Source organism: Rattus norvegicus, chromosome X (assembly GCF_036323735.1).
Source record: "Rattus norvegicus strain BN/NHsdMcwi chromosome X, GRCr8, whole genome shotgun sequence".
Classification (NCBI taxonomy): Eukaryota; Metazoa; Chordata; class Mammalia; order Rodentia; family Muridae; genus Rattus; species Rattus norvegicus.
The window spans coordinates 49,590,001-49,734,179 of NC_086039.1; the positions used below are offsets into that span (position 1 = coordinate 49,590,001).

The following is a 144,179-nucleotide window of genomic DNA, read 5'->3' on the forward strand; positions in this document are numbered from 1 at the left end:
ATTTTCTAGTTCTATCCATTTGCCTGCAATATTTGTGAAGTTATTGTTTTTAAGAGCTGAATAGTATTACATTGTTTAAATGTACCACATGTTCTGTATCCATTCTTCCATTTTAGGGTATCTGTGTTGTTTCTAGACTCTGGCTATTACAAATAAGGCTAATGTGAACATTGCGGAGCATGTGTCCTTGTTATATATTGGGGCAACTTTTGGGTATGTGCCTAAGAGTGGGATAGGTAGGTCTTCAGACAGGTCTACTTCTAATTTTCTGGGTAACTTCCAGAATAAATTCTAGAGTGGTTGTACCAGCTTGCAATCCTACCAGTAATGGGGGAGCTTTCTTCTTTCTCCAAATCCTTGCCAACATGTGCTGTCACCTGAGTTTTTGACTTTGGCATTATGAATGGTGTTAGGTGGAATTTCAGGATCATGTTGATTTGCATTTTACTGATGACTAAAGACTTTGAATATTTCTTTTCATGTTTCTAGGCCATTCAAGATTCCTCTGTTGTGAATTGTCTTTGATTTTTGTGTCTACTCTTGGGACACATTTTCTTCTGTCAGGTAGTTTGCCCAGTTTCAATTTGTTTGTTTTTGTTTTATCTTATTATATTTCATTCTGTCATGTTTGTTAAAAAGATAATTGAGGGCTGAAGAAATGACTTGTGTTTACGAATACCGACTGGCCTTCTAGAGGTCCTGAGTTCAATTCCAGCAACCACATGGTGGCTCACGACCATCTGTAATGGGATCTGGTGGCCTCTTCTGGTATGTCTGAAGACAGCTACAGTGTACTCAGATACATAAGTAAACTTAAAAAAAATCTTAAAACAGATAAATGATAACTCTGCACTTAATCTTTTTATGTAAACTCACTGTAGTTGAATTAGTAAAGTAAGTAGAAAATGAAACAGTTGACATTATTTTATTTTTTTTTCATTTATGTTCCTTAGAATGATTAGCATACAATTTTCTGTTCTAATATTTATTTTGTTTGGGTAATAGTCAATCTAGAAAAAATTTGTTAACTTCTGTGACATTTCTACTTCCATTCTTATGAGTTCATTTTAATTTAATTAAAGTTCATCAGCCCCCGAAATATTTTAGATAACATAATCCATAATGCATCAAATAAATCAATTGTACTTATCATTTCTCAATAAACAGTAACTAGAATTCTTTTCCAATAAGCAAATATAATTCATGAAGTTCAGTGGGAATATCAGTGTAAACAGCAAGGAAAAATAATATAACTACAAAATACCAAGGACTAATACAATATAATCAGTAACTAACAGTTAATTTCATAATTTATATGTAGTCTTTTTATGGTCTTTAGCTTATGGATTTATTTATGTTTTTAAAATGATCAGTCTGGTGATAATTTTTATTCCTTTTTCTTATGAGTGGTAAACATCAATATGTGGTTCCAGTTTTTACTGTAGCTCCTGGGAAAAGAGATCCCCAATTGAGTGATTACCTTCATCAGTTTGCACATGAACATTTTTTGATTAATGTTTGATCCGGGAGGGTCCAAACAACTATGGTATCGGATACCAAGGTAGGCAGTCCATGCTTCTATAAAAATGTTAAACTGACCAAGCTTTGAAGATCAAGTCAGTAAGCAGCATTCTTCTTTGGCTTTTGTTTCACTTCCTCTATCTAGTTTCCTGCCTTAAGTCTGCCATTACTTCTTTCAGTGATGGGGTATTGAGAGTTGAATGGAAGTTAAATCATTTCCTCCACAAGTTATTTTTTGCCATAGGGTTTTATCACAGCAATACAAAACCCAATTAGAAAAAAACTCTATAAATGCTATCTGTGATCACACTACTATTGTCTCGTTTCCAATGCAATAGTATTGTTGAGACACATAGACAAAATATCAGGTTTCTTTTCTTTTATAAGGATATGGAAAGTACTGTTAAAAGGTAGCAATGAATAGCCTAGTAAGGGCACCAGTGGAAGGGGAAGCCCTTGGTCCTGCCAAGACTGAACCCCCAGTGAACAGGATTGTTGGGGGGAGGGCGGTAATGGGGGGAGGAAGGGGAGGGGAACACCCATATCGAAGGCGAGGGGGAGGAGTTAGGGGGATGTTGGCCCAGAAATCAGGAGAGGTATTAACAATTGAAATGTAAATAAGAAATACCCAATTTAATAAAGACGGAGAAAAAAAAGTTAAAGTGCATTATTGAATGGTGGGTCATATTTGCAAATTATATCAGAATTCAAGAATGTCATGCAAAAGAATTGCAATAAATTTCACACCAGTTTATACAAATTAAGTTCCAGGAAGTACAGTGATATCCTGGTTGAAAAAGAAAAAAAAAACAAATCATATTATAACAGATTTATAACTGTATAAATATGGTATTTTATAAGCTTTCAAAAAGTATGCTTGAAATTTTATACATTTATACATTTTATAAGTTGATATACATGAAGTATGTATGCATTATAGCAAAAGAGTAATCTTTAGTACATATTGATTTTACAAGCCTTTCATACTTTAAACTTCCTATGCTTATTTTTTCACAGAAATTGTATTAATGAGATTTCAAAGCTAGGCTAGAAATGAAAGAAATGATAACTGAAAACCTTAAGGAAAAATTGACTTCTAGAATTTAAACGGAATATGTCAAAATATTAATAAGAATAAGTTTATAAAACAAATTGAATACTTTTGAAAGAAAGCATACTTTAAAAGTTAATAACTATAATGTTGATAGAAAACAAGGAAATAAATGCAATAACTAAGTAATCAAAAAGATATGCCTTATTTCCATTTTTTCTAGTGTCTCACAATAAAAACAATTTTCTTACTTATGAGTAAATTTATTTTATGACAAAATTTGGAAGGGGTGAAGTCAATCTACTAACTGAAAACAATTTGACACAGAATCAAATGCATTTTTTCCTTTCTCCTAGACAGGAATATTAATAATTGCATTCAGTACTTTAAGTGAAGATATGTATGCTGAGAAATTAGATCATGAATTATCTCATTTCCAAGGGCTGCTACTGAAACATATAGATATAACTTTTTGCCAGGTACTAGAATATTCATTGTAAGTAAAATTAATATAAAAGGGATACTTCAGGTTAAAGATATGAGTTCTCAAAACGTATGTGAATGGTTAGTACACAAATACAGTGACTAGATTTTACTTATGCAGATCTATAATTTCTTACATGAGGGACTGCAATGATTACTCCTTGATTAGGATCACTTGCTGCTTTTGCAGAAGAGCCCGGTTGGGTTACACAGTTCTCAACTACACATAACTTCAATGCTATGTGATCTGGTAACTTCTTCAGTTCACTGCCAGAATCTTTATGCAAATATACATATAGAAGGAATAAATAAGTACATAAACATATAAATATGCTTAAAAACAATAATTCCTTCTTTACAGTGGATTGATCAAGTCATAACCCCATGTTTTGTCTAGTTTTGATTGTACTACATATTTTAAAGATCATGGATTCTTAACATATGTTCTTCCTCATCCTACAGTACACTATATATTTTGATTATAACTGACACATAATGCTCTTTTTGTTTTTTGATTTGCCATCTGCATGAGACTAGTCAAAGGTGATCTTAAACTTCTGATATTCTTGCCTTTATAGGTATGTACCACCATGCCAGGCATACAATACTATTGTTTTCTTTTTGGGATTAAAAACTATGAGACCTTACAATGTTCAGACATTTAAGGGCAACATTTAATTGGAGCTGGCTTATTGGTTCATAGGGTCAGTCCATTATCATCAAGGCAGGAATATGGCAGACTTCAGACAGACATGGCACAGGAGCAGATGAGAATTCTACCTCTTGTTCCATAGACAAACAGTAGAAGACTAACTCCCACATGGTTAGGGGGAGGGTATTATTGCCTACCCCACAGTGGCACACTTGTTCCTAAAAGGCCAGACCTCTTAATAGTGCTATTCCATGGACTAAGCATATTCAAACCACCACATCCATCCTCCTTCATTAACCCCCCCCCCAAAAAAAAGAGCAGGCCTTTTAGGGACATCAACCAAATATGGCATAACAGGATACAATAAAACTAGGCATAATCCTAACATCAAATTTGGAAGAGGAAACCAAGCAGGAGGGAAAGAGTTCTTAAAACAGGCAAAAAGAGTCAGAGACAGTCCCTGCTTTCTTCCACTGTTAGGAACCCAACAAGCACACCTACCTACATTACCATAACATGTACACAGAGGACCTAGTTCTGACTCATACAGGCTACCTGATCTATGTGACCACACTTTAATGTCAGTCAGCTGATTCTGTGATCTCTGTTCTTTTGGTGTGCTTGATCCTTCTGGCCCTTTCAATCCTTCCTCTGCTTCTCTGCAGGAATTCACAACTTCTGCCTAATATTTGGCTTCATCTACTCCCAACAGCGGTTGAATAAAGTCTCTCTGCTCTATCTGATGAGGATTAAACTAGGCTGTAGTCCAAAGACATACTGCAGGCAGGATGAGCTGTAGCCCAAACGTTTTTGGGCTGGATTGTCCTAAATATCCCACTTGGGGCTTACCTAGTTACAAATAATAGTCAGTTCATGCTTTGTGTCCCCCACTACTAGAAGTCTTTGCTAGTTTCCATAGTTCTAGTTTTCTACCTAGCTCTCAAAACACAGTAGTCTCTTCCAGCATTCTCCCCATACATCCTACTGCTTCCTGATACTGTTTCCATACCCTCCCTCCTGCAGCTTGACTCCAAATTTATACCATTTTCCCTCCCAGGAAGGTCATTGCATTCAGCTTTAAGCATCCCTTTAAGCCTCTCTAGATCTCTGTATTGGAGTATGATTATCCTTTAAGTTACTGCTAATATCCACAGTTAGTTAAGTTAGTATATATCAAGGTTGTAATTTGTGTGTCTGGGTTACTCCACTCAGGAGGATTTAAGTATCATCCATTTGGCAGCAAAAATGTTACATTATTTTATTAGTTGAGTAATTCTCCAATGTATAAATGGACAACATTTTCTTTATCAATTTTTTTATTTGAGAGAAACTAAGGTTGTCTGCAGTTTCTGGCCACTAGGAATAAAGTTGGTATGAACATAGTACTCCAAGGTATGGATAGAAGTCTACCTGAACATGTTGGATGATCGTTTTGATGCATTCTTTGATTCGGTTTGCAAGAAATTTATTGAACATTTTTGTGTTGATATTCATAAGGGAAATTGGTCTGAAGTTCTTCTTTGTTGGGTCTTTGTGTGGTTTATGTATAAGCATAATTTTGGTTTCCTAGAAGGAAATTGGTACTGCTACACCTGTTTCTATTTTGTGGAATAGTTTGGAAAGTATTGGTATAAGGTCTTCTATGAAGGTCTGATAGAATTTTGCATTAAACCCTTCTGGTCCTCAGCTCCTTTTGGAGGGAGACTTTTAATAACTTCTTCTATTTATTTTGGAGTTATGGGATTGTTTAGATAATTTGTCTGATACTGATTTAACTTTAGTACCTGGTAATTTTCAAGGAAATTGTTCATTTCCTCCAGATTTTCCAATTTTGTTGAATGTAGGCATTAGTAGTAGGATTGGATGTTTTTTTGAATTTGCTCAGATTCTGTTGTTATGTCTCCCATTTGATTTCTGATTTTGTTAATTTTAATAAACTCTGTGCCATCTGGTCAGTCTAGCTAAGGGTTTATCTATCTTGTTGATTTTCTCAAAGAACCAGTTCCTGGTTTTGTTGATTCTTTGTACAGCCCTTTTTGTTTCTATTTGTTTGATTTCAGCCCTGCATTTTCCTTCCTTTTACTCTTCTTGGATAGATTTGCTTCTTTTAGTTCAAGATTTTTTATTTGTTCTGTCAAGCTGTTAATGTATACTTTCCCAGTTTCTTTTTGGAGGCACTCAGAGCTATGAGGTTCCCTTTTAGCACTGCTTTCGTTGTGTCCCATAAGTTTGTGTGTGTGATGTCTTCATTTTCATTAAATTCTAATAAGCCTTTAATTTCTTTATTTCTTCCTTGACCAAGGTGTCATTCAGTAGAATATTGTCCCACTTCCATGTATATGTGGGCTTCCTGTTGTTTTTGTTGTTATTGAAGACCAACCTTAGTCCACCGTGATCTGATAGGATGCATGAGATTATTTCCATCTCCATTTATTTGTTTAGACCTGGTTTGTGACCAATTTTATATTCAATTTTGGAGAAAGTACCAAGATGTTCTGAGAAGAAGGTATATTCTTTTGTTTTAGGATGAAATGTTCTATAAATATCTGTTATATCCATTTGTTTGATAATTTCTATTAGTTTCTCTATGTCTCTGTTTAATTTCTATCTGTTCATTGATGACAGTGGTGTCTTGAACTCTCCTACTATTATGTTGTGAGGTGCAATGTGTGCTTTGAGTTTAAGTAAGGTTTCTTTTATGAACGTGCATTCCCTTGCTTGTAGAGTATAGATATTCATGATTAAGAATTGACTTTAGTGGATTTTTTCTTTGACAAACATGAAATATCTTTCCTTACCTTTTTTGATAACTTTTTGTTGAAAGTCAATTTTATTCAATATTAGGATGGCTATTCCAGGTTTTTTCTTCAAAACATTTGCTTGGAAAGTTGTTTTCCAGCTTTTAGTGTGAGGTAGTGTCTTTCTTAGTCTCTGAAGTGTGTTCTTGTATGTGGCAAAATGGTGGGTCCTCTTTTCATTTCCAGTATATTAGTCTATGTTTTTTACTGGGGAATTGAGTCCATTGATGTTAAGAGATATTAAGGAATAGTGATTCTTGTTTCCCATTATTTTTGCTGCTAGAGTTGGTATTATGTTTGTGTGTCTCTCTTCTTTTGGTTTCATTGCAAGGAGATTACTTTCTTGCTTTTTTAAGGGTATAGTTTCCCTCCTTGTGTTGGATTTTTCATCTATTATCCTTTCTAGGGCTAAATTCGTAGAAAAATATTGTGTACATTTGGATTTGTCATGGAATATCTTGGTTTCTCCATCTACGTTAATTGAGAGTTTTGCTAGATTTAGTAACCTGGGTGGGTATTTCTGTTCCATTAGGCTCTATATGACATCTGCCCATGATTTTCTGGATTTCACAGTCTCTGCTGAGAATTCTGCTGTAATTTTGATACGTCTGACATTATATGTTACTTGACCTTCTTCTCTTACTTCTTTTAATATTCTCTCTTTGTTTTGTGCATTTGCTGTTTTGACTATTATGTGTCAGGTGAAATTTCATTTCTGGTAAAATCTATTTGGAGTTCTGTAGGCTTCTTGTATATTTATGGGCATATCATTTTTAGGTTAGGGAAGTTTTCTTCTATAATTTTGTTGAAGGTATTTACTGACCCTTTAAGTTGGGAGTCTTCACTCTCTTATATACCTATTATCCTTAGGTTTGATCTTCTCATTGTGTCCTGGATTTCCTGGATGTTTTGGGTTAAGAGCTTTTTGCTTTTTATATTATCTTTAAAGGTGGTGTCAACATTTTTCATGGTATCTTCTTCCCCTGAGATTCTCTCTTCTATCTCTAGTATTCTGTTTGTGATGCTTGCATCTATGACTCCTGATTTCGTTCCTAGGTTTTCTCTCTCCAGGGTTGCCTCCCTTTGTGCTTTCTTTATTGTTTTTATGTCCATTTTTTAAATCTTGGATGGTTTTATTCAATTCCTTCAACTGTTTGTTTCTTGTTTTCCTGTAATGTTTTAAGGAATTTTTGTGCTTCCTCTTTAAGGGCTTCTATTTGTTTACTTGTATTGTCCTGTATTTCTTTAAGGGAGTTATTTATATCCTTCCTAAAGTTTTCCTTTATCATCATAAAATTTGGTTTTAAATCCAAACCTTGCTTTTCCAGTGTGTTAGAATATCTAGTATTTGCTCATTGGGGGAACTGGGCTCTGATGATGCCAAGTAGTCTTGGTTTCTGCTGCTTAGGTGCCTGAGCTTGCCTCGCATCATCAGGTTGTCTCTGTTGTTAGCTATTTTTGTCGCTGTTGTGGCTTGACCCTCCTGTATACCTGTGTGTCAGCATTCCTGTAGACCAGTTTTCTTTCAGCCAGATCTGGGAACATAGAGCTGCTCCTGGGTTTGTATGATTTGAAGTCTCCAGGCAGCATGCTTTGTGCAGAAGAGTTGGTCTTACTGCTCCTCTCATGTGTGTAGGTGCTCTTGGGATTGGCTTTCATCTCTTGGTGTAGGTAGAAACCCAAAGGGTCCTGCCTCTGACTGCTCCTAGGTCCCTGTCTCCATTGGAAACAGATGGCACTAGGCAGTTTCCTCTTGGTTCAGGATTATAGGCAGGAAGTATTTTTCTCCTCTGCTTTCTCAGGATTGGCTGAACTTCTGATAGTCCAGCTCTCTCCCCCAAGGAATTTGGGTACAGGTAGCTATTTGGACTGGTTCTTCTTAGGTCAACGAGCAGACAGAAACCAGCAGGTGTCTGCAGCTGACCTCTCCCATATTCCTGTATCCAGAGGCCATTATGCATGTTCCTCTTGGACCAGGAATGTGAGGAGAAGTGGTCATTTCCCCTGAGCTCTCAGGATTGTCCACACTTCTGGGAGTTCAGCTCTCTCCCCCACAGGATTTGGGTTCAGGGTGCTATGGGACAGGTTCAGTTCATTTCCAGTCACAGGCAGAAACAAGAAGTGTCCTGTCCCAGATGACTTCTGCCTTTGCGTGTCCTGAGGGCACCAGGCAAGTCGCTTGGAGCAGAAGAGTTGGTCTTACCTCTGCCCTCAGGTGTATAGGCAACCCTGGTGACTGGCTTTCAGCTCTCAGAGCAGGCAGAAACCCAAAGGATCTTGACTCGGACTGTTCCCAGGCCGCTTTGCCAAAAAGGGCACAGATGGAACTGGGAAGTTTCCTCTTAGGTCATGAATGTTGGAAGAAATTAGTTGTCCCTTCTGAGTTCTCAGCTTTGTCCATACTTTGGAGGGTCCAGCTCTCTCCCCCATGGGAATTCGAGTTATTTCCTTGTTAAACTCTTCTGTCATCATCCTGAGATGTGATTTTAAATCCAAATCTTGCTTTTTCGGTGTGTTGGGATGTCCAGTATTTTCTTTGGTGGGAGAACTGGGATCTGATGATGTCAAGTAGTTTTGGTTTTTGTTGCTTATGTTCCTGTACTTGCCTCTCACTATCTGGTTGTCTCGTGTTAGCTGTTCTTGCTGTTTCTGACAGTATCTTGTCCCTCCTGTAAGCCTAGGTGTCAGCACACCTTGAGATAGGCTTTCTTTTTTTTTCTGATCAAGGCAACAATTTTATTTTTTCCCAAGGATGAATTTATACCATAACAGGGGTAACAGAGGGAGGGGGGAAGTGTGACACATTTCCACAGGTCAAGGACACAGTATTTGTGTGGTCAGCTTATGTCAACTGGATGTCATAAAGGTCACAGGTTTGTCATATTTATTAGTCAGCAGGATGTTGGTTTTTCAGAGGGTTACAGGTCATCAATATGGGCATCTTGACATCAGATGTATTTCTCAGCAAGGTCAAAACTTTATCATGTCATTATTCATCTTGACCACCAGATTTGTATTAGTCTTCTGCAGCTGATTGGGGATTTTCCATGAACCCAGTCATAAATAACTCTAACCATAATATTAACATCAATAATTGACGGTTTAAAGGGCATCGCTCCCAACAAATGCAGGAGGGTTTTCTTCATGTTTAAGGTTAAATAACATTCCATTTTGTCTATTATTTTTTTATCACTTGACAGGCAGTGAAGTTACCTTATTTTCATATGTTGGCACTTGAAGACAGTAATTCATGGAAGTAAAAATAAAATTTCAAGATCCTGACTTAAATTCACAGCCATTTTTGCATATTTGAGGTGATCTCTTATTGTTTCCCCCTAATTATTAGTGGCTCAGAGGAACATAATTATCTGTTGCTGAATTGTTCCATTCAGGGCCTGCCCCACATGTGGCCCATACATATACAGCCACCCAATTAGACAAGATGGATGAAGCAAAAAAGTGCAGACCGACAGGAACCGGATGTAGATCGCTCCTGAGAGACACAGCCAGAGTACAGCAAATACAGAGGCGAATGCCAGCAGCAAACCACTGAACTGAAAATAGGTCCCCCGTTGAAGGAATCAGAGAAAGAACTGGAAGAGCTTGAAGGGGCTCGAGACCCCATATGTACAACAATGTCAAGCAACCAGAGCTTCCAGGGACTAAGCCACTACCTAAAGACTATACATGGACTGACCCTGGACTCTGACCCCATAGGTAGCAATGAATCCTAGTAAGAGCACCAGGGGAAGGGGAAGCCCTGGGTCCTGCTAAGACTGAACCCCCAGTGAACTAGACTATGGGGGGGAGGGCGGCAATGGGGGGAGGGTTGGGAGGGGAACACCCATAAGGAAGGGGAGGGGGGAGGGGGATGTTTGCCCGGAAACCGGGAAAGGGAATAACACTCGAGATAGGCTTTCTTTAAGCAGGATCTGTGTACAGAGAGCTTTTTACAGAGTGAGCTCTGAGCTCAGGTGGAAATCAGAAGGATCCTATCCCAGATTGTTCCTCAGTTCCTGTGTCCAGAGGTCTCCAAATTGATCCATCTGCTCTCAGTTTTGTCAGCACTCCTGAAGACTGACTTTCAGCTCAAGGTACAGGCAGAGACTGGAAGGTCCTCTCCCAGACTGCTATTTGCTTCCTGTGTCCAGCGGTCTCCAGAGGTCTCCAAATAGGTTCCTCTTTGGCCAGGAATATAAACAGAAGTGATGATCTTCCCTGAGCTCTCAGGATTGTCCAGACTTCTAAGAATCCAGCTTTCCCCCCCACGGGATTTGGGTACAGAGAGCAGTGGGCCTGGGCGAGCTCAGGGCACAAGCTGATTCTATGAATTTCTTAGTTGTCTGTTGTATCTCCTTTTTCATTTCTGATTTTGTTTATTTGGATACTGTGTCTTTGTCTTTTGGTTAGCTTGGCTAAGGGTTTTTCTTTTTCTTTTCTGCTGTTGTTTGTTCTTTTGAGTATTTTTCTTTTAATTGATTATTTTATGTATTTATATTACAAATGCCTTCCCCTATCCAGGTCTGTGACCCCTACCAAATACCCCCTCCCATTTGTCTCTAAGAGTGTACTCTCCCACCCACTTATCCCTTTGCTCTCTAACATCCCCCTTTTCTGGGGCAATAAGCCTTCACAGGACCAACTGCCTGCCCTCCAATTGATACCTGATGAGGTAGTCCTATGCTACATATGTAGTGGTAGCTATTGAACCACCCATGAGTAGTCTTTTGTTAGTGGTTTATTCCCTGGAGCCAATAGGAGATCTGGTTAGTTGATAGTGTTGTTCTTCCTATGGGTTTGCAATTCCCTTCACTTCCTACAGTTCTTGCCTGTTTCTTCCATTGGGGTTCTGGAGCTCAGTCTAATGGTTGACCATTAGTATCTTCATCTGTCTTAATCAAGTGCTGGCCGAACCTCTCAGAGGACAGTCCTACTGGTTTCCTGTCTGCAACCAGTTCCTGGCATCAGCAATAGTGTCTGGCTTTGGTGTCTACAGATGGGATGGATCCCAAAATGTGGAGGTCTGTGGATGTCCTTTCCATCTGTCTCTGCTCCATTTTTTGTCAACTAAGTGATTTTCTATTTTGTTCTTTTTGTTAAAGAACCAGCTCTTGATTTCATTGATTTTGTATTGTTTTATGTGTTTCTACCTGATTGACTATAGTCCTGTTTTTAATTATCTCCAAACTTCTACTACTCTTCCTTGTGCTTCTTCTATTACTGTTTTTTTCTTTATTTCCTCTTTTTTTGTTTTTTAGATTTTCCAGGTGTACATTTAAATTGCTAGTATGAGAAAAGTCTCTAACTTGTTTATGGTGGCACTTAGTGCTATGCACTTCCCTCTTAGAACAGTTTTCATTTTGTACAATAATTTTGAGTATGTCATGACTTCCTTTCATTGAATTCTAGAAAGTATTTACTTTCTTTACTTCTTCCAAGTCCTAGAGCCCACAGCATAGAGTTGTTTAATTTCCATCAGTGTGTAGCCTTTCTGGTTTTTCTGTTGTTGAAGTCCAACTTTAATCCATAGTGTTCTGATAAGATACAAGACATTATTTCAATTTTCATGCATCTGTTGAGACTTTGTGACTTATTATATGGTCCATTTTGGAGAAGCATCTATGAGGTTCTAAAACGAAGGTATATTATTTTGTATTTGGGTGAAATATTCTATACATGCTTATTATGTTCATTTGACTCACAGTGTCAGTTTCATAATTACTCTGTTAGTGTTTTTCTGGATAATCTGTCAATTGGTGAGAGTGGGATGTGGACGTCTCCCACTATTTATGTGTTGGGTTTGATGTGCAATTTAAGTTTTAGCAATATTTCCTTTTCAGAACTGTGTGCCCTTGTGTTTGAGGTGTAGATGCCCAGAATTGAGATATATTTCCTTTGATGAGATTGTAATATCCTTCACTTTCTCTTTTGATAAATTTTGGCTGAAAGTCTACTTTATTAGACATCAGAATGGCTACACAAGCTTGCTTCTTGGGTCCATTTGCTTGGAAAATTTTTTCTCTTAGGTAGTGTCTAGTTTTATTGCTGTATATTTTTTATAAGCAGTATATTGATGTATCGTGTTTTCAAATTTTATTAACCTGTTTCTTTTTATTGGAAAATTGACTTAATTGATTTTGAGAGATATTAATAACCAGTAGCTGTTACTTCCTGTTGTTTTGATGTTTGTGGTGTATGTGTGTGTGTGTGTGTGTGTGTGTGTGTGTATTTGTGTGTATTTGTGTGTGTGGTGTGGTGTGTGTGCTTCCCTTGGTTTTGTTGTTATGGAATTTCTTATTTGTTGTGATTTCTTTGATTTCTTTACCCTATTTTGGTTGATATCTTCCTTGTATTATTTTCTGTAGGGCAGGACTTGTTGGATAGTTTTTTAAAATTGAAATTATCTTGAAATATCTTACATTATCCATCTGTGTTGATTGGTATCTGGGTATAATAGTCTAGGTTGATCTGTCAAATAGCTTTAGTTTTTGCAAGATATCTATTCAGGCCCTTATAGCCTTTATAGTTTCTGTTATGTCAGGTATAATTTTGATAGGTATACATTTGTATGTTAACTGTTGTATTCCCCTTGCCAGTTTTAATATCTTTCTTTGCATGTTACTGTTTTATTATATGATGGAGATTTTCTCTTCTGTTCTAGTCTAATTGGTGTTCTTTTCTAAGTTTCTTATATGTGTATAGGCATCTCTTTCTGCCGGCTGGAAAACTTCCTGGAATTAGTTTTTTGAAAATATTTTCTGGTCCTGGGAGTTTGGAATCTTCACCTTCTTCTATTCCCTTTATTCTTAGGCAAGATCTATTCATGTCCCTATGAATAGGAGAGTACAATTGTAAAAACTGGTGAAAATTCAGCCTAGTTGCAGCAGAAAAACACAGAATTTTTGAGAAGCCAGAACCATGCAATTGCCACCACTGAGAACAGCAACTATGAATTGGAGTTGGTCTGTGCCTTTGTTACAAGTTGTATATGTCTTCACATCACAAGCTCTTTGGATGAGTGTGGGAGATGGATATTTTGTGTCCAGGAACTTTTAGATTTAACCATTTTTCATAGACTAATGTAGCAATTTTTTTATTGTATCTTCTATGCCTGAGATTCTGTCTTCCATTTCTTGTATTGTCTTTGTGATGCTTCCGTTCATTGTTCCTGTTTTTTTCTTACCTAGACTTTCCATCTCTAGCATTTTTAGTTCATGTTTTCTTTGTTACTTCTACTTCCGTTTTAAGGTCTTAAATGGATTTATTTCTTTCTTTCCCTAGTTTATTTGTATTTCCCTCTAATTCTTTAAGCGATTTGTTTTCACTTTAAAGGCCTCTTTACTTGTGTGATTGTATTTTTCTTTATCTCTTTAAGGGATTTAATAATTTACTCTTTAAAGGCCTTTATCATCCTTAAAATATTGGATTTAAGGTCAATTTCTTGTGATTTGGTTTGTTAGGATACCCAATTCTTGCTCTAATAGGATAGCACTTCTCTGAATGTTTTTGTTGCCATAGTTTCTGTTGTTTTCTCAAATGCCTTTGGCCATCTGGGTGGCTTTGATTCCTGGATGTTTTTGTTGTAGATATTGAGAGGGTATCTAAATTAATAGTTTTGGTGTGGCAGCCTTCTTATGGGTATTCTCATACTGTATGGCTTGAGTTCAGCAGGCCTGATGAAGTTGAGAGAAGAGTGGAGAATATGGGTCCAGGTGTGATTGCAGATGGTTCAGGGAAGCTAAGAGTGACCCAGAAATCTCAGAGGGCTGGGAAATGTGTGAAGGATGGCAATCCAATGTGTATGCTCCTTGATCCACCGCTCTGATGAACATGGGCAGAAAGGGGGTAGAATAATCCTAACCACTTCTTTTTGAGAGGATTGGCAAGGACTTTGGAACTTTGAGGATGCTGTGAGCTCAGTGGTCAATTCTGTATACAGAAATCTAGAAGATACAGGTTTTCAATGCATGGTGTGTGAAGGTTTGGGAGGAATGAAAGACTCTATTTGGTCTATTTGTGTGATCTTGTGTGTTCAAATTACTTGATGTCTGGTCAACTGGAGCTGAAAAGTCCATTTTTAATTAAAAAGTGATAAGCACCACCAAAGTGATCCTGTGACTTTAATGTCATAATTGATGTTGATCATTTGGAGCTGAGAAAGTAGCAGAGATCCTGAAAAGACCAACCGTTTAACCACTGAGGTTAAATTTTCTAGGAAGTGTTTCTTCAGGGTCAGCACAAAAAAGCCGTATTCTAAAGGTAGCCAAGGTATTATCTTCAATTAGTAGTCAATCTTGTCACATATGCAGATCTATAAGGAGCTTCTGGTTTTGAAGACATAAAGAGAACTTGAAGAACAACTGAGGGTTGAAATTGTGAGAAGCCATGAAAGGTCCTTGGTGATGATACAGCCTCAGTGTCAGTCGAATTCTCCAGATTTATGAAATCATAAAGAGAATTTGTCACTTGGTAAATAAATAAAGCCAAGGAGGTACAATTTGTGAAATTAAATCCCAGTTATAGGAATAAAACCTAGATTTATGGAGAAGCCAGAACCATGCAATTGCCACCAAGGAGAGCAGCAGCAATCACGATTAGCTTGCTTGAGCCTATATGACAAGTTCTATATGTTTTGACAGGCCCTTTGGAGGAGTGAAGAATATCTCGCATGAATCCTAGAAGTCCTATATTGAAATATACATTGCTGGAGTTTGATTTTGCTTTGATATGGTTGTAATTATGCCCTCATTCTTCATTCCTGTAATAAGAAAATATTTAACTTATTTTAAATTTATAAAAGCACACACTTGAAAGACTTTGAACTTTTAAAGTGATTTTTGGATTTCTGTAGAGACAATGGTGGGGAGAGAGAGAGAGAGAGAGAGAGAGAGAGAGGGAGGGAGAGAGAGACTTTTCAGAGTATTATAAATTCCAATAAATTGAATTATACACAGGCAATCCTGAAAGGCAGTTTCTTAATTGACGGTTATTGTGGGTAGGCTCAGCTCATTGAGTTTTGTATAAGACAAAATAACTGTATAAAGAGGAAGCCAGTAAGCAGCACTCCTCCATGTTCTCTCAATCAGCTTCTGCACCAAGGTTCCTACCATGTTTGAGTATAAACCCTTTGGGGCCAATGTTGTTTTTGTTCATGGAATTTTTCAAACCATTAGAAACCCAACGTAAGCTGCAGAGAGCCCGTGGGCAGCACCCCACGAGCGAACTTGAGCCTCGGGACCACAGGTAAGACCAACTTTTCTGCTGCAAGAAAGCTGCCTGGTGAGCTTGGGACACACGGAAGCAGAATTCCTCTAGGACCGGGCACGATCTGTGTTTACCGGAAGTCCCACACCCGCGGATCCCGGCCCGCAGCAGCTCTCTGCTCCCAGACCCTGTGAGAGAGAGACCCAACCGCCTGGTCAGGTGGGCACTCCTGAGGCTGCAGAGTGGAAGAGACCACCAACACTGCTCACACCTGCCCACATCCCTGGCACAAGAGGAAACTGTATAAGGCCTCTGGGCTCCCGTGGGGGAGGGCCCAGTAGCGGCAGGACCCCTGCCTGAGACACCGCCAGAACCTGAAGGAACCAGACCAGATAAACAGTTCTCTGCACCCAAATCCCATGGGAGGGAGAGCTAAACCTTCAGAGAGGCAGACAAGCCTGGGAAACCAGAAGAGACTGCTCTCTGAACACACATCTCGGACGCCAGGGGAAAAAGCCAAAGACCATCTGGAACCCTGGTGCACTGAAGCTCCCGGAAACGGCAGCACAGGTCTTCCTGGTTGCTGCCGCTGCAGAGAGCCCGTGGGCAGCACCCCACGAGCAAACTTGAGCCTCGGGACCACAGGTAAGACCAAATTTTCTGCTGCAAGAAAGCTGCCTGGTGAACTCAAGACACAGGCCCACAGGAATAGCTGAAGACCTGTAGAGAGGAAAAACTACACGCCCGAAAGCAGAACACTCTGTCCCCATAACTGACTGAAAGAGAGGAAAACAGGTCTACAACACTCCTGACACACAGGCTTATAGGACAGTCTAGCCACTGTCAGAAATAGCAGAACAAAGTAACACTAGAGATAATCTGATGGCGAGAGGCAAGCGCAGGAAACCAAGCAACAGAAACCAAGACTACAGGGCAACATTGGAGCCCAATTCTCCCATTAAAACAAACATGGAATATCCAAACACACCAGAAAAGCAAGATCTAGTTTCAAAATCATTTTTGATCATGATGCTGGAGGACTTCAAGAAAGACGTGAAGAACTCCCTTAGAGTACAAGTAGAAGCCTACAGAGAGGAATCGCAAAAATGCCTGAAAGAATTCCAGGACAACATGAATAAACAAGTAGAAGCCCATAGAGAGGAGACACAAAAATCCCTGAAAGAATTCCAGGAAATCATAAATAAACAAGTAGAAGCCCATAGAGAGGAGACACAAAAATCCCTGAAAGAATTCCAGGAAAACACAATCAAACATTTGAATGAATTAAAAATGGAAATAGAAGCCATCAAGAAAGAACACATGGAAACAACCCTGGATATAGAAAACCAAAAGAAGAGACAAGGAGCTGTAGATACAAGCTTCACCAACAAAATACAAGAGATGGAAGAGAGAATCTCAGGAGCAAAGATTCCATAGAAATCATTGACTCAACTGTCAAAGATAATGTAAAGCGGAAAAAGCTACTGGTCCAAAACATACAGGAAATCCAGGACTCAATGAGAAGATCAAACCTAAGGATAATAGGTATAGAAGAGAGTGAAGACTCCCAGCTCAAAGGACCAGTAAATATCTTCATCAAAATCATAGAAGAAAACTTCCCTAACCTAAAAAAAGAGATACCCATAGGCATACAAGAAGCCTACAGAACTCCAAATAGATTGGACCAGAAAAGAAACACCTCCCGTCACATAATTGTCAAAACACCAAACGCACAAAATAAAGAAAGAATATTAAAAGCAGTAAGGGAAAAAGGTCAAGTAACATATAAAGGCAGACCTATTAGAATCATACCAGACTTCTCGCCAGCAACTATGAAGGCCAGAAGATCCTGGACTGATGTCATACAGACCCTAAGAGAACACAAATGCCAGCCCAGGTTACTGTATCCAGCAAAATACTCAATTAACATTGATGGAGAAACCAAGATATTTCATGACAAAACCAAATTTACACAATATCTTTCTACAAATCCAGCACTACAAAGGATAATAAATGGTAAAGCCCAACATAAGGAGGCAAGCTATACCCTAGAAGAAGCAAGAAACTAATCGTCTTGGCAACAAAACAAAGAGAATGAAAGCACACAAACATAACCTCACATCCAAATATGAATGTAACGGGAAGGAATAATCACTATTCCTTAATATCTCTCAAGATCAATGGCCTCAACTACCCAATAAAAAGATATAGATTAACAAACTGGATACGCAACGAGGACCCTGCATTCTGCTGCCTACAGGAAACACACCTCAGAGACAAAGACAGACACTACCTCAGAGTGAAAGGCTGGAAAACAACTTTCCAAGCAAATGGTCAGAAGAAGCAAGCTGGAATAGCCATTCTAATATCAAATAAAATCAATTTCCAACTAAAAGTCATCAAAAAAGATAAGGAGGGACACTTCATATTCATCAAAGGAAAAATCCACCAAGATGAACTCTCAATCCTAAATATCTATGCCCGAAATAAAAGGGCACTTACATATGTAAAAGAAACCTTACTAAAGCTCAAAACACACATTGCACCTCACTCAATAATAGTAGGAGATTTCAACACCCCACTCTCATCAATGGACAGATCATGGAAACAGAAATTAAACAGTGATGTATACAGACTAAGAGAAGTCATGAGCCAAATGGACTTAACGGATATTTATAGAACATTCTATCCTATAGCAAAAGGATATAACTTCTTCTCAGCTCCTCATGGTACTTTCTCCAAAATTGACCAAATAATTGGTCAAAAAACGGGCCTCAACAGGTACAGAAAGATAGAAATAATCCCATGCGTGCTATCGGACCACCACGGCCTAAAACTGGTCTTCAATAACAATAAGGGAAAAATGCCCACATATACTTGGAAATTGAACAATGCTCTACGCAATGATAACCTGGTCAAGGAAGAAATAAAGAAAGAAATTAAAAACTTTTTAGAATTTAATGAAAATGAAGGTACAACATACCCAAACTTATGGGACACAATGAAAGCTGTGCTAAGGGCAAAACTCATAGCGCTGAGTGCCTGCAGAAAGAAACAGGAAAGAGCATATGTCAGCATCTTGGCAGCACACCTAAAAGCTCTAGAACAAAAAGAAGCAAATACACCCAGGAGGAGTAGAGGCAGGAAATAATCAAACTCAGAGCTGAAATCAACCAAGTAGAAACAAAAAGGACCATAGAAAGAATCAACAGAACCAAAAGTTTGTTCTTTGAGAAAATCAACTAGATAGATAAACCCTTAGCCAGACTAACGAGAGGACCCAGAAAGTGTGTCCAAATTAACAAAATCAGAAATGAAAAGGGAGACATAACTACAGATTCAGAGGAAATTCAAAAAATCATCAGATCTTACTATAAAAACCTATATTCAACAAAACTTGAAAATCTTCTGGAAATGGACAATTTCCTAGACAGATACCAGGTTTCGAAGTTAAATCAGGAACAGATAAACCAGTTAAACAACCCCATAACTCCTAAGGAAATAGAAGCAGTCATTAAAGGTCTCCAACCAAAAAGAGCCCAGGTCCAGATGGGTTAGTGCAGAATTCTATCAAACCTTCATAGAAGACCTCATACCAATATTATCCAAACTATTCCACAAAATTGAAACAGATGGAGCCCTACCGAATACCATCTACGATGCCACAATTACTCTTATACCTAAACCACACAAAGACACAACAAAGAAAGAGAACTTCTGACCAATTTCCCTTATGAATATCGACGCAAAAATACTCAATAAAATTCTGGCAAACCGAATTCAAGAGCACATCGAAACAATCATCCACCATGATCAAGTAGGCTTCATCCCAGGCATGCAGGGATGGTTTAAGATATGGAAAACCATCAACGTGATCCATTATATAAACAAACTGAAAGAACAGAACCACATGATCATTTCATTAGATGCTGAGAAAGCATTTGACAAAATTCAACACCCCTTCATGATAAAAGTCCTGGAAAGAATAGGAATTCAAGGCCCATACCTAAACATATTAAAAGCCATATACAGCAAACCAGTTGCTAACATTAAACTAAATGGAGAGAAACTTGAAGCAATCCCACTAAAATCAGGGACTAGACAAGGCTGCCCACTCTCTCCCTACTTATTCAATATAGTTCTTGAAGTTCTAGCCAGAGCAATCAGACAACAAAAGGAGATCAAGGGGATACAGATCGGAAAAGAAGAGGTCAAAATATCACTATTTGCAGATGATTTGATAGTATATTTAAGTGATCCCAAAAGTTCTACCAGAGAACTACTAAAGCTGATAAACAACTTCAGCAAAGTGGCTGGGTATAAAATTAACTCAAATAAATCAGTTGCCTTCCTCTATACAAAAGAGAAACAAGCCGAGAAAGAAATTAGGGAAACGACACCCTTCATAATAGAGCCAAATAATATAAAGTACCTCGGTGTGACTTTAACCAAGCAAGTAAAAGATCTGTACAATAAGAACTTCAAGACACTGAGGAAAGAAATTGAAGAAGACCTCAGAAAATGGAAAGATCTCCCATGCTTATGGATTGGCAGGATTAATATAGGAAAAATGGCTATTTTACCAAAAGCAATCTACAGATTCAATACAATCCCCATCAAAATACCAATCCAATTCTTCAAAGAGTTATACAGAACAATTTGCAATAACAAAAAACCCAGGATAGCTAAAGCTATCCTCAACAATAAAAGGAATTCAGGGGGAATCACTATCCCTGAACTCAAGCAGTGTTACAGAGCAATAGTGATAAAAACTGCATGGTATTGGTACAGAGACAGACAGATAGACCAATGGAATAGAATTGAAGACCCAGAAATGATCCCACACACCTATGGTCACTTGATTTTTGACAAAGGAGCCAAAACCATCCAATGGAAAAAAAATAGCATTTTCAGCAAATGGTGCTGGTTCAACTGGAGGGCAACATGTAGAAGAATGCAGATCGATCCATCCTTATCACCCTGTACAAAGCTTAAGTCCAAGTGGATCAAGAACCTCCACATCAAACCAGACACACTCAAACTAATAGAAGAAAAACTAGGGAAGCATCTGGAACACATGGGCAGTGGAAAAAATTTCCTGAACAAAACACCAATGGCTTAGGCTCTAAGATCAAGAATCGACAAATGGGATCTCATAAAACTGCAAAGCTTCTGTAAGGCAAAGGACACTGTGGTTAGGACAAAACGGCAACCAACACATTGGGAAAAGATCTTTACCAATCCTACAACAGATAGAGGCCTTATATCCAAAATATACAAAGAACTCAAGAAGTTAGACCGCAGGGAAACAAATAACCCTATTAAAAAATGGGGTTCAGAGCTAAACAAAGAATTCACAGCTGAGGAATGCCGAATGGCTGAGAAACACCTAAAGAAATGTTCAACATCTTTAGTCATAAGGGAAATGCAAATCAAAACAACCCTGAGATTTCACCTCACACCAGTGAGAATGGCTAAGATCAAAAACTCAGGTGACAGCAGATGCTGGCGAGGATGTGGAGAAAGAGGAACACTCCTCCATTGTTGGTGGGATTGCAGACTGGTAAAACCATTCTGGAAATCAGTCTGGAGGTTCCTCAGAAAATTGGACATTGAACTGCCTGAGGATCCAGCTATACCTCTCTTGGGCATATACCCAAAAGATGCCTCAACATATAAAAGAGACACGTGCTCCACTATGTTCATCGCAGCCTTATTTATAATTGCCAGAAACTGGAAAGAACCCAGATGCCCTTCAACAGAGGAATGGATACAGAAAATGTGGTACATCTACACAATGGAATATTACTCAGCTATCAAAAACAACGACTTTATGAAATTCGCAGGCAAATGTTTGGAACTGGAAAATATCATCCCGAGTGAGCTAACCCAATCACAGAAATACATACATGGTATGCACTCATTGATAAGTGGCTATTAGCCCAAATGCTTGAATTACCCTAGATTCCTAGAACAAATGAAACTCAAGACGGATGATCAAAATGTGAATGCTTCACTCCTTCTTTAAATGAGGAAAAAGAATACCCTTGGCAGGGAAGGGAGAGGCAAAGATTAAAACAGAGACTGAAGGAACACCCATTCGGAGCTTGCCCCACATGTGGCCCATACATATACAGCCATCCAATTAGACAAGATGGATGAAGCAAAGAAGTGCAGACCGACAGGAGCCGGATGTAGATCGCTCCTGAGAGACACAGCCAGAATACAGCAAATACAGAGGCGAATGCCAGCAGCAAACCGCTGAACTGAGAATAGGTCCCCCGTTGAAGGAATCAGAGAAAGAACTGGAAGAGCTTGAAGGGGCTCGAGACCCCAAAAGTACAACAATGTCAAGCAATCAGAGCTTCCAGGGACTAAGCCACTACCTAAAGACTATACATGGACTGACCCTGGACTCTGACCCCATAGGTAGCAATGAATATCCTAGTAAGAGCAACAGGGGTAGGGGAAACCCTGGGTCCTCCTAAGACTGAACCCCCAGTGAACTAGACTATGGGGGGAGGGCGGCAATGGGGGGAGTGTTGGGAGGGGAACACCCATAAGGAAGGGGAGGGGGGAGGGGGATGTTTGCCCGGAAACCCGGAAAGGGAATAACACTTGAAATGTATATAAGAAATACTCAAGTTAATAAAAAAAAAAAAAAGAAACCCAACGTAAGACAGCAAATGAAAATAATGCATTGAATATTATAACAATTTATTTATCTGTGTTCCAGAACTCAAAATAGAAATTCCATGTCATCAGGATTAATTATTTGTTTTCGACAAATAGGACAGGTAGAGTTGTCAGACAACCAGCGGTCAATGCATTTATCGTGATATTCATGAAAGCAAGGTAGTACACGAATCTTGCTATTTTGTGTATATGGTGTGATACAAATACTGCAGTGGTTTAATTTATCATTTTCACAAAACGTTTTTACTGGTAAAGTATTAATCTGTTCTTTGGTAAGTCCTTTAGGGTGGTTATTATGAATATCATTGAAGTTTGAAAAATCAGGCAAAAGTGGCCATGAATCACTATCATTAGATATTTCTGGGCTTATAACATGCATTTGCTGTCTGGCCTCTAAAGGTGGGTAATGAAATAAAAAGAATTCATCACATTCTTTGTTAATTTGTGAGGTATGTGGTGAATTTATATCATTGCCAATAGTATTATTGGCAATAATATTAGGAACAGGTAAAAACTGTTGACTGTAATTTAACAAAGAAAGCAGTGAGTTATTTATATTAGAATTACTGGTAGAATTTGAATTAGTGATGGAAACAGAACTAGAAATATTACTGTGACCAGATTGAACTTTTCTATTACTTTGACTCGCCAATGAGTCACAAGACTCTAAGTCAATCTCAGTAAAATTATCATTTACTTCAAAAACTCCTGTCATAATGTTGCCTGCTGTTCCACAAGGAGTTGTAACTATTGTAAAGTCTAAATTAGTTTTTAAAATTTCATCAGATTTTTTTTCAGAATTTTGTATACCTGTCTGGTTATAACAAGAAGAGAGGTTTGTGTCTTTTTGATCAATTTCCACAGTGGTAAAGTTAGTTGGTGTTACAGATGTAGTTTGACTTCTATGAGCAGTGCTCTCTGTCAATATGTGTTCTCTTGTTGGAAAAGATGCAAAAAAATATAGTTTTCGCAACTCAGATATGTTTAAGTCATCTCTCAATGGCAGAAATGTGTGACTATTAGAAGAGAAGTAAGCCTCATCCTTCCTAAGATCTTTAAAAGTTTCAGGTGATAAACAATGATGAGTTTCCACTAGTTCCATATCCTTAGTTTCTGGAAGTAGCCTACTTTCAATTGTTTCTTTAAGTATCAGCATATCTGGACTTTTACTTCTGGTGCTTCTATCTTTACTAAATGTATCTTCCACTAAAACTTCAGTTATATTTCCTTCTTTTGTAAATGGACTTACACATGTTGACTCAGGTTGTTGATAGTCCACTTGTTTCTGGACTTTCCTATTATTGTCATGACAGCTAAGCCCTGAAAGGTCATTTTGAGGATTTGAGTTCCCTTTATTAAAGGTAAACCTCACTTCTCCAGTGATATCATTATTGCTTGGGTTACTCTGACTTTTTGCTGTCCAAAACCCACATTCCCTTATCCCCATTTTCATTCCCTTCTCAGATTGCTGAAGGGAGTTAAGCTGGCCTCTTTCAGAATCACCACTATTCAGAACATGTGCAGTGTTTGCTCCACCTGTAAATACAAAATGAAAGTTAATCAGAAAGAAATTGTCAAAGTTAGAATGAATACATATTTGACAGTGCTTCAAAAGGGAATAAAGAAAACACCTAATAATTTAGATATTTTAATGTGAATTTGATTCAGATTTCACACAGAATCTAGATAAATCAGTACAAATGCAAATCATAAAAATCTAAATTTGCAAGGAAAGAGCGTTTCAAAATGGCCTTTGAAATAATTTAGCTTATTCTATATTAATTTATGAAAATTTAAAGTGGATCAGAAGACATTTTATTCATTTTCAGAATTTTATATATCACCATGGTGATGAATATAAGCAAGAAGCTAATAAAATAAAACAAAATAACACTTAAACGTTTTTAAAGTTTTACTTATGTTGTACACATGTGTACTCATCTATGTGAGTATTTATTAAATATGTTCAGATGCATATTAAAACCAGGAGGGATTATATATCCTGGATCTAGAGTACTAAATAGTTGTGAGATACCCAAACTGGGGAAAGAAATGGAAGAGAGGTTCTCTCAAACAACACAAGGTGCTCTTAACTGCTGAGTTATCTCTATAACCTTCAAAACAAATTCTGCACTAGATACAACACTAGAATCAAAGTTCAATTTTTGATTTTTAAATAATAGTGTGTAAATTTATTTCTAGATTCATGAATTACATTGGAAATATAAAAAGAAAATAAAACATAATAGTGGGTATTAATTATATAACAATATTTTCTCTTGCTTCTGAGAGAGAAACACTAATTATTGGTTTCAAGTATGATTTTTATGTGAAGCACCAACAATATTGGGGGCCACATAGTTGTGTTGGATTTGACTGTGTGGTAAAATGACTAGAAGCATTCTTAACCTTGTCACACTGGATAGAATAAACATATCCACAGATATTACCAGTCATCATAACCAAAATTGTTTTACAGATATCAATGGATGACCCTGAGGAAAAGAATACAATTTTGTAAATTTTTTTGTTACTGGTTTTGTCTCATGAATTCTCTAAAGAAGAAATGCAAATAACCTACAAATAAATTGAATATCTCTTATTGTCAGGAAGTAAGGGTGTATCAAAGTTATATTGAGATGCTCTCTCACTTATTTATAATAGTTTAATACCACTATTATTATTGATAATTATAATACTATATGGTTTGCAATCTACTGTCAGGAAAAACTAAAATAATAGAGGATTTTTCCCATATCATCACTTTTGTTTATAGTGTTTTGAGAATATTCCTTGTTGGGAAAGCCCAAAAAACTCCTACAATTTGTAATTGAAATTTTCTTATGTGCCAACAAAATGTTTGTCTTGCTAAAATATCACAGCCTCATTCACTGTAATATGATCAAAAGAGTCAGGTAATATACTGAAATTTCTAGGGTATTGAATTTGGAGATTTGAAAAGTTACTGACATCTATTCGAATTGTTGGATCATGGAAGTCCTTGGCTACTCCTTCTTGTTCTCTGAGATCTATCATATACTGTCAGCATTTCAAGTTCAATTTCTTTTGATAAACAATTTTTTATAATTATTGACTCAGATTGTGGATATTCCATTTGCCTTTGGTTACTTTCTACATGTTTTCCTGCAAGAAATTTTATAAATAATAATGTTTTGTGCAGTCAAGATTTTACCATACATGTTAATTAACACTTACCACTCTACTGACATTGGATATGTTTGAATTATTTTAATCGGTTGCTGTCCAAGGTTAGTGTTTTCCTAGTTCACTCTACTGCCATATTTTAATAATATCCAAAACAGGTTATTCAGACTCTTAAAAATATCACTAGGTCTTCCTGGTTGCTGCTGCCACGGAGAGCTCTTGGGCAGCACCCCGCGAGCAAACTTGAGCCGCGGGACCACAGGTAAGACCAACTTTTCTGCTGCAAGAGACCTGCCTGGTGATCTCCGGACACATAGAGGCAGAATTCCTCTAGGACTGGGCACCTCCTGTGTTTACCGGGAGTCCCACACCCGCGGACCCCGGACCGCAGCAGCTCTCTGCTCCCAGACACCGTGGGAGAGAGACCCGAACGCCTGGTCAGGTGGGCACTCCTGAGGCTGCAGAGCGGAAGAGACAACCAACACTGCCCACCCCTGCCCACATCCCTGGCCCAAGAGGAAACTGTATAAGGCCTCTGGGCTCCCGTGGGGGAGGGCGCAGGAGCGGCAGGACAGCTGACTCTGAGACACCTCCGGAACCTGAAGGAAACAGACCAGATAAACAGTTCTCTGCACCCAAATCCCGTGGGAGGGAGAGCTAAACCCTCAGAGAGGCAGACACACCTGGGAAACCAGAAGAGACTGCACTCTGCATACACATCTCGGACGCCAGAGGAAAACACCAAAGGCCACCTGGAACCTTGGTGCACTGAAGCTCCCCGAAGGGGCGGCAGGTATCTTCCTGGTTGCTGCCGCTGCAGAGAGCCCGTGGGCAGCACCCCACGAGCAAACTTGAGCCTCGGGACCACAGGTAAGACCAACTTTTCTGCTGCAAGAAAGCTGCCTGGTGAACTGAAGACACAGGCCCACAGGAACAGCTGAAGACCTGTAGAGAGGAAAAACTACATGCCTGAAAGCAGAACACTCTGTCCCCATAACTGACTGAAAGAGAGGAAAACAGGTCTACAGCACTCCTGACACACAGGCTTATAGGACAGTCTAGCCACTGTCACAAATAGCAGAACAAAGTAACACTAGAGATAATCTGATGGCGAGAGGCAAGCACAGGAACCCAAGCAACAGAAACCAAGACTACATGGCATCATCAGAACCCAATTCTCCCACCAAAACAAACATGGAATATCCAAACACACCAGAAAAGCAAGATCTAGTTTCAAAATCATTCTTGATCATGATGCTGGAGGACTTCAAGAAAGACGTGAAGAACTCCCTTAGGGAAACACAGGAAAACATTAATAAACAAGTAGAAGCCTACAGAGAGGAATCGCAAAAATCCCTGAAAAAATCCCAAAAATCCCTGAAAGAATCCCAGGAAAACACAATCAAACAGTTGAAGGAATTAAAAATGGAAATAGAAGCAATCAAGAAAGAACACATGGAAAAAACCCTGGATATAGAAAACCAAAAGAAGAGACAGGGAGCTGTAGATACAAGCTTCACCAACAGAATACAAGAGATGGAAGAGAGAATCTCAGGAGCAGAAGATTCCATAGAAATCATTGACTCAACTGTCAAAGATAATGTAAAGCGGAAAAAGCTACTGGTCCAAAACATACAGGAAATCCAGGACTCAATGAGAAGATCAAACCTAAGGATAATAGGTATAGAAGAGAGTGAAGACTCCCAGATCAAAGGACCAGTAAATATCTTCAACAAAATCATAAAAGAAAACTTTCCTAACCTAAAAAAAGAGATACCCATAGACATACAAGAAGCCTACAGAACTCCAAATAGATTGGACCAGAAAAGAAACACCTCCCGTCACATAATTGTCAAAACACCAAACGCACAAAATAAAGAAAGAATATTAAAAGCAGTAAGGGAAAAAGGTCAAGTAACATGTAAGGCAGACCTATCAGAATCACACCAGACTTCTCGCCAGAAACTATGAAGGCCAGAAGATCCTGGACTGATGTCATACAGACCCTAAGAGAACACAAATGCCAGCCCAGGTTACTGTATCCAGCAAAACTCTCAATTAACATAGATGGAGAAACCAAGATATTCCATGACAAAACCAAATTTACACAATATCTTTCTACAAATCCAGCACTACAAAGGATAATAAATGGTAAAGCCCAACATAAGGAGGCATGCTATACCCTAGAAGAAGCAAGAAACTAATCGTATTGGCAACAAAACGAAGAGAAGAAAAGCACACAAACATAACCTCACATCCAAATATGAATATAACGGGAAGCAATAATCACTATTCCTTAATATCTCTCAACACCAATGGCCTCAACTCCCCAATAAAAAGACATAGATTAACAAACTGGATAGGCAACGAGGACCCTGCATTCTGCTGCCTACAGGAAACACACCTCAGAGACAAAGACAGACACTACCTCGGAGTGAAAGGCTGGAAAACAACTTTCCAAGCAAATGGTCAGAAGAAGCAAGCTGGAGTAGCCATTCTATTATCAAATAAAATCAATTTTCAACTAAAAGTCATCAAAAAAGATAAGGAAGGACACTTCATATTCATCAAAGGAAAAATCCACCAAGATGAACTCTCAATCCTAAATATCTATGCCCCAAATACAAGGGCACCTACATACGTAAAAGAAACCTTACTAAAGCTCAAAACACACATTGCACATCACACAATAATAGTGGGAGATTTCAACACCCCACTCTCATCAATGGACAGATCATGGAAACAGAAATTAAACAGTGATGTCGATAGACTAAGAGAAGTCATGAGCCAAATGGACTTAACGGATATTTATAGAACATTCTATCCTAAAGCAAAAGGATATACCTTCTTCTCAGCTCCTCATGGTACTTTCTCCAAAATTGACCATATAATTGGTCAAAAAACGGGCCTCAACAGGTACAGAAAGATAGAAATAATCCCATGCGTGCTATCAGACCACCACGGCCTAAAACTGGTCTTCAATAACAATAAGGGAAAAATGCCCACATATACGTGGAAATTAAACAATGCTCTACTCAATGATAACCTGGTCAAGGCAGAAATAAAGAAAGAATATAAAAACTTTTTAGAATTTAATGAAAATGAAGGTACAACATACCCAAACTTATGGGACACAATGAAAGCTGTGCTAAGAGGAAAACTCATAGCGCTGAGTGCCTGCAGAAAGAAACAGGAAAGAGCATATGTCAGCAGCTTGACAGCACACCTAGAAGCTCTAGAACAAAAAGAAGCAAATACACCCAGGAGGAGTAGAAGCCAGGAAATAATCAAACTCAGAGCTGAAATCAACCAAGTAGAAACAAAAAGGACCATAGAAAGAATCAACAGAACCAAAAGTTTGTTCTTTGAGAAAATCAACAAGATAGATAAACCCTTAGCCAGACTAACGAGAGGACAGAGAGAGTGCGTCCAAATTAACAAAATCAGAAATGAAAAGGGAGACATAACTACAGATTCAGAGGAAATTCAAAAAATCATCAGATCTTACTATAAAAACCGATATTCAACAAAACTTGAAAAATCTTCAGTAAATGGACAATTTCCTAGACAGATACCAGGTACCGAAGTTAAATCAGGAACAGATAAACCAGTTAAACAACCCCATAACTCCTAAGGAAATAGAAGCAGTCATTAAAGGTCTCCCAACCAAAAAGAGCCCAGGTCCAAATGGGTTTAGTGCAGAATTCTATCAAAACTTCATAGAAGACCTCATACCAATATTATCCAAACTATTCCACAAAATTGAAACAGATGGATCACTACCGAATACCTTCTACGATGCCACAATTACTCTTATACCTAAACCACACAAAGACACAACAAAGAAAGAGAACTTCAGACCAATTTCCCTTATGAATATCGACGCAAAAATACTCAATAAAATTCTGGCAAACCGAATTCAAGAGCACATCGAAACAATCATCCACCATGATCAAGTAGGCTTCACCCCAGGCATGCAGGGATGGTTTAAGATATGGAAAACCATCAACGTGATCCATTATATAAACAAACTGAAAGAACAGAACCACATGATCATTTCATTACATGCTGAGAAAGCATTTGACAAAATTCAACACCCCTTCATGATAAAAGTCCTGGAAAGAATAGGAATTCAAGGCCCATACCTAAACATATTAAAAGCCATATACAGCAAACCAGTTGCTAACATTAAACTAAATGGAGAGAAACTTGAAGCAATCCCACTAAAATCAGGGACTAGACAAGGCTGCCCACTCTCTCCCTACTTATTCAATATAGTTCTTGAAGTTCTAGACAGAGCAATCAGACAACAAAAGGAGATCAAGGGGATACAGATCGGAAAAGAAGAGGTCAAAATATCACTATTTGCAGACGATATGATAGTATATTTAAGTGATCCCAAAAGTTCCACCAGAGAACTACTAAAGCTGATAAACAACTTCAGCAAAGTGGCTGGGTATAAAATTAACTCAAATAAATCAGTTGCCTTCCTCTATACAAAAGAGAAACAAGCCGAGAAAGAAATTAGGGAAACGACACCCTTCATAATAGAGCCAAATAATATAAAGTACCTCGGTGTGACTTTAACCAAGCAAGTAAAAGATCTGTACAATAAGAACTTCAAGACACTGAGGAAAGAAATTGAAGAAGACCTCAGAAGATGGAAAGATCCCCCATGCTCATGGATTGGCAGGATTAATATAGTAAAAATGGCCATTTTACCAAAAGCAATCTACAGATTCAATGCAATCCCCATTAAAATACCAATCCAATTCTTCAAAGAGTTAGACAGAACAATTTGCAAATTCATCTGGAATAACAAAAAACCCAGGATAGCTAAAGCTATCCTCAACAATAAAAGGACTTCAGGGGGAATCACTATCCCTGAACTCAAGCAGTATTACAGAGCAATAGTGATAAAAACTGCATGGTATTGGTACAGAGACAGACAGATAGACCAATGGAATAGAATTGAAGACCCAGAAATGAACCCACACACATATGGTCACTTGATTTTTGACAAAGGAGCCAAAACCATCCAATGGAAAAAAGATAGCATTTTCAGCAAATGGTGCTGATTCAACTGGAGGGCAACATATAGAAGAATGCAGATCGATCCATGCTTATCACCCTGTACAAAGCTTAAGTCCAAGTGGATCAAGGACCTCCACATCAAACCAGACACACTCAATCTAATAGAAGAAAAACTAGGGAAGCATCTGGAACACATGGGCACTGGAAAAAATTTCCTGAACAAAACACCAATGGCTTATGCTCTAAGATCAAGAATCGACAAATGGGATCTCATAAAACTGCAAAGCTTCTGTAAGGCAAAGGACACTGTGGTTAGGACAAAATGGCAACCAACAGATTGGGAAAAGATTTTTACCAATCCTACAACAGATAGAGGCCTTATATCCAAAATATACAAAGAACTCAAGAAGTTAGACCTCAGGGAAACAAATAACCCTATTAGAAAATGGGGTTCAGAGCTAAACAAAGAATTCACAGCTGAGGAATGCCGAATGGCTGAGAAACACCTAAAGAAATGTTCAACATCTTTAATCATAAGGGAAATGCAAATCGAAACAACCCTGAGATTTCACCTCACACCAGTGAGAATGGCTAAGATCAAAAACTCAGGTGACAGCAGATGCTGGCAAGGATGTGGAGAAAGAGGAACACTCCTCCATTGTTGGTGGGATTGCAGACTGGTAAAACCATTCTGGAAATCAGTCTGGAGGTTCCTCAGAAAATTGGACATTGAACTGCCTGAGGATCCAGCTATACCTCTCTTGGGCATATACCCAAAAGATGCCTCAACATATAAAAGAGACACGTGCTCCACTATGTTCATCGCAGCCTTATTTATAATAGCCAGAAACTGGAAAGAACCCAGATGCCCTTCAACAGAGAAATGGATACAGAAAATGTGGTACATCTACACAATGGAATATTAAGCAGCTATCAAAAACAACGAGTTTATGGAATTCGTAGGCAAATGGTTGGAACTGGAAAATATCATCCTGAGTGAGCTAACCCAATCACAGAAAGACATACATGGTATGCACTCATTGATAAGTGGCTATTAGCCCAAATGCTTGAATTACCCTAGATTCCTAGAACAAATGAAACTCATGACGGATGATCAAAATGTGAATGCTTCACTCCTTCTTTAAATGAGGAAAAAGAATACCCTTGGCAGGGAAGGGAGAGGCAAAGATTAAAACAGAAACTGAAGGAACACCCATTCAGAGCCTGCCCCACATGTGGCCCATACATATACAGCCACCCAATTAGACAAGATGGATGAAGCAAAGAAGTGCAGACCGACAGGAGCCGGATGTAGATCGCTCCTGAGAGACACAGCCAGAATACAGCAAATACAGAGGCAAATGCCAGCAGCAAACCACTAACTGAGAATAGGTCCCCTGTTGAAGGAATCAGAGAACGAACTGGAAGAGCTTGAAGGGGCTCGAGACCCCATATGTACAACAATGTCAAGCAACCAGAGCTTCCAGGGACTAAGCCACTACCTAAAGACTATACATGGACTGACCCTGGACTCTGACCCCATAGGTAGCAATGAATATCCTAGTAAGAGCACCAGTGGAAGGGGAAGCCCTAGGTCCTGCTAAGACTGAACTCCTAGTGAACTAGACTATGGGGGGAGGGCGGCAATGGGGGGAGGGTTGGGAGGGGAACACCCATAAGGAAGGGGAGGGGGGAGGGGGATGTTTGCCCGGAAACCGGGAAAGGGAATAACACTCGAAATGTATATAAGAAATACTCAAGTTAATAAAAAAAAAAGAAAGAAAAAAATATCACTAGGTACATCCTAAAACATTTGCCTATACCAGTTACCATCAAATGGCACAAGATTGGAAAGGAATTAAAAGTGGAGTGAAATCATAACAATGTTTTGAAAGTTTGTTACAAAATAGTAATAGTAAGGGGCAAAGATGATGGCAGATCAGATCACAACACGTCAAGTTTTGATATAGTTTCCTGGGTCTAACAGGGACAATAGGAGAGCAGCTATCCAATAAGACAAGTCATGACAGTAAATCATGATTTTCAGCAACAACAAAAAGAAAAGTGACATGTTCATCTTGAATTACTCATTGTCAGTAGGGGTTACTTCTGTGAACTGAATCAAAGTCGTGTTTGGAGAAGGAGCTGAAGATAAAGAATAAGTATTCAAAAATTTACACAGTATACTAGGTGACAGAAAATGTTCAGGGCAGAGGTAGAGAAGAGAGAAGAACCTTTTGTGGTAGCTGTATGAGCAGATAGGGATATGAAGAACAAAGGACAAAAATAACAGAATATAAAACAGATGTGAAGTGCAAGTTTTGGGGTTTACATAGCTGGAAATTACATAATATGGTAAGTTGAATTACAAAATTAGTACTCTATCTTACCTTGGCGTCTTTGCTTTTTGTATTTTATGAGAGTAACTGCCAAAGGCCAATTTCTTATATCTTGGGGGTCAAGATAGTCATATGTTTAAGTAGTGTTTAGTGTAGGTAAGATAAAGTACTAGTTTTGTAATTCAACTTATAGTATTATGTAATTTTCATTATCCCATGGATTTATTTCTAGGCTACTTTTTAACATGATTTTTATATTTGTGATCTTCACAAAATATGACTACTGTAGAGATGGAAAAATATAATAAGGTCTATATAGATTTAAAATCATTTGCATATATCTTTTTTGTGAAATATCTTTTTATCATACATTTGTCATGGTGAAATTACACTTAAAGTTCTTTTAACTAACTTATATAATTCATTGCAGAAATCACTATCCTTTTCTGGTTTCATTTTAAAGGGAAAAAAGAGCTGGAAAATGTTTTAGAACAATTGGAAGCATATCAGGATGTACGTGTTAAATGTGAAGAAGAATTTTGGATGTAACATGATTTTCCAAATTCCAAATCAGTGTCAATAAAGATATAAACAAAATGTAATTTTTTGATTTATGCAATATCTATTAACCTAGAAAAATCAGTGTATCTTAATATCATGCAAAATGACGTTGCTTATATGTAACATAGATTTAGGTTATTTTCTCTGATAATATGCTAGTTAATGGGTTTTGTTGTGGATTTTCTTTTTGGTTTTGTTTTATTTTGTTTGTTTTGTTTTGTTTTCCTGTCAACTTGTCTGAAGCCAGAGTCATCTTGGAAGAGAGAAACTAAATTGATAACATGATTTCATAACACTTACCTATAGGTAAGTCTGCTATGAATCTGCCTAATTAGTGAGTAGAGAGAACACATCCCAATGTGGTTGGTTCTTCTCCTTGTTAAGGAGGCCCTGGATGATATAGGAAATCAGGCTGAGAATGTCACCAAAGTAAAACAGTCAGTACTATTTTCCACTGTCTCTTCATTTCTCCATCCCTCCAGGTTTTTGCCTTGAGCTCTGACCTTGAATTCCCTTCATTAAAGCCTATAAATTAGAGTATCCTATACTATAAGGTGACACAAACTCTTCTCTTTTGATCATGGTGTTTTATTGAAGCCAAAACCTAATTATGGCATACCACAATTATACTTTCATATCACAGTCATACTTTTTTTTCCACTATTAGTCAGAAGTTAAGCCTTAAGAAACACAAGCAAAGGGGTTGGGGATTTAGCTCAGTGGTAGAGCGCTTGCCTAGGAAGCGCAAGGCCCTGGATTCAGTCCCCAGCTCCGGAAAAAAAAAAGAACCAAAAAAGAAAAAAAGAAAGAAAGAAACACAAGCAATACACTACTTCTGTGATATATCTCATTAATATTTGAGAAAAGACTCCCAGGGATAAGAGTAGATTTAAAAAAGACATATTTGTGATATTTTCAATCTGCTTCTTAATGTTTTGATTATTTTGATTTGTCATAAATTTTCTATCATACTAAATCAATATGTTCTTCGTAATATAGAAATGTATATGCTGCAGAATCTAAAATATTGTTGAATAAACTGTTGGGTTAATATAATACCATTTTAATAAGAAAAAATGTTTTAATCACCTTTACCATGAGAGTAATAATCCATATTTTACAATGAGAAAGCAATATAAATCTATGGTTAGAACATGTTTGGTTTTATTTTTCAAAATCAGCAATACTGAATGTATACCAAGATGATTCCACTGAGAAAGTGTTCTTTGCATTGCAAGATATCAAAAATATTCTTAATTACGACATAGTGCATAAGTAATAGAATGGTGCCTAAACTAACTTCAAGTAGTTCACAATTATTTCTCAAGTTTAAAAATGCCTTCATAGAGAAACATAATTTTCTATAGGTAAGGGATACTTGGTTATCATAATGCAGCCTTTCTTGCATTGTTCAAAATGTTGTAATATGACTCTTCAAAAGAGAACTATAAATATCTAAACATATGTAAAATTGATGACGTTCATTAAACAAAAAGTATGGAAAATTAGCAAAATAAATAGATATGTTTTCAAATTCCATTGAAAGTAGTTGTCAAAAAATTGATAAAAATTCCATATCATAAATTCACTGTTTCCTGGAATACATTCTACTGAAGAGTAATTCTTTGATAAAATTTTGAAAAATAACAAAAACAAAACATTTTACTCAGTGAATTTAGTGGTAACTCCTGTCAGATCCTAAAAAAATCCCACAAATTACCCAAACTCCAGAAGGCAGTCCAGGTATCATGAAATAAACTCGATCTAGACTATAGGAGGATTTTCACAGTTAGATAAAAGCCAGCATATCTTAGGAACTTGTGAAGCTGGCTCCCTGGCTACCAAAAGGAGCAATTTCCTTTACCTCTAGCAAAAGGGACATATTACACTCTAATTAACATATGCTAATGTTGATTTTCATCATATTGAGGTCCATGCTGGCCTCTAGAATCCATTAGTGTCATGCACTAGTAGGTTTCAAAGACCCAACACCATTTTTCTGGCCTCTTCTCCCCCAAATATTGATCCCACTTATAATCTGTCTATTCTCACTTTTCTGCTCACCTTCTTATGCTACTCTCACTATGCTTTCTCTATTGTCTATCTCCCGCTATTCTCCCCTCTCCCATAGATAACTCTGGCCATGTCCAGAATGCTATCCATGTTCTACTTTGGTTTTCTCTCTCTGTTTGGCACTCTTTTAAATGCCTCTTGCTGTTCTCTCTCTCTCTCTCTCTCTCTCTCTCTCTCTCTCTCTCTCTCTCTCTCTCTCTCTCTCTCATACTGAAATAAAAACTTTCCACAGAAACAATAATGTTATCAGTTAATACAACTTACTTTCCAGCCTTGGGCTTTCTCTTAAATTTTGTGGGCTTCTGCATCTTTTTCTTTTCTGACTTGTGGTAGATGGACTTGCCATCAATGTGTGAGCAGCATTTCCTTTTGATCGACATGACTTTTTAAACACAGACTTGGACTGTACATTTTCCACTTGATTTTGCTTGGTCTCCATATTTTCTATCACAAGACATCCTGCAAAATGTAAATGGTTATGTTTTAGATCTGGGTTCTAAAAATTACCGACACTCTCTATATTCTTGATATTGTGACTTTGAATGACTTCAAATTGTTTTGTAGTAATTGGCTGGAAAATAGCAACATCTCAAGCATATCATGGAAAGGGTCTTCTTTACCTGTTATAACAAAAAGGGAAGGAAGTATGAAGGAATACTAAATATCAAATTCATTACAAAATATTTCTTAAAAAGCTGTAATATATGTATATCATGCACCAGATTGTCTCCAAGCTGTTATCTTGGTGTTATATTGGTCTCCTAACAGTGGAAATGAGTGTGTCTCTGACTCTTTTGCCTGTTCTTGAGACCCTATTCCTTCTATTGGGTTGCCTTGTCCAGTATGGATATGAATTCTTTCACCTTTTCTTACAGTATCTTGTTTTATCCTATGTGGCTCTTGTCTTTTGCAGGCCAACTCCTTCCTAAAGAAAAACAGAGGGGCAATAGATCTGGGAGATAAGGGAAATGCTAATAGAACTAGGGCAATTAAAAGAGGGTAAAGTATGGTAGAGGTATATTGTATGAGAGAAGAATCTATTTTTAATTAAAAAATACCACATAAAGAAGAGTCTAAACAGCTAGATATTTCATGAAGATGTAATATTTTCACAATCAAATTTGGGAATCTGAACTTGATTGAAGTAACAAGAAAGATAGTACACATTCATATTGGCAAGCTGGATATTTTCCTAGATAAATTTAGGAATGTCTTAGAGAAAATCGGAAAATATTTTTTAAAACTGTCCCCCTTATGTATACAACTCATAGGAATTATCAAAAATTAGTTTCTTTTAATTCATGATAAAGATACTAATATGACCAAACAAATATATTATAGTTAAGATTCAATACAAATGTTTTAGTTCACATTTTAATTTTATCTGATTTTCATTAGTTATTTATACTTTTATTTGTTTGGTTTGGTTTTTACTGACTACTTTATTTATTTACATTTCAAATGTTATGCTTCTTCCTGGTTTTCCCTCCCCAAACCCCATCATTTCCTCACCCACTGTTTCTATGAGATTGCTATCTACTCTCTAACCCCCACCACACTAGCATTCCCCTATGCTGGGGCAACAAGCCTTCACATGACCTCCCATATAACTGATGCCAGATAAAGCCATCCTTTGCTACATATTCAGCTTGAGCCATGGGTCCCTCCATGTCTACTATTTGGTTGGGGGTTTAGTCTTTGGGAGCTCCGAGGGGTCTGGTGTGAAGTAACCAAGTCACAAAAGAACACACATGGTATGTACTCACTGATAAGTGAATATTAGCCAAAAAGCTCAGAACGCCCATGATATAAGCCACAGACCATATGAAGCCCAAGAAGAAGGAATGGATGCTCCAGTCCTACTTAGAAGCGGGATCAAAATAATCACAGGAAATACAGGGAGGGAGGGAGGGTCTTGGGATGGAAAGAGGTGAAAGAGGGGAAAAGGAGGCACAGTATTGAGTGTGGGAAGAGATAGAAGAGATGTACAGAGGGTCAGGAATTTTAAGAAAAATGTGTACCAATGGGGGATAGGGAACTGGGTGTAGCCACCAGAAGGCACCAGATGCCGGGAAAGCAAGAAGCTCCCAGAACTCAATGGTGATGACATTAGCTGAAATCCCAAAAAAAGGGAGAGACAACCTGTAGAGACCATATCCAGAAGTTTGGCAAGGCCCCAAGTTGAGTGATGGTAACACCCATCCATCTCAAATATTTTTACTCAGAATTTTTCCTGTCTAAAGGAAATACGGGGACAAAGAGTAGAGCAGAGACTGAATAAAAGGCCATCCAGAGACTGCCCCACATGGGGATCTATCACTTATGCAGTCACTAAACCCAGACTCTACTGCTGATGCCAAGAAGTGCTTGCTGGCAGGAGTTGGATATAGCTATCTTATCCGAGGATCTGCCAGAATGTGACCAATAGAGATTTCAATGCTTGCAGTTAAATATTGGACTGAGCACAGGGACCCCAATGTATGAGTTAGGGGAAGGACTAAAGTAACTGAAGAGATTTATAATCCCATAGGAAGAACAAAAATATCAACCAACCAGTTATTTATACTTTTATAGTAGTTATATAAACTTGTATTTCTAGGGTATATTTGATAATATATGTTATTTTGATAATGCATGATAACATTTTAAATATGTCTATTATAGACACTGGAAAATTTTTTAAAAATTAACTCATATTTTTACTAGGAATATGAATTGGCCTGAAACTGTAGATCAAACATATCAAATGTGTATGTAGATCAATTGTGCTATATGAAAATTCCTGTTAATATTAGAGGAGACTAGTGAACAACAGTGCCCAATTAAGGAACCACTGGAATGACCATTCAATAGGGGGAGAAGGTACTTATGAAAAAGAGAACAGTCAGAATAATCTGGAAAAATCAACTGACATACACCAGGGCCATCTCTCCAGAGACAAGAAAATATCAAAAGTAATGTAAGAGTCCAGACAGTTTTAAGAAGTTATGTTGAAGAGGGAGGTTTAGTTAGCTGAAATATCTTGGAAGTAACATAGTAATAGAATAGTGTGGGAGTTGAGAATGGTCAGAATGCTGCTGTGGAGGCTATGATACCCATAATACCTATAAAGAATCAGACAGAAGAGGAGATTAGCAGTTAGTTTTAGGCTTTGACCTGTAACCACATGTATATGTCAAAGTGAGTTGCCCTTTCTGACTAATCAAAACATTTTACTCCTGTCTAAGGAATATCACCAAAAAGCTTGGAACACCGATGATACAGTCTACATATGTAGGTTTGCATCTCTCCACCAGCAATTCCTTTATACTCCAGCTTGAACTCATTTTGGAGTTTTTAGAACAGTTTGAGGAATTGTAGTTTTCCTTGGGTATGAAAACTAGTAGACTTTTCATTGAATGAATGTATGAACAGAGCCAAGGACTAAAGTATTTTAAATACCATTTGTTTGATTGAAAGACTTCTTATTTCTCCATGGAAGAGAAAAAATCTTGAGGTTAGAGTAAAGTTTTAAACATAATAACTAATGGCATCCTGAGGCAGATGGCTTTAATCTGTGGCCATCTTGCATATCAAATGATATTTTGTAGTCTTGCCATTGGAATAAAGTATTTCTACCCTCAATTGTGTCAACACTAGGGACAGACATCATTGCTGTCAACTGAGGCTAATGTTGGTTTATGTTACAGAGCATTTGGATTTTGGTTGGATAATGCTGAATTTATGACTTCTCAAAAAATTGAAGGGCAAATAATATATTAAAATAATGAGTAGTGTTAAGCTTATCTAAAGTATACCAAAATGCTCTCAAAATCTATTCACAGTGGTTAACACAAAAATACAATATTTCCTATATGCATATTAGGTAGTTGTATCTGGAGAATTTTCTGGAGAAAAGACATTCTTGGTTATAATTTTTTTTAAATTCCTGATGTGCAGCTTAATAAAATTTTAGCTTCTTTTTGTGTAATTCTATCTATATTATTCACATTTGCGGTAACATAGAAGTCCCAGCTGAGGGGAGAGAGAACTTGTAAAGACCATATACACTCATCTCATTTTTAAGCCAGAATAGCTCCTGTCTAAAAGAAATACAGGGACAAAGTGTGGAACAGATACTGAATAAAAGGGCATCCAGAGACTTCCCCACCTGGAGATCCATCCCACATGCAGGCATCAAACCCAGACACTATTGTTGATGCTAACAAGTGCTTGCTGGCAGGAGACTGATACAGGTATTTTCTGAGAGGCTCTGCCAGAGCCTGATAAATACAGAGACAGGTGCTCATAGCCAACTATTGGACTGAGCACAGGTACTCCAGTGGAGGAGTTAGAAAAAGGACTGAATGAGCAGAAGGTGTTTGAAAACCTATAGGAAGAACAATATCAACCAAGCAGACTCTGCAGAACTCCTAAGAACTAAACCACAAGCCAAAGAGTACATGTGGAGTGACCCATGTTTCCAGGCATTAATGTAGCAGAGGATGGCATTGTTTGGCATTAATATGAGGAGAGGCCCTTGGTCTTGTGAAGCCTTGATTTCCAAGTGTAGCAGTATGCCAGGGTGATGAGGTGGCAGTGTGTAGATAGGAGGGACAAGACCCTCATAAAAGTAGGGGCAGGAGGTATGAGGTTGGGGGGTTCCAGAAGGGAAACAAGGAAAGTGGATAGCATTTGAAATATAAATACATAAAATATCAAGTAAAAAAGAAGTCTCATGTCATTCATTACCAAAATTTACAAAATATTTCTATTAGTGAAACTTGAAGTCACTTGTTTTCAGTCCATGTTCCATCAGTCAACAGTTTTGGGGGCTCACTTCTTTCTCCTATCTGTCCCATAGTAGGTGCAATTGAAATTATTGCTTTGGTTATATGTCCTTGTGATATATATGTCTTTAAAAATTTAGACTCAGATTGTGGATTTTCTACTTGCCTTTGGTTGGATTCCAAATTATGTCTTGTAAAATTCCATATAAACAACGAATGCTCAATTTGTGAGCATTGACCTTCTTTAGTAGAATTCTTAGTATCATTATTCTTGACTTTGCAATGTACATAACTCTATTGGAGAGCATTGTCAGTTATTTAGCAATATTTCAAATCATTCTTTGGTATGTGAATGTCAAATTAACACTCTTATCCAAAACAGACCCAACTCACCATTATTTCATAGCTAAAAATTTGTCCCCCATTTCAGAATCACTTGATTAGAGCTTTGCAACATATCAGCTTGATATTGATGATGATGAATTCTTCCATTTGAAAAATAATAATGATAACAATGAATATTATGCAAATGGTAAAAATTGTGCGATTAAATACAATACACTTCAATAAATACTAAGTATTCACCTCATCCCAATTAAAATTAAAATAAACTCAGTTTATCACAATCAATGGAGAATGTTTTACTGAAATAATATGTATTGTAGAACGAAGTTCCAAAATGTTGAACTCAGAAGTTGTTAGATGCTTTGTTAATACGGTGGTGGTGTTAACCAGCTTGGTACTCAGCTCTACAAATTCCATGCCAGTTGGATATGCCCATCATTCAATTTTGATATGATTGGGACACAGGCAAAAGAGTAGGGTCTTCCTGAGGCACAGCCAGCACAGGTGTGTACCCTGAACTTCATTGCCTGGGCCACAGCTCTACATACTTTTCCAAGAAGCCACACTGCCATCAGCATCACTTAGCCAATACCAAGGAAAACCAGATGCCTAAAGGAGGGTGAAAGAACACATTCAACAATACCCATGGCAATGTGGCACTACCAGATTCCAGGTATCCTGCTACAATAAACACTGGATATATTAATGAAACTGAAATGCATGAAGCAGATCTTAAATCTTATAAAGATGATAGAGGTCATTAAAGAAAACATGAACCAAGAAAACACATCCAATCAAGTAGAGGCATCAAAAGAGGAAACAAGTAAATATAAAGAAATAAATCAAAATAAAACTGGTAAAGGATATAAATAACTCTGTCCAAGACCTGAAAAAGAAAATTAAAGCAAGAAAGGACCAGAAACTGAGGCAATCTGGGAGACGGAAAACCTAAAAAAGAAAACAAGAACTACGGACATAAGCACTAAAAACAAAACACTGGAGATAGAAAATAGAATCTCAGGTATAGAAGATATGATATAGAAACCAAGATATTGCATGGCAAAACCAAAATGAAACAACAACTTTCCAGTAAATAATGCCTACAGAGATATTAGAAGAAATATTTAACAAAAGGTGGTTAGTTACAGTCAAGAAAACATAAAACAAAATAATGTAATACCATTAAAGCCAAAGAGAAGCACACCCACACATTTACACAAAGACAATCACCACCATCATCAAAATAACAGGAAATAGCAATCATTGGTGATGAATACCTCTCAAAAAATCATTGAACCCAATTCCCAAGTAAAAAGACACAAGGTAACAGAATGGATGTGTAAACAGAACTCATCATTCTACTGTATAAAAGAAACAGATCTCAGGAACAAAGATAAATGGTATCTAACTATAAAGGACTAGAAAAAGGTTTTCTACGGAAATGGATCCAAGAAACAAGCTGGAGCAGCCATTTTAATGTCTAATAAAATAGACATTCAACATACAACAATAAAAGAGACAGAGAAAGACCCTTCACACTAATCAAAAACAAACAAACAAAAAAAACAAACAAAAAAATCTTTAAGGAAATATCTCAATTCTTTACCTCTGTACCCCAAGTGCAAGCACATTTGTAAAAGAAACATAAATACACAAATCAAACTGCACATATTGGTAGTAGGAAACTTCAACACCCTACTCTCACTAATTGACAGGTCATTGAGACAAAAACTAAACAGAGAAATAATGGAACTAACAGAGGTTATGATTCAAATGGCCTTAATAGATATCTATAGAATATTTTACACATACATAAAAGAATATAACTGATTTTTAGCAATTCATGGAACCTTCTCCTAAACTGACCACAAAATCAGTTAGAAAGCAAACCTCCACAGATACAAGAAGACTGAAATAATCTCCTTGATCTTACAAAATCACTATAGATTAAACCTGGAGTTCAACAGCAGAAGAAATAACAGAAAGTCTACATATTCATGGAAACTGAAAACTTCTTTGCTAAGTGATCACTAGATCAGGGAAGAAATAAAGACTTCCTAGAATTCAATGAAAATGAGGTATAACATATCAAAACTTAAGAGGCACAATTCAAGCAGTGCTTAACACTCAGTGCCCTCATAAAGTGAAAAATTCTTATATTAATGAATTAAGAGTACATCTGAAGTTTCCAGAAAATAGGGAATAGAAACAAACACACCAGAGAGATGTAGACAGTAGGAAATAATGAAATTCAGGGCTAAAATCAGACAATTAGAAACAAAGAGAACAGTACAAAAATTTAACAAAACCAAGAGCTGGTTCTATAAGAAAACCACCAACATAGACAGGTATACCTGACTCACTATTATAAGGGCCTTTGTTCCCTACTCATTATCTTACTCTCTTACACACTTAGACTCTTACACTCTTACTCTCTTGCCCTTTCTGTCTCTACTCTCCCTATTCCCCTTCCCACTCCTTTCTGGCCAGCCTCTACTCTCTCTCTCTCTCGCTCTTGCTCTCGCTCTCGCTCTCGCTCTCACTCTCGCTCTCGCTCTCTCTCTCCTCTCTCTCTCTCTGTATGTCTCTCTCTCTGCCTTTCTCTAACTCTACTTCTTCCTCAACTCCCCTTTTCATGTTCTCATGCCCTAGACAAACTCTATTCCATACTATATCCATTGTATGTCTCGTACCTCAGGAAGAAGTGATTTCTCAGCTTGTACCCACAGAGGTAACCCTGTTTAACTCACCATACCTAGCCGCTACAAATACATTCTACTTCTTTATTTCCTTTTTTATAAAATACATCAATACTATAAAAATGCAAAGAGATAATATCAAAATTAACAAAAATCAGAAATGTAAAGGGCAACATAGCAATGTATATTGTGGAAATGCTAAGAATAATTAAGTTTTACTTCCAAAGCCAATACTGGACAAAATTGGACAATCACAAGGAAATTGATGATTTTCTACACAGAAATCAATTACTAAATCTAAATGAAGATAAGGTACACTATCAGAATAGTACTATAACCGCTAAGGAAGCAGAAGCAGTCATTAAAATCTCCCATCCAATAAATAAATAAATAAATAAATAAATAAATAAATAAATAAATAAATAAATAAAACAAAAATATCAAAAATTTTAAGCCATAGGGTTATCTTTGAAGGTCTGATAGTATTCTGCACTAAACCCATCTGGACACTTTTTGGTTGGGAGAATTTTTCTGACTGCTACTATGTCTTTAGGCGTTATGGGACTGTTTAGATGGTTTATCTGATCCTTATTTAACTTTGGTAACTTGTATTTATCTAGAAAATTGTCCATTTCGTCCATTTCCCAGTTTTGTTCAGTATAGGCTTTTGTAGTGTTATCTGAGGATTTTTTTTAATTTAATGAGTTTCTGTAGTTATGTATCCCTTTTCATTTTTTTTTTATTTTGTTATTTTGGATACTGTCACTGTGCCCTCAGGTGACTCTGGTTAAGGGGTTGTCTATCTCATTGATTTTATCAAAGAACCAGCTCCTGATTTTGTTGATTATTTGCATAAATCATTTTGTTTCTCCTTCCTTGATTTCAGGCTTGATTTTGATTATTTCTTGCAGTCTACTTTTCTTGGGTGTATTTATATCTTCTGTTCTAGAGCATTCAGGTGTGCTGTTAAGCTGTGAAGAATGAAAATCACCCAATTCTTTTTGTTTGTTTGTTTGTTTTTGTTCTGTTTTTTTGTTTTTTTTATACTTTTTTTTTATCTTTATGAACTTGAGTATTTGTTATTGACATTCGATTGTTATTACCCTTCCTGGTTTCCAGGCCGACATCCAACTAACTACTCCCCCTCCCCTTCTATATGGGTTTCTCCTCCCCATCCTCCCACCATTACCACCGTCCCCCCAACAATCACATTCACTAGGTGTTCAGTCGTGGAAGGACCAAGGGCTTCCCCTTCCACTGGTGTTCTTACTAGGTTATTCATTGCTAAGTATGAGGTTGGAACAGAGGGTCAGTCCATGTATAATCTTTGGGTAGTGGCTTAATCCCTGGAGGCTCTGGTTGGTTAGTATAGATGTTCATATGGGGTCTCAAGCCCCTACAAGCTCTTCCAGTCCTTTCTCTGATTCCTTCAATGGGGGTCCCATTCTCAGTTCAGTGGTTTGCTGCTGGCATTCACATATGTATTTGCTGTATTCTGGGTGTGTCTCTCAGGAGAGATCTACACCCGGTTCCTGTCGGCCTGCACTTCTTTGCTTCATGCATCTTATCTAGTTTGGTGGCTGTATATGTATGGGCCACATGTGGGGCAGGCTCTGAATGGGTGTTCCTTCTGCCTCTCTTCTAAACTTTGCTTCCCTATTCCCTGCCAAGGGTATTCTTGTTCCCCCTCTTAAAGAAGGAGTGTAGCATTCGCATTTTGGTAATCCTTCTTGAGTTTCATGTGTTCTGTGCATCTAGGGTAAATCAAGCATTTGGGTTAATAGCCACTTATCAATGAGTGCATATCATGTGTGTTTTTCTATGATTGGGTTACATCACACAGGATGATATTTAACAGTTTCATCCATTTGCCTATGAATTTCATAAAGTCATTGTTTTTGATAGCTGAGTAATATTCCATTGTTTAGATGTACCACATTTTCTGTATCCATTCCTCTGTTGAAGGGCAAGTGGATTCTTTCCAGCTTCTGGCTATTATAAATAAGGCTGCTATGAATGTAGTGGAGCACGTGTCTTTGTTATATGTAGGGGCAATTTTTGGGTATGTGGCCAAGAGAGGTATAGCTGGGTCCTCAGGTAGTTCAATGTCCAATTTCCTGAGGAACCTCCAGACTGATTTCCAGAATGGTTGTACCAGTCTGCAATCCCACCAACAATGGAGGAGTATTCCTTTTTCTCCACATCCTCGCCAGTATTTGCTGTCACCTGAGTTTTTGATCTTAGCCATTCTCACTGGTATGAGGTGAAATCTCAGGGTTGTTTTGATTTGCATTTCCTTTATGACTAAAGATGTTGAACATTTCTATAGGTGTTTCTCAGCCATTCGGCATTCCTCAGCTCTGAATTCTTTGTTTAGCTCTGAACCCCATTTTTTAATAGGGTTATTTGTCGCCCTGCGGTCTAACTTATTGAGTTCTTTGTATATTTTGGATGTAAACCCTCTATCAGGTGGAGGGTTGGTAAAGATTTTTCCCAATCGGTTGGTTGTCATTTTGTTCTAACAATAGTGTCCTTTGGCTTACAGAAGCTTTGCAGTTTTATGAGATCCAATTTGTTGATTCTTGATCTTAGAGCATAAACCATTGGTGGTTTTGTTCAGGAAATTTTCTCCAATTCCCATGAGTTCAAAATGCTTCCCCACTTTTTCTTCTATTAGTTTGAGTGTATCCGGTTTGATGTGGAGGTCCTTGATCCACTTGGACTAAATCAACCAATTTTTATTTCCTTGTACAAAGCCGAACAACTAATACGAAGAAACTAACACAAGAGAAAGTGGGAGACACTCCTGGGAAGCCAGAAGAGCTACACTCAGCCCACACTTCTGACTCCAGAGGAAAACACCTAATGCCATCTGGGACCCTGGTGCACAGGGGCCCCGGGAAAAGCAGGCACAGGCACTCCTGGTTGGCGCCCTCAAAGAGAACTCAACAGAAGACCCCCATGAGCAATGTGAGCTGCAGGACCACAGGTAATACCAACTTTTCTGCTCCAAGCGACCTGCCTGGTGGACTCAGGACACACAGAGGCAAAATTCCTCTGGGACCGAACACTTCTGTTTTCTAGCTTGATCCCCAACCTCACTGATCCTGGCCCACAGTTCACAGCTCCCAAATCCCTTGGGAGAAAGATGTCACCGCCCAGACAGGTGGGCACTCCTGAGACTGCAGAGTGGGAGAGACCACCAATACTGCTCACCACTGCCCACATCCCTGTCTGAAGAGGAAACTGTATAGGGTCTCTGGGAACTGGAAGATAGGGGCACTCTAGCAGCAGGTACCATGTGGCTCTAGACACTGCCTGGACATGAAGGGACCTGATCAACAGTTCTCTGCACCCAAATCCAGTGGGAAGGAGAGTTAACCTTCAGAGGGGTAGACATGCTTGGGAAGCCAGAAGTGACTGTACTCTGCCCACATTTCTGACTCTAGAGGAAAACACCTAATGCCATCTGGTATCTTGGTGCACCGGGGCTCAGGGAAAAGGCAGCATAGGCCCTCCTGCTTGCCGCCCTCACAGAGAGCTCAAAAGAATCCCCCCATGAGCAACTTGAGCCATGGGACCAGAGGTAAGATCAACTTTTCTGCTCCAAGTGATCTGCCTGGTGAACTCAGGACACAGGCCCACAGAAACAGCTAAAGAGCAGTAGACAGAAAAGACTACATGCCCAAAAACAGAACAGTCTGTTCCCATAACTGACTGAAAGAAAACAGGGAAACAGGTCTACAGCACTCCTGACACAGGCCTATAGGACAGTCTAGCTACTGTCAGAAATAGCAGAACAAAGTAACACCAGATACATCCTGATGGCGAGAGGCAAGCACAGAAACCCAAGCAACAGAAACCAAGACTACAAGGCATCATCGGAGCCCAATTCTCCCAGCAAAGCAAACACTGAATACCAAACACACAAGAAAAGGAAGATGTAGATTTAAAATCACATTTAATCATGATGCTGGAGGACTTCAAGAAATACATGAAGAACTCCCTTAGAGAAACGCAGGAAAACATAAATAAACATGTAGAAGCATATAGAGGGGAATCACAAAAATCCCTGAAAGAATTCCAGGAAAACACCGTTAAACAGGAGAAGGAATTAAAAATGGAATAGAAGCAATAAAGAAAGCACAAAGCGAAACAACCCTGGACATAGAAAACCAAAGGAAGAGACAGGGAGTCACAGATACAAGCATCACCAACAGAATACAAGAGATAGAAGAGAGAATCTCAGGAGCAGAAGATTCCAAAGAAATCATCGACAAAACTATCAAAGATAATGTAAAATGGAAAAAGCCACAGGTCCAAAACATAAAGGAACTTCAGGACTAAATGAGACGATCAAACCTAAGGATCATAGGTATAGAAGACAGTGAAGACTCCCAGCTCAAAGGACCAATAAATATCTTCAATAAAATCATAGAAGAAAACTTCCCTAACATAAAGTAAGAGATGCCCATAAACATACACGAAGCCTACAGAAGTCCAAATAGATTGGACCAGAAAAGAAACTCTTCCTGTCACATAATAGTCAAAACCCCAAATGCACAAAACAAAGAAAGAATATTAAAAGCAGTAAGGGGAAAAGGTCACGTAATATATAAAGGCAGAACGATCAGAATTACACCAGACTTCTCACCAGAGACTATGAATGCCAGAAGATCCTGGACAGATGTCATACAGACCCTAAGAGAACACAAATGCCTGCCCAGGTTACTGTATCCAGCAAAACTCTCAATTAACATAGATGGAGAAACCAAGATATTCCATGACAAAAACAAATTTACACAATATCTTTCTACAAATCCAGTGCTACAAAGGATAATAAATGGTGAAGCCCAACATAAGGAGGTAAGCTACACCCTAGAAAAAGGAAGAAACTAATCATCTTGGCAACAAAACAAAGAGAAGAAAAGCACACAAACATAACCTCACATCCAAATATGAATATAACAGGAAGCAATAATCACTATTCCTTAATATCTCTCAACATCAATGGTCTCAAATCCCAAATAAAAAGACATAGATTAACAAACTGGATACGCAACAAAGACCCTGCATTCTGCTGCCTACAGGAAGCACACCTCAGAGACAAAGACAAACACTACCTCAGAGTGAAAGGCTGGAAAACAACGTTCCAAGCAAATGGTCTGAAGAAGGAAGCTGGAGTAGCCATTCTATTATCGAATATAATCAATTTTAACTGAAAGTCATCAAAAAAGATAAGGAAGGACACTTCATATTCATCAAGGGAAAAAAATCCACCAAGATGAACTCTCAATCCTTAATTTCTATGCTCCAAATACAAGGGCTCCTACTTACATAAAAGAACCCTACTAAAACTCAAAGCACACATTGCACCTCACACAATAATAGTAGGAGATTTCAACACCCCACTTTCATCAATGGACAGATCATGGAAACAGAAATTGAACAGAGACATAGACAGACTAAGAGAAGTCATGAATCGAATGGACTTAACAGATATTTATAGAACATTCTATCCTAAAACAAAAGGATATACCTTCTTCTCAGCACCTCATGGTACTTTTTCCAAAATTGACCACATAATTGGTCAAAAAACAGGCCTCAGCAGATACAGAAAGATAGAAATAATCCCATGAGTCCTATCAGACCACCATAGGCTAAAGCTGGTATTCACTAACAATGAGAGAAGAATGCCCACATATACATGAAAGTTGAATAATGCTCTACTCAATGATAATCTGGTCAAGAAAGAAATAAAGATAGAAATTAAAGACGCCTTGGAATTTAATAAAAATGAAGGTACAACATACCCAAACTTATGGGACACAGTGAAAGCTGTGCTAAGAGGAAAACTCATAGCTCTGAGTGCCTGCAGAAAGAAACAGGAGATAGGATATATCAGCAACTTGACAGCACACCTAAAAGCTCTAGAATAAAAAGAAGCAAATATACCCAGGAGGAGTAGAAGGCAGGAAATAATCAAACTCAGAGCTGAAATCAAACAAGTAGAAACAAAAAGGACCATAGAAAGAATCAACAGAACCAAAAGTTAGTTCTTTGATAAAATCAACAAGATATATAGGCCCTTAGCCAGGCTAATGAGAGGACGCAGAGAGTATGTCCAAATTAACAGTATCAGAAATGAAAAGGGAGACATAACTACAGAATCAGAAGATATTCAAAAAAATCATCAGATCCTACTAAAAAAGCCTATATTCAACAAAACTTGAAAATCTGCAGGAAATGGACAATATGCTAGACAGATACCAGGTCCGGAAGTTAAATCAGGAAGAGATGAACCATTTAAACAACCCCATTATGCCTAAAGAAATAGAAGCAGTCATTAAAGGTCTCCCAACCAAAAAGAGTCCAGGTCCTTATGGTTCAGTGCAGAATTCTATCAGACCTTCATAGAAGACTTCATACCAATACTATCCAAACTGTTCCACAAAATTGAAACAGACGGAGTGCTAATGAATTCCTTCTATGAAGCCACAATGACTGTTATACCTAAACCTCACAAAGACCCAACAAAGAAAGAGAAATCAGATCAATTTCCCTTATGAATATTGACACAAAAATACTCAATAAAATTCTTGCAAAGAGAATCCAAGAGCACATCAAAACAATCATCCACCATGATCAAGTAGGCTTCATCCCAGGCATGCAGAGATAGTTTAATATACAGAAAACCATCAACATAATCCACTATATAAACAAACTGAAAGATAAAAATCGAGCAATCATTTCATTAGATGCTGAGAAAGCATTTGACAAAATTCAGCACCCCTTCATGATAAAAGTCCTGGAAAGAATAGGAATTCAAGGCCTATTCCTAACCATATTAAAAGCCATATACAGCAAACCAGTATCTAACATTAAACTAAATGGAGAGAAACGTGAAGCAATCCCACTAAAATCACGGACTAGACAAGCCTGCCCACTCTCTCCCTACTTAGCCAAAATAGTTCTTGAACTTCTAGCCAGAGCAATCTGACAACAAAAGGAGATCAAGTGGATAAGGATTGGTAGAGAAGAAGTCAAAATATCACTATTTGCAGATGATATGATGGTATATTTAAGTGATCCCAAAAGTTCCACCAGAGAACTACTAAACCTGACAAACACCTTCAGGAAATTGACTGGGTATAAAATTAACGCAAATAATCAGTAACTTTCCTCTACAGAAAAGAGAAACAAGCTGAGAAAGAAGTTAGGAAAACAACACCCTTCTTAATAGTCCCAAATAATATAAAATACCTCCGTGTGACTTATCAAGCAAGTGAAAGATCTGCGTGATAAGAACTTCAAGCCTTTGAAGAAAGAAATTGAAGAAGACCTCAGAAGATGGAAAGATCTTACATGCTCATGGATTGGCAGGATTAATATCATGAAAATGGCAATTTTACCAAAAGCGATCTACAGATTCAATGCAATCCCCATCAAAATACCAATCGAATTCTTCATAGAGTTAGACAGAACAATTTGCAAATTCATCTGGAATAACAAAAAACCCTGGATAGCTAAAACTATCCTCAACAATAAAAGGACTTCTGGGGGATCACTATCCCTGAATTCAAGCAGTATTACAGAGGAAAAGTGATAAAAACTGCATAGTATTGGTACAGAGACAGACAGACAGACCAGTTGAATAGAATTGAAGATCCAGAAATGAACCCACACACCTACCTGAGGACCCAGCTATACATCTCTTGGGCATATACCAAAAAATGCCCATACATATAACAAAGACATGTGATCCACTACGTTCATAGCAGCCTTACTTATAATAGCCAGAGGGTGGAAAGAACCCAGTTGCCCTTCAACAGAGGAATGGATAAAGAAATTGTGGTACATCTAAACAATGGAATATTACTCAGCTATCAAAAACAATGACTTTATGAAATTCACAGGCAAATGGATAGAACTGGAAAATATCATCCTGAGTGAGGTAAACCAATCATAGAAAAACACACATGGTATGCAGTCATTGATAAGTGGCTATTAGCCCAAATGCTTGAATTACCCTAGATGAACAGAATACATGAAACTCAAGAAGGATGACCAAAATGTGAATGCTTCACTATTTCTTTGATAGGCAAACAAGAGTACCCTTGGCAGGGAATAGGGAGGCAAAGTTTTGAACAGAGGCAGAAGGAATGCCCATTCAGAGACTGCCCCACATGTGGCCCATACATGTACAGCCACCAAACTAGATAAGATGGATGAAGCAGAGAAGTGCAGGCCGACAGGAACCGGGTGTAGATCTCTCCTGAGACACAACCAGAATACAGCAAATACCTAGACGAATTCCAGCAGTAAACCACTGAACTGAGAACGGGACCCCAGTTGAAGGAATCTTAGAGAGGCCTGAAAGAGCTTGAAGGGGCTTGAGACCCCATATGAACAACAATGCCAACCAACCAGAGCTCCCAGGACTAAGCCACTACCCAAAGGCTATACATGGACTGACCCTGTGTTCCAACCTCATAGGTATCAATTTATAGCCTAGTAAGAGCACCAGTGGAAGTGGAAGCCTGTCGGCGCCAGCACCGACACGGTACCGAGAATCGGGCGAAAGCCTGTGGGATGAAAGAAGTATACACACACAGGTTATTCCTGTCAAGCCAGAAGAGGAAGAGAGCTTTTGGTTTCTTTATTGACCAAATTATATATCCAAAGAACACCACTTAGCAGGTATCTGTCAAGCACAGTGGGGAACCCTGGCTGAGACTTCGGTAATAAAGGACCGACTAAAATGGCCTGAATAAATTAGGGAAATAACCAGGAAGGCCAGCCTAATTCTGACTCAGGTGAGAAGTACCTGGCCAGACTGTTCCCAGTTGGGGACAAAAGGCTTCCACATGTAAGGGCAGGGCTCAGCAGGGGTCAAACCTTGTTGGAGACCCAGAAGGGTCTGGCTCAGGCTGACAACATTCTGTGAATGTTAACTTCTTGTGTCACACAGTGACAAAGCAACCAGGCCCAAATCCAATACAGCTCCCACAGAAGCCCTTGGTCCTGCCAAGACTGAACCCCCAGTGAACGTGACTGTTGGGGGGGAGTGTGGTAATGGGGGAACGATGGGGAGGGGAACACCCATACAGAAGGGAGGGGGAGGGGTTAGGGGGATGTTGGCTAGGAAACCGGGAAGGGGACTAAAAATCGAAATGTAAATAAGAAATACTTAAGTTAATAAAGATGGAATAAAAAGAAATGTGTAAAAGGCCCCCCAAATTCTAGTTATTTAAATTAAAGTCTGTGGAGTTCTATCTCAAAAGAGAGAGAGAGAGAGAGAGAGAGAGAGAGAGAGAGAGAGAGAGAGAGAATGGGAAAGAGCCTCAAACATATAGGTGCAGGGGATATTTTATGGAACAGATAATATTAGAGTATACTTAAGTGACCCCAGGAATTCAACAAGAGAAATTCTAAACCTGATACACAACATCAGCAAAGCAGCTGGGTATAAAATTAACTCAAACAAATTAGTAGCCTTCCTCTACTCAAAGGACAAACAGGTTGAGGAACAGATTAGGGAAATAACACCCTTCACAATATTAACAAATAATATAAAATATCTCGGTGTGACTCTAACCAAGCAAGGGAACGATCTACAGGACAAAAATATCAAGTCTCTGAAGAAAGAAATCTAAAAAGTCCTCATATGATTGGACTATCTCCCATGCTCATAGATTGGCAGGATTAAAATAGTAAAAATGGGTGTCTTGCCAAAAGCATTCTACACAGTAAATGCAATTCCCACCAAATTTCCAACTCAATTCTTCGTAGAGTTAGAAAGAGCAATTCACAAATTCATTTGTAATAAAAACAACAACAACAACAAAAATAAACAAAGACAAATACAAAACAAAACAAAAAAAACAAAACCAGGATACCTAAACTATTCTCAACAATAAAAGAAGTTCTGGGGGAATCATATTCTCTAACATCAAGTATACATTAGCATACAGAAAACTCTAAAACAATAAGAAGCACCCAAAAGGAGTAGATGACAGGAAATAATCAACCTCAAGACTGAAATCCAACAAGTAGAAACAAAAACGACAATACAAAGACTCAACAAAACAAGGAGCTGATTCTTTGTGAAAATCAACAAGATAGATAAACCCATAGCCAGACTATCCAGCAGCCACAGAGAGTATATCCAATTTAACAAAATCAGAAATGAAAAGGGAGACATAAAAACAGAAACTGAGGAAATTCAAAAGTCATCATATCCTAATACAATAGTATATATTCATCAAAACAGGAAAATCTGGAGAAAATGGACAATTTTCTAGACAAATATGAGGTACCAAAGTTAAATCAGGAACAAATAAACCATGTAAACAAACCCATAACTCCTAAAGAAATAAAAGCAGTTAGTCAAAGTCTCCCAACCAAAAAGAGCCCAGGACCAGATGGGTTTAGTGGAGAATTCTATCAGACCTTCATAGAAGAACTCATAACAATACTGTCCAAATTATTCCACAAAGTAGAAACAGACAGAGCACTACCCAATTCCTTTTATGAAGCCACAATTACCCTTACACTTAAACCACACAAAGACCCAAAAAGAAGAGAAGTTCAGACCAATTTCCCTTATGGATATTGACATAAAAATACTCAATAAAATTCTCCAAAACCAAATCCAAGAATACATCAAAATTATCATCCATTCTGATCAAGTAGACTTCATCCCAGGGTTGCAGGGATGGTTCAATAAATGGAAATCTATCAATGTAATGTACTATATAAACAAATTCAAAGGAAAAAACACATGATCATTTCATTAGATGCTGAGAAATCATTTGACAAAATTCAACACCCCTTCGTGATAAAAGTCCTAGAAAGATCAGGAATTCAAGGCCCATACCTAACCATGGTAAAAGCAATATAGAGCAAACCAGTAGCCAACATTAAACTAAATGGAGAGAAACTTGAAGCAATCCCACTAAAATGAGGGACTAGACAAGGCTGACCACTCTCTCCCTACTTATTCAATATAGTACTCAAGGTTCTAGGCAGAGAATTCAGAAAACAAAAGGAGGTCAAAGGGATACAAACTTTAAAGAAAGAAGTCAAAATATCACTATTTGCAGATGATAGGATAGTATACTTAAGTGACTCCAAAAGTTTTACCAGAGAACTACTAAGGCTGATAAACAACTTCAACAAACTGGGTAGGTATGATATTAACTCAAACAACTCAGTAGCCTTCCTGTACTAAAGAGATAAACAGGCTGAGAAAGAAATTAGGGAATTGATATCCTTCACAATAGTCCCAAATAACATAAAATGCCTTGGTGTAACTCTAACCAAGCAAGAGAAAGATATCTATGATAAGAACTTCAAGTGTCTAAAGAAAGATATTGAAGAAGATCTCAGAAGATGGAAAGACCTCCCATGCTCATGGATTGGTAGGATTAATAAACTAAAAATGCAGACTTTGCCAAAAGTAATCTACACATTCAATTCAATCCCCACCAAAATTCTAATTCAATGCTTTATAGAGTTAGAAAGAGCAATTTGCAAATTCACTTGGAATAACAAGAAACCCAGGATAGGAAAAAGTATAATCAACAATAAACAAACTTCTGTAGAAATCAAGATCCCTGACCTCAAGCACTATTACAGAGCAATAGTGATAAAAAACTGTATGGTATTTATACAGAGACAGGCAAGTAGATCAGAACAATAGAATTGAAGATGCAGAAATGAACTTGCATACCTATTGTCACTTGATCTTTGACAAAGGAGCTAAAACCATCCAAATGAAAAAATAGAGCATTTTCAACAAATTGTGCTGATTAAACTGGAGGTCAGCATGTAGAAGAATGCAAATTGATCCATTCTAATTGCCCTATACAAATCTTAAGTCCAAGTGGATCAAAGACCTCCACATCAAACTACTCTCAGATACACTCAAACTAACAGAAGAAAAAGTGGGGAAGAGTCTTAGTCACATGTGCACTGAGGAAAATTTCCTGAAAAAAACATGAATGGCTTATGGTCTAAGATCAAAATAGCACAAATGGTACCTCTTAAAACTGCAAAGCTTCTGTAAGGCAAAGGACACTTGTTATTATGACAAAAACAGCACCCAACAGATTGGGAAAAGATCTTTACCAGTTCTACATCTGTGACAGGCTAATATCCAAAATATACAAAGAACTCAAGAAGATAAATTCTAGAGTGCCAAATAACCCTATTAAAAATGGGGTACAAATAAACAAATAGTTCTCAGTTGAGGAACATCATATGGCTGAGAAGTACCTAAAGAAATGTTCAACATCTTTTGTGGTCAGGGAAACCCAAATCAAAGAACCCTGTGATTCCACCTCCCACCAGTCAAAGTGGCTAAGATCAAAAACTCAGATGACAACAGATGTTTGCAAGGATGTAGAGAAAGAGGAACACTCCTCCATTGTTGGTGGGATTGCAAATTGATACAATCGCTCTGGAAATCAGTCTGGAGGTTCCTTAGAAAATTGGATATTGCACTACTTGAAGACCCAGCTATATAACCCTTGGGCATATACCCAAAAGATGCTCTAATATACAACAAAGACACATGCTCTACTTTGTTCATAGCAGCCTTATTTATAGTAGCCAAAAGCTGGAAAGAAGCCAGGTGCCCTTCAAAAGAGGAATGGATTCAGAAAATGTGGTACATATACACAATGGTGTACTACTCAGTGGTCAAAAACAATAACTTTATGATATTCCTAGGCAAATGGATTGAACTGGAAAGTATCATTCTACGTGAGGTAAACCAATCACAGAAAAACACACATGGTATGCACTCATTGATAATTGGATATTAGCAGAAATTCTCGAATTACCCAAGATACAATCCACAGACCACATGAAGCTAAAGAAGTAGGAAGACCAAAGTGTTACTGGTCCATTCCTTTAAAGGGGCAACAAAAATATTCACAGGAGGGTATATAGGGGCAAATTTTAGAGCAGAGACTGAAGTAATGGCCATTCAGAACCTGTCTCACCTGGGTTTACAGCATGCATATATATGCATATATATATGTATATATATCTCCACCAAAACTAGATTAAAATTGATGAAGCTAAGAAGTGCATGCTGACAGGATCTTGATATACCTGTCTTCTGAGAGGCACAGCAAAAGCATGTCAAATACAGAGGTGAATTCTAGCAGCAAACCATTGGAATGGGAATGGGGTTCCCATTGGAGGAATTAGAGAAAGGATTGAATGAGCTGAAGGGGCTTGCAACCCCTTAAGAACAACAATGCCAACCAACCAGAGCTTCCAAGGACTAAACCACTACCCAAAGACTATACATGGATTGACCCATGGCTCCAAATGCATATGTAGCAGAGGACGGCCTTGTTGGGCACCAAATGGAAGGAAAAGTCTTCGGTCTTACCAAGATTGGACACCCAGTGTAACGGAATGTCATGAGAATGGGACAAGGGCTGCTTTAGAGGGGAAAACACTTGTAGAAGGAGGGGAGGGGGCTAGAATAAATGGCCTAAGTCTGGGAAACTGGGAAATGTAATAACATTTGAAATGTAAACAAAAATATCCAAAAAATTTATCAATAAAAGGGGGTACACATGGACAGACCCATGGCTCCAGCCTTATATGTTGCAGAGAATGGCCTTGTTGGGCATCAATGGGAGGAGAGGCCCTTGTTCCTGAGGAGGCTAGATTCTCCAGTGTTGGGAAATTCCAGGGCAGGGAGGAGGTTGGGAGGAGGTGTGTGTATGTTAGACCACACTCATAGAGGCAGAAGATAGCTGGATGGGGTAGGAGGCTGCTGCAGGTAAAACCAGGAAAGGGAACAACATTAGAAATACAAATAAAGATAATGTCCAATAAAAGAAAAAAAATCCAAGAGCAGAGCTGAAAAGTAAAAAACAAACAAACAAACAATACAAAACAAAACAAAAAAAGACATTGAGAATGTATTCAATGCCATTATTACAAAAAAATTACCAAGATCCTAGAAATTCAAATTCAAGCACCACCAATTATAACCCCAGATACTAATGAACAGGTAAGAGCTTCTGTACAATACACTCACATAATATGAATTTCAAAGTAATTTATGTAAACATTTCACAAACCATAAGGGAAATTCAAAGATGGAAGTTTATAGGAATAAATATTTACATTAAAAAAACAAAGAGATATCACATGGACAGAACAATGGTTCTAGCTGCATATGTAACAGATGATGTCCTTGCTGGGTACCAATGGAAGGAGAAGCCCTTGGTTCTGCCAAGTCTGGACCTACAGTGTAGGGGAATATCAGGGAAGGGATAAGGGAAGACATGGATTGTTGGGTGGAGAAACACCCTCATACAAGAAGGGGAGATAGGATAGGGGTTTTATGGATGGGAAACTGGGAAAGGCTATAGTATTTGAAATGTCAGTAAAAAATCCAATAAAAAATAAAAGAGATTCCAAATAAATAATTCAATGGTACACATCAGTGTCATAGAAATAAAAAAAAACCAAAGTATGTAGGCTGAAGGAAATATTAAAAACCAGGGCAGAATGTTATTTAATGGACAGCAAAAGCATACAAAGAATCACCAAAGCAAATATTTTTGAAAAGGCAAACAAGATCAAAATCCCTTACCAAAACTAATAAAAATAAATGGAGAACTCAAATCAATAATATTAGAGATGGAAACATATAGCAGTAAAGTTCAAGAAGGTATTAAGAAATGTTTTGTGAACTATATTTGGAAGCATAATCCCATAGAAACATAGATAATTTTGAGGGTATATATGATGTATAAATATTGAATCTAGGAATACATCAGTATCATAAGCATATCTGGAGCAAAAAGATTGAAACAGTAAGGTAGATTACTCCAAAAAAGAGAAATTGGAAATAGCCTTGAATATATTGGCACAGAAGATAACTTCCTGAACAGTACAGCAATAGCTGAGGCCCAAATATCAAAAATATCTGGGATCTCATGAAACTTATATTAGGCAAGAGGCACTGTCAAAAGACAGCTGTTTTAAACATACATTTATAATGCTTATATATCTCTAATGAGAAAAAGTCCAATTGCAATACACAGATATTTTAGTATTTTTATTAAATTAGCAAATATTTTAGAATGTGGTTATATATAAGCACACAATTTTACATAATAGCTAAGGTTTTCACCAACTCCACATCTTATTGAGGGCTAATACACAAAAATATATAAATAACTCAAGAAACTGGACATCAACAAACAACATAACCCAACTTAAAAATGGGGTACATATTTAGAGAGAAAATTCTCGACATAGGAAAGGCTAATGGTTAAGAATCACTTTTTAAAATGTTTAATAGCCTTAGCCATCAGGGGAAGTACAAAAAAACCTGACTCTTGTGTTCTATGGTACACATATTGTAATAGCTAAGATAAAACAATGAAGGAACAGCTCATACTGATAAGGATCTGGAGCAAGGGAAACTCCTCTATTGCTGATAGGAGAGTATACTTGTATGGTAAATTTGGAAACCAATTTGACAGTTTTTCTAAGAAAGTAACTATATCAGATACATACATCAGTGAATTCTATTATACCTTTAAAGTAAAATTAGCATTAATGCTGCTCAATATATATTCTGTTATATATGAATAGATATGTTATAAAAATTATACTACATACTCTAATATATCAGTACCAAATCTAGAAAGAGATACACAAAAGGAAACTATAGAGCATTTTTCCTAATAAATATATATTATAACATATATATTCATATATACGCTAATTTAATGAAAAATTCTTAAAAAGTATATACCACAATTGAATCTATTTCATTACAGATATAAGCATGTTTAAGTATATGAAAATAAAAACTGCAATGCACCATATAAATAGACTACTTCAGAAATGATGTGCCATTTCAATAGATACAAAAATGTCCTTTGAAAAAGTTCAAAATCCCTTCCTGATGAAAGTTTTTTAAAAGCCATATATAGAAGGAACATATTGCCAAATAAAGAATGCTACACATGTCATACTTACAGCAAATACTAATATAATAAGTACAGGGAAATAAGATATTATTTAATCTAAAAAAAACATGGGTATCTACATAATAGTTTCATAGACTACTAGAATTACTCTTATACAATACATGATTCTTTTTTTGTATTTTTATTGTATATTTTTATTTACATTTCATTTGTTATTCCCTTTTGCAGTTTCTTGGTCATAAGCCTCCTATTCTATCCCCTTTAACATCCAGAATTTTACCACAAAACTGTGAGATTTGGTAAACATTTTAAGAAATATAATCTTTCTACATATTAACATTGAGTATGCTGCTAGACAATAAGGGTCAATAATTCTACTTACAATTGCCTTTAAAAGTAATTGAATGTCAGATATAAAATTGAGCAAGGAGCTAAAAGGTCATTACAATGAAAAGTTTATAACACGTGAAAAATCAAAGAACCTAGACTTTCACCTATGAAGCTTCGTACATTGATTTCACTAATAAATTTGTAATCTTCCTTTAGCTTGTTCAGATTTGATTGAAAACTTCATCCTGAGCCAATCTATATTTGTCATCCGTGGAGTGATGTACTTTCACTCCCTTTACTATTAGAAAATCAGCCTTTCTCTCTTGTTGAAAGTGAAACAATGACTCTTGCTCCAGTGTTAGAAAAGAAGAGCTGTGTTTTACTCTACTTAACTCTTAAAATAACCATTAGCAGAATTCAATACAGTTAATTTTACCTCAGAAGTGGCTCCTCCTTGTCTAAGACTCTCTCACCCCAATCTGTAGCACAGTGTTAACAAAGAGGAGTTGCTTAGGCTCTCATTATCTTCTGCATTTTTTACTAAGTGGGTACCAAACGCATATTAAGTTTTACTTTACCCTAAATCAGAAAGTATTTCCATGTTACTATGCTATACAAACCACTGCCTATCACTGGCTTTCCACCAGTGGTACTTGTTTTCATAGACCCTTTTAAATTCTAATGTGCTCCAATCATTTTAATCTAAATTACAGGGATTAGTGCTAGTTGGACATTAAATAGTCCATATGCTTCAAAATGCTCTCCCAAGGCAATATTAATTATTTGAAGTAGTTTTCATTTTTAGATGCATAAGAATTGACTTTTCTCCTTGTGAATGTCTCCAATCATATCTATATCTGACATTTATCATAATATTTGATAGTTTATCAGGGTTAGAACTAACGCTCTTCAATTGTACCCTCTCATTTTTAAAACAAAATAAAATATTAATGTCTTCATCTTATGCTATCAAAACCATTCCACATTGTGTAAAGGATTTTAAACTGTTTCAAAGTGCTGTTTGGAAATGGGGGAATTGCATAGCACAATGGTAAGCATTTTGTGTTTTCAAGCATGAACTGCAAGCTACATTTTATTTCTTAGCAAATATATTTGAATATATTTGAATAACAAACAAAATAGTAAATAAATACATTCTGTATCAGGCTTCCTGTTCCTCAGATTTTGCTTGAAAGCATCATTTCAGCTTTATGTTACTCTTTCATAAATATAATAAAAAATAAAGAAGAAAACTAAAATGTTATAGGCATTTTAAAAACAGATATAGACTTGAGCCAAGACTTGTAATGCCTCCCTGGACCCTTGGCTGGAAGTAGGATAGAAACTTCTGTATACTTTGGGCAACATAAAAAAAACTGTCAAAACAAACAAAAATCATAAACCAAATAATGATATCATTAATAGATATACTGATATGGGAGAGGGAAATCTCAAGGGGCCTCATACTTGACGCAGAATAACAGGCAAGTAGTGACTTCTGGGAGAGGGAATCCTACATTATCAGGGAGGAGATCAATACCAAGTGGTCAACCCAGGAATCCTATTCATATAAGCAACACTAAATGTACTCAATATGTCATATGAATATGCTTACGTAATGTATTACTAATAATTAAAAAAAAGATGTCATAAATTTGAAAAGGTGTAAGGATAGGATTATATGGGAAATGATAGAGGGAGAAAATTGAAGTGTGGAAAACTGAAGTATAATTGTGTTTTAATTATGACTTTATTGATCTAGTATTGAGGTTTTAGTTTAGTCAAGTTGTCTATGGAAAAATAAACCTTATTTACAATATCATTTTACTTTACAGATTTTTTAATTTATTAGTATTACCAATCCCCACTTACTTGTTTTAATATTCTTCATTTAAGGTTCTTTAATGAAGACATTTTGGTACTATATATTTAATGTATTAAATTATTTAAGAAATCTATCTTGCATAAACCAACTGAAGTACTGTTCTTGATACTAAATGATTTGTCTAATACTGCAGTAATCTGCATTGCCCATTTAGGTTCCATGTGAGGGAAATAGCACATATTACCCAAATGTATTGTGTTTTCACTTTTGCATATGTATAGGAAAATGAGTGATATGGACTATGTAATAGAAGTTGGAAAATCTGCTGCAAACATTAAAATTAAATCTCAGTATTGAAATATAACCAAGAGGTTTTAAGTAGAGGATTTGTAATTATGCATTTTCATATGTTGCAGGAAAAAAATCTATGTCAGACATAAGCAAGAATGTTCGAAGGATTTCTCTCACTTTTAAAATTTGCTTAAACTGGGGGCTTATGATCAGAATGTGAAATTGATTCATTAAGAAATGATTGGAGGAATTGGAGAAAAGATTGAAAGAGCTGAAGGGGCTTGCATCCCCATAAGAACAACAATACCAACCAACCAGAGCTCCCAGGAATTAAACCACCACACAAAGACTATATACATGAACTGACCCAGGACTCCTATTGCATATGTAGCAGAGGATGGCCTGGTTGGGCACCAGTGGAAGGGGAATCCCTTGGTCCGGCCAAGGTTAGACCCCCAGGGCAGGGTAATGTCAAGGGAGGTGTGGTAAGGGAGAGTGAGTGGGGGGAACACCCTTATGGGGGAGAGGGAGGGGCTTATAGACAGGAAAGTGAATAGCATTTGAATGTAAATTAAGAAATATATCCAATTAAAAAAAGGAATATTTGATGCAGTCTATAATTTGGATTTTGGTTTTATTTCTTCAAAATAAAAGACATATATATATATTTTTTTTACTACCTTTTGATTAAACATATTTTTGCCTGCTTAATATCTACTTATGCTATTTATGTCAGTGCTCTTCTTTACCAAGGAGAAACAATTCACCTCCAAAATCTTGGTCTATTTGGTTTAGTATACCTGAATCAGCTCTCCTGAGCAAAGAGAGGGATATAGAATGAGTCATATCTAAATAGCTATTTTCATTGCTAGTAATGATTACTAGCTTAAGCATGACATAAACAAGTCAAATTAAATATTAAATCTGTGCTCTCTATCAGAGAACTCAGAGGCAAGAAGGGCTGGGAATCAGATAGAAACTTTTTTTCCTCTCTTCTACCTACCACTACAAGTCTTCAAGCCTCATTGCCAGCCTTATAGTAGATCACTTGGAAGGGTCTGCCTTCCCATCTTCCTCCCCTGGGCACTCAACTTACAGTGATCTCACCATTTCTGCATTTGTGAACTCATTAAACACTTTTGTCTACCCTCATCCCTTCCTTTTAGCATTTATACCTAGAAACACTTTGTACTCTATAAGTGAACACACTTGGCAGGGACTCATGTTCACAAATGATATTTTTTGCCCTCTTACCATCTGGCTGATAACAACCTACTTACAGTTTCCTGCCACTTCAACTTCAATATTGGAGGGTCCCGCTCCTGATTCATATCCAAGGTTATTAGAGTCCTTTCATTTCTATCTCTCTAGATGATTCTTTTACCTTGCTTCAACCTTCACACAGGAATTTCTATTCCTATCATAGCTCTGACTTCATCTGGACACTTAATAAAGTGTCAGCAGGACCCCCCTTATTCTTTGCTGAAGCCCCCGTTACCTTTCTCTTCTAATGCACATCTATTCATTTCTGACACCTTCCTACTTGCAGAAAGAATCAGGCAGCCTTAATGAATTCTGTGAATATACAGTAGAATGAAATAATGAAAGATATTCATGACATGGTGCCTGAATTTACAAAGAAATAAAATCACTAAGAAAACACAAACTCAGATAAAACTAGAAATAGAAAACTCAGAAAATTAAACAAAACCCTCAGATATAAGCTGTACCATCAGAGGCTTAGAAGACAGAATATCAGTTATTGATAATAAGGCAGAAGAAACATATATTATATATATATTTATAGCATTATATTACATATACACTATATATGGTGTTAAGTTTAAAAATATCCAAGCAAAACTCATTCAGGAAATCTGGGAATGCTGTGATAAGGTCAAATTAATGACAATAGAAAGATATATATCAAAGCACATGAACTCAAAATCATAGAAGAGAATTTTACTAACTTCCAATGGAAGTTGTGTATCAATGCCCAAGAACCATATAAAACATCAATCTGAACCAGAAAAGAAAGTCCCCTTGGAATGTGATAATTAAAGTAATAATCACAGAAAACAAGGAAAGAATATTAAAAACTGAAAAGAAAAATGACCAAGTATTACATGAAACCAGACCCATTATAATAAGAACTGATTCTTGATGGAGACTCTAAAACGCAGAGGGGCCTAGGCCTGTTCTTCAAATGCAAAGAATCAAAACATGCCAGACTAAACTACTATATGCTGTAAAATTATCAGTCATAATTGATGAAAAATAGCATTTCATGAGAAAACCAAACTTATACAGTATCTATCGTACAAATTCATCTCTACAGAAGGCACTAGAGAAAAGACTTCAACTAAAAGTGGTTGTCCACACTCAATAAAACTCAAGTAATAAATAATCTTTAGCTGGCAAATAAAAAGATGGGGAAGGGACACAAACAATAGCAACAAAATACTAGAAATCAACAAGGACTTCTCATTTATAACTCTCAATATCAGTAATTTATCAATAAAAAGATACAATCTAAAATCTTGGATTATAAAAACAGGAACCATCCTTCTGCTATATCCAAGAAAAGCACATTAATATCAAAAGAACTTTAACATCACCTCAGGATAGAAGGCTCAACAAATATATTCTAAGCAGCAAATGAACCCAAGAAGCAAGCAGGTAGAGCAATTTTAATATCGTATGAAAAAGACTTCAAAAAAGCTAATCATAAGAGACAGAAGACACTGTATACTCGTTAAAAGATGAATCTACCAAGATGATTTTACCATTCTAAACATTTGTATACCAAAGTTAGGGGCACGCCACTTCATAAAAACTGTATATTATCATCTTCAGAGGGATAGTGTGTAACTTTAATACCCAGCTCTCACCAATATACTGATCCTGCAGACAAAAACTAAATATAGAAATGCTGTAGCTAAATAATATTACAAATCAAATGAACTTAGCGAGCTTTTATGTAACATTTCCATCCAGCTTGTCAGTACCTGGAGAAACTTACTCCAAACTAGATCAAATGTTTGAACATAATGCAAGCCAAAATGTTATAAGAAAGCAGAGATTAAAGCTGAATATTAACAAAAACAGAAACAACAAAATGTTTAACAACTCATTAAAATTGAGTCACTTACTGCTGAATAAAAGTTGGTCAAGATATAAATGAAGAAGGAAATTAACTACATTTAGACTTTAATGAAATTAAAAACACCATATACTCAAAACTATACCACACAAGGAAGGGTGTTCTAGAGGCAAATTCATTGCACCAAATACCTATATAGGAAAATTTGGAAAGATTTAACATTAGCAGCTTAAAGGCAGACAGATATTAATGCTCTAGATGAAAAAAACAAGAAATAACATCTCAAAGTAGTAGAGAGCAATAAATAATCAAACTCAGGGTTGATATTAATAAAACAGAAAGAAACAAAATAATAAACAAAGAATCAATGAAATGCAAAGTTGGTTCCTTGAGAACCTACCAGTAAGATTGGTAAACCCTTAATCAAATTAAATAAAATGTAGAGAAATAAAATAATATTAATAATAATAATAAATAAAATTAATAGAATTGGAGAATAAATGGAGGATATAAAAACAGGCACCAAAAGAAAAAATTTCAGAGAATAGTAAGGTCATTATTTTAAAAATGTGTTCTCTAAAAAACTGAAAACCTGAAAGAAATGCATAAAATTCCTGATATAAAAAACCTACTAAAGCTAAATCTACACTCACTGCATAATCTATTAAAGCAGACCCACAGCTCTAGTGAAATAGAAGTAGTAATTAAGTCTCACAAAAACAACAACAAGAACAAGAATAAGAACAACAACAAAAACAACAATAACAACAACAGTTAAAAACTCAGGGCCAGATAGGTTTAGTAAAAAATTGTACTAGGGTTTCAAAATATTGCCAATACTCATTAAATTATTCTGCAAAGTAGAAACAGAAAGAACACTGTATAATTTTTTATAATACCACAATTACCGTGATACATATATCACACAAAGAAACAATAAAGACAGAAGATTATAGGCCAATTTCTCTCATGAGCCCAGATACCAAAATTCTCAAACCAAATCCTTCAAAATTCCTTCAAACCAAGTCCAATGACATATAAAAAGATTTTTCATGATGATAAAGTTTATAGGTTTTATACCAGAGTTATGATAGGGAAAATGGCATGGGATGATTAAATAGATGGGAAGTGAGGAGGGTTTAAGTGTAGGAAGAGAAAACTAAACAGAAGGACCAATTGAGGGGTCATATGAAAACCTCTCTAGTAAATTATTCTTAAAAATATACTTATATAAAAGCAATATAAGCTTAATAACCAAATAATGGGATGGCAATGCCCCAGTAGATATCTCTTACAACCAAGTGAGACTTTTAGTGCCAGGAATGTGTTATATTTGATGAAGATTTTGCCAAAGCGGCCTCACAGAAACTCCAAAACAAATGAGGTTGCTCTCCACAAATTAATGCTAAATCCATATTGCTGAACACATCTACATAATTCATTGAACATGGAGAAATAAAACTGGTGCCTATTAAAGGCTTCATCCCTCCTGACTAATGCTGTTTGTACTAGAAAATACCCAGCCTGGTATCAAAGAAAAAATGTAAAATATAACACAACCACAACATTTTTGATTTACAAGGGTAATCCGTCTCCAAGATAGAAAAACTCAACAGTGGCATAAAACTTTTTAGAGTAACAAAATATTATTTGATTGGATTTAAGGCCCATTTCTTAAGATTGAACCCATGATGATACTGTGCAGATGCCCAAAAACCTGAAATAAAAAGGAAGGGTAACAGTATGGATTTGGATGGTTGAGGAGGATCTTGGAAAATTTGAGAGAGAAGAAACCATAATCAGAATATATCGTATAATAAATCTACTTCCAATTTGAAAACATAATGAATTGAATACATTTCTGATTCAGAAATTTTATAATGGTAACCGTGAAGTAAAGAATAAATAAGATCGACAGTAGAACTAGTTTTAGCAAGTGCATAACACAAAGAGAAACAGTTTCCATAGCAGTTTCAAGCTCTAAAGTTATCAAGTAATCTTTACTGGAAATGTCACCTTAATAGTTAAATACACTTCCTCAGCAGCTATACAGTTGTGCTTGATTCTTTCAAAAATGTAAAAATATTAGAATTTTGCCTGATAAATAATTATAGAAACTATAATATCTCTGTATCTATGAAAGTTTTGGTTATCGTTTGAAGTGAAAAATATAGAGAGAAAAATACAAAGCAAAAGTATGTTTACAATTTTTTATGGGCTTTTAACTTGAAAGGATGAAAGCTACAAGAAATCGTGCTTTTACTGCATTTTAGATAAGAAGGAAACATAGACATTTTCATAGGAGGCTTCAAATGAAGCTAATACTCTATTAACATGTTTTTTTTAAATTAAGCATTCTTAGTCTTAAGTTATGTTTTACTTCAGATTCTTAAATAAGAAAATATTAAATCTTTCAACAATTTCCAGTGAATTAAATAATATTCAAATAGCAGCTATAAAACTAATTTTAAATCACAACATTTATAATTAAATCCTGTGCAATATATCATTCTTTTATATTTCTATTGACTTTTTATCAAAAACTCACTTCCTTTTCTTTCATGCTTCCAAGTACTCAGACTATTTGTTGAGGAATTTTTAACCTATTTTGGCCTACCTCCTCCTGAAGGATACTTGGAGACACTCTTACATGAAGACTTAGACTTGGGTTTCTTCTTTTCTCCTGGGCGGTTTCTAGACTTTGGACAGGCCCTGTTTGGCAGCTTTTGAGTAGACAGTGAGGACTGGGTCGTGGATCCATTGGTTGATGCCGATTTTCTGTGGGAGTGATTACAAGATTGAGATTTGGATTCTGAGTTGTCTGGAGACAATCTGCTCTGAGATCTGGTTTGGATCCTGGTATTGGAACAATGCTGTCTTTTATATTGTTTCTGTAATTCATGGTTTTCTTCCTCATAATGGTATTGTCTTCCATGGCCACAGTCAGGTTGAGCATAATGTAGATCATCATTGTGTACCATTTGTACCTTCAGTTTATTGCCATCCAGTAAAATCCCATGTAGGCCATGCATGGCATCCTTGGCATCACAGTTGTTGTAGAAATGGATGAAGGCAAAGCCATAGTTCTCTTCAGTTAAATGATTTCGGGGGACGAATACATCACCAACAGCCCCATAATCCTCAAATATGAGCTTCAGGGTATAAGATGAAGTGTGGTAGGCAAGGTTTTCAACCTTGAGGCAGGTCATTCCATCTACATTGAGAAGAGCATGAGAGCATCGCATTATCCTTGATAGTTTTGGATCCTCTGAATTGAACATTTTTTAATGGAAAATACATTGGATCTGTAAGAGGAGAAAAAAAAATGGCTATGAGCGTTTTCTCTGGTTCAGTTGACCACGAGGCTTTCACCGTTAAATTTCAGTTATATTCCCTCAGACATTCTAGAATGGTTCACAGAGCCCTACTGATTCATAGAGCTGAAACCATTCACGGTATCCCAATGGAGGAGTTAGAGAAAGAACTGAAGGAGCAAAAGGGGTTTGCAACCGCATAGAGAAAACAACATTATCAACCAACCAGTCCCCTCCCCTCCATGACAAGCTCTCAGGGTCTAAACTTCCAACCAAAGAGTACACATGGAGGGACCCAAGATTCCAGCTGCATATGAAGCAGAGGATGGCATTGTCTGGCATTAAGCGGAGGAGAAGCCCTTTGTCCTGTGAAGGCTCATTTCCCCAGTGTAGGGGAACAGCAGTGTGTTAAAGCACGAGTGGGTGGGTAGGGGTGCGAGCATCTTTATGGAAGCAAGGGGGAGAGGGAAGGGAGGGAGAAAAGGGATAACATTTAAAATGTACATACATAAAATATCCAATAAATTATTTTAAAAAATAAATAGAGAAATAAAAGTATACACCAGTATTTTTAAAAGGTTATTTTGTGTATATAAGGGTCTTCATACACACCAGAAGAGGACATCTGTACAGATGGCTGTGAGCTACCCTGTGGTTCCTGAAACCGAACTCAGAACCTCTGGAAAAATAGCTAGTACTCTTAACTACTGAGACATTATTCCAACCCACTGTTTGCAAGTTTAAATGTCATATAATCAAAACACAATTCTTTTAAATTTTTCAGTATAAATTCAAACATGCAGCACCAATAAAATATTAGAATTGGATTGATTTATAATTATTATAACTTTCAGCTTTCAATACTCTTCATCATAAAGTGGTACATAGTTATTAAAGTTTTTATTCCTTCCACTCAATAATCTATATAGCAACAATATAAACAAAGCAGATTGTAAATTTGAAAATAATTTTTTGCAGCATGGGGAATTGATTTATTTTTGTTCAAACACATTTTTATTTAAAATAAATGAATTTACATGTTTTATTTATTTTGAGATAGAATTTTTTCTATGCAGCCCTAGCTTTCCTGTAATTCACGTTGTAGATCAGAATGGCCTAAAGTTTATGGGGATCCATCTGCTTCTGTTTCCCCAATACTGAGAAAATGGATCTGTGACCTCAGGCCTGGCGCCCAAAATATTTTTTTCAGTACAAGGATTTGAACCCAGATCTGCACACATTCTAGTCAAGTGCCACACATATACACATTTTAAATAAATATATTTAAATAGAAGAAAAAATAAATATACAGACAAGTAAAATGACTGAAATAAATAAACCATGAACATGTATCTTTCTTTTTGGACTCCACAATTTCTGAAATGTTTATTCTGTGTCAGCTAAACCAAATTAATTTTGGACTCAACAATTTCTGAAAAATTTTCATGATTTTATATGAGCTAAACCAAATTAATTTATTACCTCTTTGAGTGAAGCACCAATACTTCTTTACATTGGCAGTGATCACTATTTTGTTTTAAGTTTAGATAATATCATCATTGCAACTGATGTTGCATATGTCTAGGGAGAGTACAAAATGATTTTAAAAGGGAAAGCAGAAATTATAATAAATAACATGTTTGTTTTGCTTTGAATCCATCTAAAACTTTTGAAGAGAATGATATATTAATGAAAATGAAAGAGTACTGAGAGAAATTTGTAAGAAACTCTAAGAAGGTAGTTCGATTGTTGTTTTCCATACTAGACTATAGCCGATTCAGGTTATATATATATATATATATATATATATATATATATATATATATATATATATATATATATATATATTTCCCAAACCCTCTTGTATGAAGTAGCTGCTTGAAATCTCAACATTAATTGTATCTGCTTTCATACACTTTTTTTCTTTCATCCCTTTCCCTCTTTTCTCTACAAAGACCAAAATCCTAAATTTCATTTTTCAGACTCTTGGATCATTGTTACTATATGGTGTGTCATTCCCCATCCTCACACTCAATGCCCATATGGCATTTAACTGCTTAATTGGCATATTTTTTATACTTCTAGCTCACAAATTGCTTTTACTTTTTCTCCTCTTGCCAACTCCCTTTGCCCACGTGTTATCTCCAGTGTGCTTGAGTGCTTGAATTACTGTTTTCTTTCTCCCTTTTCAAAAGGCAGCACCCAGTTCCCTCATGAGTACAAGTTTTGAAATTATTTTATCTATGATACAGAGAACCTCTAAAAGGGATCTAAATGGAATAAACAGTTGTCATACTGTATTAGATAGTTACTTCTTTCATATAAATTCTCTCTCTCTCTCTCTCTCTCTCTCTCTCTCTCTCTCTCTCTCTCTCTCTCTCTCTCTCCCAACCAAAGAGTACATATGGACAGAACCATGGCTCCAGCTACATATGTAGCAGAGAACGGTCTAATTGGGCATCAATGAGAGGAGAGGTCCTGAGCACTGTGATGGCTCAGTGTCCCAGTGTAGGGGAATGCCAGGGCAAAGAGAGGGTGTTGATGGGTTGGTGGGTGGGGGAACACTCTCATAGAGGCAGGAGGAAGGGATAGGGGGATTACAGAGGGGAAATTTGGAAAGGAGATAACATTTGAAATATAAGTAAATATCCAATAGAAAAAATAATTTTTATAAGTATTCCATGCATTTATAAAACAAGCAAACATAGAAAGACACAGACTTTTCAAGCTAATCATAATAAACAGAGAACTTGTCTATTTTATTATTACTCATTTTCCATTTCCTTGGTTCCTTGTTTACATTTTGAAACGTTAAAGATCCCTAATGGCATGCTGTTCTTGAACCTATTCAATAAAATTTTTCAATGTATTTCTCTAGAGAGCTTGCTATTATAATCACCTTCTCTCTTGTGTATTAGATTTGCATATTAGTTATCATAAACATGTTGCACACTGTTAGCTCTCTTTTATTCTATGAGATGAATAGTCTCAAAGTCCATGAGCTTTGATTTCCTCAATCATGCCTCTGAGAGATGAATGAGAGATTCTATGACAGTGGAAAAAATAACAAGTCTGTTTTCTAAAGCAAAAGTAGTAGCATTTCTATAGTCAAATGAAATACAATCTAGAAGGAAAAGAAAATAGTGAGAGAAGTGAAAAGGAGAAAAAAATAAAACAGTCTAAATTTCTTCATTATTATTTCTTTTAAGATATATTTATATATATATATATATATATATCTTTGGTTATATCACATTTAGAGTGTTTAAGCATATATTCTGTACTATGCTATTGCTTTATAATGATACCTAAGTAACTCAATTTTTAAAATTTTTATATAAGCAGCATATCCTTCTATATAACCATAAAATGTTCATATAACACAATATGAGATTTTGAAAGATAACATTAATTTAACATTTACCTCAGTGTATCATTAATTGCTTGACTTTATTCTGTTGCAAATGAATTCTTAGTGCATCTAATTCCTACATTACTTACTGCAAAATATATGTGTATGCGATAAGCACTACTCATGTCTTTCATATTTGTGAATTCTGTATTTGTGAACTCGACCAACAAAGAATCAAGAATAGCCAAATAATACAAAGACTTTGGTATCTTTTGGGGTGATGTCTTACAATGTATATATTCCTTTGTATAAGAAATGATAAAGTATGTGTTTATGTTATTACACAGATTAGATATAATTAATATGTTTTAAATAAAAGTCATTTTTACTTTCACCTAAATCATACATGTCTTTTATTTACCTAATTATTCTGCTAATATCTTAGGATGCTAGATAATTTTGAGTTAAATTTTCTGTCGAAATTTCAGATATTATAATGCACTCATTTTTATGCTATCTAAACCACAGAAGACAAAAGTACTAGAAAGGAAGAAAACTACTTCACAAAATGAATTGCTGCCCTTGAAGCACTCTATACATAGGAAACAGTCTTCTTTCATTCTATCACAGGTTTTAAATTTATGAGATCAAATAAATATAAGGATAAAGATCAATCAGAAAAATTATAATTCCAAGAGTATACATTGAAGCCCATTTTAAAAAGAAAAAAGAACAGAAAATTCAAAATGAAAACTTTGCATTAAATAATTTCATAACAGGCTAAGAAATATGAGAATAATCATTATTTCCTAAACTAATATAGATGTTGTCTTTTTGTAACTAAAACACCAAAGAAAGAAAATATAAACCTCACAGTTTCCTCCTGTGTTTACAGAGGAAATATACTTTTATTGTTCACTTAAGTTGTCTCTCTAGGTAGTCCATATAATCTACACTGAAAAAATTTCGCAAACATCTTTCTTCATCTCCAAATAGAAATTAAATTATTTTTGAGGTGCTAGAAAGTACAAGAAAATAATTTATCATTAAGTTCCATTGTTTTCTTAATTAAAAGTTACATCATTCACTTTGCTGTTATTTTGGATATAATATGTTAGGTATATAAATTATTTTCAGATTTTAAAAACTTGTTTTTAAGCTACGTATATAGAGTATATTTTCAATAACCCTAAAATTAATTTACCATTAATTTTTCAAGTAGTCGCTTACAAATTAATATGTAAAAATATCACAATAAATACATAAAACTTTCATTTCATCTCTCTTTCAGACATAATATTGTCATATGTGGAATGATTATGCCACAAAAATTCCATTATCACAGTGTTGGTAATAAGGTGGATATACTGGGTTAGTAAAAAACAGCTCTGCTGGGAATTCTACACAGTAAATGAATTAGTTACCAAATATAGAAGCAACCATCTGAATTTGTTCAATATGAAGTACACTATGGATTTATCAGTGAGATATGTGACAGCTTTAAAGTAATGTACATATATGACTGAGTTTATGAGAAATCAAATAATCATGGAAGTATGTACTCTTTAAAACATAGATATGATGTCAGTATCTATCAGAAAAAGAATACAGTAAGTAGGGATACCTAGTGAGTAAAATATTGTATATGGTGTAATAAAGATAAATGGAATTTAAGGCTGGTATTATACTCTCTTTTTCTTGTGAGTATATGCTATTTAAAGCAAGATAAGGTTAAAAGCATATATTAATTTATATTATGAAACTTGACATGTAGCTTAGATGTTTGTACTCAATGTATATATAAATAAAATACACCTAAGGTTTTGTTTTGCAAATATTTAAGATAAAAACTAAACTTGTATTTGAGAAGGCACATAATTAAAGTATAAGAAATAAAGACAAACAAGGATATATTTTGTAATGTTTCATATTTCATTTGTTTTCAAAATATCTATGATTTTGAGACTTGATTTCCAGCCTCTTTTTGACACCTGATTCTCAAGCTTGCAGTATGTATATGAGGTACAGAACCTTAACAGGTAGGCCTAATATGAGGTTCTCAGGTCAGCTTGAGTGTGCAACTGTTTTGCAGCATGTGACCATTGGTGTGTTGGTTCATTTCTGGGTCTTCAATTCTATTTCACTGATCTACCTGCCTGTCTATGTACCAATACTATACGGTTTTTATCACTATTGCTCTGTAATACTGCTTGAGGTCAGGGATGGTGATTCCCCCAGAAGTGCTTTTATGGTGGGATATAGTTTTCACTATCTTGGGTTTTTTGTTATTCCAAATGAATTTGCAAATTGCTCTTTCTATCTCTATGAAGAATTGAGTTGGCATTTTGATGGGGATTTCATTGAATCTGTAAATTGCTTTCGGCAAGATGGCCATTTTTACAATATTAATCCTGCCAATCCATAAGCATGGGAAATCTTTCCATCTTCTCAAATCTTCTTCAATTTCTTTCTTCAGAGACTTGAAGTTTTTGTCACACAGATATTTCATTTGCTTGGTTAGAGGTACACCAAAGTATTTTGTTATTTGTGTCTATTGTGAAAGATGTCATTTCCCTAATTCCTTTCTCAATCTTTTAACACTTTGAGTAGAGGAAAGCGACTGATTTTTTTTTTTTAGTTAATTTTACATGCAGCCATGTTGGTGAAGTTGGTTATCGTATTTAGGAGTTCTCTGGTCGAAGTTTTGGGACCACTTATGTATATTATCATATCATCTATCATCATGAGTGTGGTAACCCAGTCACAAAAACACATATGGTATGCACTCAGGGATAAGTGGACATTAGCTCGAAAGAACCGATTACCCAAGTTATAATCCACAGACCACAAGAAGCTCAAGAAGAAGGGCAACCAAAGTGCAGAAGTGTCAGACTTTCGTAGAAGGGAGAACAAAAGTATTCATACAGGAGATATAAAGACAATGTTTGGAGCATTGACTGAAGGAAAAGCCATCCAGAGATTACCCTAACTCGGGATCCATCCCATACACAACCACCAAGCCTAGAAAATATTGCTGATACGAAAAAGTGCATTCTGACAGGAACCTGATAGCTGTTTCCTGAAAGGTTGTGCCAGAGCATGACAAATAAAGAGGTGGATGTTCAGAGCCTGTCCCATGCTATGTCTCGCCAGCAAGAATGACGCAGGACACAAAGGATCCTTCTGCAGAAACAGCTTTAATGCATCTTGAGAGTGAGAGCACAAGCTTACAATACGGAGACCCCGAGTGAGGGAAAGACCATCCCTTATATAGGAAACTATCCTCGCCTAGGACGTGTCACTCTCTGGCTGGTCGCTGCTAAATGTGCCAGATGACGTACCACAGCATATGTGTCCCCCTGAGTGAGGAATTTACCAGGCGCTTGCGTATTGCCCTTTTATTAGGTGCATCCTGCCGGATATCGGCGCCATCTTACAATGGAGAATGTGAGGACGGCCCTCCACATCTCCCCCTTTTCTGTTTTTAAGCAAATAGGACACCCATAAATAGGAGGGTGAAGGCAGAGGTCATATCCTCGCACAAAGTTGGCGAACCTGTACAAGAGAGATACCCTTAAGCTGTTGTTGAGACCCAGGGCACTCCCGACCCGTCTCACTGCCATTTTTCGAGGGAGGGAAAACTGGGGCCGATACCCTCATGTAATATGACATGCCTTCCAGGGAGCTTGTTTGGTAGAACTTCCCTGTGCGATGCTAAGCTCGTCATCCCTCATGGGCTGCTCAAGCCGGACACTCTAATCCTGTGCAATGAACCGAGGTTCTAGGAGTGCAACAGCTGTCCAGCCAGCGACCTATTGCTTAAGCATGGTTAACCAAATATCGGCTGATGCTCCTTGTTCAAGGGCTATAAGCGCCTGGGCGATCACAATTTTGTCCCTCTTTGTTTGAAATCTCAATTTGCAAAGCAACCAGAGGAGTAACACTAATCCGCAGCAGAGGACAGTCCAAACAGTCCCACCCCCACCCATTCCTTAAAATAAGAGACTGCTGAGGATGATCCAGGATGACAATCCTTCTGTCAAAGACAGATCCAGTCGGGTAGAGTTTACTTGAATGATAGCCGCTCTCAATTCCCTGAGTGTCTGCTCAAAATCCGAGGTCCAATTCTGTAACAAATGCTGTGAAAGGGTTTTAGACAAATTGGCAGCTTTGGTAAATTGTTCATACTGTATAGATGTGACACAAAGGCCGGGGAGCTTTTGTTCACAGCCAAGCTGGGCCAGTTGCCATAGGATGTCTAGCTGCTCTTGGACCAGATCTATACGTTGGTTAACAAGCATGAGACCTCCTTGTATCTGAGTATTAGCCAAGGCCTGTCTGTCCAGAGCCTCAGAGACGGTAGCCGATAAATCATTGATAGTTTGGGTTGTCTGTACTGAATTTGACAAGGCCAATGCCGAGGCAGTAACGGAGGCAGCAACTGCCGTTGTAGCAATAATGCCAACAATGATCGCAGAAATGCCAAAATCTCTTTTTCCTCTAAATAAGGTCAGGGTCCCCGGAGTCTCAACAGGGAGTGGGATCAAGCGAGGCATGCGGGTAACTACCGCTATGGAATATTGGCTAGCATCCCAGCACAGGGCATAAAAACATGAACCGTCTGTACAATTCAAATTAGAAATTTAGTGGCATTACTTATAATCCACACAAATGGCGGCCAGACACAAACCGGAGCAGGGTTAAACCCCGTGTTCCAGTAAGGTTTATATTTTATATGAGTAGCTGTCCAGACAAAGGCTGAAGGGTGGATATTCCCCGTCCAGGAAAATGATAACTGTCCCTTTTTGCCCTTTCCTCCAAGTAGCATCGCCATGGGCGTAAGATCAGTGCAGCTACCATTAACGCCACAAAGCATCCATTGATCAAAGGGATTATTATTGGACCATCTAGGATCAATGGTGGTGAAGTTCACTCCGCCTCCCAAATCAGGGGAGAAGGAGAAAAAAATTCTGGACTGCCCAGGGAGAGTCCCGGGACTGGCAACCAGTCCATGGCAAAGTAAGTTTTTCATCCTGGGTCCCTCTACAAAAGGGTGCCAACTTTGGTTGACAGAGAGGGCAGGTGGAGGAGTTAATGAAAGGCCACCAACCATAGAGAACTGTGGCATTAGCCACAATGTCTTCCTCACCAGTTCCCCATGTGGCCTCCCTTAACCAAGCATAAGATTGATTACTCAACATAATGCAAGGAAGATCAGAAGACGTTTTGTTGAATATACCAAAACAAAGGCTGCCCTTAAGGGGAATAGTCCTATTTTTTACTTGCTCTATTTGGGAATCTAATGGTAAATAGGCTAGTCCCAATTCTTTGTTGGTAGTAAAGAAACGTGGAAACACTTGGTCATTATACATCACCGGCATCGGGAGGGGTAAGGTTGACATTATTCCCCACCCACCGTAGTTCGCTCTGCACTTTTATTGGCACTCCCTGGATCAGCATGAGGATCACCAGAGTTGTCATCTTCTTGGTCCTCTGTCTTGATATTCCTAGTAAGTCGTCCCGGAACCCAAACTGGATTTTCATTATCCTGTGGAAAAATGCAAACAGCTCCCCTGGATCTTATCAAAACAGGATCTGGGCCCTTCCATTCGTTTGTCAATACATCCATTTAACTAATTCTTTTGTCCTTTTGGGCTCTGAGCAATGTCGCTCAGCCGCTGTTTGCCCAGCTTCATCAAGATTTAAAAAAATTAAGGTAAAAAGGGCCAAAGCAGTGGCCACTCGGGGTGTTGGGGGGAGTTCTATCATAATTCCCCCTCTTTGTTTTATTAAATATGATTTGAGCGTCCGATGAGCGCACTCTATGATTCCCTGTCCTTGAGGGTTGTAGGGCAGGCCCATCAGATGGGTAACCTGCATCTGAGCACAAAACTGACAGAATTTTTGAGATGTATAGGCGGGGCCATTGTCAGTTTTTTTTTTTTTTTTTTTAACAATGACTGAAGCAGATTTATTTGAATATATACCATTTGAGTGTATCTGCCGCGCTTATGCAAGTAGTTTTTACACATCTTGGCTTTCCCCAAGCACTCCATGCTTCAAGGCAGTGCTGAATGACATGTGTTGTTTTTTCTCCTGTAAGTGGGGTGGCATGTAGAATGCCAGAACATGTATCTATAGATACATGCACATACTGTAATTTTCCAAAAGTAGAATTATGAGTAACATCCATTTGCCAGATTTGCAATGGCTGTATTCCTCTCGGGCTGACCCCGATGTGAGGAACTGGGAGGAACTGGCAGCACTGTTGGCATTGGATGACTATATCACGTGCCTCTTTTCTAGTTATAGAGAAGCAGCGGCGTAAAGTTTCCGAGGTAACATGGAAATTGCCATGAAAAGATTTAGCGGCCTCTAGAGGAGAGGCCAGGGCCACAGCTATCATTTTTGTGGCTTTGTCAGCCAAATCATTCCCTGAACTCATTGGACCAGGGAGTCCAGAATGGGCCCGTATATGAGTAATATATACAGGGAATCTCCTATTTATTAAAATAATTTGGATTTTTTGGAAAATCTCTGCTACCTTGCTAGTTGTCTTAATTACGCCGGCGGTTTCTAGGATATTAACAGCATTGACCACATAGGAGGAATCTGAAACAATATTTAGAGGCATCTGGAATTTTTCAAGGACCTCCATGACCACTAGGCATTCTACCACTTGGGGTGAGGTTTCAAAATATTGTCGTGAGAACACTTGGGAATTTACCACATATGCTCCCACCCCTGTTTTGACCCATCCGTATACACTGTTATCCCTTCTTTTAACGGTCTGTGGGATGTGACGCGAGGGAAAACAACAGGTTGTGATCTAGCAAAACATAATAGGGGGTGTTTAGGATAATGATTATCTATCTGTCCAGCAAAGGAAGTAACTAACACTGCCCAAGAATTTGAGGTAGCAGCTAATGTTTGAACCTGAATGGCTGTATATGGTACTATCAAAGTTTTGGGTTCTTTCCCAAAATGAGTAATAGCTGTCTTCAACCCGTGGAGTGTAAGCTGAGCGACCGCATCGGGATACCAGTCAATAATCTTAGCAGGAGATGCATTGGGATGGATCCATAATAAAGGCCCATTCTGCCACAAGACAACTGTTGGTAATTGCATAGTTTTGAAAACGCACAAATCAAAAGGTTTGGTTTCATCAATGCGCTGCAATTGAGCATCCTGTAAGGCCTTTTCTACAACTTGTAAGGCCCGGTTTGCAGCTGGGGTCAATGCTCTCGGGGAGGAGATATGAGAGTCCCCTTCCAAAATATCAAATAAGGGCTTCAACTCAGCAGAGGAAATCTTTAAAAATGGTCTCAGCCAATTTATATCTCCCAATAACTTTTGGAAATCATTTAAGGTATGCAAATGATCTCTGCAAATCTCTAATTTCTGGGGAACTATTTTTTCAGGATAAATGACCGATCCCAGAAATGAGCCAATTTCTGCAATTTGAACCTTTTCTACAGCGACTTGTAGTCCCCATCGTCCCAATGTTTTGATTAAGATGGGATATGAGGTCTGTAAGGTTGTTAAATCTTTATCACATATTAAAATGTCATCCATGTAATGAGCCAGACGCAAAGAGGGAAATTGCTTCCTTATAGGTTCAAGGGCTTGTTGCACATATAGCTGACAAATAGTGGGGCTATTGGCCATGCCTTGAGGTAGGACCTTTCACTGAAATCTCTTATCAGGTTCAAGATGATTAGTAGCTGGTATAGTAAATGCAAACCTCTGTCTGTCCTGTGGACACAAGGGGATGGAAAAGAAACAATCCTTAATGTGTATAATTATTATCTTCCATTGCGGAGAGTAAGGGTAGGCGTCGTTGGATCGAGCCAAATAAATGCATCTGTGCATTAATGGCTCTCAAATCATGGAGAAGTCTCCATTTTCCTGATTTTTTCTTTATCACAAAAATAGGAGTATTCCATGGTGAAATGGACGGTTCTAAATGACCAAGCTGCAATTGTTCATTAACCAATTTAGTGGCAGCTTCTAATTTTTCAGAGGATAGATGCCATTGAGGAACCCATATAGCCTCCTCTTTGAGCCAGGGTATGGGCATAGAACCCTCAATGGCACCTAGGAAAAACCCAGGCCTTGTTTATGGGGGTTTGTGACTGGTTCAATGGGCGTGAGACAGCCCTGTTCTAATCGCCCTAGGCCTTTCCCTCCCTTATAGCCCATCCTGGACATCATGTGGGCCACTTGTGGGGGGTATTCGTTAGATAAGGTTAGTCCCATGGTCTGCATAACATCTCTCCCCAAAGATTAACAAGTAGGGGAAGTACATAGGGAACAAATTGTCCCTGTCGGCCATCGACAGTCATCCAAGTTAGAGTGGCAGAGCTGATTTTAGGGCTCGACTGGTAGCCTAAGCCTTGTAGCGAGAGAAGATCTTATGGTAGGCCATGATTGAGGCCACCATTTTGAGGAAATTATACTTTTATCAGCCCCAGTATCCAGAATGCCTTCAAATTTCTTTCTATTAATTTCTAAGCTCAATTTTGGGCGGTTGTTAAAATGAACCATCAAATATGCCAAATCATTACCAGTGGACTCCATGGGCCCCTTGGTATCCTGTATTGTGGTTTGGGAGCAAGGAAGGAGTAATAACTGTGCTATTCTATCTCCTTCACTTATGGAAAAAAGAATCTGAATATCAAGAGAGTGCTGAGCTTCAACAAGGCCTGGATGGACTTGTAGGGCGAGAGATCCTCTCCCAAGGACAAGGCCTATGGTTCCTGGGGGCAAAGGCCCCACAGTCTGAGCAGGAATTGGCTGAATGCCCATCTGGGGCGTTAGAAAGAAGTCGGAGGCGGCACACAGGTCCAGTTTTGTGTCACCTCTTGGGGAGTCTCCTCTGTCAGGGTCATGGCTTTCTGAAAGCGGTTCCCATATCTTTGAGGGCCCTGGGACCGGGGGCCCAACGATCCGTTTTTTGACATCTCATTAGGCTGAGCTTCTAAGGGAGGGAGCAGTTTGCCCTTAATATCCCTCACTGAGCGGCACCGGTCAGGCCTATGGTAGCCCTTGCCACATCAGACAAAGATAGTTGCAGGCCTCCTGTCTCCCTTGGTTATCCTACAGTCTCTTTTTTTTTTTTTTTTTTTTTTTTTTTTTTTTTTTTTTATTAACTTGAGTATTTCTTTTTTTTTTTTTTTTTTTTATTAACTTGAGTATTTCTTATATACATTTCGAGTGTTATTCCCTTTCCCGGTTTCCGGGCAAACATCCCCCTCCCCCCTCCCCTTCCTTATGGGTGTTCCCCTCCCAACCCTCCCACCATTGCCGCCCTCCCCCCATAGACTAGTTCACTGGGGGTTCAGTCTTAGCAGGACCCAGGGCTTCCCCTTCCACTGGTGCTCTTACTAGGATATTCATTGCTACCTATGGGGTCAGAGTCCAGGGTCAGTCCATGTATAGTCTTTAGGTAGTGGCTTAGTCCCTGGAAGCTCTGGTTGCTTGGCATTGTTGTACTTTTGGGGTCTCGAGCCCCTTCAAGCTCTTCCAGTTCTTTCTCTGATTCCTTCAATAGGGGACCTATTCTCAGTTCAGTGGTTTGCTGCTGGCATTCGCCTCTGTATTTGCTGTATTCTGGCTGTGTCTCTCAGGAGCGATCTACATCCGGCTCCTGTCGGTCTGCACTTCTTTGCTTCATCCATCTAGTCCAATTGGGTGGCTGTATATGTATGGGCCAAATGTGGGACAGGCTCTGAATGGGTGTTCCTTCAGTCTCTGTTTTAATCTTTGCCTCTCCCTTCCCTGCCAAGGGTATTCTTTTTCCTCATTTAAAGAAGGAGTGAAGCATTCACATTTTGATCATCCGTCTTGAGTTTCGTTTGTTCTAGGGATCTAGGGTAATTCAAGCATTTGGGCTAATAGCCACTTATCAATGAGTGCATACCATGTATGTCTTTCTGTGATTGGGTTAGTTCACTCAGGATGATATTTTCCAGTTCCAACCATTTGCCTACGAATTTCATAAACTCGTTGTTTTTGATAGCTGAGTAGTATTCCATTGTGTAGATGTACCACATTTTCTGTATCCATTCCTCTGTTGAAGGGCATCTGGGTTCTTTCCATTTTCTGGCTATTATAAATAAGGCTGCGATGAACATAGTGGAGCACGTGTCTCTTTTATATGTTGAGGCATCTTTTGGGTATATGCCCAAGAGAGGTATAGCTGGATCCTCAGGCAGTTCAATGTCCAATTTTCTGAGGAACCTCCAGACTGATTTCCAGAATGGTTTTACCAGTCTGCAATCCCACCAATAATGGAGGAGTGTTCCTCTTTCTCCACAACCTCGCCAGCATCTGCTGTCACCTGAGTTTTTGATCTTAGCCAATCGCACTGGTGTGAGGTGAAATCTCAGGGTTGTTTTGATTTGCATTTCCCTTATGACTAAAGATGTTGAACATTTCTTTAGGTGTTTCTCAGCCATTCGGCATTCCTCAGCTGTGAATTCTTTGTTTAGCTCTGAACCCCATTTTTAATAGGGTTATTTGTTTCCCTGCGGTCTAACTTCTTGAGTTCTTTGTATATTTTGGATATAAGGCCTCTATCTGTTGTAGGGTTGGTAAAGATCTTTTCCCAATCTGTTGGTTGCCGTTTTGTCCTAACCACAGTGTCCTTTGCCTTACAGAAGCTTTGCAGTTTTATGAGATCCCATTTGTCAATTCTTGATCTTAGAGCATAAGCCATTGGTGTTTTGTTCAGGAAATTTTTTCCAGTGCCCATGTGTTCCAGATGCTTCCCTAGTTTTTCTTCTATTAGTTTGAGTGTGTCTGGTTTGATGTGGAGGTCCTTGATCCACTTCGACTTAAGCTTTGTACAGGGTGATAAGCATGGATCGATCTGCATTCTTCTACATGTTGCCCTCCAGTTGAACCAGCACCATTTGCTGAAAATGCTATCTTTTTTCCACTGGATGGTTTTGGCTCCTTTGTCAAAAATCAAGTGACCATAGGTGTGTGGGTTCATTTCTGGGTCTTCAATTCTATTCCATTGGTCTATCTGTCTGTCTCTGTACCAATACCATGCAGTTTTTATCACTATTGCTCTGTAATACTGCTTGAGTTCAGGGATAGTGATTCCCCCTGAAGTCCTTTTATTGTTGAGGATAGCTTTAGCTATCCTGGGTTTTTTGTTATTCCAGATGAATTTGCAAATTGTTCTGTCTAACTCTTTGAAGAATTGGATTGGTATTTTGATGGGGATTGCATTGAATCTGTAGATTGCTTTTGGTAAAATGGCCATTTTTACTATATTAATCCTGCCAATCCATGAGCATGGGAGATCTTTCCATCTTCTGAGGTCTTCTTCAATTTCTTTCTTCAGTGTCTTGAAGTTCTTATTGTACAGATCTTTTACTTGCTTGGTTAAAGTCACACCGAGGTACTTTATATTATTTGGGTCTATTATGAAGGGTGTCGTTTCCCTAATTTCTATCTCGGCTTGTTTCTCTTTTGTATAGAGGAAGGCAACTGATTTATTTGAGTTAATTTTATACCCAGCCACTTTGCTGAAGTTGTTTATCAGCTTTAGTAGTTCTCTGGTGGAACTTTTGGGATCACTTAAATATACTATCATATCATCTGCAAATAGTGATATTTTGACCTCTTCTTTTCCGATCTGTATCCCTTTGATCTCCTTTTGTTGTCTGATTGCTCTGGCTAGAACTTCAAGAACTATATTGAATAAGTAGGGAGAGAGTGGGCAGCCTTGTCTAGTCCCTGATTTTAGTGGGATTGCTTCAAGTTTCTCTCCATTTAGTTTAATGTTAGCAACTGGTTTGCTGTATATGGTTTTTACTATGTTTAGGTATGGGCCTTGAATTCCTATTCTTTCCAGGACTTTTATCATGAAGGGGTGTTGAATTTTGTCAAATGCTTTCTCAGCATCTAATGAAATGATCATGTGGTTCTGTTCTTTCAGTTTGTTTATATAATGGATCACGTTGATGGTTTTCCGTATATTAAACCATCCCTGCATGCCTGGGATGAAGCCTACTTGATCATGGTGGATGATTGTTTTGATGTGCTCTTGAATTCGGTTTGCCAGAATCTTATTGAGTATTTTTGCGTCGATATTCATAAGGGAAATTGGTCTGAAGTTCTCTTTCTTTGTTGTGTCTTTGTGTGGTTTAGGTATAAGAGTAATTGTAGATTCGTAGAAGGAATTCGGTAGGGCTCCATCTGTTTCAATTTTGTGGAATAGTTTGGATAATATTGGTATGAGGTCTTCTATGAAGGTTTGATAGAATTCTGCACTAAACCCATCTGGACCTGGGCTCTTTTTGGTTGGGAGACCTTTAATGACTGCTTCTATTTCCTTAGGAGTTATGGGGTTGTTTAACTGGTTTATCTGTTCCTGATTTAACTTTGATACCTGGTATCTGTCTAGGAAATTGTCCATTTCCTGAAGATTTTCAAATTTTGTTGAATATAGGTTTTTATAGTAAGATCTGATGATTTTTTGAATTTCCTCTGAATCTGTAGTTATGTCTCCCTTTTCATTTCTGATTTTGTTAATTTGGACGCACTCTCTGTGTCCTCTCGTTAGTCTGGCTAAGGGTTTATCTATCTTGTTGATTTTCTCAAAGAACCAACTTTTGGTCCTGTTGATTCTTTCTATGGTCCTTTTTGTTTCTACTTGGTTGATTTCAGCTCTGAGTTTGATTATTTCCTGCCTTCTACTCCTCCTGGGTGTATTTGCTTCTTTTTGTTCTAGAGCTTTTAGGTGTGCTGTCAAGCTGCTGACATATGCTCTTTCCTGTTTCTTTCTGCAGGCACTCAGCGCTATGAGTTTTCCTCTTAGCACAGCTTTCATTGTGTCCCATAAGTTTGAGTATGTTGTATCTTCATTTTCATTAAATTCTAAAAAGTTTTTAATTTCTTTCTTTATTTATTCCTTGACCAGGTTATCATTGAGTAGAGCATTGTTCAATTTCCACGTATATGTGGGCATTCTTCCCTTATTGTTATTGAAGACCAGTTTTAGGCCGTGGTGGTCCGATAGCACGCATGGGATTATTTCTATCTTTCTGTACCTGTTGAGGCCCGTTTTTTGACCAATTATATGGTCAATTTTGGAGAAAGTACCATGAGGAGCTGAGAAGAAGGTATATCCTTTTGCTTTAGGATAGAATGTTCTATAAATATCCGTTAAGTCCATTTGGCTCATGACTTCTCTTAGTCTGTCGACATCACTGTTTAATTTCTGTTTCCATGATCTGTCCATTGATGAGAGTGGGGTGTTGAAATCTCCCACTATTATTGTGTGAGGTGCAATGTGTGTTTTGTGCTTTAGTAAGGTTTCTTTTACGTATGTAGGTGCCCTTGTATTTGGGGCATAGATATTTAGGATTGAGAGTTCATCTTGGTGGATTTTTCCTTTGATGAATATGAAGTGTCCTTCCTTATCTTTTTTGATGACTTTTAGTTGGAAATTGATTTTATTTGATATTAGAATGGCTACTCCAGCTTGCTTCTTCTGACCATTTGCTTGGAAAGTTGTTTTCCAGCCTTTCACTCTGAGGTAGTGTCTGTCTTTGTCTCTGAGGTGTGTTTCCTGTAGGCAGCAGAATGCAGGGTCCTCGTTGCGTATCCAGTTTGTTAATCTATGTCTTTTTATTGGGGAGTTGAGGCCATTGATATTGAGAGATATTAAGGAATAGTGATTATTGTTTCCCTTTATATTCATATTTGGATGTGAGGTTATGTTTGTGTGCTTTCATTCTCTTTGTTTTGTTGCCAAGACGATTAGTTTCTTGCTTCTTCTAGGGTATAGCTTGCCTCCTTATGTTGGGCTTTACCATTTATTATCCTTTGTAGTGCTGGATTTGTAGAAAGATATTGTGTAAATTTGGTTTTGTCATGGAATATCTTGGTTTCTCCATCAATGTTAATTGAGAGTTTTGCTGGATACAGTAACCTGGGCTGGCATTTGTGTTCTCTTAGGGTCTGTATGACATCAGTCCAGGATCTTCTGGCCTTCATAGTTTCTGGCGAGAAGTCTGGTGTGATTCTGATAGGTCTCCCTTTATATGTTACTTGACCTTTTTCCCTTACTGCTTTTAATATTCTTTCTTTATTTTGTGCGTTTGGTGTTTTGACAATTATGTGACGGGAGGTGTTTCTTTTCTGGTCCAATCTATTTGGAGTTCTGTAGGCTTCTTGTATGCCTATGGGTATCTCTTTTTTTAGGTTAGGGAAGTTTTCTTCTATGATTTTGTTGAAGATATTTACTGGTCCTTTGAGCTGGGAGTCTTCACTCTCTTCTATACCTATTATCCTTAGGTTTGATCTTCTCATTGAGTCCTGGATTTCCTGTATGTTTTGGACCAGTAGCTTTTTCCGCTTTACATTATCTTTGACAGTTGAGTCAATGATTTCTATGGAATCTTCTGCTCCTGAGATTCTCTCTTCCATCTCTTGTATTCTGTTGGTGAAGCTTGTATCTACAGCTCCTTGTCTCTTCTTTTGGTTTTCTATATCCAGGGTTGTTTCCATGTGTTCTTTCTTGATTGCTTCTATTTCCATTTTTAATTCCTTCATCTGTTTGGTTGTGTTTTCCTGGAATTCTTTCAGGGATTTTTGCCATTCCTCTCTGTAGGCCTCTACTTGTTTATTAATGATTTCCTGTGTTTCCCTAAGTGTGTTCATGTCTTTCTTGAAGTCCTCCAGCATCATGATCAAATATGATTTTGAAACTAGATCTTGCTTTTCTGGTGTGTTTGGATATTCCATGTTTGTTTTGGCGGGAGAATTGGGCTCCGATGATGGCATGCAGTCTTGGTTTCTGTTGCTTGGGTTCCTGCGCTTGCCTCTCGCCATCAGATTATCTCTAGTGTTACTTTGTTCTGCTATTTCTGACAGTGGCTAGACTGACCTATAAGCCTGTGTGTCAGGAGTGCTGTAGACCTGTTTTCCTCTCTTTCAGTCAGTTATGGGGACAGTGTGTTCTGCTTTCCGGCGTGTAGTTTTTCCTCTCTACAGGTCTTCAGCTGTTCCTGTGGGCCTGTGTCTTGAGTTCACCAGGCAGCTTTCTTGCAGCAGAAAATTTGGTCTTACCTGTGGTCCCGAGGCTCAGGTTCGCTCGTGGGGTTCTGCCCAGGGGCTCTCTGCAGCGGCAGCAACCAGGAAGACCTGTGCCGCCCCTTCCGGGAGCTTCAGTGCACCAGGGTTCCAGATGGTCTTTGGCTTTTTCCTCTGGCGTCCGAGATGTGTGTGCAGGGAGCAGTCTCTTCTGGTTTCCCAGGCTTGTCTGCCTCTCTGAAGGTTTAGCTCTCCCTCCCACGGGATTTGGGTGCAGAGAACTGTTTATCCGGTCTGTTTCTTTCAGGTTCTGGCGGTGTCTCAGGCGCAGAAGTCCTGCTGCTCCTAGGCCCTCCCCCACGGGAGCCCAGAGGCCTTATACAGTTTCCTCTTGGGCCAGGGATGTGGGCAGGGGTGAGCAGTGTTGGTGGTCTCTTCCGCTCTGCAGCCTCAGGAGTGCCCACCTGACCAGGCGGTTGGGTCTCTCTCTCACCGGGTCTGGGAGCAGAGAGCTGCTGCGGGCCTACAGTCTCTTTTTAAATGGCCCATTTTTCCACATTGAAAACATGATCTTGTATCTGTCCCTTTAAGGGGGCGTGGCCGGGACTGGAGAAAGGTGGCCGCCAAGCCTGCTTTAGTAAGGGGCCCGCCCGAGCTCTCTGCAGACTCTGAGCCAGTCCTGTAATCCTTTAGTTTTTCTGGGGGCTATGGCTGCCCGGCATTCCTGGGTGGCTTGCTCGAAAACAAGCTGTTGTATAAGAGGCGCTGCTTGCTCCGCATCACCAAATATTCGTCCCGCAGTTTCTGTCATTCTGGCTACAAAGTCTGAGAATGGTTCCTGAGGTCCCTGGATGATACGAGTAAGTTGATTACCGGCCCCTCCTTTCTTGGTGAGTGCCTTCCAGGCCTTAATGTCTGAGCTGGAGACTTGAACATAAGCACCCCAATGGTAATTAGCTTGGTCCACTGCGAAGAGACCCTATCCTGTCAAGAGTTCAAACGTCCATTCTCGCTGCTCAGGCATTAATGCCGTGACATTAGCTCTGGCCTGTGTTTGAGCCGCCTCATACCAAAGCGCCTTCCATTCCATATATTGGCCCATGATAACAAGTGTTGCTTTTGCAATCATCCGCCAATCGGCGGGTGTCAAATAATTTAGGGCCAGCCTTTCAAGAATTGTTAGGATGAAATTGGCTGTAACTCCGTACTTTCTGACAGACTCCGCCAGCTCTTTTATTTGGTTATATTCGACTGGGGCATGAACCCGCTCACCCTCCTGCGTCTCAAAGACTGGGAACATCATGTGCAGCTTCCTTCTCACCCTATCGGGGACTAAAGAGAATGCGCAAGAGCGCGCCTCATACGGAGGGGGCGCGGTTGGCGACTGCCGCGGCAGAAGCTTTCTATTATCTACCTTTCGTTCCTCGGGGTGATATCTCTCTTCCTCATATTTAGCTGCTTCCTCATCTAACTCGGCCTCCTCCTCTGAATCTAAGATTCCATTCTCAGAGCTATCAGAACTGTCGAGATTCAGCGCTTCTAGCTCTTTCACAGGGTATATGCTGGCTCCCCCTCCCGGTTGCTGTGTAGAGAGGGAAGTGCCGGAATCTGAAAGCTTTAACCCTACCTTGTCCGCGGATTTAACGGGAGGGCTCTTTTTCTTTTTCAGGACGTCCTTTCTCTTCTACTACGTTCAGTTTCTGACATCCCGTCCTGGACCACCTCGAGTACGGTCTGACCTCCTACCACTGCTGCCTTACACACTTAATCTACTAAGCAATTTTTGACTAGTTTCCATATGGCTTTAGTTCCTAGCCACAGATCTTTCTCCGCCAATTTTCTGTCTAGGTCCCTTCCAAGTTTGTCCCATCAGGCGATTGTAAACGACCCTGAACAGGCAAACCAAGGCGCCACCCTGTCCACTTCTTTCACAAAGTTTTTAAGTGTTCTTCCTCCAATTTTAATGTCCCTCTGTTTTAGCACCATTTCCAAAGCCGTGATCACAGACTGTGAGGATCCCATGAGGGACCAAGAACGCCCAGCGGCTTATCTACGTCCGTCTGACAAGGCGTGAGTAGAAACAGACACGCTGCTCTCTTATATACGGGAGTCTTACGCGCACTTCCCGGGCGGTGCTATCGCGTCCCTGCTCCCCAACAGTAGAAGGGAGCTGCGCGAAGCTCACTTATTTACGAGAGACTGAGACGCGCCTCCAGCTGCTGTCCTTTTAGCAGTGGAAATGGTGAAAAGAGTACATAATAATAAGAAAGAGTAGGGTGGCTCTGAGAACAAATACCATAGCCTCAACAAATCCTTCCCAAGGCGGCGACAACCCCAGACCAAAATCCAAGAAAGGCATGCCTCTCTGAACGTATTTTTTTTTACCTGCAGTTCTGAATCCTCCTTGTCACCAAGGGGTCTCCGGAGGTGCTGATGAGGTCTTTTTCCCGGGTTTCGGCACCAAATGTCCCATGCTACGTCTCGCCAGCAAGAATGACGCAGGACACAAAGGATCCTTCTGCAGAAACAGTTTTAGTGCATCTTGAGAGCGAGAGCACAAGCTTACAATACGGAGACCCCGAGTGAGGGAAAGACCATCCCTTATATAGGAAACTATCCTCGCCTAGAACGTGTCACTCTCTGGCTGGTCGCTGCCAAATGTGCCAGATGATGTACCACAGCATATGTGTCCCCCTGAGTGAGGAATTTACCAGGCACTTGCGTATTGCCCTTTTATTAGGTGCATCCTGCCGGATATCGGCGCCATCTTACAATGGAGAATGTGAGGACGGCCCTCCACAAGAGCCAACTGTTGAACAAAGATCAGGATCCTTAATGGTAGTGTTAGAGAAAGGATTGAAGGAGCTGAAGAGGTTTGCAACCCCATAAGAACATCAATACCAATCATCCAGATCTCCCAGGGACTAAACCACCATCCAAAGAAAGACCCATGGATCCAGGTTCATATGTAGCAGAAGATGACTTTGTTCAGCACCAATGGGAGGAGAAACTCTTGATCCTGCCAAGGCTAGAACCTCCAGGGTAGGGGAATGTCAGGGCAGAAAAGTGGAAAGGGGTGGGTAGTTGGGGAGGGGGAACACCCTCATACAAGAAGGGGGAGGGGAATGGGATAGGGCATTTATGGATGACAAAACGGGGAAGGGAATAACATTTGAAATGTAAATAAAAAATATCTAATAAAAAGATTATAGATTGAAATGCTTCTCAAGCTAACATTTAAACCAGTTCTAGTGTGATAAAGTTTAACAATTCTTCAATCTCATCAGTCACTTTTGAAACAAAACAAAACAAACAAACAAACAAACAAACAAAAAACAGTAAATGTTCTGAGGTTTCCAGATAAACTTTGGGTGTTAAGATTAATTCACCCAAACAGTACATCTCACATGTACTGTGAGCACCACCCAGTGGCAGAAACATAGTCTAGAAATTTTATTTTATTTTATTTATTTATTTTCGAAGTTTGGCTTTTTCCCTTGCATTACCAAGGAAAAAATGGATGGTAGGGGTAGAACCTCATGAAATCAACTTGTATTGAGTTTGGTCTAAATTCTACACTTTTCACGTTAACCATTAACCTGAAAATAAACAAGGGAGAATAAAAAGTAAATGTTAAAATAGATAACATGTTCGAAAAAAATATAAGTCCTTTTACAGTTTCATATGGTATATATTAACTCCTTCTTTTCTCTACTCACTTAAATTTGTGTCTTGTTTTACATTCTTTAAACTTAGTAAGTTCAGTTTGTGTTGTTCAATTATTATTCTTGGACTTGGGGGTTTTTAGGGGCTAGACTTATCAGGGGCTACATTCCATTCACAGAAAATAGAAAACAAAAACAAAGAAAAATCCAAATCGCAAAAGCAATATACAGTAAACCAGTAACCAACATCAAACTAAATGGAAACTTGAAGCTATCTCACTAAAATCAGGAACTAGACAAGGCTGCCCACACTTACCATTTATTCAGTATAGTACTCAAATTCCTAGCCAGAGCAATCAAACAACACAAAGAGGTCAAAGGGATACAAATTGGAAAGGAAGAAGTCAAAATATCACTATTTGCAGATGATAAATAGTATAATTAAGTGGCCCCCAAAAGTTCCACCACAGAACTACTAAGCCTGATAAACAACTTCAGCAAACTGGCTAGATGTAAAATTAACTCAAACAAATCAGTAGCATTCCTCTACTTTAAAGGATAGAAAGACTGAGAAAGAAATTAGGGAAATGACACCCTATAGTCGAAAACAATATAAAATACCTCTGCGTGACTCTAACTAAGCAAGAGAAAGACCTATATGACAAGAACTTCATGTCTCTGAAGAAAGAAATTGAAGAAAATCCTAGAAGATGGATCTCCCATGCTTATGGATTGGCAGGAACAATATAGTAGCAATGACCATCTTGCCAAAAGCAATTTACAGATTCAATGAAATCCCCATCAAAAGGCCAACTCAATTCTTCATAGAGATAGAAAGAGCAATCATTTGGAATAAAAAAACAACCCTAGGATAGCAAAACTATCCTGAATAGTAAAAGAACTTGAGGGGGAATTACCATCTCTGATCTCAAGCTTTATTACAGAGCAATAAAAAAACTGTATGACACTGGTACAGAGACAGGCAGGTAGATCAATGGAATTGGATTGAAGATCTAGAAATGAATCCACACACCTATGGTCACTTGATATTTGACAAAGGAGCTAAAAAAACATCCAATGGAAAAAGGAGTTTTCAACAAATGGTGCTGGTTCAACTGGAGGTAAGCATGTAAAAGAATACAAATCAATCCATTCTTATGGCCCTGTACAAAGCTCAAGTCTAAGTAGATGAAGGACCTCCACATAATACCAGATATACTCAAACTAAGAGAAGAAAAATTGTGGAAGAGCATTGAACATATGGGAAATGGGGAAAACTTCCTGATTAGAAAACCAATGCCTTATACTCTAAGATCAAGAATGAGCAAATGTGACTTCATGAAATTGCAAAGGTTCTGGAAGGCAAAGAACACTGCCAATAGGTCAAAATGGCAACCAACAGATTGTTAAAAAGATCTTTACCAATCCTACACTCTGTAGAGGGCTAATATCTAATATATACAAAGAACTCAAGAAGTTAGACTCTAGAGAATCAAATCACCCTATTAAAAATGGGGTAGAGAGCTAAACAAAGAATGCTCAACTGAGGTATTCGAATGGCTGAGAAGCATCTAAAGAAATGTTCAATATCATGAGTCATCTGGGAATTGCAAATCAAAACATACCTGGAGTTCCATCTCACACCAGTGAGAATGGCTAAGATCAAAACTCAGGTGACACAAGATGCTGGCAAGGATATGGAGAATAAGGAACACTCCTCCATTGTTTCTGAGACTGCAAGCTGGTACAACTGCTCTGGAAATCAGTCTGGAGAGTCCTCAGAAAATTAGACATAGTACTACCTGAAAACCCAGTTATTCCACTTCTGGGCCTATATCCAAAAGATGCTCCAACATATAACAAGGATCCATGCTCCACTATTTGTGTGTGTGTGTGTGTGTGTGTGTGTGTGTGTGTGTGTGTGTGTGTATATACATATACATATATCTCTTTATTTATAATAACCTGAACCTGGAAAGTACCCAGATTTTCTTCAACAGACGTATTGATGCAGAAAATATATGTTTACACAATGGTGTACTACTCAGCTATTTAAAACAATGACTTCATTAAATTCTTAGGCAAATGGATGGAACAAGAAAATATCATCTTGAGTGAAGTAACCCAGTCATCAAATACACACATGGTATGTATTCACTGATAAGTGGATAATATCCCAAATGGCCAGCATATGCCAGTTATTATTCACAGACCATATGAAGATCAAGAAAAAGGAATACCAAAATGTAGCTGCTTCAGAACTTCTTAGAAGGGGGAACAAAATCCTCAGAGGATATAGAGGGTACAAGGGACTTGGGAGGAAGAGAGAAGGGGGAGGGGAAAGGGGGCACGATTAGGTATGAGAGGAGACAGACATGATATACAGAGGGTGTAGCAATGGGAAATGGAGAACTGGTGGTAGCCACCAGCATGTCCCAGATGCCAGGAATGAAAGAGGGTTCCAGGCACAACAGAGATGAAATTAGTTGAAATATTCAAAAAGAAAAAAAAAACACAGGCGGTAGACCTGTAAATACCATATTCAGAGGTTAGGCAAGGCCCCCAGTTGGGAGATGGGGCCACTCACCCCTTTAAAAATTTTAACAGAGAATTATTCCTGTCTAAAGGAAATGCAGGGACAAAGAGTGAAGCAGAGACTGAAGGACAAGCCATTCAGAGACTGACCAATCCATGGATCCATCTCATAAGCAGCAACCAAACCCAGTCACTATTGCTGATACCAAGAAGTGCTTGCTGACAGGACGCTGACATGCATGTCTGCTGAGAAGCTCTGATAGAGCATTACCAATACACATGAAGGTCTTGCAGCTAATCATTGAACTGATCACGGGGACTCCAGTGGCAGAGTTAGATAAAAGACTTAAGAACCTTCAGGGGTTTGTCACCCCATGGAAAGAACAACAATATCAACCACCCAGACCTCCCAGTGCTCCCAGAGACTAAACCACCAACCAAAGAGGACATGCAGGGACCCACAGTTCCAGTGACATATGTAGCAGAGGATGACATTGTTTGGTATCAATAGGAGAATCCTTTAGTCCTATGAAAGCTTGATGCCCCAATATAGGAGAATTCCAGGGCAGTGAAGTAGAAGTGGGTGGGTGGGTGGGGCAGTACGCTCATAGAGTGGGGCTGGGAGATGGGGGAACCAGGAAAGGGAATAACATTTGAAATGTAAATACATAAAATATCCAATTAAAAACAACAACAACAACAACAACAGAAAAAAAAAACAAGCAAGCAAAAAGAAATGTTCAAAGTCCTTAGTGATTAAGGGAATGCAAATCAAAATGACACTGAAATTTCACCTTACACCAGTCAGAATGGCTAACTGGTATAACCATTCTGGAAATCAATCAGGTATTTCCTCAGAAAATTGGAAATAGATCTACCTGAAGACTGAGGTATACAATTTTTGTGCTATATCCCAAAGATGCCCCACTATTCCACAGGGGCACATGTTCTACTAAGTTCTTAATGGCCTTATTTCTGATAGTTAGAAGTTGGAAACAATTCAGATATTCCACAACAGATGAATGGATCCAGAAAATGTGATTTATTTACACAGTGGAATACTACTCAGCTATTGAAAATGAGGGCATCATGAGTTTTGGAGGCAACCATCTGTAAAGAGATCCGATGCCCTCTTCTGGAGTATCTGAAGACAGCTACAGTGTACTTATATATAATAAATGAATAAATCTTTAAAAAAAGAGACATGAGTTTTGGAGGCAAATGGATGAAACTAGAAAATATCATGCTGAGTGACATAACTCAGACCAAAACTGACATGCATTGTACGTACTCACTAATACATGGACATTAGGCAAAATGTACAAAATACCCAGGATACATCCCACAGAACTCAAAAAGGTTAACAAACTGAATAACTTTTAAAAAACAAAAAATACCATTGATATTGCAAACTTGCAGCCTAAAACAAGGCAAAAGATCATGACCAACCCTACATCTGACAGAGTCCTAATAGCCAAAATATATAATGAACCAAACAATTCAGACACCAACAAACATTCCACAAAACCAGATTAAAAATTGGGTATAGTGAATTTTCAAGAGAGGAATCAGAAATAGTGAAAGGAAATTGGTGACATGTGGGGTAGGGTTGTGCTTCTCTGGGTCATACTGGAGACACGGAATAGGAGAAGCTTCAGAGCTACTATGAGAGTGACTCTAGCAGATATTTTTTACCATTGGGGCATATTGCATCTGAAGAGGCCACCTTCTGTAGCCTGACATGACTATCCGAAAAAGGATAATAACACCAACTCATATACCCATATATATACTCAGTAAAACAAACATACCCATAGAATTAGATAAACAATACATTTTAGATCAACTTTATTAAAATATGTTAGGAAATGGAATACAATTTTTTCTTAAATTTTCTTTTTGCACACACACACATACACACACACACACACACACACACACACACACACACACACACATCCCTGAATCCATGAGCCTATACATGTTACAAGAGGAACTGATGATCCTTTGAAAGTGGAATTACAGGTAGTTGTGAACTGTCCTATGGGTTCTGGGGGAAAAAACTGCATCATCTGAGAGAGCAGCCATTTTTCTTAACATGTTTTTTTTTAAGTTGTACTTTGAAACTAGATTACTAACTAGCAGCTTTCTATAAGGTTTTTTATAGATTTTAGTTTTGAATTTTCACATTCCTTTCTAACATTTTCTTGCTGCTTATTTCTTTAATACTGTGTTCCAAACTATTATTTATTTATTTATTTATTTATTTATTTATTTATTTAATCATCCTTTCGCATGTACTATATTATCCCCTTCCTTTTGCAAATTTGATGTAGCTTTTATGCATACTTTATTTGTAGTATTTGCCCTTTTATCTCTTGATATTTTTCAATACTATTATAATCCTCTCCAGGTTTGCCTTTTTGCCACTAGTCTTCAAAATGTGCATTTTATCTGTGTTCTATTATTTCAGTTCCATAAGAGGATGGTCTGCAAATTTCCCTTTCTAATATCCTAATTTCCATTTATACTGCAAGCTATTACATATTTGAAGCTAGGATCCTCATGGAAAAGAACACACAGAACTTGACTTCTAGGCCTGAACAACCTATTTTAGTATGAGTGTTTCACATATTCTCATTATTCTGTTAGAGAAAAATGACAGCCAATGATCTCAAGGGACTCAGTAAAGGAGGGACCAGGAAGGACCTTTGGAATATAAAATTAATTAATTAATTAATTAATAAAATGAAGTGCAGATATTAACACAGAATTCTTAATAAATTAATCTCAAATGGCTGAGAAAATACATACAGAAAAATCCAACCTCTTTAACATCATAGAACTTTCAATCAAAACTATTCTGAGGTTCCATCTTATACCTGTCAGAATGGCAGAGATCAAGAAAGTAAGCAAAGAAGTAAAGGAAGGAAGGAAGAAAGAAAGAAAGAAAGAAAGAAAGAAAGAAAGAAAGAAAGAAAGAAAGAAAGAAAGGGAGGGAGGGAGGGAGGAAGGAAGAAAGGAAGAAAGAAAGGAAAAGGAAGGAAGGAAGGAAGGAAGGAAAGAAAAGAAGGAAGGAAGGAAGGAAAGAAAGAAAGGAAAAGGAAGGAAGGAAGGAAAGAAAGAAAGAAAGAAAGAAAGAAAGAAAGAAAGAGGACAGCTCATGCTGGAGAGGATGTGGAGAAAGAAAAATATTCCTCCATTACTGGTAAGAGTGTAATCTTATACAAACAGTATTGAAATCCATATGGCAATTCCCCTCAAAGCTGGGACGTAATCTATTTCACGACTCAGCCATACCACTCTTGGGCATATGCCCAAAGAATTCTCCATCCTACCACAAGAAAACTTGCACAGTTTTGTCCGGTGAAGCTTTATTTATGATAGCTCAAAACTGGAAACAACCTATGTGTTCTTCAAGCAAAGAGTGGATAAAGAAAGTGTGGTAAGACACAGAGGCAAAATTCCTCTAGGACCGGGCACTTCCTGTGTTTACCTGGAGTCCCAAACCCGTGGACCCCGGCCTGCAGCACCTCTCTGCTCCCAAACCCCCTGGGAGAGAGACCTCACCGCCTGGTCAGGTGGGCACTCCTGAGGCTGCAGAGCAGAAGAGACCACCAACACTGCCCACCCCTGCCCACATCCCTGGCCCAAGAGGAAACTGTATACGGCCTCTGGGTTCCCTTGGGGAAGGGCCCAGGAGCGGCAGGACTCCTGCGCCTGAGACACTGCCTGAACCTGAAGGGACAGACTGGATAAACAGTTCTCTGCACCCAAATCCCATGGGAGGCAGAGCTAAACCTACAGAGAGGCAGACACACCTGGGAAACCAAAAGAGACTGCACTCTGCACACATCTCTGATGCCAGAGGAAAACACCAAACACCATCTGGAACCCTGGTGCACAGAGGCTCCTGGAAACCGCGGCTCAGATCTTCCTGGTTGCTGCCGCCACGCAGAGCTCATAGGCAGCACCCCACAAGCCAACTTGAGCCTCCGGACCACAGGTAAGACCAAATTTTCTGCTGCAAGTGACCTGCCTGGTGAACACCAGACACAGGCCCACAGAAACAACTGAAGGCCTGTAGATAGGAAAAACTACACGCCCGAAAACAGAACACTCTGTCCCCATAACTGGCTGAAAGAAAACAGGAAAACAGGTCTACAGCACTCCTGACACACAGGCTTATAGGACAGTCTAGCCACTGTCAGAAATAGCAGAACAAAGTAACACTAGAGATAATCTGATGGCGAGAGGCAAGCGCAGAAACCCAAGCAACAGAAACCAAGACTACATGGCATCATCGGAGCCCAATTCTCCCACCAAAGCAAACACGGAATATCCAAACACACCAGAAAAGAAAGATCTAGTTTCAATATCATATTTGATCAGGATGCTGGAGGACTTCAAGAAAGACGTAAAGAACTCCCTTAGAGAACAAGTAGAAGCCTACAGAGAGGAATCGCAAAAATCCCTGAAAGAATTCGAGGAAAGCATAAATAAACAAATAGAAGCCCATACAGAGGAGTCACAAAAATCCCTGAAAGAATTCCAGGAAAACATAAATAAACAAGTAGAAGCCCATAGAGAGGAGTCAGAAAAGTCCCTGAAAGAATTCCAGGAAAACACAATCAAACAGTTGAAGGAATTAAAAATGGAGATAGAAGCAATCAAGAAAGAACACATGGAAACAACCCTGGATATAGAAAACGAAAAGAAGAGACAAGGAGCTGTAGATACAAGCTTCACCAACAGAATACAAGAGATGGAAGAGAGAATCTCAGGATCAGAAGATTCCATAGAAATCATTGACTCAACTGTCAAAGATAATGTAAAGCGGAAAAAGCTACTGGTCCAAAACATACAGGAAATCCAGGACTCAATGAGAAGATCAAACCTAAAGATAATAGGTATAGAAGAGAGTGAAGACTCCCAGGTAAAAGGACCAGTAAATATCTTCAACAAAATCATAGAAGAAAACTTCCCTAACCTAAAGAAAGAGATACCTATGGACATACAAGAAGCCTACAGAACTCTAAATAGATTGGACCAGAAAAGAAAAACCTCCTGTCACATAATAGTCAAAACACCAAACGCACAAAATAAAGAAAGAATATTAAAAGCAGTAAGGGAAAAAGGTCAAGTAATATATAAAGGCACACCTATCAGAATTACACCAGACTTTTCGCCAGAAATATGAAACCCAGAAGATCCTGGACAGATGCCTTACAGACACTAAGAGAACACAAATGCCAGCCCAGGTTACTGTATCCTGCAAAACTCTCAATTAACATAGATGAAGAAACCAAGATATTCCATGACAAAACCAAATTTACACAATATCTTTCTACAAATCCAGCACTACAAAGGATAATAAATGGTAAAGCCCAACATAAGGAGGCAAGCTATACCCTAGAAGAATCAAGAAACTAATCGTCTTGGCAACAAAACAAAGAGAAGAAAAGCACACAAACATAACCTCACATCCAAATATGAATATAACAAGAAGCAATAATCACTATTCCTTAATATCTCTCAACAACAATGGCCTCAACTCCCCAATAAAAAGACATAGATTAACAAACTGGATACGCAACGAGGACCCTGCATTCTGCTGCTTACAGGAAACACACCTCAGAGAAAAAGACAGACACTACCTCAGATTGAAAGGCTGGAAAAGAACTTTCCAAGCAAATGGTCAGAAGAAGCAAGCCTGAATAACCATTCTAATATCAAATAAAATCAATTTTCAACTAAAATTCATCAAAAAAGATAAGGAAGGACACTTCATATTCATCAAAAGAAAAATCCACCAAGATGAACTCTCAATCCTAAATATCTATGCCTCAAATACAAGAGCACCTACATACATAAAAGAAACCTTACTAAAGCTCAAAACACACATTGCACCTCACACAATAATAGTAGGAGACTACAACACCCCACTCTCATCAATGGACAGATCATGGAAACAGAAATTAAACAGAGACATAGACAGACTAAGAGAAGTCATGAGCCAAATGGACTTAACAGATATTTATAGAACATTCTACCCTAAAGCAAAAGGATATACCTTCTTCTCAGCTCCTCATGGTACTTTCTCCAAAATTGACCATATAATTGGTCAAAAACTGGCCTCAATAGTTACAGAAAGATAGAAATAATCCCATGCGTACTATCGGACCACAACGGCCTAAAGCTGGTCTTCAATAACAATAAGGGAAGAATGCCCACATTTACGTGGAAATTGAACAATGCTCTACTCAATGATAACCTGGTCAAGGAAGAAATAAAGAAAGAAATTAAAGACTTTTTAGAATTTAATGAAAATGAAGGTACAATATACCCAAACTTATGGGAAACATTAAAGCTGTGCTAAAGCAAAACTCATAGCGCTGAGTGCCTGCGGAAAGAAACAGGAAAGGGCATATGTCAGCAGCTTGATAGCACACCTAAAATCTCTAGAACAAAAAGAACAAATACACCCAGAAGGAGCAGAAGGCAGGAAATAATAAACTCAGAGCTGAAATCAACCAAGTAGAAAAAAAAAAAGACCATAGAAAGAATCAACAGAACCAAAAGTTGGTTCTTTGAGAATATCAACAAGATAGATAAACCCTTAGCCAGACTAATGAGAGGACACAGAGAGTGTATCCAAATTAACAAAATCAGAAATGAAAAGGGAGACATAACTACAGATTCAGAGGAAATTCAAAAAATCATCAGATCTTACTACAAAAGCCTATATTCAACAAAACTTGAATACCTGCAGGAAATGGACATTTTCCTAGACAGATACCAGGTACCGAAGTTAAATCAAGAATAGATAAACCAGTTAAACAACCACATAACTCCTAAGGAAATAGAAGCAGTCATTAAAGGTCTCCCAACCAAAAAGAGCCCAGGTCCAGACGGGTTTAGTGCAGAATTCTATCAGACCTTCATAGAAGACCTCGTACCAATATTATCCAAACTATTGCACAAAATTGAAACAGATGGAGCACTACAGAATTCCTTCTAAGAAGCCGCAATTACTCTTATACATAAACCACACAATGACCCAACAAAGAAAGAGAACTTCAGACCAATTTTCCTTATGAATATCGACGCAAAAATACTCAATAAAATTCTGGCAAACTGAATCCAAGAGCACATCAAAACAATCATCCACCATGATCAAGTAGGCTTCATCCCAGAGATGCAGGGATGGTATAATGAACGGAAAACCATCAACGTGATCGATTATATAAACAAACTGAGAGAACAAAACCACATGATCATTTCATTAGGTGCTGAGAAAGCATTTGACAAAATTCAACACCCCTTCATGATAAAAGTCCTGGACAGAATAGGAATTCAAGGCCCATACCTAAAAATACTAAACGTTATATACAGCAAACCAGTTGCTAACATTAAACTACATGGAGAGAAACTTGAAGCAATCACACTAAAATCAGGGACTAGACAAGGCTGCCCATTCTCTCCCTATTTATTCAATATAGTTTTTGAAGTTCTACCCAGAGCAATCAGACAACAAAAGGAGGTGAAGGGGATACAGATCGGAAAAGAAGAAGTCAAAATATCACTATTTGCAGATGATATGATAGTATATTTAAGTGATCCCAAAAGTTCCACCAGAGAACTACTAAAGCTGATAAACAACTTCAGCAAAGTGGCTGGGTATAAAATTAACTCAAATAAATCAGTAGCATTCCTCTACACAAAAGAGAAACAAGCCGAGAAAGAAATTAGGGAAACGACATCCTTCATAATAGACCCAAATAATATAAAGTACCTCGGTGTGACTTTAACAAAGCAAGTAAACGATCTGTACAATAAGAACTTCAAGACACTGAGAAAGAAATTGAAGAAGACGTCAGAAGATGGAAAGATCTCCCATGCTCATGGATTGGCAGGATTAATATAGTAAAAATGGCCATTTTACCAAAAGCAATATATAGATTCAATGCAATCCCCATCAAAATACCAATCCAATTCTTCAAAGAGATAGCCAGAACAATTTGCAAATTCATCTGGAATAACAAAAAACCCAGGATATCTAAAGCTATCCTCAACAATAAAAGGACTTCATGGGGAATCACTATCCCTGAACTCAATCAGTATTACAGAGCCATAGTGATAAAAACTGCATGGTATTGGTACAGAGACAGACAGATAGACCAATGGAACAGAATTGAAGACCCATAAATGAACCCACAGACCTATGGGCACTTGATTTTTGACAAAGGAGCCAAAACCATCAAATGGAAAAAAGATAGCTTTTTCAGCAAATGGTACTGGTTCAACTGGAGGTGAGCATGTAGAAGAATGCAGATTGATCCATGCTTATCACCCTTTACAAAGCTTAAGTCCAAGTGGATCAAGGACCTCCACATCAAACCAGATACACTCAAACTAATAGAAGAAAAACTAGGGAAGCATCTGGAACACATGGGCACTGGAAAAAATGTCCTGAACAAAACAACAATGGCTTATGTTCTAAGATCAAGAATCGACAAATGGGATCTCATAAAACTGCAAAGCTTCTGTAAGGCAAAGGACACTGTGATTAGGAGAAAATGGCAACCAACAGATTGGGAAAAGATCTTTACCAATCCTACAACAGATAGGGGCCTTATATCCAAAATATACAAAGAACTCAAGAAGTTAGACCGCAGGGAGGCAAATAACCTTATTAAAAAATGGGGTTCAGAGCTAAACAAAGAATTCACAGCTGAGGAATGCCGAATGGCTGAGAAACACCTAAAGAAATGTTCAACATCTTTAGTCATAAGGGAAATGCAAATCAAAACAACCCTGAGATTTCACCTCACACCAGTGAGAATGGTTAAGATCAAAAACTCATGTGACAGCAGATGCTGGCGAGGATGTGGAGAAAGAGGAACACTCCTCCATTGTTGGTGGGATTGAAAACTGGTACAACCATTCTGGAAATCAGTCTGGAGGTTCCTCAGAAAATTGGACATTGAACTGCCTGAGGATCCAGCTATACCACTCTTGGGCATATACCCAAAAGATGCCCCAACATATAAAAAAGACACGTGCTCCACTATGTTCATCGCAGCCTTATTTATAATAGCCAGAAGCTGGAAAGAACCCAGATGCCCTTCAACAGAGGAATGGATACAGAAAATGTGGTTCATCTACACAGTGGAATATTACTCAGCTATCAAAAACAACGACTTTATGAAATTCGTAGGCAAATGGAGGGAACTGGAAAGTATCATCCTGAGTGAAGTAACCTAATCACAGAAAAACACACATGGTATGCACTCATTGATAAGTGGCTATTAGCTCAAATGCATGAATTACCCTAGATGCCTAGAACAAATGAAACTCAAGACGGATGATCAAAATGTGAACTCTTCACTCCTTCTTTAAAAAGGGAACAAGAATACCCTTGGCAGGGAATAGAGAGGCAAAGATTATAACAGACACAAAAGGAACACCCATTCAGAGCCTGTCCCACATGTGGCCCATGCATATACAGCCATCCAATTAGACAAGATGGATGAAGCAAAGAAGTGCAGACCGACAGGAGCCGGATGTAGATCTCTCCCGAGAGACACAGCCAGAATACAGCAAACACAGAGGCGTATTCCAGCAGCAAACCACTGAATTGAGAATAGGACCCCCGTTGAAGGAATCAGAGAAAGAACTGGAAGAGCTTGAAGGGGCTCGAGACCCCATAGGTACAACAATGCCAAGCAATCAGAGCTTCCAGGGACTAAGCCACTACCTAAAGCCTAAACATGGACTGACCCTGGACTCTGACCTCATAGGTAGCAATAAATATCCTAGTAAGAGCACTAGTGGAAGTGGAAGCCCTAGGTCCTGCTAAGACTGAACCCCCAGTGAACTAGATTGTTGGGGGGAGGGCGGCAAGGGGGGGAGGATGGGGAGGGGAACGTCCATAAAGAAGGGGAGGGGGGAGGGGGATGTTTGCCCGGAAACCGGGAAAGGGATTATCCCTCGAATTGTATATAAGAAATACCCAAGTTAATTTAAAAAAAAAAGAAAATGTGGTAGGTATATTTTCACAATAGAGTATTGCTCATCTGTCACAATAAAGTGATATCATAAAACTTGCAAGCAAATAGAACAACAGCAGAAAAACAACAAAATCCCAAGTGAGGAAACACAGTCCCAGAAAGACAAACCTTCACTGATACTTACTTATAAGTAGATAATAGCTTAACTGCTGTTAAATTAATGTTAGTCCTGCTACAATACTCAGACCCAGAGAGGCAAATTGACAAGGTTAGATTGGGAAAGGGGGCATGAAACTACCTGCAGAGTGGTAATAAAAAATATTTTTGAGTTGACTGGCCATGAGAAGGATCAGGTAGGAGAGGTAGGAGTAGAGACAGAAAGTACAAAGAGAGATTCCTGGAGTTAGAAACATATTTTATTGTTTTTCTTGCCTGGGTTCATGCCTGGGTTTTATAGAATACAGAACCATTTGCCCATGACTGCTACTTCTAATGGTGGGTTGTAGGCCATTAATCAAACTTAAATCAAGGAAACACTTCAAAGATCTGCCTTTTGGACAAACTTATAGAAGCATTTCTCAATTTAGGATTCTCTTTCCCAAAATTTAAATAGACTACAATATGTTTAAGGAAGTTAGCATTTTATTATTTGTCGAAGTGTTGTTTTTTTTTAACTTTTGATATGTGAAGTGTGTATACACTTCATAGAAACCAACTTTCAACAATGACTTCGAAAAGAATAAGTTCACATAAATATATTGTGACCCCCTTAATCAATTTCTTTCCTTCAAACAGCAATAACACCCATATGACTATTCATTTTAATATAAAATATTAACAGTGGAGTTAAAGTTGTATAGTCATTCAAGATGAACAGAATACATTTCTGCAGAACAACTTCATTTTAATATAAAAATGCACATCAAAGAGAAGTTAGAATTAGTGAAATATTTATGTATTCTGAGAAGCTCAGAAATGAATAAGTGCTTAGTTGGTTAAACAATAAAATCACAAAGTGCTAAAATTGGAACCAGTTATATAATCACAGAATGTTAAATTTGGGAGAAACTTCATGTTTTGTTTTTCCTTCCTGATATTCTCATCATCTTCTTTCCTAGAGACAGATTTTTTTTTGTGGGTGGTTTTTGTTGTTGTTGTGGTTTCTTTGTGCTATCTTCTTAATGAAAATCTTACGTTTTAATTTATTCTTCTTTAATATTTTATATTACAATTGCAGTTTCTCCTCCCTCATTTCTTCCTAATTCCTTTCCCCCAACTTCCCTCTACCCCTGATCCACTCCTTTTCTATATTCATTTAGAAAAGGATATTCCTCCATTGTATATCAACTAAATATGACATATGTTGCAAAACGACTATGCACATCCCCTCATATTATAACTAGAAGAAGCAACAGTGTAGGAGGATGAAAAGGGTCACAAAAGCATGCAAAAGCATAAGAGATAAGCCCTGTTTCTATTGTTAGATGTCCCATAAGATCTATGCTACCAAAACATGCATCATTTTACAGGACCTAGGTCAGACCCACATATACTCCTTGATTGTGGGTTTAGTCTTTGTGTAATCCCATAAGTCTGGGATAGTTGATTCTATGTGTTTTCTTGTAGTGTCCTTGACTCTTCTCACTTCTAAAATCTTTCCTTTCTCTGGGCTTTTTCCTAACATAACAAAGCAGGTCTTTGCACCTGCTCCCATCAGTTCCTGGATGAAGCCTCTCAGATAATGATAGGCTCCAATCTAGTTGTATAACAGAATATCATCATGAATTATTGTTGAAGTAACTTTTATTCTCCTTGATATAATATTCATCTCTGAGGCTTACTGCCTCTATCTGCTAACCTACGACTAGTCCTCAAATTTTCTATCTGCCATATAATCTAATATAGGTCTAGAGTGCTTTCAGCCTCTGAGTCTTACTGCTGAATAAGCTCACCCTTTCTGGTTCTTTGCAAACTTTGACTGGCATGTTCAGCTTAGTTTCTCTGGCTCCAACTCCTATATAAGATGAAGCATTCAATATGGTTTATCTCTGGGTCGCTGACTGAATTGCTCCTCTTGGCCTCAAATTAACTCCGCCAATCTATCTTAATAAACTGGTTCCTTCTCATTCTCTGGTCTTTCTGACTTCATTCATATCAAGTTTATTCTGTCTCTGAAATCTGTCTCCCAGTACAACTGACTCTCTATATGATGCCCTCCTAAGTAAGTTCACCTTCTTCTCTCTTCTCAAGATATTTGAGCATTTCCAATTTTGTCAAATCCTTCTCTAATTTGTCATTTGTCTTATACTAATTAGACATCAGTTTTAAATATTGGGGTTTCCTTTTGTAACCTAACTTTAATATTATCATTTGGAATTAAATGCATATAATAAAGGCAAGTCTCTACTGCAGACAGTGGAATTAAAGGTTTGTGAAAAAGGGTGAACCATACCAAAACTAGGAACAGTTTTTTGGTATAAACATAATACTGGGTTTCACAGTGCAATGAAATATCCTGAAGCAAATCTTGTTTTTTTTTTTTTTTGTCATCCATGCTGGGTTCTAGCCTAGGTTTCTGTCTGTTCAACCTCTGCATCTTCGTCTCCAGACAGTGTTCTGTTTGTGGTTCATTTTAGAGCATGTGTCTCAAGTTGGACCAGTAATTGGTTGGCCCTTGCTACAAGTTCTATGTCAATTTTACCCCTGCATACCTTGCAGGCAGGAAAAGTTTTAGATGAAAGATTTTCTTTTCTTTTCTTTTCTGTGTGGCTGAGTGGCTATCCTAATCATTTTTGGTAACAGGAGCTGTCCTGTTAAGGTTTATTATCCACCAGTGATAGGAGTTTTCCTCTAGAGTCACTCTGGGAGTTTCCATTGCACTAGATCTCAGTCTTGTACCAGAGATGCTCCCCATTTATAGTTGACTTTCCCAGTACTCTTTCCCTCTATCCCTCAACCTGTTCCCCCCTCCTTCTGCTCCCATCTGCTTTCAATTCACCTGTGAAATCTATTCTCTTTCACTTTACTAGGTAGAGTCACATGTTACTCCACTCTTTGAATTCCCCATTTGTTATCCTATCTGTGTCTGTGGATTTTAGTATGACCATATGCTATTTCACAGCTAATATCCAATCATAAGTAAATACATACAATTTTTGTCTTTCTGGGTCTAAGTTACCTCAGCAGGATAATTCTCATTTTCTAGGTCCAGCAATTAATTTGCCTGCTAATTCCATTATGTTATTCTTTGTCACAGCTAAATGATACTCCATTATGTAAATGAATCATATTGTCTTTATACATTTATTGGATGAGGGGCAGTTTCTGGATTTTATGAATAAAATTATTATGCATAGTTGCACTTGTCTTCTAGCGACCGAGCATTTTGGGTATCTCCCCAAGAGTGGTATAGGTGTTTCTTGGGGTAGATCAATTGCCAGTTTTCTAAAAACCATCATTTTGATTTCCAAAGTGGCTGTACATGTTTTTACTCCCACAGGCAATGAAGGGGGTGAGCCTCCTTGCTCTATATCATTGCCAGTATGAGCCGTCACTTGTTCTTGATTTAACCCTTTCTGACAGGTACAAGAAAGAATATCAGAATCGTTGATTTGCATTTCCTTAATATCTGAGAATATTAAACATTCCTTCAAGTGTTTCTCAGCCACTTGAAATTTATTTTTTACTCTTAAAATTCTGTGTTTAGATTTTCACTCTATTTGTAATTAGATTATTTTGATTATTTAGATTATTTGTTGATGTTTGATTTTTTGAGTAATTTGTATGTATTGACATTAACCTTCTGTCAGATGTAGAGCTAGTGGAAGTTCTTATCCTATTGTGTAAGTTGTAGTTTTGTCCTATTGAAGGTATCTTTTGTCTTATAGCAGACTTTCAGTTTCATGATGTTCTCATCATTACTTAGATTAGTACCTGTGCTGTCATTTTTCTCGTTAGGAAAGTGTCTCCTTTGCTAATGCATTCAAGATTGTCACTTCTTTCTTATAATGTTTATTGTATCTGATTTAATATTTAGGTCTTATGCATGATGATAAATATAGATCTACTTGTATTATTCTACATGAAGATGACAAGTTAGACTAGCACAAATTATTGAAGAAGCTTTCATTTTTCAATTGTGTATTTATGGGTTCTTTATAAATAACCAACAGTCTATATGTGTTTGTGGATTTACCTCAGGGTCTTAAATTTTATTTCATTGATCAACAGGTTTGTTTTTAGTCCAATATTATGCTTTTTTTCACTGTAGCTCTGTAGATCAGCTTGAAATTAATGATGGATGATAATACCACTAGAAGTTCTTTAATTGTATTGCAATTGTTTTACTTTTCATAATTAAGTTGTTGTAAGTTTATTTTAGAAAACCTTTATAGTAAAACTACGAGATTTCACATCATTGCTGTACTATGTGCCAGTAGAAAATAATGCTAAAGACATGTGTTAATGATGAAAGGATAATTTAAGAGCATTGAAATATTTTTCTAAGCATATTTTACTTAAAACTTGCTATAGGATTTTACTTACTATATAAATACTTTTAAACTAAACATGAAATAAAATGAGAAATGCTGAGAGCTGTTCATAAAAGTGTTCAATAAATATCAACTTATTTTTTAAAATTTCTTTAAGCTTCTAAAATTATAACATAATGATATAAAATAATCACATGTAAAATGCCTTTGGTAAGGTGGGGAATAAGCAGAACAAAGGAATTTAGGTAAGGGAGGCTCACCAAGGAGAAAAAGCTCAATTTGGCAAGCTTCTTCAGTTGATTTCTGCTGTAGGTTTGCAAGCCTTCTATTTGATAACATGACTTTGGTTTGAATAAGTCCACTTCAATCATCTCAGTTATAACCCCATAACTTGATATACACACACACACACACACACACACACACACACACACACATATATATATATATATATATATATATATATATATATATATAATGTTACAATGTTCTACTTGCTACTTTTTGTGCTACTTGTTCTTTTAATTCTGTTCAGTGCATTCTTAATAAACTTCTTCTTTTAAAATCAAAAAAAAAAGAAAGAAAGAAAGAAAGAAAAGTAATTCTGGGTTTTTACTTTATGTCTCAGGTTATCCAAAAGAGATCAATATCCTAGGAAAGTGATCAAGAGTCATAGATACAAACATTACCAACAGAATACAAGAAATAGAAGAGAGAATCTCAGGGGAAGAAGATACCATAGAAATCATTGACACAATCATCAAAGAAAATACAAAATGCAAAATTCTCCTTATGCAAAATATCCAGGAAACATTGAGAATATCAAACCTAAGGAAAATAGATATAGAAGAGAGTGAAGATCCTCAACTTAAAAGGCCAGTAAATATGTTCAGCAAAATTATAGAAAAATTTTTCCCTAAAGAAAGAGATGCCCATAAACATATATGAAGCCTACAGAATACCAAATAGATTGTACCAGAAAAGTAATTCCTCCAGTCATATAATAATTAAAACAACTAATGCATTAAACAAAGAAGGAATATTAAGAGCAGGAAGAAAAAAGGTCAAGTAACCTATGAAGACAGACCTATCAGATTTACTCTAAACTTCTCACTACAGACTCTGAAAGCCTGAAGATCATGGGCAGTTGTCATACAGACACAAAGAGAACACAAATGCCAGTCAAGGTTACTATATCCAGCAAAAATCTCAATTAAGATAGATAGAGAAACCAATATATTCCATGAGAAAACTAAATTTGCAAAATGTCTTTCTACAAATTCAGCCCTACAAAGGATAATAGATGGAATACTCCAACATAAGGAGGGAAACTATATCCTAGGCAAAGCAGGAAAGTAATTTTCTTGCAACTAATGCAAAAGAAGAGATCCACACAAACATAATATAATTCCACCTCAAAAAATGAAAATAAGAGGAAGCAAAATCATTTGTCCCTAATGTCTCTCAACATCAATGGGCTCAATTCACCAATAAAAAGACATAGACTAACAGACTGAATAAGGAAAGAGGACCCAGAATTTTGCTGAATACAGGAAATAAACCTCAATGGCAAAGACAGAAACTACCTCAGAGTAAAAGGCTGAAAAACAACTTTCCAAGCAAATGGTCTGAAGAAACATGTTAAAATAGCCATCCTAATATTGAATAAAATCAACATTAAACCAAAAGTTATCAAAAAAGATAAGGAAGGAAAATTCATATTCACCAAAGTAAAATATCCACCAAGATGAACTCTCAATTCTGAATATCTATCCTCCAAATGCAAGGACAACTACATTTACAAAAGAAACCTTATTAAAGCTCAAAGCACACATTGTACCTCACACAATAACAGTGGGAGACTTCAACACCCCACTCTGAGCATTGGAGAGACTATGGAAAGAAAACAGAGACACAGTGAACCTAACAAAAGTTATGAAACAAATGAATTTAACAGATATCTATATAACATTTATTCTTAAAACAAAAGAATATATCTTATTCTTAGCACCTCATGGTACCGACTTCAAAATTGACCATATATTCGAACACAAAACAGGACTCAACAGATACAAGAAGACTGGAATAATCCCATGGTCTAAGACGGATCTTCAATAACAAATAAAACAACAGAAATCCCACATACACGTAGATGATGAACAATAGTCTACTCAATGATAACTTTGTCAAATAATTAATAAAGAAAGATGTTAAAAACTTTTTTGAATTTAATGAAAATGAAGGCACAATACAACAAAACTTATGGGACACAGTGAAAGAAGTGCTAAGAGGAAAAATCATAGCTCTGAGTGCCACCAAAAAGTAAACTAGGGAGAGCGCATCTCCAATTTTTATAGCACATCGAAAAGCTCTAGAACAGAAAGAACAAAATACATCAAAGAGGAGTAGATGGCAGGAAATAATCAAATTCAGGCCTGAAATCAACCAAATTGCAACAAAAAGAATTAAACAAAGAATCAAAAAAAAAAAAGATTAAAAGGTGCTGGTTCTTTGAAAAAAATCAAAAACGTAGTAAAATCCTTTGCCTAACCATTAGAATATGCAGAAGGCACAGAGAGTGTTTCCAAATTAAGAAAATCAGAAATGAAAAGGGAGATACAAGAACAAGAACAAAGGGAATTTTAGAAATTATTAGATCCTACTACAAAAGCATATACTCAACACAACTGGAAAATTTGGAAGAAATGGCCCATTTTCTAGACAGATAAGAGATACAAAAGTTAAATCAGTATTAGGTAAACTATCTAAACAGTCCCATGACTCCAAAATAAATAAAGACCAGGACCAGTTGGGTTTATTGCAGAGTTCTCGCAGACCTTCAAAGACCGACTAATACCAATGTTCATCTAAGTATTTCTCAGAAATAGAAACATAGAACACTACCCAATTTATTCTTGGAAATCACAATTACACTTATACCTAAACCACACAAAGACTCAACAAAGAAAGAGAACTTCAGACCCATTTCCCTGATGACTATCAATGCAAAAATAATCAATAAAATTCTTATAAAACAAAAGCAAGAGCACATCAAAATGATAATTCACCATGATCAAGTAGGGTTCATCACAGGGAGGTAGGAATGTTCCCAGTGTAGGGAAATGTTGTGTGGTGGTAAGGGGGTGGATGGGGAGAGCATTCATATGGGGGGAGAGAGAAGAACTGGGAGCTTATGGATAGGGAACCAGAAAAGGGATTAACATTGGAAATGTAAATAAAAATAATATATCCAATAAAAAATAAAGAAATGAGGACTATCTGAAAAAAGAAGGAATACAGGAGAGTATATGTCCAAGTAATAATATGAATACAAATACCAACATGGATACATGTAATAATGCTAATAGGAATACCCATCAATTGTTTTACATACACACTTTATAATGTCTGAATTCTAAATACAATCACAGTTTAGACCTGTGGTTCTCAACCTTCCTGATGTTACATCAGTTTAATATAATTTTTCATATTTTAGTGACTCCAAACCAAGACATTTTTGGTTGCTTCTTCATAACTGTTATTTTGCTCTTGTTTTCAATTATAATGTAAATAAATATTTTTCAATGCTTATAGGTGACACCCAAAGTGATTGTCATTCACATGTTAGGAACCAGTACTCTAGAAGAACCATATTTCACCTTGTATTTTCTGTTAGAACTTTCTCCCTAGTGCCATGTTCTGCTCCATTGTAGCTTGTTAAAGTTAAAATGCCCTTTTAGATATTTAGATATTCTTTTTTTTGAACCAATTGGTAAGATATAATTGGCCACCAAACCTACAAAGCCCAGTACCATCCATCCCTTAAGAATATTAATAACAACCTGTAAACACGCAGAGCAGAATCTTAATGTCACCTGCCATGGCTTCTTGCCTCTCCCTCCTGTCTAATCCTCCTTTCTGTTCCAGTCTCCTCTACTTCCTTCGAACTTTTCTCCTGCCTATCCTTCTTTCTCATCCAATGACAGGCCTCCTTCTATCCTGTACCTGCCCCTCACCTGTATTTTACAAATTCAACGGGGAGAAGTTTATGGTGAAGTCACCTGAGTCCTGAGCACATGACTAGGCAGCAGTCCTTGGGGGAGTGGAATTAGCATCAAAATACAGATAACTCAAGGGCAAACCAAAATATTTCCCCCTTTTTGTCCAGTTAAAAGACCTTTTCACTTGTATATAAATTGAGTACAATTATTACCATTCTACAATTTATAAAATATATGATATACTGAACACTCAGTCCATCACTATATCAATTAAACAGAACATTTAGTTATCCATTCCAGCTTAAGAAAGGCTTAAAATCTATATTATGTCTTGGCTAGCTTGTATACTATCTGATAACTATCCAATAAAATATGTATTTCCAGAGTTAAACAGCCTGATAGGCTCTGAAACTATAATCAGTCTTCAACCCCATCAGAAATCTGAGAATGACCAAATATCCATACACGTAGGAAGCCTAACACGGCTTCCAGAACTGAGAGGTTGTAGAGGCAAATCTCCACTAGCACAGTCCCCTGTTAGCAACATGTGAGCTCAAGTCTTCAAACTTCTGGCCCAAAATCAACTGAAAGACTGTTGAAATGCAGATTTTGAAGGGCTGATCACCCTGTCTTGGTGGAGTTTATCAGTCAACTATTCTGCATAATTTGTCATTTTCTGGACAGCATAGTCTGCAGATGTAACAGGCAGTTTTGTCCAGTGGCTGCCTAGCCACAAAGTATTGCCTTATCTGGAGGTAGAGATGTCCAAATTCTACATTAAATCTGACAAAGGGGAACTGTTAGGAGCAGATATGTCTCAACAAAAGATAACTTTAAATCTCAAATTTTGTGGATTTCTGACATTTTTGAAAACCATCTATCTATACAAGACAATCTGGACTATTGTCTTTATATCTTAATATTATCTTGAAAGTACTCTCACAAAGTCAGAGCCATGAATTTGCTATTTGGCCCTTAACTCACATGTGGACTCAACTTACAAGTTTGTAATGACATCAACAGAAGGACTGGCTCTAAACCTTGTACTTTTAAATTTTTTGACAAATAAATTTTATACCAAAGCAAAGACATGATTTTTGCTTAGTTACCAAATGAGATTATGTCTATACAACTCATTCTAGCTAATTCCTCCTTGTTAAATTACAACCAATTTTAAATTCCTCATAAGAACAACTTTAGAATAACCACTTTCAGCCCCTAACATGGGCTTTGAGATATCCTTGTGGGTAGGTGGTAGGAAGAATGAAGCAAATGCTGTAGCCATTGTGTCCTGACTGGACTCAGCTGAAAGTCCTTGAGATCAGGAATCCACGTAGGCACACTGTAAAATAAAACTCTCAAGACAAAAGTTTAGAATCGAAATCTCTTTTTGTTTGATTCTCATGAATTAATGTTTTCCGGTGGTCTACCTCTATCAAATCTGATCAGTATGACTCTGTAAAGTCTAATTGCACTTTTTAAAAACACAAAGACAAAATCTTTCTCCCAAAATACTGTGTTCTTTAGTGTGTCAACAGAATAGCTTGTATCTTGCACTCTCTCCCAGAGTAATAATATAACCATAAAACTCAAAGTCACACCCATCATGAAGACTAAACATTTTTTTTAAAGGAAGAAAGCCTGATAGGCTTCTGTACTCTGTGAAATCAGGAAATTAACCCAAAATTCCTGTGGAGCCCATGTTAAGAGAATCTGAACTTCCTGTTGTGGTAGATATAAAAAATTACCACAAATCATTGCTAGCTGGCATCAACGAGCCATATGGCCATTGGAGGGGGTAATTCATAAAATAAACCAAATACCTTCTATCAATTCCAATGCCAATAAGTAACATATCAAACCAGGACTTTAGTCCAAAATATATCCATCAGTTAAGATCTCTACCCGGAGGTACAGATTTTTATTTAAACTTAATAACTTGTAAATATCACAATACTCTACTTGGAGTCAGTGACTAATTTTTCTTTATCTAAATTCCGAACCATGGATGAAAATCCCCAAGTGATTTGGGTAATCTCTGTACTCTCCTTAAAACAAACTTAAACAACTTCTACCAATTCTAATGCCAATAAGCAACTTATCAAACCAGGACTTTAGCTCAAAATATTTACATCTGTTAAGCTCTCTACCTGTAACCACAGACTTTTATTTAACCTTAATAACTTCTATAATATATGTCTGCATTCACTCTGCCTCATGTTACAGACATTTATCACAACTCTCTACTTGGAGTTAATGACTAATTTTTCCATATGTAAGTTCCGAACTATGGATGAAAATCCCCATGTGATTGGGGTAATCTCTGTACTCTCTATTTTAGCTGCATTTCTATCAATTTATGCCATAATTTTTTTTTAAATTTTGATCTTACACCCTAATGAATTTTTCTTCATGCAATAGATTTATATAATTGGGAACTAATAGAAACCTCAGTAAACATCTTATAAATATGTATATAACCTTCTATCTGTGGCTCTATATTCTTTAACACACAGAATGCAATGATTATATCAAAATTCATATTATTTTTCGTTTTCACCTTGCCATCATCTCATATTTTTAAATGCAGCAATATTTACTTCATTATCTGAATTACTAAATACAAGGCAAAAAGTCTTGAAAAATTTATGTGGAACTGGATAAATGGATTAGTGGTTAAAAAGCTCTTTCTCTTGTACAGAACTCAGGTTTTGTTTCTAGCATTCATACAGACAAAAACAGTCATTTGTAATCCCTCTTCTGTTTAATTTCATACCTTCTTCTGAACTCTGTAGCCACTGGGCATGCATAGAATATACATGCAGACAAGCATTAATAAACATAAAATAATATAATCTTAAATTATTAAAAGTTTTTTGCTACAGTAAAGTTATATTGCATAGGAAAAGACATCTTGCAACAGGAAGAAAGCTATGGTAGTAATACTGATGAACATATCAAAAGATATTTTCGTCTTTAACAAAGACTGAGTCTATGGAGAATAGAATGAAAATTAGGCTGTGTGTCAGATATGATTTTCGAGTGTCTCAGCTTATTCTCAGGAGGGGCTATATATCACAATATTAGGAATGTGTTCAGAATTAAAAGACCTGGAGGAAAGAGAGAAAATTAACTCTTGTACACATGGGGAAACCAGTCCTTATTTATAAGATGTTATACTCAATATGCTACATCAGAATATTGGATCCTGGATGATTCATGAAGATAACTGTAATTATTGAGTTCATAATTGTTGATTTATCAATGTGCAATATCAGGGGGCTGCAACTGATAATAGCTTCATGCTCTATTCCAACCTGTCAGAAAGTAACAGGTGCTGGGAGTACAAAAGTAGTAAGGCAAGTGCAGAAGAGAGGAGCCTGAGGCTTTTTTAGAGAGCCAGACTTTTATAACATCCATTATTTTACTAAATTGTGTCACTCACTGCTGTCTTCAAGAGGGTTCTGCTTCATGAATCAAGAACCTCCTTTTTGGCTTCACCTGCAGTATTTGGACTTGAGTGAGTAAGGCCTAACATAAGTTTTGGTAGGCAAAACTCATATTAAAACTATAGCATGAAGTAAAAAATAGGATTTTGGGAATTTTGTTGGACCTTGTCATAGGTAGACAAAAGGTAATATTCTTGAAACTTCTTAAGTCCTGTTGTATAAATTTAGTGTTTACAATCCACTATATTTTCTGGAATACTAAGAGCAGGACCTTCTTAATCTCTGATCACATTTTCCATGATTATACGGCTTAGACAAAATCTTGTATTGTCACTAATTATATTGTGTTCTGTATTGAAAGAAGGAGAATTGTATGTATATAAACTTAATTTTCTTTTTCTTGTGGTTACCACACAGCCAATCCACTGCTTAATTCAACAGCTACCTTTTCTGCTAGCTGTTTCTCCAAATTAAATACGTCAGGAATATCTATAAAGAATTAAATTTGGGGTTGGGGATTTAGCTCAGTGGTAGAGCGCTTGCCTAGGAAGCGCAAGGCCCTGGGTTCGGTTCCCAGCTCCGGAAGAAAAAAAAAAAGAAAAAAAATAATTAAATATAGCTTGTCTGCCTAAATCAGCAGATTTATATTTGAGTATCTAGACTTATCACTGTTCTTTCAAACTGAAGTGATCTTCATTCACTTGGCAAGACTGTAGAGGGCACAATTATAAAGGAATAAAGCTTGAATGAAAAGCTAAGAACTATATTATACAAACTACACATAAATAATACGTGACTGCAAGCTGTTAGTGATTCATATCTGCCTTTCAAAACACAGGATTAAAAAACATCCTTTCACAACAGAGATTTCTTATTAGTCACTCTGCTTTCTTTTTAATTAATTTCACTTCAATTCATGTGGGACAATGTTTGAAAAGAAGGGATTACAAATGAGTTCATCTTTATTGTTCGATTCCCTTTGCACTAAAACATTATTGGAAAAATCCTGTCAAGCAAGGAAAACACATGGCATTAAGAAAAGTTTACTGGAGAAAAGAATACTTTGATGAGAAATGAGGATGTGAGTGGCAGGTTTTTATCATGTTTAGTGTGGCTAGTGGTAACAAGACTTTTACATAATAAAATTTTTCTAAATATCACCTCAATGTACAAAATGCCCCAGTATACTTGATGAATACACTGTTAAAATAGAGGAGACCATTTTATCACAGTCTATAGTTTCTTTTGTGTGCACTATAATATGCATAAAAGAGTGGCTGTGTATGATATTGTATTGCCTAAGTACTGTGGCTTAATTGAGCTTTCTACTGATATTAAAAAGCATCATTGGCAATTTTCTACTTCCCCAAAACAAAGATTTATATTAATGTCATTTACTTCAAAACCATCTTTTGGGTGGAGGGCATTATACTACCCAAGGTTTTATGAAAATCTTGTGAGTATATACTATTTTATCATTCTTCTTAACTCTTCAGCAAATTATTTTCTTACTTGGAGTGCTTCATTATTTTCTCCTTTCCACTTATCCTTCTATGCCTTTCATCATTGTCATATATTGCAAATAAGTTGGAATTAATATTTGCGATATAGCTGTATGTCATTTAGTTTTGTGCTACCATTATAGTCTTGTTAGATACATAAAAATATTTATTGCATTGAGTGATTGTTTCCAATTAGTTTATGATTTCTGCAGTTTGAAGTTCCATGGTTATGTGTGCTCCTTCTTCATCAAAGAGTTATTCAACCTTAAAATTTTAACTAAAACATCTTATTAAGTCAAGTATTAACAAAGAATATTGCTAACAAACTATGAATCTATTTTTTATCCTTTAGATGAAACAGCAGCTTATCTTTAAGACAGTGGTGTTTCTCTTTATGTCTCTCTCTCTCTCTCTCTCTCTCTCTCTCTCTCTCTCTCTCTCTGCATGTGTGTGTATGTGTGTGCATGTGTGCATGTGTGCATGTGTGCATGCATGTTCTTACATGCTTGCAGTCCTGTGTGCACTTGCATGTACATGCTTTTGTATGCCTGTGTGGATATCAGAAGTTGATGTGGGGTGTCTTCTTTATATTACTTAATTAATTTTAATGTTATTTTAGACATAGTTATCTTATTGTGTATACAGCTTACATTTTTAGAGACTTCTTGGCCAGAAATCCCCAGGGATCTATCTATTTTTACCCTTCCCAGCATAGATGTTAAAGATATATGCCATTTTGGGCACTGGAGAAATAAATGCAGGTTTTCATGCATGCACAGTAAGCATCTTATCTACTGTGAAACCTCCATAGCCTTTGTGCTACGTCTGAACTGCAAACTGATTTCTGAATATTTACATAGTGTTCTCACTCCTAATTCAAACAATCTATTGAAAACCAACTTCCTGCAAAGCAAGTCTTTTTTTTTTCTGGATGTTCTTCATATCCTGCAATAAATTTGATAAAGTATTGTGTGGATATTTTTGAAACCCCATTTGTGCAATGCTTTGTTCAAGTACTCTACCTTACAAGATTTTATGACAATAGGTCCACAATTACCTAAGCAGATAATATATTGAATAACTCAGAAATTATTTTTCACATTAATGAGTGAATTCATTAAGAAGCCAATTTTTCTGAACCTACATTCTGTTAATATTTAAGTTACTTTATATTTCCTATGAAAATGTTTTGCTAGTTTTTATCACTTGTATATGCTTCATATATATATATATATATATATATATATATATATATATATATATACACTAAGGATATTTTTTGTACAATTTTATGTGTATGTTCAGTGTATTTTGAGAAGCTTGACCTCATTGCTTCTCTCTTCTGCTGCACCCCTTCTTTCAAGGTAATCCCTTTCCTACTTGCACACACACAAACACACACACACACACACACACACACACACACACACAAACACAAACACTGAGCATAACTAGGGTTTCTGGTATAATCATGTCTAAGAGCTATTTATTGTAGTTTAGCCTACTTAGTACTGGCTACATCACCACTATAAATGATTCTACTTACCTTACCCAACAACCTATTAACTACCAATAGAACCACAGAGAAAAATTGGGCTCTTTGAGAGTCACCTACTAATGACTAATAATGCTGATGGATAGATCCAATATTGTGCAGATTGTATAACCACAATTTCTAATATTTCATGAGTGTAACAGCCTTTCTTTTTTTAAATATTTTGTTTTATTTTTCATTAGATATTATTTTTATTTGCATTTCAATTGTTATTCCCTTTCCCAGTTTCCTAGACATAAGCCCTTTATTATTTATTTCTTCCTTGAGCAGGTTATCATTGAGTAGAACATTGTTCAACTTCCACGTATATGTGGGTGTTCTTCCCTTATTGTTATTGAAGTCCAGCTTTAGGCCGTGGTGGTCTGATAACACGCATGGGATTATTTCTATATTTCTGTACCTGTTGAGGCCCGTTTTTTGACCAATTATATGGTAAATTTTGGAGAAAGTACCATGAGGAGCTGAGAAGAATGTATATCCTTTTGCTTTAGGATAGAATGTTCTATAACTATCTGTTAAGTCCATTTGGTTCATGACTTCTCTTAGTCTGTCTACATCTCTGTTTAATTTCTGTTTCCATGATTTGTCCATTGATGAGAGTGGGGTGTTGAAACCTCCTAATATTGTTGTGTGCAGTGCAATGTGTGTTTTGAGCTTTAGTAAGGTTTCTTTTACGTACGTAGTTGCCCTTGTACTTGGGGCATAGATATTTAGGATTGAGAGTCCATCTTGATGAATATGAAGTGTCCTTCCTTATCTTTTTTGATGACTTTTAGTTGAAAATTGATTTTATCTGATATTAGAATTGATACTCCAGCTTGCTTCTTCAGACCATTTGCTTGGAAAGTTGTTTTCCAGCCTTTCACACTGAGGTAGTGTCTGTCTTTGTCTCTGAGGTGTGTTTCCTGTAGGCAGCAGAATGCTGGGTCCTCATTGCATATCCAGTTTGTTAATCTATGTCTTTTTATTGGGGAGTTGAGAGCATTGATGTTCAGAGACATTAAGGAATAGTGATTATTGCTTCTTGTTATATTCATATTTGGATGTGACATTATGTTTGTGTGCTTTTCTTCTCTTTGTTTTGTTGCCAAGAGGATTACTTTCTTGCTTTTTCTAGGGTGTAGCTTGCCTCCTTATGTTGGGCTTTACCATTTATTATCCTTTGTAACTCTGGATTTGTAGAAAGATATTGTGTAAATTTGGTTTTGTCATGGAATATCTTGGTTTCTCCATCTATGTTAATTGAGAGTTTTGCAGGATACAGTAACCTGGGCAGGCATTTGTGTTCTCTTAGGGTCTGTATGACATCTGTCCAGGATCTTCTGGGTTTCATAGTCTCTGGTGAAAAATCTGGTGTGATTCTAATAGGTCTGCCTTTATATGTTACTTGACCTTTTTCCCTTACTGTTTTTAATATTCTTTCTTTATTTTGTGCATTTGGTGTTTTGATTATTATGTGACGGGAGGTGTTTCTTTTCTGGTCCAATCTATTTAGAGTTCTGTAGGCTTCTTGTATGCCTATGGGTATCACTTTTTTTAGGTTATGAAAGTTTTCTTCTATGATTTTGTTGAAGATATTTCCTGGCCCTTTGAACTGGGAGTCTTCACTCTCTTCTATACCTATTATCCTTAGGTTTGATCTTCTCATTGAGTCCTGGTTTTCCTGTATGTTTTGGACCAGAAGCTTTTTCTGCTTTACATTACCTTTGACAGTTGAGTCGATGATTTCTTTGCAATCTTCTGCTCCTGAGATTCTCTCTTCCATCTCTTGCATTCTGTTGGTGATTCTTGTATCTATGGCTCCTTGTCTCTTCCTTTGGTTTTCTATATCCAGGGTTGTTTCCATGTGTTCTTTCTTGATTGCTTCTATTTCCATTTTTTAATTCCTTCAACTGTTTGATTGTTTTTTCCTGGAATTCTTTCAGGGATTTTTGTGATTCCTCTCTAGGCTTCTACTTGTTTATTTATGATTTCCTGCATTTCTCTAAGGGAGTTCTTCATGTCTTTCTTGAAGTCCTCCAGCATCATGATCAAATATGATTTTGAAACTAGATCTTACTTTTCTGGTGTGTTTGGATATTACATGTTTGCTTTGGTGGAGGAATTGGGCTCCGATGATGTCATGTAGTCTTGGTTTCTGTTGCTTGGGTTCCTGCGCTTGCCTCTCACCATCAGATTATCTCTAGTGTTACTTTGTTCTTCTATTTCTGACAGTGGCTAGACTGTCCTCTATGCCTGTGTGTCAGGAGTGCTGTCAACCTGTTTTCCTGTTTTCTTTCAGCCAGTTATGGGAACAGAGTGTTCTGCTTTTGGGCGTGTAGTTTTTCCTCTCTACAGGTCTTCAGCTGTTCCTGTGGGCCTGTGTCTTGAGTTCACCAGGCAGGTCGCTTGGAGCAGAAAATTTGGTCTTACCTGTGGTCCCGAGGCTCAAGTTTGCTCCTGGGGTGTTGCTTATGAGCTCTCAGTGGGGGGAGGACCTGTGCCATCCTTTCCGGGAGCCCCTGTGCACCAGAGTCCCAGATGGCTTTGGTGTTTTCCTCTGGAGTCAGAGATGTGGGCAGAATGTAGTCTCTTCCGGTTTCCCAGGCGTGTCTGCTTCTCTGAAGGTATAGCTCTCCCTCCCATGGGATTTGGGTGCAGGGAACTGTTTATCCTGTCTGTCCCTTCAGGTTCTGGTGGTGTCTCAGACGCAGCGGACCTGCTGCTCCTGGGCCCTCATCTATGGGAACCCAGAGGCCATATACAGTTTCCTCTTGGGCCAGGGATGTGGGCAGGGGTGGGCAGTGTTGTTGGTCTCTTCTGCTCGGCAGTCTCTGGAGTGCCCACCTGTCTGGGCGGTGAGCTCTCTTTCCCACGGGGTTTCACTGTACCCAATTTTTAATAGGGTTATTTGGTTCTCTAGAGTCTATCTACCTTCTTGAGTCCTGTGTTTATATAGGATATGAGCCTTCTATCTGATGTAGGTTAAGTAATGATCTTTTCCCAAACTATAGGTTGTGGTTTTGTCCTATTGACAGTGTCTTTTGCCTTACAGAAGCATGTCTTTTCTTTTTGTTTCTTTTTTAATAATTAATTCATTTTTATTGGATTTTTTGTCTTTACATTTCAAATATTATCTCTTTTCTGCCCTTACATCTGCCCTTCTCCCTCCTTCTTTGAAAAATGCTCCCACTCCTACCTACCCTCTCTCAACCAATAACTCCCTCCTCAACACAATGTCATTGCCCTACAGTTAGGAAACAATCCTTCACAGGAACAAGGATTGATCCTCCTATTGATACCAGTCATTGCCAGTCTTTGCTACATATGTGGTTAGAGCCATGGGTGCCTCCATTTGTACTCTTTGGTTGGTGTTTTAGTTCCAGGGATAACATTTTTGTAAGTGCTTCTTAGACATTTGAGATTTCTCTGTTGTGAATTTTTTACTGAACTGGTTTTTTTTTGGGGGGGGATGGCTGGTTAATTTCTGGTGTTATTTATATATTTTTAATATTATCCCTCTTTCAGCTGTGAATTTAGAAAAGATTTTTCCCAATCTGTAGATTGTTGGTTAGTCCTATTGTCTATGACTTTTGCCTTTGAGAAGTTTTCCAATTTCTTGAGGTCCCATTTATCAGTTGTTGATCTTAGAGCCTGAACCATTGGAGTTCTAATGAGGAAATTTCTCCCTGTGCCCATGAGTTTGAGGTTTGTTCCCACTTTCCCTTCTATTAGATTAAGTGTATCTGGTTTTATGTTGAGGTCCTTGATCCACTTGGACTTGAGCTTTCGTGCAAGGTAACAGATATGGATTTATTTTTCTTTTTCTTCATACAGACGGCAAGTTAGACCAGCAACATTTATTGAAGATGCTTTCATTTTTCCATTGTTTATTTCTGGCTCATTTGTCAAAGATCAAGCGTCTTTAAGTGACTGGTTATATTTCTGGGTCTTTAATTAATTCTATTCCACTGATCTACCTCTGTACCAGTACCATGGAGTTTTTATCATTATTGCTCTGAAGTATAGTTTGAGGTCAGATGGTTATTCCCCCAGAAGTTCATTAATTTTTATGGATTGGTTTTGCTATTCAGGGGTTTTTAATTTCCAGATGAATTTGAGAATTGCTTTTCACATATATTGGAATAATTGTGCTGGGATTTTGATGGGAAATCACTTATATCTTAGAAAATTGATCAATAAAACTTTGTTCCATTACAAAGGGGACAGGATTTTTTAATCCCTTCTAAATTTCAAGCTTTTTAAAATACGTCCGTTAACTTTCTCCACAAATCATAAGGGCTTTTTATCTCAACCTTGTGGATCAAAGATTTGAAACTTTACACATCATTGAAAAAGGACCAGACTAACGAGAGGACACAGAGAGACTGTCCGAATTAACAAAATCAGAAATGAAAAGGGAGACATAACTACAGAATCAGAGGAAATTCAAAAAATCATCAGATCCTACTACAAAAGCCTATATTCAACAAAACTTGAATATCTGCAGGAAATGGACAATTTCCTAGATAGATAACAGATACTGAAGTTAAATCAGGCACAGGTAAACCATTTGAACAACTCCATAAATCCTAAAGAAATAGAAGCAGTCATTAAAGGTCTCCCAACCAAAAAGAGCCCAGGTCCAGATGGGTTCAGTGCAGAATTCTATCAGACCTTCATAGAAGACATCATACCAATACTATCCAAACTATTTCACAAAATTGAAACAGATGGAGTGCTACCGAATTCCATCTATAAAACCACAATTACTCATATACCTAAACCACACAAAGACCCAATAAAGAAAGAGAACTTCAGACCAATTTCCCTTATGAATATCGATGCAAAAATACTCAGTAAAATTCTGGCAAACTGAATCCAAGAGCACATCAAAACACATCCACCATGATCAAGTAGGCTTCATCCCAGGCATTCAGGGATGCTTTAATATACAGAAAACCATCAACGTAATCCAGTATATAAACAAACTGAAAGATAAAAACCACATGATCATTTCATTAGATGCTGAGAAAGCATTTGACAAAATTCAACACCCCTTCATGATAAAAGTCCTGGAAAGAATAGATATTCAAGGCCCATACCTAAACATAGTAAAAGCCATATACAGCAAACCAGTTGCTAACATTAAACTAAATGGAGAGAAACTTGAAGCAATCCCAGTAAAATCAGGGACTAGACAAGGCTGCCCACTCTCTCCCTACTTATTCAATATAGTTCTTGAAGTTCTAGCCAGAGCAATCAGACAACAAAAGGAGATCAAGTGGATACAGATTGGAATAGAAGAAGTCAAAATATCACTATTTGCAGATGATATGATAGTATATTTAAGTGGTCCCAAAAGTTCCACCAGAGAACTACTAAGCCTGATAACCACCTGCAGCAAAGTGGCTGAGTATAAAACTAACTCAAATAAATCAGTAGCCTTCCTCTACACAAAAGAGAAACAAACCGAGAAAGAAATTAGGGAAATGACACCCCTCATAATAGACCCAAATAATATAAAATACCTTGGTGTGACTTTAATCAAGCAAGTGATAGATCTGTATGATAAGAACTTCAAGCCTCTGAAGAAAGAAACTGAAGAAGACGTGAGAAGATGGAAAGATCTCCCATGCTCATGGATTGGCAGGAGTAATATAGTAAAAATGGCTGTTTTACCAAAAGCGATCTACAGATTCAATGCAATCCCTATAGAATACTAATCCAATTCTTCAGAGAGTTAGACGGAACAATTTGCAAATTCATCTGGAAAAACAAAAAACCCAGGATAGCTAAAACTATCCTCAACCATAAAAGGCCTCCTGGAGTAATAAGTATCCCTGAACTCAAGCAGTATTACAGAGCAATAGTGATAAAAACTGCATGGAATTGGTACAGAGACAGACAGATAGATCAGTAGAATAGAACTGAAGACACAGAAATGAACCCACACACCTATGGTCACTTGATTTTTGACAAAGTAGCCAAAACAATCCAATGGAAAAAGGATAGCATTTTCAGCAAATGGTGCTGGTTCAACTGAAGATCAGCATGTAGAAGAATGCAGTTCGATCCATGCTTATCACCCTATACAAAGCTTAAGTCCAAGTGGATCAAGGACCTCCAAATCAAACTGGGTACACTCAAACTAATAGAAGAAAAAGTGGGGAAGCATCTCAAACACACAGTCACTCAAGAAAATTTCTTGAACCAAACTCCAGTCGCTTATGCTCTAAGATCAAGAATTGAAAAATTGTATCTCATAAAACTGCAAAGATTTTGTAAGGCAAAGGACACTGTTATTGGGACAAAATGACAACCAAAAGCTTGGGAAAATATCTTTAACAATCTTACAACTGATAGAGGCCTTATATCCAAAATATACAAAGAATTCAAGAAGTTAGACTGCAGGGAGAAAAATAACCCTATTAAAAATGAGGTTCAGAGCTAAACAAAGAATTCACAGCTGAGTAATGCGGAATAGCTGAAAAACACCTAAAGAAATGTTCAACATCTTTAGTCATAAGGGAAATGCAAATCAAAGCAACCCTGAGATTTCACCTCACACCAGTAAGAATGGCTAAGATCAAAAATTCAGGTGACAGCAAATGCTGGTGAGGATGTGGAGAAAGAGGAACACTCCTCCATTGTTGGAGGGATTGCAGACTGCTACAACCTTTCTTTAAATCAGTCTGGAGGTTCCTCAGAAAATTAGACTTTGAACTACCTGAGGATCCAGCTATACCTCTCTTGGGCATATACCCAAAAGATGGCCCAACATATAAGAACGACACATGCTCCATTCTGTTCATAGCAGCCTTATTTATAATATCCAGAAGCTGGAAAGAACCCATATGCCCTTCAACAGAGGAATGGATAGAGAAAATGTGGTACATCTACACAATGGGATATTACTCAGCTATCAAAAACAATGACTTTATGAAATTCGTAGGCAAATGGAGGGAACTGGAAAGTATCATCCTGAGTGATGTAACCTAATCACAGAAAAACACACATGCTATGCACTCATTGATAAGTAGCTATTAGCCCAAATGCTTGAGTTACCCTAGATGCACAGAACACATGAAACTCAAGAAGGATGACCAAAATGCAAATGCTTCACTCCTTCTTTAAAAGGGGACAAGAATACCCTTGTGAGGGAATAGGGAGGCAACATTTAGGACAGAGGCACAAAGAACACCCATTCAGAGCCTGCCCCACTATTGCACATACATATACAGCCACCAAACTAAATAAAATGGATGAAGCAAAGAAATGCAGGCTGACAGGAACTGGATATAGATCTGTTCTGTGAGACACAGCCAGAATACAGCAAATACATAGGCGAATGCCATCATTAAACCACTGAACTGAGAACAGCACCCCCGTTGAATGAATCTTAAGCACTGAATGAATCAAGCACTGAAAGAGCTTGAAGGGGCTTGAGACCCCATATAAACAACAATGCCAACCAACCAATGCTTCCGGGGACTAAGATACTACCCAAAGACTATACATGGATTGGCCCTGGACTCCACATACGTAGCAATGAATAGCCTAGTAAGAACACCAGTGGAAGGGGTAGCCCTTGGTCCTGCCAAGACTGAACCCCAGTGATTGTCATTGTTGGAGGGAGGGCGGTAATGGTGGGAGGGTGGGGAGGGGAAGCCCATATAGAAGGGGAGGGGGAGGGGTTAGGGGGACGTTGGCCAGGAAACCGGGAAGGGGAATAACAGTTGAAATGTAAATAAGAAATACTCAAGTTAATAAAGTTGAAAAGAAAAAAAAAAACTCTATGGACTGAGTATTTAAGGCAAACATGACTTTCTAAATATCCAGTGTATTAGTAGGTTTAGAAGCAATCATTCTACCATATCGACCTATAATGTACATAACCTCAATTTATCATTGTCTGTGCTACCTTGTATTTGGTTTTCTCTAGCTGGGCATGAGTGGAAGGAAACTCAATAATAAGAGATTACAATGATTTTTTGAGAGCTATTTTCTCATTTTGTGCTATAGCATTCTTTAGACACTCAGTAGGAGGTTTTTGTCTTCAGTGACAACCAAGCTCGATATCTATTGAAAATTTCCCTCTTTCCCCTAACAATCTGATCTGTTGTCTTGGATTTCTAATGACATCAGTAATTACATCAGAGTAACCATGACTTGATTTGGTTTAACGGAACTGAAAATGAACTTACCTTAAGAACACTGGGAAAACAGTAGATCTCTGAATGTTCCACTGGCTAGGATTGAAGTTTAATAGCCCAAAATAATGCCTAGAATTGTGACTATAGATTTGATGCAGGAAAATCACCCTACTGATTGAGTCTCTACAATGGAAAAAACAAATATCAATGATATCAAGCTCTAAATCCTATCCTTTGAATCACTGGTGTGTGGGTGAAAACGTGCGTGCTTCTAGGCGTGTATTTTAAGGAACAATTATTCTTGTTCATAGTTTATAGTCAATTTTCTCTACTGTGGATGTAATGGTTAGAGCTTAATCACATGCTAGCCTGAAGCTTTAAAGGCAGTCATAAAACCATGTAGCTAGCGTCTTCAATTACTATAAGAGGCAGGCTCTGTCTCTGAAGGGAAGGATTTTCATAATTTTGGTATGGGTTCATAATTTAGTGTTGGTTGATACATGAGGATCATAGTGAAAAAATAACTCACCTATGTACATTCACACATTCACACACACACACACACACACACACAGAGAGAGAGAGAGAGAGAGAGAGAGAGAGAGAGAGAGAGAGAGAGAGACAGAGGGACAAAGATTCACAGATACATAGTTATGAAGCATGTACATGCATGTGTAAATATATGAATATGAACCATTGATTTACTCATGAATGTTTGTATAGGGGATACAAACAGGTAGTTAGGCTGTTATAACTTCATAATTCATGATTTTAAATACTTTCTTGTTTTGACATTTTTCAATAATTTTGAAAGGTCATTCTACTTAAAAAGGAGATTTAGAGCATTAATTTTAAGGTAAATTAAATGAAACATAAACATAAAAAGTAACACCAGCACTAAAGTAAGACATTCAGAATGGTAACTTCTTTTGAAGGAGTTATGAAAATAGTTTTTGACTTAATTTATTATTAACAGGATATTTTGTTTAAGAAATTATTCCATATAAATATTTTACAATACTGTTGCTTTTCCAGACAAAATAAACAACTTATAAATTGTAAGGAAATGTTTTCTGATATTCTCCATATATAATATGTTAATTATAAATTAGATTAAAAGATGAATTGATAGAGTCAGAAATAAATCAACTATATTTTTGTCACTAGGAATAATATTTAAATTTTATATTTAAGAAGATTTTGAGTAACTTATACTCTGGATAACAAATGAGTTATTTTTGAAAGTGAGACATATGAAATTTGGCAGCATGTTTTGTTTAGAATTTGAAATAAGTAATCAAATTACTTAATTATAAATTTTGAGTGAGTGACACATGCCAGTACATAACTTTTATAATCTCTGATAATTTAATGTACATAGTATGTGAAGAGAAGTTTAAACTACTTACACAATTTCTGCATTATACAGCTGAAATAATTAAAGCCAATGTGTAACAATAGAGATACTCATGTTTATCTTATCACTATTAATAAACAAGTGATGAAACCATCATATGTGTTCATCAGCAATTTAATGGATAAAAATGTTCTGTAAACATAATGGAGTAATGTTTGTCAGTCACTAAGAATGAAATAATCTTAATTTCAGCAAAGTGCATGGACCAGAAGATAATCATGCTACATAAACTTAACCACAATTCAAAATATATTGTTTTCATGTGTGTAATTTTAGGGTATAGGTGGTGGAACATAGAAGCAAAAAGAAGAATTTTAAACATGTGAAAATGGAAATGAGGGAGGAAATAAGAGAAGAGCATAGAAACTATGATGTTGATAAAAACAATGTTCATATGTTTGAGTGCTAATGATATCTTGCACATTGTGTGTAACAACTAACATCCAAATTAATCTGTTTTTGAAAGCAAAATCAACAATAAATGCATTATAAAAATTAAAATCTTTCCAGGTTACTTAAATATGTGTCAAGATGAATCTAAAAATGATGTTTATGACTAAAAGATCATTCATCACTTCCAAAGACAAAATTAATATATTAATAACTATGGCACAAAGCATAGAGTTTTAAGCTTAAATAAAGAAAGGAACATATAAGTTACACCATGAAAATTTTCCTCAAAATGGAACCAGTGTTGATATAGGTGCTAAAATTCAAGTTGAGAAAAATGAAAACATCAAATTATGCTCCATATTCTTGAAAAGATTAATGTTGAGATGGAACTACAATAAATGGTCAAATAGAAATAATGAAAGTTATAGTATTCAAGAATAAAAATAATTTATTAGATAATTGAGGATAGTGGTATATACAAGTAATCAGAGCATTTAGGATATGAAGGCAGGAATATCAAGAATTCAAACATTTCCTCAGCTACCCACAGAGCCTGAAGACAATTTGGGCTATATATGACCTTATAGCAATCAAACAAATATGATTAATGATATCAACAGGTTATGGAATGTAGCAACAAAATATTTTTAGTGTTTGAGGCTAAAAGATAATAGAAGTATCAAACTTTTACTCACTGCCAATCTCAGATAATTTAAAGAAATGTACTCAGGATATTTTTATATTTTAGATGTAGATTTAGTGAAGGTCTTTTCCCAACCCGTAGGCTGTAATTTTGTCCTATTGCCTTACAGAAGCTTTTCAGTTTCAAGAGCTCCCACTTATTGATTGTTGATCTTAGACATGAGCCATTGGTGATCTGTTCAGAAAATTTTCTCCTGTGCCAATCTATTCAAGGATATTTCCCAATTCCGTATCTGGTTTTATGTTGAGTACTTTGATCCACTCATATTTGATGTTTGTGCAGGTTGATAAATATGGATGAATTTGCATTTTTCTATATGCAAACAACCAGTTAGACCAACACCACTTGTTGAAGATGCTTTCATTTTTCCATTGTAAAACCTTGGTTTCTTTGTCGAAAATCTAGTGTCTGCAGGTGTATGGGTTTATTTCAGGAGCTTCAGATATATTCCATTAAACAACTTGTTTGTCTCTGTATCAATATCTTGGTTTTTATGACCATTGGTCATAGTAACTCACCTACAAAACTTTCTGACCTAAATTTCTCCTGTCATATTAAATGTGGGAACAAAAATGGATCAGAGACTGAAGGAATAGCTGAGCAATAGCCAGCCCATGTTGAAATCCATTCCATGAAAAGGCAGCAATTACTTACCCTATTATTGATGCTATGTTGTGCTTACAAAGAGGAGCCTAGCATGGCTTTCCTCTGAGAGATACTACAAGCAGCTGGCTGAGACATGCAAATACTCACAGCCATACATTGACTGGAGGTCAGGCACTCCTATGGAAGGGTTAAGGGAAGGATTGAAGGGAGTAAAGGGGATGGTAACACCATAGGAAGCCCAAGAGTGTCAACTAACCTGTACCCATGGGAGCTCCCAGAGACTGAGCCTCCAAGCAAGAAGTATACATGTGCTGAGCTGAGGCCCTCTGCACTTATGTAGTAGAGGGCTTTCTTGATTGGCCTGATCATATAGAAACATGATATGCCAGGGTGAGGATTTACATGAGGGTACACACTTAGAGTCAAAGGGGAGGGGAGAAGGGGGAAGAACTCTGAAAATGGCAAGTAGAATAGAGGGCCACATTTGGGATGAAAATAAATAAAATTAATAATAAAAAAGAAATATATTTAGTATGACACACCAGCATCCCAGGGGATAAGTTAAAGGACACTACTTCTGGACATAGAAAGAATTAAAATGGTGCGTCCAATTTTTGAGCCTTCTGAGTTGAAAGTTTCAAGACCAGGCCATACAGCTATAGTCTCTCACTCTCAAATTTTGATGGCATATTAAGATTGTAGGGGAATTTCCCTTTGTTTTTTGAGTGCAGTATGACATTTTGAGGAAATAACCTTCTGTTTCTTTCACTAGTTCACCATATCTCAAAATCAGTAGTTAGAAGCTTACCTAGCCTGGGGCCAGGAATTCATGTGTAAGCATGCATCTATGTGTTTGTGTGTATGTATGTGTGTGTTTGTGTGTATGTATGTGTGTGTGTCTGAGAGAGAGAGACAAAGACAGAGACACAAACAAACAGAGAGACAGACAGAGATAGAAACAGACAGAAAGAAAGAGAAACCCACCACATATAATAGCCTAAGATAAAGGTTCATTATTATGTGACATGCATAGGAAGGCTATGCCCCAATAATTCTGCAAGTTCTTTTTCATACTCAATTCTCCTGCCCATTTGGGAAGATGTTTCAGTGTAGTGACTAGGTTTAAACTCCTCATAGTATTTTAGATGCAAATACAGATTTGTGTAAATAAGGAGTGTACTAGCTGGCTTTGTGTGACAAGTTGACACAAGCTGGAGGTATCACAGAGAAAGGAGCCTCAGTTGAGGAAATGTCTCCATGAAACCCTGCTGGGAGGACCCAGCCCACTGTGGGTGATTCCATCCTTGGGCTGGTAGTCTTGGGTTCTATAAGAGAGAATGCTGAGCAAGCCAGGAAGAAGCAAGAAGTAAGTTACTTTCCTCTGTGGCATCTGCAGCAGCTTTGTGGATGCTCTACAGGAGCTTGGTATATAATGTTGATAACATTGTAGAAGATGGAGGCCTGGCTTGTGACGTTTCAGAGGGAAGATTGAAAACCTTATCAGGGCTTTTGCTATTTTAGCTGTGAAGATTCTGTGGTTTTGATTAACAGTGGGCTGAAGAATCAGCTGTGATTAACACTATACCAGATCTACTGAAGCAAATCCTTTGCATCACTGGGACTATTGATTCTGATCAGCTGGAGCTAAAATGTTAGTGGTGATTTAGAAGAGAACAACGTCATTGAGGTGAGATCCTCTGGGAATTATTCTCTGAGAGCAGAAAGAGGCTGTGTTTCATGGATAACTAAGGTTGTACCTCCTGCTGTGGTTGGACTTGGTAATGTATAAGAGTCACCCAGGTGTGACTGGTTTTGAAGGCATTAAGGGGTCATGAAGAGCAGGTAAGGCTTGATACTGTGAGAGGCCATGGACGGCCATTAGTGAAGGTGCAGTCTCAGTTGCAATTGATGGCCCAGGTAATGTAAAGGAGTTGAGGATTTGCACCATGGAGAGTGCCTATGAGAGGCTATTGTTGAAACCTAGTTGCATCAGAAGATAGCAGTGTCTTGGAGATACCAGTACCATGATATGATCGCCAAGAACAGTAGCAGTAGTGGAGTACAGGCATCTGGAACCTAGAAGACAAAGTGTGCAACAAAGGACAGAGCTGTGCAAGGGACCAGCACCTGCTTGGGTCTTCTTTCCTGTTGTTTCTTCTTGAGACAGTGGAGGGAGAAGACTGTGAGCAGAGGATAAGACTTTGTATTACATTGTCTTACGAGATACTTAGTATTATATAATAACAAGTTTACTTATCTAAGTCTAAATTACTATGATACTATAGCTGATTTACTTATCTATGGCTAAGTAACTATGCTATGCTACTGTAGATGACCCACCTTCTGGATTCCTTGCAGATCAGAAATTGCAGCCTCTGGCACTTAGCACCTCATTCTAACATAGCAGGAGATAAAGTAAAGGATTTTATCCCAGTTTTGTCCCTATGCATCTTGCTTGTCAGGCTAGGGAAAATTTTGGAGCAGTAATGTTCTATTGAACCAAGTGAAGTGAAGAGTGCTTGTAGAAGGAAAAACCTTTACAAAGGCAAATATGCATAAACATAAACAAATATGCATAAACTTATGAAAGTTCATATATCGATTCATGAATGTGCATTTATACATTTCTACTCTTCTCAGTTGGGCTCGGCTTACATGCATTCTCACAATTACATTCTTACAAATACACATGCATACATCCTCACAATTACATATGTACACACACATCCATACTTACATATGCCTATGGAGTAAACGTCCAAGCACTGGTAAAGAAAGGACTCACTCATTCTAGATGAAAAATGAATTCCAATCTTTATTGCATAGAGAAGGAAAACGCTTCTACCCTTTTAATGCTGAATGAATTAACCCCAAGTTTGTAAGAAAATAGGCTTGTTCCTTTTAATAAGACTAAGCCTGCCTTGTTACTAAGAAAATATGTGTTCTATCACATGGTAAGGGGAAGCCTGTCTGCTCCTTCTGCTCCCTGCAGCTTCTTTTTTTTTCCTCTTTCCTTCCACATTCTGCACATTGCTCTCTTAGTGTTCTATGTTACCTATAGTCTCTAAGTATTCCACTCAGCATTCTACATCAAGTCTTGCTCTCTCTTCCTGCTAAGATGTCTTAATAACGCTTTTACTCTCAATGCCTTTTCTCCAAATGTTATGCTTATACTTCTAAGTTCTTCTTGAGTTCAGTTCTGTCTAAAAAGTGTTCTGTCTTAAATACTTCTCCTCAGCTCAGTCCCTCTCTCAGTTTGGTTTTTTCTCAGCCCAGATCTGCTTAGCCCCATTAGCTCAGTTTTCCTTCAGTTCAGTCCTTCTGAGTTCAGTTCTGACTCTTTGTCCTCAGCACTTAAACATCATTCAGAATACATGATCACGTGTTACAAAGTTCAACACAAGTTAACACAAAAACATCAAATCATAAATTGAAATAATAGTTTACAACAGAGTATGTTTACATACATATTCATTAGGAGTTATTACCTGGCTAAACATCCATCACATCACTAAGCTCCACAGGTTCTCTGAAGGTTTAAAACTATAAGTTATTAGTGAAGTTTTGTACAGATAAACTCAGTCAATATTTTATCATCTGTCCTAGCACCTATAATAAACTGTTAGTTCCCTTTTTGTGACCTTTGGTTATTTGTGTTACAACCTCTTGGAATGTTCTCTGAGTAGGAGTAATTCTGCTGACCATCTGAGAGCAATTAACTGGTGACACTTGGGAGACTGGCAGAGTTCTCACTTCAGTTTTGACTATCAGAAAAAAACTTAATAGCAGTCTCACTATGAAAGAAATTAATAATCACTCATAAATTTAGGAATTCTTATAGGATCATATTAAGACTTATGAAGTCATCTATTTGTCTATATAGCATCACTACAAGACAGTACCTCTTAGCAGATAAGCAGAGATATGCTCAAAGTGATGTGCTATTACTTAATGCGTGTTAAATGTGTTTAATAATAATAGGAAAAACATTTTAATAGCAGGAATCTTTACTAAAATGAATCACTTACATCTTCCTTAAAAAGGGTAAAATAGTCACAGAGTATGTAATAATCTGAGGCAGGCCATCTCAGGATGATCACCTGCTAGTTATTAGCTTGACCTGTTATGGCTCCTGACAGACATGGAGAAGTTACTCAAGCCCTTGGGAGAGCTTAGAGGATTGTGAGTAGATCTCAGACATTGGACTGTTGGAGCTTGATTTTGCTTTTGATTGTGACTGTGCCCTGATATTTTTCCTTCTAGAAGTAAGAAAGTACTTTAGTGAAGTCCACAGTTAAGAGAGCTGAATTGTAAAAAAAAAAAAAAAAAAAAAAAAAAAAAGACTTTGAATTTAAAAAGATATTGGGTATTTTAGAGGGATTGAACTTTATGTAAAGATTGTGGGATTCTTAAAGTTATTTAGATCTTGGGGATGAATAATAAGTAAACAATGAGGCTTAATAGTGACATGTTTGTATGTCAAGTTGATAAGGGGTCAATTGTTCTGGCTGTTTTTGTATGTCAACTTGACACAAACTGGAGTTATCACAGAGAAAGGAGCCTTATTTGAGGAAATGCCTCCATGAGACCCACATGTGAGGCACTTTTTTCAACTAGTGATCAAGGGATGAGGAACCAGCCCATTGTGGGTGGTGCTGTCCCTGGGCTGTTAGTTCTATAAGAGAGCAAACTCAGCAAGCCAGTAAGAAACTTCCCTCCATTGCCTCTGCATCGGTTCCTGCTTCCTGACCTGCTTGAAGTCCAGTCCTGATTTCTTTGGTGATGAACAGCAATATACAAAGTGTAAGCTGAATAAACCCTTTCCTCCCCAACTTGCTTCTTGATCATGATGTTTTGTACTGGTATAAAAACCCTGATTAAGACAGGAGCTAAGGCCTAAAAATTTTAAAGACTTTAAAAATGTAAGAAATGTTTCTTCTCTAAATGTTGTCTTACCTTGAGGAGGTAATTTTGAAAATGTCACTCATTAGGGTTAATTTTGACACAAAAATTTGGTAAATACTGTATATCTGGTAAATACATGTAGTGTGTTTTCTATTATCAAGGGATGTGATAATAATGCTCTGATAAATTCTAATAAAGAATGAAAACAATTTGAAAAATTCAAAAGGCATTAACTGATTCATCAAAGATTACTCTTAGAAGGAGCTACATGAATTCGTTAACTAAGCAGTGTCAATTCTAATGACCTTCAGTAAAGCATAGAAAGCGATGAATAGATATCTCATGTCGTAAAGTGTTTATTTTGTAATAATGATTACTAGCTTTGAAACCAAGAGTCCATGTGTATACTTATAATCTCTGGGCTGAGAATGTGGAGAAAGGAGATCTAAAAAGCAGTAGGAAATGAGCAGATGACTTGTGTCATTGATCAGACAATTTAACAGATAATAAGTGTTCCTAAGGAATAACAGCAAAGATTATAATCTGGCTTATACTACTTGTACATATGTACATACACATGTGTAGAAGTTAGGTATATATTTTCTTTAGGTTCATTGTATGTGTCTAAATCAGTTACTACTGTATTGTTAGAAAGCTATATCTTTTTTGGGATTGTAACATAATTACATTACTTCCTCCTTCCATTTGATTCTCTTTTGCTTTCTATATACACTTCTATCTTTGAAATTCATGTGGCCTCATTTTTAATTAATTGTTATTGATCATATATATATTATATATATATTATATGACTTATTCTATATAACTAAATTGTATATATCTTTTCAAGGCTGAATACTTGGTATTAGATAACCTATTGTTGTGTTCTACCCTGGGGAAGACTATTTCTCGTACTCAGGAATCTTTTGTTGCCTATAGGGCATAGTGTACTTTGCTGCTTCACAGTCTTTCTGCTGTCCCCTGCATCACACCTATGGTTGCTGTTATTGTTCAATTTATGCTTATACAATCATATAGCAATAAATAAATGAATTTATTACTTATCAAAAAATATATCTTAATACAGGGGAAAATCAATACAGAAAATCACAAGCAAACAAAAATGCAGAATTGAGAAGTCAGGTCACAAAGGATACATCTACAATATAAGTCCTGATTCTAAGTTCCACAAAGCACTGAGTAAGTGGAGAGAGAAATACTAAAAGAGCCAATAGAATCAAGGATTTTTTATAAGGTCAGGTCTCTAAGGAATGTCAGAAGCCCTAGACAGATTAAAAAGTCAAAAATAAAGGAGGTTGAATGGATACAAATTGGAAAGAAAGGAGTCAAAATATCACTCTTTGCAGATAATATGATAGTATACTTAAGTGAGTCCAAAGCTTCCCCCAGAAAAATACTAAGCCTGATAAACAACTTCAGCAAAGTGGCTGGGTATAAAATTAATTCAAACAAATCAATAGCCTTCCTCTACTCAAAGAATAAAGAGGATAAGAAAGAAATTAGGGAAAAGACGCCATTCACAATAGTCACAAATAATGTAAAATACCTCTTGTGACTCTAACCAAGCAAGTAAAAGTTCTGTATGACAGGAATTTCATGTCTATGATGAAAGAAATTGGAGAAGAGCTCAGCAGACAGAAAGACCTGCCATGCACATGGATTGGCAGGATTAACATAGTAAAAATGTCCATTTTGCCAAAAGTAATCTACAGATTCAATGCAATCCCCATCAAAATTCCAACTCAATTCTTCATAGAGTAAGAAAGAGAAGTTTGCAAATTCATTTGAAATGACAAAAACTTCTGGAGAGTGAAAACTTTTCTCATCAATAAAAGAAATTGTGTGGGAATCACCATCCCTGATCTCAAGCAATATTACAAAGTAATATTGTTAAAAAAAAACCTGTATGTTATTGGTACAGAGAAAGCCATGTAGAGCAATGGGATAAGATTGAGAGTCAGAAATGAACCCAAACACCTATGGTCACTTGAACTTTGACAAAGGAACTAAAACCATCCACTGGAAAAAAAAATAGCATTTTTCAGCAAATGGTGCTGGTTCAACTGGAGGTCAACATGTAGAGGAATATGAATTAATCCATTCTTATTGTCCTGTTCAAAGCTTAAGTCTAAGTGGATCAAGGACATCCACATAAAACCAGATACATTCAAATAGAAGAAAAAGTGGGGAAGAATCTCAATCACATGGGCACTGGGGAAAATTTCCTGAACAAAACACCAATGGCTTATGCTGTACGATCAAAAATTGACAAATGGGACCTCATAAAACTGCAAAGCCTTCTGCAAGGGCAAGGACACTGTCACTAGGACAAAATGCCAAACAACAGATTGGGAAAAAATCTTTATCAATCCTATATCAGATAGAGGGCTAGTATCCAATTTATACAAAGTACAGAAGAATTTAGACTCCAGAGAGCCAAATAAGCCTATGACAAATGATGTAACAGAGCTAAACAAAGGATTCTCACCTGAAGAATCTCAAATGGTTGATTAGTACCTAAAGAAAACAACCTTAGTCATCAGAGAAATGCAAATCAAAACAACCCTAAAATTCCACCTGAGGCCAGTCAGAATGGCCAAGGTCATAAACTCAGATGACAACAAATGCTGGAGAGGATAAGGACAAAGAGGAACACTCCTCCATTGTTGTTGGAGTTGAAAGCTGATACAACCACTCTGGAAATCAGTCTGGAAGTTCTTCAGAAAATTTGACATTTTACTACCTGAGAACCCAGCTATACAACTCCTGGGCATATACCCAAATGATGCTCCAACATATAACAAAGATGCATGCCCTGCTATGTTCATAACAGCCTTATTTATAATAACCAAAAGTTAGAACGAACCCAGATCTTCTTCAACAAAGGAACGAATACAGAAAATATCATATATCTACAGAATGGAGTACTATGCAGCTATCAAAAACAATGATTTCATGAAATTCAGAGGCAACTGGATGGAACTAGAAAATATCACTGTGAGTGAAGTAACCTAGTCAAGGAAAAGCACACATTGTATGCACTCACTTATAAGTGGATATTAGCCCCAAAGCTCTAATTACCCAAGATACAATCCACAGACCACATGAAGCTCAAGAATAAGGACAACCAAAGTGCAAATGCTTCAGTCCTTAAAAGGGGGAAAATATTCATAGGAGGAGACATTGAGACAATGTTTGGAGCAGAGGCTGGGAATCCAGCATTATATATATATATATATATATATATATATATATATATATCCACTAAAACTAGACAATACTGATAAAGCCAAGAAGTACATGCTGACAGGAACCTGATATAACTATCTCCTGAGAGTCTCTGCAGAGTGTGACAAATACAGAGGGGAATGCCAGCAGCAAACCACTGAACTGAGAATGGGGTCCTGGTTGGAGGAGTTAAAGGATTGAAGAAGCTGATGGGGCTTGCAACCCTGTAAGAATAACAATACCAACCAATTAGAGCTCCCAGAGACTAAACCACTACCCGAACTGCACACATGAACAGACCCATGGCTCCAGCTGCATATGGAGTAGAGGATAGTCTTGTTGGGCACCAATGGGAGGACAAGCCCTTGTTCCTCCCAAGGATGGACCCCCTAGTGTAGGGGAATGTCAGGGCAGGGAGGCAAGAATGGGGAGTGGTGGGGTGGGGGAACACCCTTATAGAAGAAGGGGGTAAGTGAAGGGATATTGGCTTATGGATGGGAAACCAGGAAAGGGAATAACATTTGAAATTTAAATTAAAAAAATAATAAATATAAAAAGAATGTTGGAAGGTACACTAGTACTATGATACTTAATTACTACATTATGTCTAGTACTAGAAACAGTGTCAACTACCCTAAGCTAGTGAGTTATTAGAATTTATAAAAGAATTTACTATTGTCACTTTACTAGGTCAGCTAAAATTCTTAAATAAATTTTAAAATGTATCCTTATGTCCAAATACGATTGTAGGACCATTAATCAAATTGGATTTTTCACATAAAATTGACACCATTACATTAGCAATGCACATATAAATTGACTGTGGTATTTGCAACCCTGACGAGTACATTTACAACACAAGTTCTGTAACTAGGACTTAAACATCTTAGAAGAGAGGATAGAAAAAGTGTAGGAGTCTGAGAACCAGAAAGTCAGCAGTGATACTGTATCACCAAAGCAAGGCAGAGAATTTATATCTTTCTAGGATGAGCCTCCTGACTGATTATTCAGTACAAAATTCTCCACCCTGAAATCATAATCACAAAAGCCAAAGTAAATAGACTTAGACGGTTGAATGGTTGAATTGTGTGTGTGTGTGTGTGTGTGTGTGTGTGTGTGTGTGTGTTTGTGTGTACATATATTCAAAGAAAAGGAAGCCATCAATTTGAGAAGAGATGAGAGTCATGGGATAGATTGGAAGGAAGAAAATAGAAGGTATAATGTAGTTATGTTTTTATTTAACAGTGTTTTAAAATATATTTAAAAAGAAATATGTATTTTGTAGAATTAATCAACTAATTTGTCAACATTTGTTTCAGTTATTTTGAAACTTTTGTATTTCTGTGATGGAAATGTTTCATATCAAAATAAAATTTGGGGTCATTGCTTACAGATTTTAACTTATTTGTGTTTTATCTATGATCTACAGGACAATACTTATTAGGTTAGTTCCTTTTACATATAGTCTCTCCCATAATAGTTTTCAGGAATCACATATTTTGAAGTACAGTAAAGTTCATCCTCATTATTTTTATTTGGATATTTAATTTTTTCTTTACATCCATTAACATTTATTGCAGAGGAGTTCTAGTAGGCTTTCCAGTACATTATATTTTACAAAGTGTGTTATATGGAGATAGGTGTGAAAAGATTATTCCCTTGAAGTCAATAGGGCTATTAGATAGTCAGCAAACTTCAGCACAAGTGTTTTGTTGACATATGGAACTATTTTCCTGAAGTGCTAATTATTTGTGGTTGCCACAGTATAAGTTATTGAAGTGTTAATTTGTGTGTGCTCTGGAGACTCTACCACCCCCACTTCATTATGTTAGTCAAGGTTTCATCTTAATTACTTTACTGAAGATTCATATTATGTGTAAAGCTAGAATCAGAATTTTTCTTATGCCTGTGCTCTTAAATTTATTTTGAATGAATGTTCTGCAAGAAATAAGAAAGTAAGGAGGTAAAGAGATAGGAAAGAAGACAGAATGGGTAGGGGGGCTCCTTTATGATTTCCAGAGTAAGTTTTCAGGGTTTGAGGAACATACTTTCTTGAATATACTGGAATCTGGAAACCATGAGATATCCGTATGTAACACAAAATTTGGTATCTTATCACTATAATATATCCATATGCACTTATTCCCAGAGGATAAAGTAAGATTTAATAAGTATCATTTATGCAAGATGAGAAGAGTAAAAATGTTTTGTTGAGGAAAAACATGTGGTGAGATTCATGTATCTGCTATACATTTTTCATTTATTAAGATTTAAAAATATATATGTATAAAACTAAATAAATAAATTAGAGCCAGTAAAGCCAGTGTAGTAAAGTCAGCACATATAAAGTGAACCTAAGAGCTAAACAAGGACATATCTGTATATAAGGACTGCATTATACTTAGAATTGTTATATACCTGTAGAGTGCTCATATAAGCCTAGAAAGGAAAGAAGGAGAGAGATTTCCCAATGATGACACACTGATGTTGTTTATTTTTCGCATAGTATAATAGGATCTTATAATATAGTTAAATTATATTTAAAATAAATATGTGTGTACATTAATGCCTACATAAAATTAAACAAGCAAATGGGACCCCATTAAATTATAAAGCTTCTGTAAGGCAAAGGATACTCACATTAGGAAAAAACAGCAACCAACAGATTGGGTAAAGATCTTTACCAATCCTACATCCCATAGAGGGTTAAATATCCAATATATTCAAAGAACTAAAGAAGTTAGACTGCAGAGAGTCAAATAACCCTATTAACAATGGATTACAGAGCTAAATAATTGATTCTCACCTGAGGAATATTGAATGTCTGAGAAATGCCTAAAGAAATGTTCAATACCCTTAGTCTTTAGGGAAATGCAACCCTGAGATTCCACTTCACACCAGTCAGAATGGCTAAGATCAAAACTCAGGTGATAGCAGATACTATCAAGGATGTGGGGAACCTAGAGCACTCCTCCATTGTTGGTGGGATTGTAAGCTTGTACAATCACTCTGAAAATCAGTCTGGAGAATCCTCAGAAAATTAGACTACCTAAGGATCCAGCTACACCACTCCTGGGCATATACCCAAAAGATGCTCCAAAATATAGCAAAGACATATGCTCCACTATATTGATAGCAGCTTTATTTATAATAGCCAGAAGCTGGAAAGAACCTAGAAGTCCCTCAACAGAAGAATGGATACAGAAAATGTGGTACACTTACACAATGGAATACTACTCAGCTATTTAAAACAATTATCATATGGAATCTTTAGGCAAATTTATGTAACTGGAAAATATCATTCTTGGTGAAGTAACCCAGTCACAAAAGAACACAAATGGTATGTACTCACTGATAAGTGGACATTTTCCCAAAAGTTTTGAATACCTAAGAAAAAATTCACAGATGATATGAAGCACAAAATGAAGAAATACCCAAATGTAGATACTTTATTCCTTCTTATAAGGATATACACAATAATCACCAGAGGAAATAAACGGTCAAAGAGTGGTGCAGGGACTGAAGAAAAGGTCATCCTGAGACTGCCCCACCTGGGGATCGATCCCATATGAAACCACCAACCCCGTCTCTATTGTTGATGCCAAGAAGTGACTGCTGGCAGGAGCCAGACATGGATGTCTCCTAAGAGGCTTGGCCAGACCCATAGTGATACAGATGAGGATGGTTGCAGCTAACCATTGGACTCAACAAGGGGACTCAATGGAAGAGTTAGAGAAAATACTGAAGGTGCTGAAGGAGTTATCAACACCATAGGAAGATCAATATCATCTACCCAATCCTACCGGAGTTCCCAGTGACTAAACCACCAACCAATGAGTACACATGAATGGACCCATGACTCCAGCCACATATGTGGCAGAGGATGGCATTGTCCAGTATCAATGTGAGGAAAAACCCTTGGTCCTCTGAAGGCTTGTTTCCCCAATGGCAGTATAATGCCAGTGCATTGAGGTTGGAGTTGGTGTGTGGGAATGGGAGCACCCTTATAGAAGAAGGGGGATGTAGGTGGGGTAGAGGAGAGGGGAGAAAGGAAATAGAATTTGAAATGTAAATACATAAAATATCTAAGAAAAATAAAAGTATTTTAAAAATAAAAAGGAAATAAACAGCAAACCTCACATAACTCCATTAGTTTTGTCCAAAGTATTACATTGTTAGTGTACATAAATTATCAGTCATTGTCCACGATCTTTGTGTTTTCATAAACCAATCAAGTTACTTCAGGAGCAAGGTGACATAGGCATCTATGTGAATATTTTGGTTTGTACCTCCCCCAAAAGTAATATATCACATTGCTAATAAAATGGAATTACATTGGAATTTCAAACAAACAAACAAACACACACACACACACACACACACACACACACACACACCCCTCACGTACCCACAGCATCACACATTGCAATACACCACCACTTGCTCCCACTTGCTATTTACTATTTAATAACATAAAATAATATTGCATTAAATCATAAAATTGGAAGAGTTTTAGATTTACAGTTTAAATGCATTATGTATATATCCTTGGGTTTATAATAAATGAGGGTATCTATCCTAACACTTTTTTTTTATCTATTAGACTGAAATTCTATAGTGTCCTGGTTTGCTTTTCACCATTGAGATGAAGACCAAAACCAACTTGAAATGAAGTTTATTTGGCAGATGCATCTTGGTCACATACCATCATCAAGGAAGTTATGGCAAGAACTCAAGTAAGGGCAGAAGCAAAGGCAATGGAAGGCACTGATTATTGGCTTTCTTTTGGGATCACATTCAGTTATTTCCCTTATATCTCCTAGGACCAGTGACACAGAGGTGGCTCTGATCTGAGTGGACTGAGCCCTTCTAAATTAAATATTAATAAAGAAAATATCTCACAAATTGGCAATAGACCAAATGAAGATCTTGTCTTTTGATTTTCTTTTTTTAATAATTTTTTATCACTTTAAATTTTTATGTTGTTCTCTATGACCCTTTGCCTCTTTTGTTTTCTTTTTTTTTCTTTCTTTTTTTTTTTTTTTTGGAGCTGGGGATCGAACCCAGGGCCTTGTGCTTGCTAGGCAAGTGCTCTACCACTGAGCTAAATCCCCAACCCCGCCTCTTTTGTTTTCTAATAGAAGTTTTCTAAAGATACGTGAGTATTTTTCACCCCACAGCTAAGAAATCTCTCTTGGTATAACTCTTGTAACAATTCAGATGAAAATTTGGCTACAGTAGAAGAAATGCTTTTTCTTGACAAAAATCTTGTTCCTGTACATACTCTAATTTTATTCTAAGTGTATTATTTGCAGAAAGTTGGATTTTTTTGGTCTGTTTATTTATATGGATAGTGTCTCATGTGGCCCAGGTTAACCTCTTAACTTGCTTTGTGACTAGGGTAGATAGATTTAAACCCCTGATCCTTTTACCACTATTTCCAGAGTGCTGGAGTTAGAGACATGGTGAGCAGACCTTGCTGAAATCAGCCTTTTAAATTAAAAAAAAAAAAAAAACCTGAGATTTCACCTCACAACAGTGAGAATGGCTAAGATCAAAAACTCAGGTGACAGCAAATGCTGGTGAGGTTGTGGAGGTAGCAATGAATATCCTAGTAAGATCACCAGTGGAAGGGGAAGCCCTTGGTCCTGTGAAGACTGAACCCCCAGTGAACGTGATTGTTGGGGGGAGGGCGGCAATGGGGGGAGGATGGGGAGGGGAACACCCATAAAGAAGGGGAGGGTGAGGGGTTAGGGGGATGTTGGCCTGGAAACCGGGAAAGGGAATAACACTCAAAATGTAAATAAGAAATACTTAAGTTAATAAAAAAATGCAGTAGATCGATGTATGATTGATACGTAGATAGATGATAGATAGATGATAGGATGGGTAAATCAAGAGATAGATCAATAGATAGAGTGAAATTTACACCACAATGGGTGATAATGTTCCTCTAAAGACCTCATATACTATCTAACAAAAACCCCAGTGCCAACTATGTGAAATCTATGGGATCCAAAAGACTTCCAAAGTAATACAGTTGATCGCCATCAACCTTGGTTGCTACTGCCAACTTAAAGCAGATCGAAGCCTATTTCTGAAGACACCATACACTTCAGACCCAAGACTTTGTGTCATTGATCTGGAACTGTATTGGAATCCTCCCCTCTTAGCACTAGCTCTCATAGTATCAGAAGGCACTCTGCAGGACACCAAGGAAGAAAGGCAATCAGTGGTCATACCCAGCTGTAAAGCCTTTAAACCACAAGAATGACCATCCTGGCAAGATAGTCCCAGTGGTTTAATAGTGGTACTATTTGGCATAACCAACAGCTGTCTCATTTGACTTAAAGCCCAATCAACGGGAAGGAATTTATGCCTGATACTGTGAAATCCACCAACTACTCATGGCTAATGAAGTCATAGACCCTAAAGGAGAACATGTTGTCATTTTTCTAAACTAATTTAATTACTGACTGGGTGCTAAATTTGTGATTTTATATTCAGAGATGTGTTGCTCTCACACTTTGTCAGATAAACTTTCCACAGCATTGACAGCTACTGCAGAGATGCACTACTTGTCAAAACTCAGAGAACAAATGACTGTGAGGTGTCCAGTCACAACTGGCACATCTATAGTAGAGCTCCATATGTCTAGGACTCCAGAGAATGTTATGCACAAGGTCGCAGAGAGATTGTAAAGATCCAGAGGACCAGGTCATCATGTGAGAGAGAGTGAATTCCAGATAGAATAGGGAAGCTCTGACAATGGAATCTCAACAATATAGTTTCATAAACAAGACCTACAAAATGACAACCATGTTAACGTACAGTAGCAAACCAAGATGGCACCAACTGCAAGTGTGCCTTTTCTTCTTGTCTTGAGTCTATAGAAATAACCTCAAATTTCCACGCAAAC

General features: G+C 37.4%; 1 protein-coding gene and 1 non-coding gene across 2 annotated transcripts; both read right to left on the reverse strand.

The window, feature by feature from the left end:
* Positions 1-22,409: 22,409 nt before the first annotated feature.
* On the reverse strand, positions 22,410-68,278 carry Srsf8 (serine and arginine rich splicing factor 8). Its single transcript, XM_006256980.5, has 3 exons — positions 67,537-68,278; positions 35,842-36,036; positions 22,410-23,941 (listed from the first exon to the last, which is right to left on the reverse strand). The coding sequence occupies exons 1-3, from the start codon at positions 68,198-68,200 to the stop codon at positions 22,449-22,451; spliced, it is 2,352 nt and encodes a 783-aa protein (XP_006257042.2). The 5' UTR covers positions 68,201-68,278; the 3' UTR covers positions 22,410-22,448.
* A 74,025-nt stretch (positions 68,279-142,303) lies between these two features.
* Trnaa-agc49 (transfer RNA alanine (anticodon AGC) 49) lies at positions 142,304-142,376 on the reverse strand. Its single transcript has one exon. It is a non-coding gene; the product is annotated as a tRNA-Ala (tRNA).
* Positions 142,377-144,179: the final 1,803 nt, after the last annotated feature.

Coding starts and splice junctions, on each gene's coding strand:
- Srsf8 (XM_006256980.5), bottom strand. CDS start 68,200: ATGTTCAATTCAGAGGATCCAAAACTATCAAGGATAATGCGATGCTCT. Junction 36,037..67,536: donor CAAGTATCCTTCAGGAGGAG/GTAGGCCAAAAT, acceptor TACATTTTGCAG/GATGTCTTGTGATAGAAAAT. Junction 23,942..35,841: donor AGAAAGCCCAAGGCTGGAAA/GTAAGTTGTATT, acceptor TTGTATTTACAG/GTGGAGCAAACACTGCACAT.